General features: G+C 37.7%; 1 protein-coding gene across 1 annotated transcript; it reads right to left on the bottom strand.

Annotated features, from left to right (window-relative positions):
• Window positions 1-21,686: 21,686 nt before the first annotated feature.
• TMEM144 (transmembrane protein 144) lies at window positions 21,687-90,111 on the bottom strand. Its single transcript, XM_069105018.1, has 12 exons — window positions 90,064-90,111; window positions 87,029-87,136; window positions 85,361-85,563; window positions 80,054-80,187; window positions 77,275-77,355; window positions 50,531-50,612; window positions 40,571-40,647; window positions 38,201-38,319; window positions 34,629-34,748; window positions 31,232-31,329; window positions 28,022-28,075; window positions 21,687-22,482 (listed from the first exon to the last, which is right to left on the bottom strand). The coding sequence occupies exons 3-12, from the start codon at window positions 85,535-85,537 to the stop codon at window positions 22,399-22,401; spliced, it is 1,026 nt and encodes a 341-aa protein (XP_068961119.1). The 5' UTR covers window positions 85,538-85,563; window positions 87,029-87,136; window positions 90,064-90,111; the 3' UTR covers window positions 21,687-22,398.
• Between the last annotated feature and the right edge of the window lie 19,525 nt (window positions 90,112-109,636).

The raw sequence follows: 109,636 nt of genomic DNA, 5'->3' as shown, positions 1-109,636 counted from the left end.
TTAGCCTAGGGGCAGGGAAGATCTTTAAAATTTACATTCGCATTACACTCTTCTGTATGGGATAATTTGCCCCAATCTGTCTCTCCCCATTTCCTCTCATTATATTCCTCTCACCTCTTAATTTCACCTTTTAAGTATCATCCCTTCCTGTTAAATTGATCCTGTGCCCTCTATCTATGTATACCTGTAAACATATATACACACATTCACATATGTATTCATATGCCCATATACCCTCATATATAGACAACTATATCTATCTATCTATCTATATCTATCTATCTATCTATCTATCTATCTATCTATCTATCTATCTATCTATCTGTCTGTCTGTCTGTCTCTCTATCTATCTATCTATCTATACATATATATATTTCTAATCCCTTCAACTACTGAGAAAAGGTTCATAAATTACAATTATTGTTTTTCCATGTAGGAATGTTAATAGTTCAACTTTGATAAGTTCCTTATGATTTCTTTTCCCTGTTTACCTTCTCATGCTTCTCTTGCTTCTTGTATCTGAATGTCAAATTTTCTATTCAACTCTGGTTTTTTCATCAAAAATTCTTGAAAGTCCTCTATTCCACTGAATGACCATATTTTCCCCTGAAACATGATACTCAGTTTTGCTGGGTAGGTGACTCTTGTTTTTAGTCCCAGCTCCCTTGACCTCTGGAATATCACATTCCAAGCCCTTTGATCCCTCAGTGTAGAAGCTGCCAGATCCTGGGTTATTTTGATTGTGTTTCCACAATATTCAAATTGTTTCTTCCTGGCTGCTTGTAATATTCTCTCCTTAATCTGGGAATTCTGGAACCTGGCTATAATATTCCTAGGAGTTTTCTTTTTGGGATCTTTTTCAGGAGGTGATTGGTGGATTCTTTCAACCTCTATTTTGCCCTCTGGTACTAAAATATCAGGGCAGTTTTCTTTGAGAACTTCCTGGAGAATGCTTTCTAGGTTCTTACTTTGGTCATGGCTTTCAGGTAGTCCAACAATTTTTAAGTTATCTCTTCTGGATCTATTTTCCAGGTCAGTGGTTTTTCCCACGAGATATTTCACATTGCTTTCTATTCTTTCATTTGTTTGGATCTGTTTAACAACATCTTGATTTCTCATAAAGTCATTAGCTTCCATTTGCTCCAATCTAATTCTGAAGCAATGATTCTCCTCATTGAGCTTTTGAGATTCTTTTCACATCTGGCAAATTCGACTTTTTAAGGCATTCTTCTTCTCATTGCCTTTTTGAGCCTCCTTTGCCATTTGACTCAGTTTGTTTTTTAAGGTATTATTTTCTTCAGTCAGGCTGTTGACTCTCATTTCATAATTTTCTTGCCTTGTTCTCATTTCTCTTCCCAATTTTTCCTCCACTTCTCTTATCTGCTTCTTAAGGTCCTCTATGGCCTGTAACCAGCTTGTATTTTCCTTTGAAGGTTTTGGTGCAGGAGTTCTGACTTCACTGTTTTCCTCCTGTTCCATGCCTTGCTCCTTTCCCCAAAACAGGAGTGTGATGTTGGAATCTTTTGTCTGCTTTGTTTCCTTTGCCTGCTCATTTTGCCACTCAGTTATTTGACTTTTGGGCTTTTTGCCACAGTAGGACTCTGCCACCAGACAGAGGAGTTTTCATCCCAAATGCTGGGGTTTTCTCAGCTGCCGGAGGTATTAGATGGGTGCGCTCTCTGAGGTCTCCACACGCTGTGGCAAGCTGGACATACACCCCAGGACCTCTACCCTAGACTGCAATCCAGATCCAAGCAGGTTAAAGCAAGAGCGATTACCCCTCAGACTGGTGCTTGGTCCCCCTACACTCTGCAGGCCAGGAGCTGAAGCCGCCACGTGGAGCTGGATGGCTGTGCCAGCATCTCAGGGGTTTCTAGCCCCGGGGGTAAAAGCCACGCACTCCCACTTACTGGTCCCAAAGTCCAGACTGCACTGGCCTCTCACCTTGTCCTTCGCATCTATGTATTGATAAATCTGGAAAAGGCCACAACTGCTGCTGATCTGGAGTCCCTCTGGCTGGGGGCTGGTCAGGCCTGCCCTGAGGCTAAAGCCTTGGCATGGGGCTGGGCTCGGCTCTGTGCTGGCAGTTTCCTGCCGGCCTGCTGGCCTGTCCTCAGCTGGAGGTTAGCTTCTCTGTGTCATTTTGTGGGTTCTGCATCTCCAAAGTTTGTTTAGAGTACCCTTTTTACATGGATTGGGGAAGGTGGAAGCCGGAGCCCCGGGAAGGTCGTGCTTCTACTCCGCCATCTTGGCTCCACCCCATATTCCCTCTGTTTTTAAACTGTTTTAATTTAAGGTATAATTAGACAACCAGATTGCTCAAACCAGTTAAGTTTTAATTTCATAGAGAACTGGAATGGTTTTTTTTTGAAGAAATGTTGGTAAGTAGCCAGGGCAGAGTTCTTTTTGGTCTTGGATCTCTTTGCCTTTCCATGACTGGGTCCTCTCCTGAAGGAATCATCCTAAAAAAAAAGCCCACGTTGACAGTGTCCTTCACCATTGGGAGCATGGCTCTGCTATTATCTCCTTTCATCTCGATAACAAATACAATTTCATGATCCACAAAGATAACCCTTACAAATACTCTGGTCATGTTTGATGTCATAGCAACATTTTCTCTTGTCCCCACACATCCTCAGGATTCTCAGTGTACTTCTCTCCACTGGTGCAAGGATCTTTGAATCCTCCATCTGTTTCTATTCCTTCCCTCCAAAATAAAAGTCAGTCTGGGAACCTTCCATCCTGTTTCATCTTTTCTCTGAGCTTCTGTCTTGACTTTTTGAGTGCTTCTGGTGTGGACGAAATAATTGACTTTCTTATTGTGTGAGTAAGTATGTAGGAACTATGCTGTCTACTTATATTTAAGTAATCATTCTAGAAAGAATTCCTTAGCCAATCATTAAAAAAATAATCATTTATTCTTAGTGATCACAACTCCTATTGCTTCAGTGTTCCAAATGTATAAGATTTCATTGAGAAACACACTGAAATTATTGGTTTCTGATAGACATCAGGTTCCAATTACTCCAATCTAATTTTGAAGGAGTTATTCTCTCCACAGTGACTTTTTGAAATACCTTTTCTATCTGGCAAATTTGGCTTTTTAAAGCATTCTTCTCTTTATTGGCTTTTTGCAGCCTCTTTTGCCATTTGAGTATTTTTGTAGTTTTTTTAAATTGAATTTACATCATTCATTACCACAAGATTGAGTTACAAATTTTCTCCCCATTTTCCCCCTACTCACCACCTGAGTTTATGTATTTTATTATTATTATTATATTCTGTATTTCCCAGTTACATGTAAAATAATAAAATTTGATTTTAAACCTTTGAATTCCAGATTCTTTCCCTGCCTTGTCACCTACCCCCACTGGGAAGATAAGCAATTTAGTTAGTATATTTTGTACATGTGCAAAACATTTCCATAGTAGATATATTGTGAAAGACTGATTATATTTCCCTCCATCCCATCCCACTCCTCACTTGTTCTATTCTAGAGAATTTGTTCCTGTTCCTTTTCAAAAGTGGGTGCTTCCAAGTGCTTCCAATTTCCATCATTCCCCCTCTCATCCCCTTCCCCCCTACTCTCCTGTAGGGTGAGATATCCTATTTACTGTGTATGTGATTCCCTCCTTAAGGCAAATTCATTCAGAGTAAAGTTGTTATTCCTGTTCTTCCCCTCTATTGTAACAGTTTCCCTTGTTTCTTCTATATGAAATCTTTTACCCCATTTTATCTCTACCCATCTCCTCATTATATTCCTCTCTCACCTCTTAATTTCCCCAAAGTGATGGGGTTTTCACCGGAGTGCACCCTCTCTGCAGCTATACTGGCCACACATTCCAGGATCAACAACCAATCTGGATCCCAGAAAGCCAGATTAGCGATTTGTAATAAAGAGAGATGGTATTTACAACCCACCCCCCCAAAAACTAAAAAAAAAAAAACAACCCAAAAATCTGGTCTCGTTTTTGAATACGAATACACAATACATATGAATATGATAGGAATACAATAAGCCCCCTGGGAGGCATGGCTAAGTTGGGCTCCGTCCCCAAAGGAGGTGGGGCTAAGTTGGGGCTCTGCCCCCCCAGGAGGCAGGGCTAAACCGGGGCCCCGCCTGACAACCCATTTGAATATCATTTGGAAACTACTTGATAGATATGAAAAAATTTTCTGTTTTTCTCTTATTTTCTAGTTACGATTTCAATATAATATTATAATTATATAACTAATTATATAGTAATTAATAATAATGTTAAATATATGACATTACAATATATTATATACAATATAATTTAATCTTATAATCATGTTATCATGTAATATATGATAATTTGCAATGTAAAACCCATCCATGGCACCACACATGACATCCCATTTCATCATACGACATCACACAATCACATGGCACCATCATTGCATGTGTGTTTTCTGCTTTGACACATGATGTCACACATAGCATATGCTTGACGTCATGAAAAATTACGTGGATACAAAAGATTGAGTGTGTAAAAAGACAGTAATGAGATAACATATAAAAATTTGTGGGGGTCAGTTCTTAGGGGAAGTTTTTATTCTAAACCTTTAAATAAATAAAAAAAAATAGAGGAAAAGGAAAACAATGAATTCTGTATTCAACTGAGAAACCCCAAATCAGAACAAATTGAATTGAAATATTAAATACTGGATAAGAAATACTTGAAACGAAAGGACCATCTTTAAAGAGGGCCTATGTGCATTTCTACACTCATTCTACTTTATAAAATTACATCTCATTAGAGCATTAGATTTGCATCTGCTTCCCAGGATTTTCTATCTTCTTCTGAACATGTTTGATGAGATATGCATACGTTAATCCTTAATCTATATTCACTAACTGTAATGGGAATGCAAATTTAAAGATCTTCCCTGCCCCTAAGCTAAAGTGCACCTGAAACATGGGATGGGAGGCTTGTTTTTCAGTAAATACTTTTTGATTGGCCAGTGAGTCAATAAGGTTGTTACATTCTCTGAGCCAGGAGAAGGCTATATAAGCCCTGATGTGCAGCTTTGTTTTGGGGGCTCATTTTGAGAAGTGTTCTGTGATTTGATCTGTATTCTGGGAAGCCGTTGTCCAGGGCACCCCCGGCTTTGAAAAACCCAGATGTTGATTTGTTATGGATGTAATGGTTGGACAGTTTGGAAATCTGTCTACTTGATCTGTTTCTGTCTTGATAATTCTGCCTGTATACTTTGAGGTTCGGGGTGCTGACCTTTTTCCCCTGAACAAGGTAAACAATATATGTCTGACTGATTAAAGTAAGCTTGTTAACCTATTTTGAGTTGCTTTCCTTTATCAAAGCAGATCCAAGAACCTGTATTAGCAGCAAACCCTGAGGACGTTTGGGGTGCTTGCCGCTACACTAACTTTAACCTGTATTTATATCATGTGATGATTCCATACCCCACTTTCCTCTCCCCCAACCTGCCCTCACTTCCATCATCCCCCCCTTTCTTCCCCTGTGTATTGATATTCTCTCCCTAAGCCAAATTCAATGAGATTAAGGTTGCCTTTTGCCTTCCTATTCTTCCCCTCCATTGTAAGTTATCCCTTGCCTCTTCTATATGAGATAATTTATCCCATTCTCCCCATCGCTCATTATATTCCTCTCTTGCCTTTCAATCTCACTCTTTAAGTATAATCTCTTCCTATTTAGTTGGTCCTGTGCCCTCTCTCTATGTGTACAGAAACTCACATATGTTACAATTATCGTAACTTTGATATGTTCATTATGATTTCTTTTCCCTGTTTACCTTCTCATGCTTCTTTTGCTTCTTGTATCTGAATGTCAAATTTTCTATTCAACTCTGGTTTTTCCATCAGGAATGCTTGAAAGTCTCCATTGAATTTTCCTCTGAAACATAATACTTAGCTTTGCTGGGTAGGTGACTCTTGGTTTTAATCCCAGCTCCTTTGACCTCCATAATATCATATTCCAAGCCCTTTGATCCCTCAGTGTAGAAGCTGTCAGGTTCCTGATTGTGTTTCCACAATATTCAAATTGTTTCTTCCTGGCTGCTTGTAATATTTTCTACTTGATAATATTCCTAGGAGTTTTCTTTTTGCTATCTTTTTCAAGAGGTGATTTTTGGATTCTTTCAACCTCTATTTTACCCTCTGGTTCAAATTGCCATCAGGGCAATTTTCCTTGAGAATTTCTTGAAGGATGATTTCTTTTTTTTGATCATGGCTTTCAGGTACTCCAATAATTTTTAAATTGTTTCTGCTGCATCTATTTTCTAGGTCAGTGGTTTTTCCAATGAGATATTTCACATTGCCTTCTATGTTTTCATTCATTTGAATCTGTTTAACAGTATCTTGATTTCTCATAAAGTCACTAGCTTCTATTTGCTGCAATCTAATTCTGAAGGAATGATTCTCTATGGTGAGCTTTTGAGATTCTTTTTCCATCTGGCAAATTTGGCTTTTTAAGGTATTCTCCTCATTGCCTTTTTGAGCCTCTTTTCCCATTTGGCTTAGTGTATTTTTAAGGTGTTATTTTATTCAGTCAAGTTGTCAACTCCCATTTCATAATTTCCTTGCATCATTTACATTTCTCTTTCTAATTTTCTTTTATTTGGTTTTCAAAATCCTTCTTAAGCTCCTCTACGGCCTGTGAGAAGCTCAACTTTTTTCTTGGAAGCTTTTGGTGCAGGAGCTCTGACTTTACTATCTTCCTATTGTTCCATGCTTTTTGACCCCAAAATAGGAGTGCTGTGATTGCTTTGCTTCCTCATTTTCCACTCTGACACAATAGAACTCTGCTACCAGAGAGCGGAGCTTTGTCCCAAATTGCTGGAGTTTTCTCAGCTGCCAGAGCTGTTGACTGCCCTCTCTGAAGCCTCCACAAGCTCTGGCAAACTGGTCAAGTGCCCTAGGACCTCCAAGCAAGACCTCCATCGAGATCTAAGCAAGAGTGATTACTCCTCACACTGGTCTCTTGGTTCCCCTACAATCTGCTGACCAGGAGCTGTAAAGTAGCCGTGGAGCAGTAGCTGCTCGACCACAACTCAGCCGCTTTTCTCCCCAGGGGCAGAGGCTGGACGGCAGTCCCTGTTCTCAAAGTCTACTGACCTGTAACTTTGTCTTTGGCATTTATGGGTTGATAATCTTGGAAACTTCCACAGCTGATGGTGGTGGCTGTTCGGGCTGCCGTGAGACTAGAATCTTGCTGTGCTGGACCCTTCCTGCCAGCCTGCCAGCCTGTCTTCAGTGGGAGGTTAGTTTCTCTTTGTCAGTTTGTGAGTTTCGTATCTCTAAAGTTTATGTACAGTCATTTTTTACAGTAATTTCTATTGTAGGAAGTGGAAGTGGGATCCCTGTGGCAGTCCTATTTCTACCTTGCCCCCTGCATTTTAATTTCTTATAGCTACCAGAATAACCTTCCTAAGATCACTAATCTCATCTTCTGTGATTCTCACCATACTTCTTGAACTATAATACCTTGTGACCATGCTGCCAAGTTTATTTCCCTTAATCCAACATTCCTCATTCTGACCATCTTCCTCTCATACTACTCCATCTAATTCTTCCTGTTGCTTACTCAGGGAAAAATTAACACTCCCCCTTCATTCTAGCTCTACCTGGGTGTCCTTAAACATTGGATTATTAACACCTTGAGGGCAGGAATTGTCTTTGGCTTCTATTCTCATCTTTAACCCTAAACATAGTGAATGGCTTTAAAAAACTTCATGGATTATAGCTTCAAATGATAAGTTGGGTTACCAGAGCAAGGTAAACTTCAGGGAATCAGAATGTAACCTGACTTTATTGTATTAGTTCAAAATTTTGCTGTGTTCTCAGTATAAAAAACCACTACAATTAATACCTTTGTTGTATTATTCATTTACCCAGTAATGGTATCATTGAACATTGAATATCTATTCCATTTTATTGAGAAAATAGAAGGATAGGAATAAAAACTCTCAGTCCCTATATAGAATAATGCAGCATGTTCACTTGCATAGTTTTTTTTTCACAAACTATCTAGGGTGAACTCCATTGCTGGACATCTGACTTCTTATCCCAACCCTTTAACCTGTAGTTCTTTCCATGAGTTTTTTTTTTTTTTACAAATGAAGGGAAAGTGATTGGAAGGCAATAAATATCTCCTTTACATCAGGCTCTGTGCTAGTGCACTTTAGAAATATGTGGCAGTTGAGTTAGTCTGTTTTTTAAGGTGTCATTTTCCTCAGTCAGGCTGTTGACTCTCATTTCATAATTTTCTTGCATTGTTCTCATTTATCTTCCCAATTTTTCCTCCACTTCTCTTATCTGCTTCTTAAGGTCCTCTATGGCCTGTAACCAGCTTGTATTTTTCTTGGAAGCTTTTAGTGCAGGAGTTCTGACTTCACTGTCTTCCTCCTGTTCCATGCTTTGATCCTTTTTGTCCCCAAAATAGGAGTTTAATGTTGGATTGCTTTGCTTGTTTTGCTTCCTTTGACTGGTCATTTTGCCACTCAATTACTTGACTTTTGGACCTTTTGCCACAGTAGGACTCTGCCACCAGATGGCCCAGCTTCGTTTCAAATGCTGGGGTTTTCTCAGCTGCCAGAGGTATTAGTTGGGTGCCCTCTCTGAGGCCTCCACATATTCTGGCAAGCTGGTCACACACCCCATGAACTCCACCCTAGACCACAATCGACATCCAAGCAGGTTAAAGCAAGAGTGATTACCCTTCAGACCGGTGCTTGGTCACCCTACACTCTGCAGGCCCGGGACTGAAGCTGCCACATGGCTGTGGCTATGCAGCAGCCCTCAGTGGCTTCTCATCCCAGGGGCAAAAGCCAACACACTCCCAACTACTGGGTCCCAAAGTCCTCACTGCACTGACCTCTCACTTTGTCCTTGGCATCTATGTGTTGATAATTCTGGAAACCACCACAGCTGCTGCTGATCTGGAATCCCTCTGGCTGGTGGCTGGTCAGGCCCGCCCTGGTGCTAAAACCTCAATGCTCCCAGATCCCTGTGCTGGCCAATTCATGCTGGCTACCAGGCTGTCCTCAGCGGGAGTTTAGATTCTCTGTGTCATATTGTGGGTTCTCTAGCTCCAACTTTTGTTCAGAGTCCCCTTACATGAATTGGAGGTGGTGGGAGCCAGAGCCTCATGGAGGTCCTGTTTCTACTCCACATCTTGAATCTGCCCCCCCCCCCATTATATATTAAATAATTTATCTTTGTCTCTATTTTTGGTAACAAATATTTTGTGTGCATATTCATGAAATTTTAATGTTTCTTCAGAATTGCATCTGATGATTACATTTTGAATAGAATCTCTCTTTTTTTTCCCCTGCATGGTTTTATTGGTCTAAATGCCTGATTTTCATAGATTCATATTTTGTTCTGGTCCTTTGCTGAAGTTTGTTTTAGTTAAATTATAATCAAATATTCAATTGAGCTTTTTAGTTGTATCTCTAAGAAATCTATCTTATCACTTGCAGAAAGAGTTAATTTTGTTTCCTTTTTTACCTATGCTTATTCTCTCAATTTCTAGCCATCTTTCAGGGCAGCTACTAACAGTTGTCTTCTTCATCTTTTATTTATGACATTGATTTTTTTTGTAACTACGTGTAGAACATTATATTTATTCTCACTCATTTTCTTCTTACTTGCTCCAGTCTGAATGCTTAGCCTTTCAGGATTTTTTTTTCTATCTCAGCTCTATTCATCCCATAATCTATTCCTCCAAGATTTATGAAATGTTCAATTTAGGGAGTCTTTTTCTATGTCATTGATAAAAATGTCAAAAACCACAGTGCCAATCAGTGATCCCTGGGGTATTTTCCTGAAGAAGTTAAGCCATACCTGTCTTAAAATTTTAACAATTGGGGCAGCTGGGTGGCTGTAGCGGCAAGCACCCCAAGCATCCTCAGGGTTTGCTGCCAACACGGGTTCTTGGATCTGCTTTGATAAAGGAAAGCAACTCAAAATGGGTTAACAAGCTTACTTTAATCAGTCAAACATGTATCATTTACCTAGTTCAGGGGAAAGAGATCAGCACCCCGAACTTCAGAATATACAGACAGAATTATCAAGACAGAAACAGATCAAGTAGACATATTTCAAACTGTCCAACCATTACATCCATACCCAATCAACATCTTTGTTTCAAAGCCCGGGGGCTCTGGACAATGGCTTCCCAGAATCCAGATCAAATCACAGAACACTTTTCAAAGTGAGCCTCAAAACAAAGCTACACATCAGGGCTTATATAGCCTTCTCCTGGCTCAGAGAATGTAACAACCTTTTGGACCCACTGGCCAATCAAAAAGTATCAACTGAAAAACAAGCCTCCCACTCCATGCTCCAGGTGCACTTTAGCCTAGGGGCAGGGAAGATCTTTAAATTTGCATTTCCATTACAGTGGCACAGTCAATAGATCACCAGCCTTGGAGTCATGAGGACCTGAGTTCAAATTTGGCCTTAGCCACTTGACACACTTACTAGCCATGTGACTTTGGGCAAATCATTTAATCCCCCTGGGAGGCGGGGCTGGGGCTCCACTGGAAGGAAACATAAATGCCCTCCATGTTTCTGATTAGAGTGCTGACCATTTGCTTTCACTCCTTTTAAAAAATGCATTTTCATCTGCTCCCATTGGCTTCAATGGAAGAAAACATAAATATTCAATTTAAACTAAAAGAAGCCAAAGCAAAAGTGATGTAATGCCTGCATTTCAGAGAACTAGCCAAGAGAAAGCTGTATATAAAAGATCTTCGATTTGCTCACTGTTTCTGCAGAGTTACAGTGAAATAGTCAATAAGAAAATCCTTCTTTACTTTAAAGAACCAGTTGTCTATACGCCTATATGTCTATTTCAAACCTTTTCATACCTTCTCAAGCCTTCTACTGTATGTATCATATTTTTTTTGTTTTTTTATTTGCTTTTTGGAGTGGAGAAGACTGGGCAATTGGGGTTAAGTAACTTGCCCAAGGTCACACAGCTAGCAAGTGTTGTGTCTGAGGCTGGATTTGAACTCAGGAACTCCTGACTCCAGGTCTGCTTCTCTATTAACACCTTGAGGGCAGGAATTGTCTTTGGCTTCTATTCTCATCTTTAACCCTAAACATAGTGAATGGCTTTAAAAAACTTCATGGATTATAGCTTCAAATGATAAGTTGGGTGGATATATTGAAATGCTTGTGTGGGTTGTTCTTTGAAAAAAGGAAATTGTAGGCAGAGCCAAGATGACAGAGTAAAAGAAGCAACTTGTCTGAGCCAGTGTGTCAGAGCTTGTGGTGGCTGTAGAGAGGGCACCCTCCTCATAGCTCTGGCAACTGAAAACCCCAGAAATTTGTGACACAGCTCTCTCCACTCTGGAAGCAGAGTTCTGCAGCAGCAAAGAGCTCAAAAGTCGTCATTGGCTGGCAAGATGAGCAAGCAGAGGAAGCACAAACAGACCATAAAAGGATCAAAACATGGACCCAGAAGAAAACTCCTGCATCAAAAGCTTGCAAGAAAAATATGAACTAGTTACAGGCTATCGAGGAGCTCAAGAAAAATTTCGAAAATCAAGTAAGAGAAGTGGAGAAGAATTGGGAAGAGAAATGAGAATCATGCAAGAAAATCATGAAAAGCAAGTCAACAGTCTGCTAGAGGAGACCCAAAATTCTGAAGAAAAATAACACCTTAAAAAAATAGACTAACTGAAATTGCAAAAAATGCCCAAGAAGACAATGAGGAGAAGAATGTCTTAAAAAACTGAATTGGCCAGATGGAAAAGGAATTTTAAAAACTAATGGAAAAGAATAATACCTTCAAAATTAGATTGGAGCAAATGGAAGCTAATGAATTTATGAGAAATCAAGATACTATAAAACATATACAAACAAATGAAAAATAGAAAGCAATGTGAAATATCTCATTGGAAAAACCACCAACCTGGAAAATAGATCCAGGAGAGATCATTTAAAAATTATGGGACTACCTGAAAGCCTAGAAATCATCCTTCAAGAAATTCTCAAGGAAAATTACGCTGATATTCTAGGAATCAGAGGGCAAAATATAAATTGGAAGACTTCACCAATCATCTCTTGAAAAAGATCCTAAAAAGAAAACTCCTAGGAATATTATAGCCAAATTAGAGTTCCCAGGTCAAGGAGAAAATATTACAAGCTGTCAGGAAGAAACAATTTGAATATTGTGGAAACACAATCAGTATAACACGAGATCTAGTGGCTTCTATATTAAAGGATTGAAGGGCTTGGAATGCGATATTCCAGAGGTCAAAGGAGCTAGGATTAAAACAAAGAATCACCTATCCAGCAAAACTGAGTATAATTTTTCAGGGGAAAATATGGTCATTCAATGAAATAGAGGACTTTCAAGCATTCTTGATGAAAAAATCAGAGCTGAACAGAAAATGTGACTTTCAAATACAAGAAGAGAAGCATGAGAAGGTAAATAGGAAAAATAAATCATAAGGAACTTATTAAAGTTGAACTATTTACATTTCTACATGGAAAAATGATAATTGTAACCATGAGACTTCTCAGTATGAAGATAGTTGAAGAGAATATATATGTATAAATACATACATGTATATATACATATATAGGAGGGTATATGTATGTATAAATACATATGTGAGTATGTGTATATGTGGGTACATGTATATATAGAGGGCACAGGATCAGTTGAATAGGAGGGATGATATCTAAAAAATAAAATTGAGAGGTGAAAGAGGAATATAATGGGAGGAGAAAGGAGGCAAGAGAAAACTATTACAATTGAGGGGAAGAGCAGGCATGTGAAAGGGAATGGGTCAACCTTACTCAACGAATTTGGCTTAAGGAGGGATTAACATACATACTCAATTGGGTATCTTACCCTACAGGAAAGGAGGGGGGAAGGGGATAAGAGTGGAAAGTAGGGCAGATTTGGGGAGAGGGTATTTAGAAGCAAACAATTTTGAAAAGGGACAGGGTCCAAGTAGAAAATAGAATAAGTGGGGTGCTGGATAGGATGGAGGGAAATATAGTTAGTCTTTCACAATATAACTACTATGGAAATGTTTTGCATAACCACACACATAAAACCTATATTGAATTGCTTATCTACCCAGTGGGAGTGGGTGAGGAGGGAAGGAGGGAAAGAATCTGGAAATCAAAGTTTTAAAGACAAATGTTAAAAAAAATTGTTTTTTACATGCAATTGGGAAATAAGGTATACAGGCACTGAAGTATAGAAATCCATCTTGCCCTAGTAGAAAGTTAGTGTGGGATGAGGGAGTATATAAGAGAGAATAGATTAGAGGAAGGGGTATTCAGTAGGCTTGCTATCTTGGGTTGGGGTGTAGGGGAAATATGGGGAGAAAATTTGTAACTCAAAATCTTGTGGAAATGAATGTTGAACAATAAAAATAAATAAAAGATATAAAAAAGATTCTTTGGGGATCAAGACTCCCAAATATATAAAAAATATATATTTTAAATGCAGGTAAAAATGTCAGAATGGGAGAAATATAGGAAAAATGGCAGGAATGTAATATTTTTGGAGTGGTCATTTCTTTCCTTAGAGAAAGTCTTCTTAGAGGAAGTGGCATCTGAGTTGGATCCTAAAGCAAAAAGCATCAGGTGGAGGTGACATGGAGGAGATATGCACTATCCCCAGTTCCTAGTCTCTTCTTCTGCAGGTTGCTTTCATCTACTCTATTATGTTGTATATACCTAGTTGTTTGTGTGTTGTTTTTGCCTTAGAATGTGAGCTCCTTGAGGGTGAGGACTGTGTTTTTGCCTTTCTTTTTATCTCTAGTCCTTAGTACAGTACCTGGGACACTGTAAGAGCTTAACAAATGCTTGTTAACTAATTAAACTAATATAAAACTAATAATTTTCTCCTTTAAAATAGATAATGCATATCACTAGAATGGAGATTCTTAACCCAAGTTCCATGGACCTCAAAAGGAAAATACCTATATAGATTTGAGGGAGTCCTCAAAATTGATGGGAAAAATTTATATTTTATTTTCATTAACTTCTAACTGAAATGTAAAGTTTCCTTCAAAAATGAATTTAAAAAAGAAACCTCCCCAAACGAACACATTATTATTAGGAGTCCATAGCCTTTACCAAAATACTGTAGGGTTTCATGATTCCATAGAATTATTTGTATCATTGATCATAGATCTATATTTCACATTTAGAACCAGAAAGAATCTTAGAAATCAAATAGTCCAATCTGCTTATTTTAGAGAAAAGGAAATGAAGGCCCATTTTATTCATGGTGTTCTCTCCCATGGAAAAATTTCATAGTGATTAATCCTGTATTTTTGAAGTTTTGCAGATTAGTATCAGTCTTTCAAAGCTATACAAAGAAGGATGTGGGCTTTGAGCAGAGCCAACACCACCACTGAGTTATTGGTCTGATCTATTGGTTTTCCCCATTCTGTTCCTAAGTCAAACATCTCATCTCCCCTATCTTATTTTGGTGAACTGATTCTGAGTTACTGTATTCCTGCATTTGCTTTCTATTTATCATTTCTGCTTCTCAAAGATACTGAGTCTGTTTCAGACACTAGTTCACTCACCTTTCAGTCACACCTGGTAACAACTCCTTGTGGTGGTCTGGTTTGATTTTTATTGTGAATGCTTGCTTTAGGTATAATTTGTAATTGATCTTAGAATGTGCCCTTAATACAGTTATACCAGAACTAGGAACTCAGCATCAAGGGTCTGTGCCCTTTTTCCTGGCAAGAGTGGGCTGAACATCTCCCATAAAATATATCCTATAAGACAAGCTGGCATAGAAAAGGAAAAGAAAGTCATTTGGCTAATCCAATGTTATTGCCTTAATTGTGGACCATGAGATGTAGAGTCTCATCCCATCTTGAAAAAATCTGCAAAGTGAGTAGACTTTATAGATAATCTATGGTATAACAATTAATATCATCTTCATCATCATCATCACCTAAATACTTGCTACCATGTGCCAAATGCTGGGCATACAATTAAAGGGAAAATATGGTCCCTTTTCTCGAAAAGCTCATGTTCTTAGAGGGGAGACAACATGTAAACTACTATGTATATACAAGATTATACATGCAAAATAATATGTGTGTGTACACACCCATATACATATTCACACATAAATACATATATACATATACATACACACATACATACATACATATACACACACACACATAGACACACACACACGTTTCCAGAAGGAAAACCCTAGAAGTTGGGGAGGGAAGTAGGAAGACCTGTCGGGTCTTTAGCTCCATGAGTCTCAAAAGGAACGTGGATGCAGAGGCTCCACGAGTCTCAAAAGGAACATGGATGCAGAGGTGAGGAGGGAGAGCATTCTAGGCATGAGAGTCAGGAAAAAGGCTTGAAGGTGGGAGATAGGGTGTCATGTGGGAAGAATAAGAAGAAGATTAATGCTGCCAGATCATAGGTTACATGGAAGAAAGTAAAGAATAAAAAGATTTGAAAGATTGGAAGAAATCTGATGATTAAAGACTTTAAAAGCCAAATAGAGTATGCATCTTATTTTGGAAATAATAAAGAGTCCCTAAAGCTTACTGAGCAAGGGGGCCTGATAAGGTCAGACCTATACTTTAGGTAGAATACTTTGGCAGTTGAGTGAAAGATAAACTGAATGGGGCAGGAGGGAAGGGAAATAGAAGTAGGAAGAACAACCAATAGGTTGCTGAAATAGTTCAGACAGGAGGTGATGAGAGAGAACTTACATCAGGGTGGTGGTATGTGCAATTGAAGAGAAAGTGACATACAGAAGAAATGTTGTGAAGATAGAAATGACAACACATGGTGAAAGATGAAAAATGATTTTTCCAATTGTAGTAGAATCACATTTGATTAGGAGTCATTTTGCAGAAGGAAATTTAATTTTATTTTTCAAAAGGACTTGAGTATTTTGTAAAACATTAGAATATTTCTTTTGGCTATTGATTATGGCAATAGTTTGATTATTATACCATATCTGATTAAATTCATTTTTTGAACAAAAATACTTCATTTACTCATTTTTGCAATTCACAAAGAATTGGATTTGAAAACCTTTTAAATAAAAACACTTAAGTATCTCCTCTAAAGTTAAATATATGAACCACAAATGATAGAACTTTATAGAGAAAGTGACATTGACTTCTAATAGGATGTTGCTATTCATTAGTTTGTCAAGTGATGCTTTCATTCTCTACCAGAGGGAGCATTGAAGAGTAGAGCAAAAAACAAAACAAAACAAAAAACAGAAGTAAAATACATAGTCCTCATTCATATTCCCCCACCAGGTTCTGAAACTTCTCACACACACACACACACACACGTACGTACAAAAATAAGGGATCATCTGCTAGTTGAACTATGAATGTTTCTTCCTTCCATTAGCACAGATTATTTCTAAAATGATATTCAAACCTCAATCTAGAATTGTAGGAAAGAATAATTTTTAAATGACTGAAATCTATTTTAAATTCATTTGTCCCATCACTTCTAAATTGCTCAAACTTTATCGAAAGTTCAGTAAGAACTCTTTGAGGTCCCATAATATTTTAAAATAATTGCTGCTACCACTTATATAGCTAAATAGATTAAACTGGATTAATAATCTAGTGGAAATTACTCATTTTTTAAAATAGAGGAATATAGCTAGATAGGACCATAAGTAGAGTTGCAATTAGGCTGGCTTGATTGGGACTTTGTTGTACAGTGTTGTTTGTTGACCACTGATATCACTTGTGGTCTTTCTGCAGTGTAGAAACAACAGAGCTTAGTACCTAGTTAACAACAACAATTAGTTTAAATGGGAAGTTTCAGGTATTATCAGTACAAGGATATCCTGGGGCCAGCTCAAACTGTCTTGTGAGAGCTGATTGTTAAATTTTCAGTATGAAGAAATTTATAGCTCAGAAATAGGCAAACTTTACAAACCAGGGCTTGATTTGTTGATTTGATAAGTCTAGATTTAAGAAAATGATGGAAAAAATGCTAATAATGTATATTAAACCAAAAAAGTATATCACACATACCTTTTTTCCCAAATGAGCTACTTTTAAACACTTATCACTGATGTAATCCTGGGGTGAACTCCTTCCCCATTCTGTATGTGCAAATGAATGTACTTCTTGTGCCACTTGTCTCATGTGTTAAAATTTCCTTGTTATGGCTGGGCCATGAGCAAGAGTACTTTTATACATGTAGGTTATAAGAGTTAGACTATATTGTTTAATGCCCAAGTCTCTCTCCTAAGGGAACAAAGTACAGGTTTTGCAACTGCATAGTTAATTTGATCATTGTAGATTGGCAGCTTCTTAGCCTTCTAACCATTTTGAAAAGGTTTTGATATATTTGCATCAGCAGCAAATCTGTTCACTGAGGGAGAAGAGTGGAAGAATGGTGGTGGTACAACAATCAAGGATAAGCAATATCAAATATAAACAACGTGACCATTTATAGAGTCTGCAAGAATGGGCCATTTATTGTACCACTACAAGACAGCTCTGAATAATACGTAAATAAGAAGAGTTCACCTTGAATAAGTTGACAAAATAGAAAAAAAAGATATGTTGATCATTTTAATGATATTCTAAATTAAAACAATGGCTTCACAGAAGATCATGAACATATTTAATTTAAACTGGCAAGTCCACAAAAGAATTCATTGTCATTGTTCTAATTCACAGTAAGAAGTGAATTTAAATTATTTCAATACAGATGTAAAATATTCCTATGCAAACACAAATTTCTTTTTACCTTTTCAAGCTTGTATATAAGTGTTAAGACAATATGTACCCATCACATTTTTCTGCAGTACAGAAACCAATAAATTAGAAATCTGATGAAATCTGATCATTACATGAAGTGAACATTTTAAGAAATCTACTAGAATTTATACATTTCAATGACTATCTTTCTTTTCTTCTGAATCATGTGGAGAGGCTGAATGATTTCAATGGTACTTGAAAGTTTTTGAGAAGACTTCTTTTAGAATTTTCTTAAGAGCCTATGGTATGATCTTTTAAATATCTTCAATGATGGCAAATTCCCATCATTTGAGGCTCTTGAATATCAGAAACATTAATTTGGAATTATGTCTGGTGAATGAGGTAGGTGATTAGGTTGGACAATATTCATTTTGATTGAAAATGAGTTGTGATTATAATCTAATGGGACTGCACTCTTGTACGAGTACATCAACTGTCTTCGAAGACAATTCCAAAACAAGTATTTGAAGGGGTGGAGTCAAGATTGCAGAGTAGAAGCAGGACCTCCACTGGGCTCCAGCTCCCACCTTCCCCAATCCATGTAAAAGGGGACTCTAAACAAACTTTGGAGCTGCAGAACCCACAAAATGACACAGAGAAGCTAACCTCCTGCTGAGGACAGCCCAGCAGGCCTGCAGGAATCGGTCAGCATAGTGCTCTGGGGAGCCTAGCCCCACACAAGGCTTTAGCCCCAGGGTGGGCCTGACCAGCCCGGCCTGAGGGAATCCAGATCAGCAGCAGCTGTGGCCTTTTCCAGATTTATCAACACATAGATGCTAAGGACAAAGTGAGAGGTCAGTGCAGTCTGGACTTTGGGACCCAGTAAGTGGGAGTGCATAGCTTTTGCCCCCAGGGCGAGAAACCGCTGAGACACCTGCACAGCCAGCCAGCGCCATATGGCAGCTTCAGATCCTGGCCTACAGAGTATGGGGGACCAAACACCAGTCTGAGGGGTAATCACCCTTGCTTTAACCTGCTTGGATCTGGATTGCAATCTAGGGTAGAGGTCCTGGGGTGTGTGTCCAGCTTCCCAGAGCGTGTGGAGATCTCAGAGAGCGCACCCATCTAATACCTCCAGCAGCTGAGAAAACCCCAGCATTTGGAACGAAAACTCCTCTGTCTGGTGGCAGAGTCCTACTCTGGCAAAAAGCCCAGGGGTCAAGTGACTGAGAGGTGACATGACCAGGCAAAGGAAACAAAGCAGACAGAAGATTCCAACATTAGACTCCTATTTTGGGGACAAAAAGGAGAAAAGCATGGAACAGGAGGAAGACAGTGAAGTCAGAACTCCTGCACCAAAAGCTGCAAAGGAAAATACAAGCTGGTTACAGGCCATAGAGGACCTTAAGAAGCAGATAAAAGAAGTGGAGGAAAAATTGGGAAGAGAAATGAGAACAAGGCAAGAAAATTATGAAATGAGAGTCAACAGCCTGACTGAGGAAAATAATACCTTAAAAAATAGACTAACTCAAATGGCAAAAGAGGCTCAAAAAGGCAATGAGGAGAAGAATGCCTTAAAAAGTTGAATTTGCCAGATGGAAAAAGAATCTCAAAAGCTCAATGAGGAGAATCATTGCTTCAGAATTAGACTGGAGCAAATGGAAGCTAATGACTTTATGGGAAATCAAGATGCTGTTAAACAGATCCAAAAAAATGAAAGAATAGAAGGCAATGTGTAATATCTCATGGGAAAAACCACTGATCTGGAAAATAGATCCAGGAGAGATATTTTAAAAATTATTGGACTACCTGAAAGCCATGATCAAAGTAAGAACCTAGAAAGCATTCTCCAGGAAGTTCTCAATGAAAACTGCCATGATATTTTAGAACCAGAGGGCAAAATAGAGGTTGAAAGAATCCACTGATCACCTCCTGAAAAAGATTCCCAAAAGAAAACTCCCAGGAATATTATGGGCAGGTTCTGGAATTCCCAGATTAAGGAGAGAATATTACAAGCAGGCAGGAAGAAACAATTTGAATATTGTGGAAACACAGTCAGGATAACCCAGGACCTGGCAGCTTCTACACTGAGGGATCAAAGGGCTTGGAATATGATATTCCGGAGGTCAAAGGAGCTGGGATTAAAACCAAGAGTGACCTACCCAGCAAAACTGAGTATCATTTTTCAGGGGAAAATATGGTCATTCAGTGAGGACTTTTAAGCATTCTTGCTGAAAAAACCAGAGTTGAATAGAAAATTTGACATTCAGATACAAGAAGCAAGAGAAGCATGAGAAGGTAAACAGGGAAATGAAATCATAAGGAACTTATCAAAGTTGAACTATTAAGATTCCTAAATGGAAAAACAATAATTGTATCTTATGAAACTTTTCTCAGTAGTTGAAGGGAATAGAAATAGAAATATATATATGTCTATTTATGAGGGTATATGGGCATATGAATACATATGTGAATGTATGTATATATGTTTACAGGAATACATAGATAGAGGGCACAGGACCAACTTAACAGGAAGGGATGATACTTAAAATGTGAAATTAAGAGGTTATATCAGCAATGCAATATTCACAATGCCTACTGCAATTATAGATATGCTGATGTAGTTGTTAATCACAAAATATATCAGGCTTTCTATATGGGGGATAAAGAGAGAACATTTATTAAAACACAAAATGACTGAGTCCCAAAACCAGAAAGTCATGCCATCAGAGTAGTTATGAAATTGGCACAGGTAGATAAAGTAGAAAGCACCCACATTCTCAAACCTTTAAAACAGAACTGGCTACCTCAGGCAAAGGTCTTCCTCTCCCCACTCACAGCAACTACTCAGTGTCCACAAAGCATGCTCCTAGCAGCTCCAGCCCCTGGAAGTCCTCAGCAGGAGTCTTTAGCAGAAATTCTGGCTGGCTCCAAAAGGGGTTCGCGCCTCCACCTCCACCTCAGCCACTAGCGCTACCACAGCAGCTGCCTCTCTTGCTGCTGCTGCTGCTGTCACCACCACTGCTAGCCACTGCAGGAACTCTAGCTTGGCTTCTGCTTCCTCTTGCCCCACCCCTTCCTGCTACATCAGCAAGTCCAATGGGGCATGGAAGATCTTTAAATCCCATAACCCTTAAAGAGGTGAGAGAGCGATATAATGAGAGGAGATGGGGAGAGACAGAATGGGCTAAACTATCTCATATAGAAGAGGCAAGGGAGGGCAAAAGGGAATGGGTCAACCTCATGCCCACTGAATTTGGCTTGATGAGGGAATGAAATACACACTAAATAGGGTATCTCATCCTCCAGGAGAGTAGGGGGGAGGGGGTGAGAGGGGAGATGATGGAAGAGAGGCTAGGCTGGGGGGGAGGGAAGTTGGGAGCACCTACTTTTGAAAAGGGATGGGATCAAAGTAGAGAACAGAACAAGTGGGAGGTGGGATAGGAGGGAGGGAAATATAGTCAGTCTTTTACAATATATCTACTATGTTATTGTTTTGCATTAGCCACACATGTACAACCTATAATGAACTGCTTATCTTCCCAGTAAGGCTGGCAGACAAGGGAGGAAGGGAATGAATCTGGAATTCAAAGTTTTAAAATCAAATACTTATATATATATATACTCTATTATTAATACTACTTTACATGGAATTGGGAAATAAGCTATACAGGCACTGGGGCATAGAGATCCACTGGAAAAGTTAAAGGGGCATGGGAGAAAATATGGGAGAGAGCAGATTGGAGGAGGGGATATCCCGTGGGACTGCTATTTTGGGGCGGTGGGTAGGGGAAAAATGGGGAGAAAATTTGTAACTCAAAATCTGGTGGAAATGAATGATGTAAATCAGAAATAAAATTTAAAAAGTGTTTGAAGTCATTGCATATCATAAAATTAAAAGTACAGACTGAAGCAGACTACTTTGAAGGATAATGCTCACCCAGAAGTATGAATTTTGATATTTCTGTTTTTATTGTTATATAATAGAGTTTAGACATTTAAAAATAATAAAATAATTCAGTTAGTAACACTAATATTTTTTTCTAGGAAGAATCTTTGGAATTTATTTCCAAAACCAAATCCCAGAGTAATCTTTGGCAAATCAGTTAGTGTATCTAATATATTATTGTTTAATTTAACAAAATGAAAATAATGCACTCCAAATTACTAAATTGGTATAGTTCATACTATTTACTCATTGATTATGGAGACAGTTGGGGTTAAACAATGTATAGAATCTCATCATAGTTCCAAAATGGGAAACCACCATAGAGACAATAATAATATCCCCTCCCCATCAAATGGAGATAAGGATAAAAGAATTTTGATTTGGGCTATCCATTTCTGGGAGAAATAAATGACTAAAAATCCTGAAAATAATCCAGGAACGACTTGAATATCTTTTGGACATTCGTTAAAGCCCTACAGATGTTCTTTCCATTTGGTGGGACAGATGACCTTTTCTTTGTTCATAAATATTTCATACACAGTGAGTTTCTTCCTTCTCATGTTCTTGAAACAAGCGAAAATGCGGTTTTGTAATTACAGGCACAGAGAGCAATTTATTTCTTCTTGCATTATGAAAATTAACTTTTGTTTCTTCTTTAAAAATATCAAGTCTCTCTTGTAGTACCTCCTCAGCAAATAAGTTTGATTAATTACTGCTGTCATCTGCTGGTGATTAATTTAAACTTTAGAAAAAGCAGTGGCTAAGGCTCCAGCCAATATGATGCAAAATGCAAGTGTTAGTAATAGATAATTTTGAATACCCTGTGTGGTAAAGAAATGGAAAACACGTATTTATACAAATACCTCAAAAGGAAGATTACCCTTTTTAGAACTCAATATTAATAATCTGGGTCAAAGATTTTGATTCTCAAGCCATACCATCTGTTACATGAATAAATTCTAACTTATCCTTCTACTAGATTGTAAAGTCCATGAGGAAAGGGATCCTGACTTATCAAAGCTGGTATGTGCCTTAGAAGCTAACACAGAGCTTTGTACACAGTAGCTACTTAATAAGTTAATGAGGCAGTGTGGTATAATATCAAGGACACCGCTTTGGGAAGCAAAGGCACTGAGTTCAAATCATGCCTCTGGCACTTGTTACCTGTGAAACCATGGTTAAATCAGTTACCATCTCTGGGTCTTGGTTTCCTCATTTACAATATGAAAGGCTTGGACTAGTTGGCCTTTAAGGTTCCTTTTAATTCTATAATCCTGTGGAACGCTTTTTGAAACAATAAATAGATTTATTGAATAAATAGGTTTATTTATTTATAGAATTGCATTTATATGCAAAGACTAGGATTTGGGGAAGATACAAAAATAATAAAAGAGCTGATCCCTTTTCCTCTTGGAGCTTAGAATCCATTGAAGGTAGGTGGGGGAAATGATATCTAAAGAAATATGTAATGCTATACAATATAAATATTCTATAAAAAATTTAAGAAAAAAATGTGTGGTATACAAAGCTCTATACAAGTTTGGATTAAGAAAAGATCCTTCCTGATCAAAGGGGTCAGGAAAGGTTTCTTAGAGGAGATAAGTGAGTTAGACCTTTTAGGATAGATAGGATTTCAAAAGAGAATAATGGGATGGATAGAGGAGATTCAAGGTACAAGGAATGATGTGTGGAAACCTAAAGATAAAGTGCTGGACAGACAGAAAAGACTGAGTTGGTCCAGTTTGTTTGGAGTGTAGAGGACATAGTGGGAATTTGCAAGAGATAAATCTGGAAAGGAAGATCATAGAAAATTCTGAATGCAGGACAGTATGGTATAGTGGATTGGCAAGTGACCATTGAGTCAGGAACACCTGAGTTCAAATCCCACCTTACATTCTTACTAGCTGTGTGATCCTGAGTAAGTCCTTAAATTCTCTGTGCCTTGGTTTCTTCTCTGTATTTCAGTGATCCCCTAAAGTCCTTCCTAGCTCAAAAGCTATGATCTTCTGAATGCCAAGCTAATGAGTTTGAACTTTATTTGATGGATAATAGGGAACTGATAAAGGATATTTTTTTAATCAAGAAAGTGAAATATCGAACTCTATAAAAGAAAAACAGATTTAGGAATTAGGTACTCGGGGCAGAGCAGCTCTCCTCAGTCTACCTCTAAAAGCTCATAATGTCCCACAAATAGCTTTTTGGTAGCAGACTTCAGTGGGCTGTTTCACTATTTTGCTGCTGACCACCTGGGCTCCTGAGGATTTTTGGTACCTGAGCACTTAGTACTTCTCCCTACATAGGCAAGGTAACATAGGGTTGGAGACATTACCACCACCAATACTTTAGGACCTATTAGTCAATCTCCCTAAACAACTTGACTAAAACATTCTCTCCAAAAAACAAATAGACCATAGTTTAAATAGGTTTAAAAGTTGTAAAATGTAAGATTCCAAAGCAAACTTCTCAGAGTAAAAGCAGTATAACATGCAGCAAAACTGTACTAAGTAAATGAATTCATTTTCCAGACACAAATGTCTACCATCAAGTATACAAGAAAACTTATTCTGCTTTTTACTTCGTGTGGTTTGGTTACACATGGAAGTGTCTCTGTCTTTTTCAACAGAGTAGAGAATTATCCAAATCCTCTATTTCTTCAAAGTTTGCTTCAAAGAAAATTATCACAAAATAGCTTGGAGCCCTAGGAACATTATGACAGATAATTTCCATGAAGTCCATAGCCATAGGTAAAGGATCAGATTTATGAATAGTTTTTTTGTTGTGTCTAGGTCTGTGATTTTATGAGTATAGGAAACTCCTGATGTGGATACTCTTCCCACTGAAGTTGACCAATAACAACTCTTTAACTTCGAGTCTTTGAGAAATGCCTGGGAGGCACAGAGAGGGCATATGGGATTTTTTCTTTGCAGCACAGCTAGTCTGTGTCAGAGAAAGTATTTGAACTCTGTTTTTTCTGACACCAAGGCAATGTTACCTTCACTAAATTACACTAGCTCTCACTAAATATGCTGCATTTGTTGACTGTGACAAATCCTGTTAGAAGTGGTAGTTTCTCTCTCACATCTGGATAACTGTGCTTAACCTGGTTGGCATGCAAGGTATTTGAAACATTTCTTTCAGTTACCTCTCAAGAGATTGTTAGGCACATTTGGATTAGAATAGAATGCTACCTGGGAACCACCAACAGCATATTTATAAAATCAGAGATTTAAGGTTTCATGGGGGCCCTGAGAGATTATTTTAGTATATTCCTCAGCTTTCAGGGAGACCTACTTTTTAATTTTCTTTAAATAAGGATAGGGCCTGGACTTTTGATTTTATTGGCATAGGGAACTCCCAGGTGAGGGAAGTTCTTTTCCTAATGTAGGTTAGTACCTTCTCCACAACTTAAACTCATAGAGTTGCCTAGAGCAGAGCAGAGGTGTCAAATGGGCAGCCTGAATTTGGAACCAGATTTATCAAAATAAATAAAAATAGAATAGAATGTAGATAATGTTAATATGTAATTTTCTAGGTCAGCATATAGCCCCAGGGATCCTTACCTGGTTTATTAGCTACCTTTTCTTTTTCAGTCAGATACCACTGACCTAGAACTTTGAAAAGTTCACTGATTTGCCCAGTGTGTTTGTGATAGGGTAGGATTTGAGCTTAAGTCTTCCAGGCTTTGAGGACAGCTATCTACCCACTACACTATAGTGTCTTCCAATGAATCAATGAAAATTTATCTTAGAAGAAAGAATTATAGGTAACTCATTTTGATGTTTCCCAATGCTCAATCAAAAATTCTTTCTTATAGCCAACCTAAGTCCTGAACAATAAACAATGAGCAGAGTAGATATCCCATCCTTGCTCTGGTATCTTCCCACAAATGATTTCAACTTTTAAAAAACTTTAGTATATAGGCAGGAGCTGTATTTTTGTGCACTCCGGACCCCTCATTAAGCCTAACTTTCAAGCAATACCTGTTCATAAATGAAAACTTTGGGTCCAGGTGCAGATATCTTAATTTTCTCTCTTTTGCTACTCTAATAGTGACCAAACTAATTTTGAGTCATTTTCTTTGCAACCCTTACTCTTTGGCTATACCTTTGTGGGTGTGGTTATTAATATCTCACTTTCCCATGTTGTCCTAAGGCCTTTAACACCTTCTCAAGTGGTATTAGACACCATACTTTAATAGGAATCATTATGCACTGTGAGGTAGATAGATCCTTCTCCTAGAGCTTTGCAACTGATTTGGGGCATGGAGTTACTTTGTGAGATAAGTAATTCTAGCTAAGAAATAAGAACCACGTGCAAGAAAGTAGCCCAGGTCTGAAATCCTATTAGTGTATTTTTGTGTACTTAAAATAAATGGATTGTCCTCCAAATAGCTTTCTTAATAATAGCTTCTTTTGTTTGCTTAAACCCAAGAATCTTGCCCATATTAGCAAAATATGACTGGTTAACTCTATTCCTTCTCATTTAGCAGGAATGAGATGATTTCCTAAAAAGCCTTGAAGTGATTTATCATGTTGAGGATCAGCCAGTTACACAAATTCACTTTACAGCTCCCAGAACAAAGAGATGGCATCGGTGCTTATTAAAACCAGGCAAGGCTTTCTATTACAGCTGCATATTAAGTAGGAAAATATCATGGTTATTTCTTTTTGGTACAACATTTTTGTATTTATGTTATATTCTATAAACCTACTCTGAAATAGTGCACAGTTTTTGGAAGCATTTTCTTTTTCTTTTTAAAGATTAGAGATTGGGGCACATGGGGAAGAGTTCCAAAATGGGCTCCATTTTCATTTCTGACATTGCTATTTGGGGGCATGGGGATATGCCAACTTAGGAAGGACCTGCGATTTTGACAGTGTGGGAAACTCCTTCCATCAACAAAGATGGCAACCTGTCCACAAGTTATGGTCTTAGAGAGAGCTGCCTGAGGCTCAGCAAGGTTGTAATTTTGTCTGTTGTCACACAGCTAGTGGCAAGGGTGGGATATGAACATTCCTTCCTGACTCATTCTACCCATTCTACCACACTCCTTTGTAGATAAAACATGATGAAAAATTAGTGTTTGGACCATTCTATTGTTTGTTAGAGGAATTCCATCCTCTTCTTACCCCCCTACCGAGGTCCTTCTAGGAATATTAGTTACTTATTACCATGACTTTAGTTTATCTACAATATTACAAAATTTAACCTACAATGTTACAAAATTTAACCCACAATATTGATACAGTTGTTCATGGGAGGCATAAGCAATAAAGTCTCACACATTCTACCTTATACTCAGTCATCAGTTTGCCCCATGGAATTTTCTTCTCTTGGGAGGCCAAAATATTCCTTTCCTGATCCTACCATAATATACAACACCTTTCTAAAGCATTTTTTCTTCCTTTTTTAAAAAAATATGTGGCACGTACCGTGTTTCCCCGATAATAAGACACTGTCTTATTATTTTTTTGGACAGAAAAACACCAGAGGGCTTATTTTCAGGGGAGGGCTTATTTTAATGAACATTGGCAACAATTTTAATAAACAGGTAAATGTGAACAAAAAAATGTACCTTTAATAATAAGCAAATCACTGGGGAAGAACAGGATGAAGCGCTCACTGCTGCAGCTCTGATTGGATGCAGCTCAGCACGGCGTGCGTTTCACAGGGGGGCATGGTAGTGCAGGGGATCACCTTCACTACAGTAGCAATCTCAATAGGGCTTATTTTCGGGGGAGGGCTTATTTTAGAGGAATCTTACACAGTAAGGGGAGGGCTTATTTTCGGGATAGGTCTTATTATCGGGGAAACACGGTAGCCATTAAAAACACTTCAAAAGAATGGAAGTTCACGAGTGATATTTTTTTTCACCTGAAAAACAAAAGAGTCACAACCACAGACTCCATACAAATTTCCCCATTTATAGGGGGTGATATTTTGAGAAATGTAAGTAGGAATGTCATCTCTCTTGACCATTCATTGCTACATGTAAGTTTTTAGAAAGCAATGCTAAATTATAGCTCTAGTAATAATAATAGCACCTTGAATTTATAAATTACTTACTATGTGTCATGCATTGTGCTAGGCACTTTACAATTATTGTCTCATTTGATTCTCACAACAACCCAGGGAGGTAGGTTCTGTTATTATCCCCATTTTACAGATGAGAAAACTGAGACAAACAGAGGTTAAGTGACTTGCCTAAAGTCACACTGCTAGTTAGTCTCTGAGGTTAAATTAGAACTAGGGTTTTCCTGACTCTAGGCCTGATACTCTAACCATAATACTACCTAGCTGCCCCATAATAGTTCTCTTTGAATAGCCCCTTTCCTAGGTTTTAGCTTTTCTTCTACTTACCTTTATTTCCTTAAATACAAAGATACCCCACATTGCAGCTATAAGTCCTGGGCCCTGAAAGAATAATAAATAAATATTGACATTAGGTCCTTTCTTAAGGCTGGGCTACAGAGCCAACTGAAGTGATGAAATAAATGGTTGGATAATTCTAATGAAAAATAATTTTCCCTTTCAAATATTCAGATAATTGAAGGAAATATCCATTCCTTTTTTAAGTTGTCACTGAGAAAAGTGACCTATTTCTGCATTTTACTTTGCAGGAATGATTTTAGGGTGCTTGGACACCCACTGAAATTGATCAATGATATTGCTTCAATCAATTCAATAATCAGTTATTTGGGCAGCTAGGTGGCAAAGTGGATAGAATTCTAGGCCTGAAGTCAGGAAGATTCATCTTTCTGAGTTCAATCTGTACTCAGACACTGTGTGATTCTGGGCAAGTCATTTACCCCTATTTGCCTCAGACCCTCAACTGTAAAATGAGCTGGAGAAGGAAATGACAAAGCACTCCAATATTTTTGCCAACAACAACAACAGCAGAAATGTGCCAGGCACTGTGCCAAGTGATGAGAGGAGAGTGAGTTCAGGTAAATTAGAGGCAGGTCCCAGTAAGCTAAGAGAGAAAACTAGAGATGACAGTAGAGGAACAAAAACATGAAGGTAGCAAGGAGAAAGTTAGTCTACAGGACAAAGGATAAAATGAGACATGGAAAAGGGATGAGTCTGTGATATGAAAACTACCAGATAAAGACAAAGGGGGGGACCAGACCTGTGATTTCACTGGCTAATAAGGCATTCCCTGGTGAGGAAACTCTCATCTACCATTGCAGGTCCAGCCTGGCACCTTCTTTGAAGGTTACTGTCCTAGAGAGTTGCTTGGAGGCACCAAGATGACTTACCTGGGATCAAACAGTTAGTACTGCTTAAAGAGGAACTTAAATTCACATCTTCCTATAACCATATAGGCCTGTAACCTGACTGGAAGTTGAGTTTCTGAATGTTAAGTTGCTTTATTAATGCACACTGTGATTTTTTTTTTGACTTATGATTACTTTCTATGTGGAAGTAAAATGGCCTGTCCTAAATCTGATTCATCATCATCAATCATCATCATAGCAGCAATTCCTATAGCAATTCCTTTAAAAATACCATCTCATGTTAGCCTCACAACATTGTAAGATAAGTGATATTATTATCCTAATTTTACTGATGAGGATAATTGGGGCTGAAAAAGTTTAAATGACTTGCTCAGGGTCACATAGTTACACGGTGCCTGCTTTAAGATTTGATCTTAGGTCTTCCTGACTCCAAATTGGGAACTCAGCATTGGGAATGCTTTGCTGCTGACTCTATTTATATGAGATACTGGGTAATTCATGTCATGTAATGGGTAATGTTTTGTATTCCTCCCTCTCTCCCTTCCTTCCACCTTGCCATTTTGTATAGAGAAGAGAGGTAGTCATAATAAAAGAAAGGGCTTAGGCATTCCCCATCCCTGGGTAGGAGCTGGCATCTCTGAAATAGAGCAGCTTTCTTGACAACTTCCCCTCTAAAGGGGAGAGGATCAATACCACCACAGAGGCAGAAGGAAGGGAAGGGATACAGTCATAGATGTCACAAAAGAACCTAATGCTTGATGGTCTTCAGGTCATGACAAAAGGAGGCATGTTCTTGTAAGAGGTTACTTTTCAGATTTGGGCCATCTTTATGCCAAGCTCTTGCCAGTTTGATGGGAAAGACTCCTGGGTTTGCCTTAATTCCGTGCATTAGGGAAGCAGAAACTTGAGACCAGAGTGAGGCACAGAATTACCCCACAGAGTAGCTGGGGTGGGGGATGATGAGCCAATGAATGTGAGAATTAGGGAAACTGGTTCTCCTGTTAAAAAAAATAATCAAGCTTCCTTTTGAGCTGAGTCCTTGGTAAATCATGAAGGAGGACAGGGACCTTAGCTCTGTACTAAGTATAAGAAAACTGAAAGATCAGAAGGAATGTGGGTCATGATGAGCTTTAAATGCCCAACAGAGGAATTGCTATTTGAGTTTAGTGCTAATACAGAGCCATTGGAATTTGTTGAGTAGAAGAATGGTGATACAGTGAAGCTTATACTTAAGATATACTCTGGCAACTGGATGGAAGGTAGATTGGAGAAAGGGAGAAATTTGGGATAGGGAGACCAATTACAAACCTAGTTCAGTCAAAAGTGATGAAGGCCTGAACTAGGGTGTTGGCTGTGTGCTTGGAGAGGAGGGGACATATGCACTTAGGGTTGCTATAGGGATAGAGGTCACAAGATATGATAATTGATTGCATATGAGTGAGATCGAAGGGTTGAGATTTGCAAATCTGGAAGGATGGTGATGCCCTTGACAGGAATATAGAAGTTTGAAAGAGGGGTAGATCAGAGAGGGGAAGATAATGAGTTCTGTTCTGGATATATTGAGTTTTAGATACCTATAGGACTATAGGAGGTGGCACCTTAACTGAACTTTGAAGGAACCTATGGATTCTAAGAAGCAGAAATGAGGAAGAATATTCCAGGCACAGAGATGGTGCAGGGGGATAGGCTAGAATGCTGTGTATGAAGAATAGCAATTGGGCAAGTTTGTCCAAAATATAGAATGTATGAAGGGGAAGAAATGTGAAAGTATCTTGTATGAAATATGAAAGTGAAATGTGAAAAAAGTCTTGAAAGATAGGCTGGAGCTAGACTGTAAAATGCTTTATATACTAAGCAAAGGAATTTGTATTTTGTTCTAGAGGAAATAAAGTCCCATTCTAGCTTATTGAGCTGGGAGTGATATAGTCCAGCCTGTGCTTTAAGAAAATTATTTTGTTAGCTCTGTGCAGGGTGAATTTGGAGATGGGAAAGGCAGGAAACAGGGAGTCTGTAATATAGTTTAGGAGGGAGGTGATGAGGGTTTATATTCTAGTTCTGTCACTTGGGAGTGGAGATAAAGTGTATGTGAGAGATGTTTTAGAGGGAGAATAAGGAAGACTTGTCCTTGAAAATATACAGAACAGACCTTCTCAAATGAAACTGGGTATATTCAGAGGAAGTCAAAGGGAGTTTATAAGCCTGATTAGGGTGATATTTACTAGAATTGTAAACCTGAATGACATCACCACAACTTATTTGAATATCTGTTTGCAGCAAAAATTAAGACTGAATTTTAAAATAAAAATTCAGGAGGAAAAATACATTTACTTACTGCAGTGATTATTGGAAAACTGATCACAGCACTTAGAGAGTGATTAGCTATGAACCAGAAGCAACTAGCTATTGCCCAAAGTACTCCAGAAAAAAACCCTGAAATCTAACAAGACAACAGAAATTATTATACTCTACATCTCTCCCCATATCTATCACTTTATTTGCTGTCAGCACCATTGGGTTGATTTTTGAGTCAGAATTATAGTTCTTTGGGAATACAAATGATCCTACTTCCCTACTCTATTACCAGCTGACTGAGGGTATAATTTTTAGCTACTCTATATGGACATGAGGTATTACTGGATTTAAGAGGAAGGAACATTATTGGGCCATACCATGAATATTATCAAGAAAGAAGGAATCTAGCCAATTTCATGAGAAGTATGTTAAAGCCAAAGAAGGCAGGGAACATACTATTTATTTATTTGATCTGGACCTGCAATTTCAGCAATGTGGGGGGCTCCTTGGGATGGCTAGGTGGCACAGTGAATAGAGCACCAGCCCTGGAGTCAGAAGGACCTGAATTCAAATCTGGCCTCAGACATTTAACATGAAAACTAGCCATGTGACCTTGGGCAAGTCACTTAACCCCAATTGCCCTCCAAAAAGCAAAAAAAAAACATGGGGGGCTCCTGGTTTGGAACCCCACCATTCCACTGATGGAGATCACCAGTTCATTGGAGACTTAGAGAAGTGGTGTGCAAACTCAAAGGTGGGGCCACTAATCAATCCATATGTACCTCAAGATCCCTGTAGGCTTTATAGTAACAATTTTAAAATATAATGTAATCTTTCTTATATGTTTATATATTCTGTTAAACATTTCCCAATTACATTTGAATCTGGTTTACAGTCAGGAGTGTTGTGGGTTTGCCACTTCTGACTTTGGAAAATTAGAGTCTTAGGGATTTGCCAAGGCGTCACTGAAAGGTCTTACAGCCCATGTATGTCAGAGGTAAGACTTAAACTCAACTTTCCCATAGCATGAGTCTGTCTGCTATCCTCTGGTGCCATGCTACTTCTCAACCATGTAATTCACATGAGAAAAACCCAACACTTAAATTTCCTGGCAAAAAGGACTGAGGGATTCATGTTAACTGGACAATATCCATAAAGGTAAAGAGCTTTTGCTAAAGTGAATAAAATACACCCTTAGCATTTTTATCTCTATTTCTGTTCCCTACTCTTCTTATTGATTCTTAAAATGAAACAAGAATTGTGCAGAGAACATAGTGAGGATCTGGGTTCTAATTTTGGCTCTGTCAATGTCTTGTCTGTGGGACTTTACTAAGCCACAACTTCTCTGGGCTTCTATAGCAGGTAGGGATTGGACTAGATGATTTGTAAAGTCCCTTCTGACTCTAAATCTGAAATAAATAATGCTGTTTCCCCAAGGATATGACTAATTAAATCAATATTGTCATTATCCCATACTTTTCTTCTACTACAATGCATTTCAGCATATTCTAGACTTTATATTTTTAAAGGAAATTGTGAATCAAAATTATGGAATTTTAGAACTTTCTAGCTATTCAACATACTCTTGATTTTGTTTTTTAGTAGAAATGATTAAATAAATAAGAATAAAATTCTATTTTAGAACTAGAAAAGACCTCAGAAAATAATATAGATACGGTTTAACCTAGACTTTAGCAAAGGGTTTGATAAAGTTTCTCATGCTGTTCTTATTGACAAGATGGAGAATTGAGAAATGCAAGTTGGAAATGGTGTTCAATCAATATAATCAGATTTTATTTTTAGCTAAGGTCTTCTATGAATTATTAAACTTGAATTAAGCAAGCTTTTATTAGTAAGTTGTTAGAGTTTAATTTTTCTACTCTTCTGGGCCTAAATTCCTTGTTTTGTAAGGTGTCCCCTTTTCTGTTTGAGTTAAAGTTCCCCTTTTTATATGTTAGTTAATTTCTCATTTAGACTCATGAAAATTTACAAAACACTCAACGATACTTTCATAATCTAAAAATGAGTTGCTTCATTAATTGTAGACATGTTGAGCCAATGAGAAAGTGAGCTTTAGTTTAATTAAAGTCACATGGAATTGGGAATTCCAATAGACCTAATGTACAAATTGACCTACTCCCCTATTCTTGTTATGCTTCTTTATTCATGTAAATTCTTTGAATATGCATTAATATCATGAATGTATTAATCTAATGAATATGCATTTTGATTGGTTCCTCTTTATTGACTATAAAAATGCACTCTGTAAACACTTTGGCTATTGAGGAACCTTGGATCACTCCTCTTTTTTTTTTTTTTGGTAATTGCTAGCTTACTAAGAAACCTGAGACTCTCTTTCTCTTTATCATAGATTTTTATCTTGATAGAACAATGGAATAGACATCTCTCTTGAAGTACAATTAAATGGATTTGGAACTGAGGGAGTAATTGTATCCTGTATATTAATTTGGAAGAAGGCCTGTGGGGAAGTGTCCTCCTTGGGGCATGGCCCTTTGGTATTTAATATTTTAAATCGCTAACTTGGATAAAAATGCAGATGATTATACTTATTAAACTTACAGATAAAACAAAGGTGAAAGGGATAACTAACAGAGTTGGACTGCAAAAAGATTTTAAAGACTAGAACATAGTCTATGTAGATAGACATTCCAGGATAGCAAGAGAAGAAGGCTCCTAACATGGAAGAGTGTTTACACTTATGCTGTCCCAGAGTGAAGAATTAGTAGCAATGGATGGCTTGATACAGTGAAAAACTTGCTAATAATTAAGGCTATTCAAAAGTAGAATGAGATATCAAAAGGGCTGGAAGGTTGCTTTGGGGATATATTGTAGTGGGGATTTTTATTCAGGTGTAGGGTGATCTCTGAAGTCCCTTCTAGCTCAGAGTTCTGTGACTTCTATGCAGTAAGCAAGGGAATTTAGTTTTTAAATTAATTCTTTAAGTATTCAAGGGTATGGTAAAGAAAATCACTTGTTCTTCTGAACCTCACTTGTAAAAAAAAAATTAAAGGTAATAAGTAGCTTAATGTTAATAATCATAGCAGTCTAGTAAAGAAATAGTCTGCTCCCAGTGCCATTAAGGACTAGAACTACCTGATAAAATTTATAAATTGGATGTGCATTTCATATCATTGAATGCTAACTTTCAAAGTTTCTGAGCACATTATGTCAAATTTTAGATAGTCAAAACATGAAAACAAGCATATTTTCAAAGGAAAGCAGACTCTCAAGGGATGCTTTTGTTTGAAGCAAAAGTCATATAAACTAAATGATTAGATAAAGTTTATGCATATATATACACATACCCACATATATGTATATATACATGTATATATACATATATATACATGTATACACACACAGACTCATATATCTTATACACACAAAATTGAAACCCTGGGACTAAATATTCATACCTGGTAATATTGCTTGAGGATAAACTTTGGGATTATTTTTCATGATCATGCAGTAGGCCAGGAAGTAGAGAGTGCTTGTAATAAAGATACCACTGAAGTGTGCAAAGACATAGTCCAAATCTGAAAAATATGAATATTAAAGGCATAAAAATGTTACATTTAAATAACTATTATATACTAATTGAATATAAAATATGCAAAAAGTTCTAATAATATAGACCCAGACGGAAATGGAGAGAGATCCAGAGAAAGGAGAGGAATTAATGGTCTTTTCCTGGACTTTAACATCTTTTTTTAAAATACAAGAATATAGGTATGAGTTATTCTCATTGCCTATGCAACTATAATACCACATTTGAACAAGTACAGATAATCATGAAAGATGTTTTTTTTTAAATTTATACATTTTATTTTGAAACACAAATCACTTCCCAACAAACAATCTACCATAGAACTGTACAAAAAAAATCACAAAAACAAAAACTGTTAAGCAAAACTGCTGCAAATAGTAACTTATAGTTTATGGAACTTTCCATTTTTGTAGTTTACAAGTTTTAATAGAAGGAATGGTGAGTGTTCATTACACTTCAGTCTTGTAGCCCTTTAGTGGCATCATCATTCACAATATTGTAGTGATTGTGTATGTATTTTTCTTTTGTTTCTATTTTCTTAGCTTTACATCATATATTTCTCTTAATTTATTATGGTGCCAGTGATATTTCATTACATTCACATACCACAGTTCATATGCTCTTTAATAGCTAGGTACATAACTTATTCATAGGTTTTTGTTGTTAGGCATACTGCTTACCATGAATATTTGTTATCTTTTTTTTCTCTTTTATTGAACTATCTGGGATATAAGCAAGTAAAGTTATGGTAAAGACCAAGGGGAAAAAGAAAAGATTTTGTAATTTCATACCGTCAGATTAATCAGTCCGTTTGGTGACTATGACACCCAATGACAACCAACCACCAAATAACTCCTGGATGCATGCCAAGGGAATGTTTTAGTGTATCAGATTAGAAAATCAGTCTTCTTTCATGTTTTATTGTGTCCAAATGATAATATGTGAGAATCAGTCAGATATAGTCAACTTTACAAGCTTTACTAAATTGCTGAAAAGAAAATTATATAATCTAGGCTTTCCAATGGAATCCAGGATATTTTCTAGAAGGTCACATAAATGATTCAGTAAAGAAATGTTGCCTTTACTAATAAAAGACAAACAAAAATTTTGGGGTTAATAAAGTACTTCACATATATAATCTCTTTGATGCTTACCTCAACCCTAAGAGGTAAGTTAAAACATTCATTACCACCACTGTTTTGCAGATGAGTTTATTCAGGCTCAGAGATGTGAATGGTCAAACTAGCATCAAAGGCAGGATAGTAAAATTGACACTCTATTACCCTACCTTGCATCCTAGTTAGGAAAATGAAATTAATTAAACCTGATTTTCATTATCCTATATGAGAATGAAGAGAGAAAACACATTTTTTGGGAGGAATTCAAGATGGTGGAGTAAGAGGTAGCATAGGCTCAGCAGTCCCTTTATTACCTCAAAGAAAGATACCTAATACTATAATAAGAAAAGTAACAAGAATAGGGGAAAGATAAAGCAAACTAACTCTTACAGGAAAAATAACATACCATACATACTTCACTAGCATCCTTCTCCTGGCACCCTCAAGTTTTCCCTGTACAGCCTAGAAGGTGGCTTCACTAATTTGGGGCCAGAACTTTTTGTCCATCTAGCTGGGGTTGTATTAAATATCAGGTTTTGAAATTAATTCCTTAACAAGGGAACTGCCAGGGTAGAGACCCAAGAATTGACTGGACCTTAATCCAAAGGCATAGGAAAGGTATTTTAGGTGGAAGAGTTCAGGTCATGAAGAATCCTAGGTTCAGAGGTCTCAGCATTTCCATATGCCAGCGTCTTGACTAGACTGACCTCCCACCCCTTAGTAGGTTGGGAGTTATGAACCTGGGCCATCTCCAAGATAGAAAGAGAAGAAAATACATGAGGATAAGGGTCAGAAGAGTGGAACTGATGAAAGGTGGAGAACAGGTCCTCGGTGTCTTTGTAGCAATGATTCAGTTGTTCAATTCTGTCTCCTTTGAGAGTCACAGATATTATACAATTCCAGTAGACAAAGGAAAAAGAAAGAGCAGACATAAGGGTTTAGGGGATGGGGTTGGATTCAACAGAGTAGGTGTATTTCAAAACTTATTATTATAGTGCAAAAGATTAACTCTTAATAATTAATTAAGAGGAACACTTGTATGACTTTTTGGCAATGAAGCCAGCTCTTTGTCCACAGTAAGCCATATTGACTCAAAAAGAATTGAGAACAGATTATAGAACTAAGGATAGAAACTATAGATCTCAAGGGAGTATGGAACTTCTTACTAGAAAGGAGAGAATAACAGAAATACTCTCTAAAATAGCAGACTCTCCAAAAAGAGAAGAAAATCTTCAAACTGAAATCCAAAAATGTAGATGTAGAAGAAAAAATAACTGAACAAAAAAAAAGACAGTAAAATTAGAACATATAAGAACTCAGAAAAAGCATGCTGAAGGTTGAAGGAAAGAGTCTAGGAATCATATCTTCCCCCCAGCCAAAAAAAAGAGACCACAATAAAAACTTTGAATACTACATTTCACTAAGTCACTGAAATTAAAAAGGGTAAGTGACTTGCTCTGGTCATATTGCTGTTCTTAGTTTTTGAAGAGGATCAATGACATGATGGGTGATGTCTTGACTTGGGATTGAAATGGATTTAAATCAAGCAGAGTTGCACAAAGTCATCCGCCTCACTCTCTCTTCCAGGGTCATTGAGGTCCAGTGGCAAGACAGAAGTCAGGACGACTTAGCAATGACTCCAGGTGCAGTGGATGACCTTAGAGTCTGTGATGTCTGACCAAGTTCTAAGCAGTCTGCTGTGCCTTCTTAATCTACCTTCATGGCCACTGGAACAATATTCTCATCTGGTCATTCTACTAGAGAAAGTCTTCACATGCTTGGAGTAGACATTACCCAACTCACCAATGGCCTGTAGGTTACTTTCAACCTGGTTTGACTGATCTGCCAGATTTTTTTTGACCTGGATGTTGCTGTTGTGCATGCTAAGGCTTCTTGGAGCCATCAGTGAGAATTGGGTTAAAGGGGGACAGCAAATGTGGATGAGCAGTCCTACAAAAGACTTAACAAGCTCTTACACCAGACCCTGAACACCCCAGTCACCCCTCTGGTTATATAGATAGTAAATAATGGAGGCAGAATTAGAATCCAGGTATCTCATGACTCCCAAGTACTCAACTGACTCCTGGGGTCTTCTATTGTCTTCAAAGTAGTGACACCTCGGGGGGGGAGGAGGAGGGAGAGGGACAGAGAGAGAGAGAGAGAGAGAGAGAGAGAGAGAGAGAGAGAGAGAGAGAGAGATTGAGCAGCTCTAAGTATTGTTTTATATACTCTTATGATAAGCTATTTTAGTTTATTATCATTGAATGCAAAGCCCCAGTTAGTTCATCCAAAAGATAAAATAAGAGAGTTCATGTAATCTTACCATATTGACTAGACCCTGCATATATGCTGTCATTCCTTTTGCCATGGTCCTTGACATAAATTATTGGCACAAAACTGCATCCATAGAGTATTCCAGATACAACTGCCAGAACACAGCCTCTTGAAAAAAAAATTCCTATTATGTAATGGTATTTTTGAAATGCATAGATGTGGGATAATAAGTTTAGTATGCTGCAGTATATGTCACAAGCAAATCAATACAAAGTATAACCTCTATACCAAGCTCTATGATTGGCAATAGAGCAAAACCCTGCTTTGTCAAAGGTGCACCAAGATATTTAAAAATACAACTGTCATTCTTCTCCTATCATGAAGACCAGCCATAGAAATGAAAGATTTTCAGAAAATTAGACATTTTCTTTGACACTTAAGTATTCAAATATAGTTTTGTTACCAAATTTCATAGTCAGATTCTTTGTCCTAAGTAATTCAGAGAAGGGTTGGAGAAAATGTCCCTCCATTTAGAGTAGAACATTATGACTAATAAGCAGTACCCATACAACTGACCAAAGAGGGATTGCCATAAAAGAATGATGTCTTAAGTGGAGACCTGGTAGGAATAAAACGGTCTTATATGGTTTTATATCCCTGATGCCTTATATGGTTCCATCCATTAGATCTTTAATAGACCTCATCTATTCTGTGCTTACTCTGATTTTTCAGCCTCTCCTTCTCCCCCCCCCCCCCGCCCCATTCATGTCATGATTTTGGCCCAGCTCTCTGGATTGATAAATTTTTTTTTTGCATGATAAATTTTTTATTTGAACCATGGAATGTCATTTAAATTTTCCTTCTGGACTATGGCTAAGGCCACACCTTTACTATTTTCTACCAAGGTCTCTCAAAAAAGACCAATTAATTGTCACTAATCATTGGAGTTAATGGGTATTATTTTCTAGGTACTGGGATACCTTGGATTACAAATCATAGTTTGTGGAGCTTGTCATTCATTGAGATAAACCCTAAAATTACTTTATAGATTAAAAATTGAGTAGAGTTAGTCTTGAAAGTTCCAGGATTAAATGTTGAAAGTTGGTGAAGTAGACAAAGCACTGAAGCTTGAGTCAGGAAGATCTGACTTCAAATTTGGCTTCAGATACTTTTTAACTGTGTATTTGTGTTCCTGACAAGTCACTCAACCTATTTGTCTTAATTTCCTCAGTTGCAAAATCAAGATAATAGTAGAATCCATTTTAGAGGATTGTGAGAAGAAAAGAGTAATATGTATAAAGTACTTTGAAAACCCTATAGTTTTTTTTTTATATTTCAAGACAACTTTATAAAGGGGGTAGGGGTCACCTCATTACCTTCTCCTACTCTCCCCCCAAACCTCCTTAAGTACAACATTAGAGCTATAAAAGCTTTAATGTAAAAAGCAGCTAGGTCAGGGTGGCTAGGTGGTGCTGTGAACAGATCACCAGCCCTGGAATCAGAAGGACCTGAGTTCAAATCCGGTCTCAGAAACTTACACACACATTAAAAAAAAACAACAAAACAGCCATGTGACCTTGGGCAAATCACTTAACCCCAACTGCCCTCCAAAAAAAAAAAGCAGCTAGGTGGTATAGGGGATAGGGTGCAGGGCGTAGAATTTGGAAGATCTGAATTAAAATCCTCAAACACTTAATAGTTATATGATCCTGGGCAAATAACATATCCTCTCAGCCTCATTTTACTCAACTGTAAAGTGAGAATAATCTACTTCCCAGGCTTATTGTGAGGATCTCATGAGATAATTTTTGTAAAGTGCTTAGCATAGCACCCGACATATAATAGTTACTAAGTGAATGGTAGCTATTATTATTATTAATTATCATTATCCTGATTATCCAGATTCTCTTGACTTCAAATCCAGCACTTATTTTGCATGTGGGCCCAAAGTCTTTAGATTCCATTCAGGCTTTGTCACCAACAAACTGTGTGACATTAGTCAACTTACTTCACTTTTGGGGGCCTGTTTCTTCATCTCCAATATAAAGGAGGTTGGACCTGATCAATGTTAATGTCAATCCCACTGCTTAGATCCTGTGATTTCATAAAGCTTTGGAGAGTAGAAGATTGAATAGCAGTTCAAGATCTCCAGGGACCTTTTGGCTGAGCCCACTGATTCTAGAACATAAAGAAAGATCATTTCAACCCTATTATTTTGTGGATGAAGAACTAAGACCGAAAGAGGTTAGGTAACCTTGGGGAATTAGTGGCAACAAAATTTGAAGCCTGGTTCTTGGCTATCAAATCCAGCACTCCATTCACTCTGTTGTTCTATCTTAGATGTGCTTAAGTTGATTCTGAGGCACCATGTTCAAAGTGTGACATAGTGTAATGGTGAGGAAAGAAAATAATTCCTTACATTATTCTGTTTTGTAATTGAGAAAGGTTTTTGGTCCACAAATAATCCAGGCCATTAGTCTGAGTAGAGTTGATTGCCTATTAAAACAAAAAGCAAAAAAAATAAAGAAAGCATTTTTGATAGTCATCTGTTTGAAATTCATATTTGATAAGTCCTGGGGGTGGAGACAAACAAGGGGTAGGTGGGAAGGGATGGAGGGGCAGCATGATACAGTGGAAATGAACCTAGGATCTGGAGTCATAGGATGCAAGCTCATATGTGTTACTCACTACTTGTGTGACATTAAGGCAAGTCAATTGACTTCTCTGTTCTCAGTTTCCTCATCTGAAATCAGGGATTAGGCCATTTTACCTCTGAGGTCCCTTCTTCTAGCTCAGAAACTGACATTTTATACTTCTTTACTTTTTGAAAATCTCTTTCACACATGTATATGAAAATTCTAGTGACCTATGCTAACTGTGTGAATATAAAATCATATATTAGAATGGAAAGGGACTTCAGAGGCAATTCAGTCCAATCTCTCATTTGACATCAAAGCAACTAAAGCTCAGGATGGTTAAATGGCTTAGCTGCTATCAGAGTATCTCTCTGCTCCCAGCTCAGATTTGGACCGTCTCCAGACTTCCCCAACGTGTTCCTCCAATCTTTTAAGCTCCCATTTAAGTGCTATTTTCCCTCATCAGAATGTAAGCTCCTTGAAGGCAGGGAATGTCTTTTTGTTTTGTATAATTGTATTTATGTTACCAGCAAGGCACAAAATAGGTCTTTAATAAATGCATTTAATAAATGCTTGCTGACTTGACTTGATTGCATGAATTATTCCTGATCTGTGGTCATATTTCACTTTTTCATTGATCACATTGTATCTGTGGTGTGTGGTTGGTTTGAGAATGATTAACAGGTTTGGCAAATGCTTTGCCTAAGTTTCTTTGGTATAACTCAGTTTTAATTGACTTGTCAGCATCAATTAAAATTAGTTCTTTTTTTGTCCAATTTTGTTAAATTCTAATAAGAACTACTGTTAGAAAATTAGGATTAAGGGGAAATTATAACTGCTCAGGGAGGGGCATATGGATTCAGCATAGTTATTACATAAGTTAATTAAATACAACCAGATAAATTAGGGATAACTCTTAGTAGATTAATTTGTTAGGACAAAGTTTATGTTTCTACTATCAACTCTATTTATCCATCTCTTTTAGACAAAGTCTTTTTAGTTTTACAGGTTTGCTAAATAGTTGGAAACTAATTTGAAAATCACTGTATAAGATATCCTCCCTGAAAAAAAGAGGTACAAAAGCTCACTGAAGAAAATAATTCTTAAAAATTAGAATCTGGTTAATGCAAGCTAATGATTCCACAAAACATTAAGAAACAATATAACAAAGTCAAAAATGAAAAAAAATAGAAGAAAATGTGAAGAAGTTTATCTCATTGGATAAATAACTGATCTGGAAAATAGATTCAGGATAATTTAAAAATTATTGGACTAACTGAAAGCCATGATCAAAAGAAGAGCGTACTTGTTTCAAGAAATTATCAAGGAAAACAGCCTCAATTTCCTAGACCCAGAAGGTAAAATAGAAATGGAAAGAATCCACTGATCACCTCCTGAATGAGATCCCAAAATCAAAACTTCCAGGAATATTACAGTCAAATTCTAGTGCTATCATGTCAAGGAGAAAATAGCAAGAAAGAAACAATTCAAATATTATGGAGTCTTAGGACCATAGCTTCCATATTAAAGGAGTGGAGGGTTTGGACTACAATATTCAGAAGGCAATGGAGCTAGGATTACAACCAAGAATAACCCTTTCAGCAAAACTGGGTACAATCCTTTAAGGGAAAATGAATATTAAATGAAATAGAGAGCATTCCTGATGAAAAGACAAAAGCTGAATAGAAAATTTGACTTTCCAATATAAGACTTAAGAGAAACATTAAAAAGGTAAACAAGAGAAATTATAAGAGTCTCAATGAGATTTAATTGTCTATATTTCTATAAGAGAAGATGATACTTCTAAGAACTTTATCATTATAAAAAGAAGTATGTGTAGGCAGAGGGCACAGGTGTAATTTGTCTATAATGGCAAAATCCACCAAACACATAGTCTGTTGGCTCCAGTTAGCCTCCTGCAACTTCCCACCCTTAATCACTCATTGACCTCATCTGACTTCTCCTGAAGACCCTCCCCAAACTCCTCTCTAGACCTACCCTAGATTCCTCCCACAACTTTCTGTATATAAGATCCCATCTTCACTCCATGTATGTGAGAGCGCCATAGAATGACCTAGTACAGACTTACTCTGTGTACAATACAAGCACACTTTTAATAAACTTTTACTTTTCTTTGGATGAAAAAAAAATCCACCGAACAAATTAAGGAGTGAGAAAGAGAGATATACTGAAATATCCCTTTAGAATTCATACAGGGCCTGTTTGGTGGTCATAAAATTAAAAGTAAGAAAACCATTGAACTGATTAACAAAACTAAGAGTTGGTTTTATTAAAAAAACAACAACAATGGAATAAAGCATTAACCTGATTTTAAAAGAGAATCAACTTCTCAGTATAAAAAATGAAAAGAGTGAATGAACTTGTAAAGAAGATAAAATTAAAACAAAAATTAGAAGATATTCGACCAATTATATGCCAATAAATCTGACAATCAGAGTTAAATGGATGAATATTTACCAAAAAAAATAAATTGTCCAGATTAACAGAAGATGAACTAGAATACTTAAATAACCCTGCCTTAGAAAAAGAAATTGAAAAAAACCACCAATGAGCCCCCCCCAAAAAAAAATTCCTTAGGACCAAATGGATTCACAAATAATTTAAATGAAATGTTTAAAGAACAATTAGTTTTAATATAATTTATTTATTTGGAAAAATAGGTAAGGAATGAGTTTTACCAAATTTCTTTATGACACAAATATAGTTTTGATACTTAACCAGAATGAAAAAACAGAGAAAGAAAACTATAGACCAATTTCCCTAATAAATATTAAAACCATAATTTAAAATAAAACACTAGCAAGGAGATTACAGCAATACATCACAAAGATCATACATTATTACCAGGTGGAATTTATACCAGGAATGAAATGCTGATTCAATATTAAAGAAAAAATCAGCACAATTGACTATATCAGTAATAAATAAACAAAAATCATATGATTATCTCAACAGATGGAGAAGCTTTTGGCAAAATGCAACACTCATTACTATTAAAAACACTAAAAAACAGTAATAAATGGAACTTTATTTAAAATGATAAGTAGTATCTATCTAAAATGAAGAGTAATATAATGGGGATAAGCTAGAAACCTTCCTAATAAGATCAAGGGTGAAGCAAGGATTCCTATTATCACTTTATTATTCAATATTTTACTAGAAATGCTACCTATAGCAATAAGAGAAGAAAAAGAAACTGAATAGACAATGAGAAAACAAAACTATTACTCTTTGCATTTGATACAATGGTATACTTGGAGAATCATAAATCATAGATATTTCCAAATATTACCAACAAAGTCCAACAGGAAGAAATAGAGAGAGAAATTCCATTTAAAATAATTGCAAATAATATAAAATACTTGGGAGTCTGTCTACCTTCTAAGACAAACCCATGAATTACATAAACACAGTTACAGAACACTTCTCACAAATAAAGATAGGTCCGAACAATTGGAGAAATATTACATTCTTGTGGGATGGCTGAGTCAATATAATAAAAATGACAATTCTACATAAATTAATTTACTTATTCAGAAGCATACTAATCAAACTGTTTTATGGAAGTAGAAAAAACAAAAACAAATTTATATGGAAGAAGAAAAGATCAAAAAATATCAAAAGAATCAGTGGGAAAAAAAAGAGTGAAGGAAGCTGGCCTAGCTCTCCCAAATCTCAAACTATTATTGCAAAGTAGCCTTCATCACAACAATCTGCTATTAGCTAAGAAAGAGAGCATTGGATCAGTGCAACAGATTAGGTACATAATACACACTAGTAAAAGACCAAAGTAATTATTTGTTCAGTCATTTTCAGTTATGTCTGATTCTTTATCTGGGGTTTTCTTTGCAAAGAATACTGAAGTAGTTTACTATTTCCTTTTCCAGCTTCACTACTTCTTTCCTTTCTCTTTATTACATGAAATTTCAGATCCACCTACTTTCAGTGACCTTTAGGCCTTAGTTCTCAATGCTATGAGCTTCTTGTATATAAAGCTCTTTTGAAATCTTAGGTACCATATAAATGTTAGTCTTGCAATTATAATCACTATCTGTATATTTGTAAGGAGATCAAGTCTTGTAGAAAGAGTCTACTCTCATGAGACTTCTGGAAACCAAGATGGTGGAATAAGCATTAAATTGCTTTTAACTCTTCCATATTCACCTCCAAACAACCATAAACCAGTGCCCCAAAACAAATCCTAGAACAGCAGAACCAACAAAAAGATAGCTCTTTTAACCTAAGGAATTTGGAAGTGTAGAGCATAAAGGAGCGAGACAGAAGATGCCAGAGAGTAAATTTGAAAGTGGATTTTATTATTGCAGGACTGCTGGGGTCACGTATACAGATCAGACAGTGAGTTGGGATGGACAATGTGCCGGTTTTTAAAGAGATTACAATACTCAGGTTACGTAAGCTGAAACTACAATCAGTGATTGGTCGGTGTATATTTGAATTTTCCCTCGCCTGCGGAAGTTTTTCCCTAGGCTGAGGGATAGGGAACCTAGAATGGGTGGAGATGGGGAATATCTGGTAGGTGGGTGGGGTGGGTAGGGGACAGGGAAGAATGGAGCAGGGATTTTATCCTAGGCTGAAATTCCTGCTCACGAATCAATTAGGGGAGGGGAGGGTAGAGTTGTGCTCAACAGAAGATATGCAAGAAAGGTGGGTCTTACTCAGGTAAAAGAAGAGTACAATGCAGGACAGGAAGCATCCCAGCAAACCAGCAGCAAGCCCCACCTCAGGAAATCAGCAGGAGATCCTGAGTCCAGGTTTGGTGGAGCAGGCAAATGCCAACAGCAGCACCCCCAAAGTGCCTTAGCACAGCAAGGAAAACTGGCAGACTCCAACTCTGGGAACTGCCACATGCTTCAGTGTGGCCCCAGACAAACAAGTATCCTCCATTGGCCAGACTTCCATGAGCTTCCTTATAGCCCTGGTAAACAGGTATCCTCCACCATGATGAGAAAGTAAGCTAGACATCCACATGTTTCAGTGTAGCCCTGGGAAAATGTAGAAACACTCCACTGGACCTCAGCCTAGGATCACTAGCTCAGCACCAGGTAAATTGACCCTATTGTCTCCAGCAGCATCAGCCAATCCCTCTTCACTCCCCCACCACTTTATCATAGCACCAGACATGCCCAGAGGCCTGAAGGCAACATTAGTGCAACACAAAGTAAACACCCTGTAATACCAAGCAACGGCAACTTCCAAGGTTCAGAATGCCAGCATAGTAACTCTCCAATTTATTCAGTGACAAATTAAGGCAAAACATTCACAGAAAAGAGAAAATCAAAATATAACATTCACCTAGTGTAATTCAATAATTTCCAAGTACTATTTCACCACTGGAAAGTACATTCATTTAGTCAATCACAAAGTCTCTCTTCTCAAATGGAGATTAGTTTCTAATTATAAACAAAGTACATTCATTTGGTCAGTCACAGAGCACAAAAAAGTCAAAAGTTTCCCACTCCTGAATCACAACTGAATTACAATTATCATCAGTTAATGACAAGCACCTTCTCAAAAGGGGCAGGAGAGCACAAAGGCCATCTACCCCTGAGCTACAGCAAGGTTAAGATATCATCACAGCATTTAATACCCAAAGAGAGGTCTTTTCTTCATCTTGACATGAGGTAAGTTCTCAGCAATCTCTGTTCCTGGGGAGACAAAGCTTAACAAAGCGAGACTATACATCGCCAGGGTCCTTGTCAATTCACTCTCTGCCTGCAGAACAGTCTCAGAACCCCTGAAAACATCAGCAAGACCCTCTTCCAGGATTTCTGTACACATACAACAAGAAAATCCTTCTTCAGGGCTTCTGAACCAACAGCAAGGTTCCAGAACTTCTGCAACAACAGCACTGTCCTTTACCAGCAGATGAATCTGGCAAAACAACATCAAATCAGACAAAATATTGGCATCACAGCCATGCTTCCTCAGTTCTTGGCAACTCTGGGTGGCAGCTCCAACTGACCCTCAGCAATCCTCTCTCTCTCTGCCTCCATGATGCTGCTCCCAAAAGTTCTTCTGCCTCTCTCCACTTGGGCCTTCTCTCTGCTTGGGCTTGTCTCTAAATCCACCATACCACCTCCTCCAAGTTCAGCCCTCTCTCTTCACATTAACAAGTTCATCCCACAAGTGGGATTCATAAGCTCTGGGTTTCAATACTCAACATGAAAAGCAAGCCAATACAGGGAGATCTTTAAATTCCATTACTATTATACAGCCAGAGCCTGTAGTCACTGGCTCAAATTTAAAAGAAAGGAAAAAGGCCAAAGTAAAAAGATGAACAAAAAGCAACAACAAAAAAGAATCTAAACATACAAAGTTATTATGGTGACAGGAAAGACAAACTCAAAAGAGGACAACAATGTTAAAACACTTATTGGGAAAACCCCAAATAAGAATGGGAAGAGATCTCAAGCCCAGAAAGAACTCATGGAAAAACTCAAAAAGGAGCTTAAAAATCATATAAGGGAGGCAGAAGAAAAAATAGGAAAAGAAATGAAAGAATTATGAAGAAAGAGTCAGCAGTTTAGAAAACTGCTTAAAAAGTAGAATTGATCAAATGGAAAAGGAGATACAAAAATCCATTGAAGAAAACAACTCCTTAAAAAGTACAATTAGCCAAATGGAAAATAAAGTACAAAAGCTAATTGAGGAAAACATTGAGAAACTGACAAATGAAGAAAAACCCTTACACATTAGAACTGGGCTAGGCAAGTAGAAGCTAATGAGACATCAAGAATTAAACAAATTCAAAAGAATGAAAAAATTGGAAGAAAATGTAAAAATCCTCATGGCAAAACAACTGACCTGAAAAATAGATCCAGGAGAGACAATATTGGAATGACTAGACTACCTAAAAACCATAATCAGGAGAAGGACCTGGAGCATCTTTACAGAAATTAGCAGGAAAACTGCTCTGATATCTGGAACCAGAGGGCAAAATCGACATTGGAAGAATTCACCAATTACCACAGGAAAGAGATCCCCAAATAAAAACTCCAAGGAACACTACAGCCAAATTTTAGAACTACCAGATCAAGTTAAAAAATACAAATGGCCAGAAAGAAACAATTCAGATATCAGAGCATCACAATCAGGATTATACAGGACTTGGCTGCTATAATATTAAAGGATCAGCAGTCATGGAACATGATATTCTGGAAGGCAAAGGACCTATGACTACAACGAAGAATCACTTACCTGGCAAAATTAAACATAATACATCGAGTGAACAAATGGTCATTCAATGAAATAGAAATATTTCAAGCTTTCATAAGGACACTAGAACTTAACCAAAAATTTGACCTTTAGTATCAAGACCCAACAGGGTAAAGAGGTAAAAAGGAAAAAGAAAATATAAGGGATTAACTAGAACTAAATTGTTGACATCCCTACACGGGAAGATGATACCTGTAATTCTTAAAAAATTGTATCACTAATAGAACAGCTAAAAGGAATATACATAGAAAGAGAGCATGGGTATAAGGTGAATTTGAGGGAATGACAAAAAAATTAAGGAATGAGAAATAGGAGTATACTGATTGAAGAAGGAAAGGAGAGGTGGAATGGAGTAAATTATTTCATATGAAGAGGCATGGAAGACTTATTATAGCAAAGGGAAAGATGGGAGGGTGGGTGATGAGCCTTACTTGACCCTTACTCTCATCAGTAATGACTCAAAGAGGTAATCATATGTACAATTGTTTAATTATAGAAATCTATCTTATCCAACAGGGAAGGAGGAGGAGAGGAGATCAAGTAAAGGGGGTGTCATGTAGACTGACAGAAGGGAGGGCAGATTAGGTGAGGTGGTAGACAGAAGCAAAACACTGGTGAGGAGGGAAAGGGTGAGAGGAGAGAGGACAGACAGGAGGAAGAATGGAATGGAAGGAAATACACAGGTAGTAACCATATCTGTAATGTGAAAGCAGATTGCAGAATGGATAAAAAACCAGAATTCTACAATATGCTGTTTACAAGAAACACACTTGAAACAGAGAGACACACAGAGTAAAGGTAAGTGGCTGGAGCAGAATTTATTATGCTTCAGGTGAAATAAAAAAACAAACAAATACGGGTAGCAATCCTAATCTTTATCCTGACATAAGGAGTGACACCATAAGCAAATTAGAAAAGCAAGAAATAGTCTACCTGTCGGATCTATGGTAAAGGGAAGATTTTGTGACCATACAAGAGATAGTATTACAAAATGCACAATATATAATTTTGATTATGCTGAATTAAAAAGCTTTTGTACAAAACCAATGTAACCAAGATTAGAAGGAAAGCAGGAAGCTGTGAAACAATCTTTACAGCAAGTGTCTCAGATAAAAGCCTTATTTCTCAAATATATAGAAAATTGAGTTAAATTTACAAGAATACAAGCCATTCCTCAATTGATAAACAGTCAAAGGATATGAATGGGCAGTTTTCAGATGAAGAAATTATATCTATCCATAGGCATAGGAAGAAGTACTCTAAATCACTTTTGATTACAGAAGTACACATTAAAACAACTCTGAGGTACCACCTTGTGCCTATCAGGATTGGCTAATGTGACAAAAAAAGGGAAATGATAAATGTTGGAGAAGATGTGGAAAATTGGGACACTGATGCACCATTGGTGGAGTTGTGAACTGATTCAATGATTCTGGAGAGCAATTTGGATCTATGCCCAAAGGGGAACCAAACTGCATTTTGACTCTTTGATCCAGCAATACCACTCTTAGATCTATATCCTAAAGAGATCATAAAAAAGGGAAAAGAACCTACATGTACAAAAATATTTATAGCTGCCCTTTTTGTGGTGGCCAAGATATTAGAAATTAAGGAGATGCCCATCAATTGTGGAATGGCTGAACAAGCTATTCTATATGAATGTAATAGAGTACTATTATGCAATAAAGATGGATGAATAGGCAGATTTCAGAAAATCCTGGAAAGACTTGCCTGAACTGATGCAAATGACCAGTCAGACCCAGGAAAACATTGTACATAGTATGAACAACTTTGTGTGATGAGCAACTGTGAATGGCTCAGCTCTTCTCAATAACACAATAATCCAAGACAAGTACAAAGGAATCACAAAGGAAGAGGCTATCCATATCCAGATAAAGAACTGATAGACTCAGAATGCAGATTGAAGCATATTTTTTTCACTTATTTTATTCATTCTCATTTTTCTCTTTTGATCTGCTTCTTCTTTCACAACTGTGACTAATATGGAAATATTTTTACATGATAGCACAGTTATAAATCATATCAAATTGCCTGCCATTTTCAGGGGAAGGGAGAGAGAGAAAAATTTGGAACTCAAAAACTTACAAAAACGAATCCTAAACATTTTCTTGACATGTAACTGGGAAAAAATAAAATACTATTAAACTAAGAAAAAAGAGTCTACTCTAAGTTGATATCTTTAGGGGATAACACTTTTCAGAAAAGCATAAATCTAAGAAGAGGTTATTACTATTCATGGTAGAGCAGCTTTCAATAACTTGAACTAATCAATTTTACTATGATTTTCTATGCTTGCCTTTAGTCATTACAACTGTATATTGAAATATTTTCTATAGCCCTGAAATTTACTCCATAACCCCATAAGTAATACATCTGTAAAATTTCAATCTGTGTTTTTTTTCTTTTGAACTAAATTTGGCTTTATAAATGAAGTATTCTCTGGCAGAAATATATGCCAAACTCACACGTACAGTTAGTAATGGTGTGGCATCCAAGGAACTTGTTGAACTTGGTACTTCACTTTTTACAAACAAAAATATGACAGCACTGTAAGGAAAACAAACATTTAAATAGTATTTATTATACTACTAGTTCATAGTCACAGTCATCAAATTCAGGGGGGAAAACATAATTAACTCACTGGTATTTCAAACAGTATTTTTATGCTGAAAAGTATTAATTATACTCCTGGTCCCATCTTTTCTTTTGAGCTCCTGTCTACTGTGGTGCCTCTTGGTCACCAAAAACTCATCATGAACCGAATCATACTCATCTTTTCCCTAAAACGAATTCTCCTTCCCAACTTTACTGTTAGTAGTTCTATTACTCTCATAGTCACATATGCTCTGGCCTTTTACTTATCTGCCATATCTAGTCAGTAAATCCAGTAAATTGTATTGACACATCTTTCATAGCTGTTCCTTGCTCTCTAGTCTTCCTTGTATATAGTAGATTTGTTTTGCATTACCTCATGATGGATCATTTTATTAGCCATGGAAGGATATTAACCTCTTGTCCCCTGATAATTTTTAGTACAATTGAAAATATTAAGAAACAATATTTCTCCAACCTAAAATCCTTTCTAGGCTTTTTTTGTCTTAGGATGTATACAAGAAGTTGAAAATGAAAGCTACAGACTCAGGAAGATGGATTCATGGCCATAACGAAATTTAAATTAAAAAAGTTAGTTGTCTAATTGAGATCATTGTCTTTCCCATCCCCTGAAATGATTGGCTTCAAAGAAGTGTTCTTTTTCCCATTCAGACAAGATTTGCTATGGATCACTGGGATTTCCCCTTTGAGTACTTTAGGAGAAATAGTTATTTTGTCAATCATTCTAGAATATTGCCTAAAACTGTTTTGGAACATGCTTTAACCATATCTTTGTTTAAGATTCCTATAAATGGTACCCCAAATTGTCTTGGTGTGTAGAGATATGTGAGGACATACACTGGGTCAAGGGGAATCATTATTATTTTCCTCTCCCTAAGCTAGTCAATCAATGAACATTTATTAATTGTCTGCCTCCCATATTCCAAGTATTGTGCTAAGCCCTGGGGATATAGAGAAAAAAAACAGTCTGTGCTTGCAAGAAGTGAATTCTTATACAGGAGAAAACATGCAAACCACTTTGTACAAACAAGATGAATACAGGAATAAATGGAGCTAATTAAAAGAGGAAAGGATTTAGTGTTGAGGGGATTCTAGAAAGGCATCTTGGAAAAGGTAAGATTTTTGCTGGAACTTGAAGGAAGCCAGGGATACAATAGAGAAAATTCTTGGCATGGAAGACAACATACAATGACAATGTACAGTCAGGAGATGAAGTAGGCAAGGCAATTGGGGTTAAGTGACTTGCCCAAGGTCACACAGCTAGTATGTCAAGTGTCTAAGGCCACATTTGAACTCAGGTCCTTCTGACTCCAGGCCGGAGCTCTATTCACTGTACCACCTAGCTGTACCAAAATAATGCTTCAAATAAAATTCCGAAGTTGAAGAGCCAATAAAAGGTCAGAGTGAGACATTCTTTCAGCCCAAAACAATTTAGGAGGTTGGAAGTAGAGATCTGTGAAATTGGAGACTGGCCTAGAGCTCATGTGAATGAAATGCTAGTTAGTAGAATAGAAAAGGGAAATTACAAATGGTGGAGGGAATGTGGAAAACAGGGATACTAATTCACTATTGGTGGAGTTGTAAACTAGTCCACCCATTCTGAAGAACAATCTGGAACTATACCCAAAGGTCTATGAAACTATGACCTTTTGAACCAGCAATAACACTATTAAGTCTGTGTCCTAAAGAGATCAAAGAATAGATCTATTTGTATAAAATTATTTATAGCAACTCTTTTTGTTGTGGCAAAGAATTGGAAATTGAGGGGATATCTACCAAGTTGTTGTGTATATGACTGTGATGACATATAATAATACTAAGAAATTATGAACTGATGGTTTAGAAACAACAACACCGAGGAACATCATATGAACTAATAGAAAGTGAAAAATGAGTAGAAACAGGAAAACATCATAAGCAGTAGCAACAATACTGTAAGGATGGTCAACTGTGAAAGACCTAACTACTCTGATGAAGATGATGATCCAAGAAAGATCAAGAGGATCCAAAGGACCCATCATGAAAAAATGCTATCCATTTTCAGAGAGAAAGAGAGAGAGAGAGAGAGAGAGAGAGAGAGAGAGAGAGACAGAGAGACAGAGAGACAGAGAGACAGAGAGACAGAGAGAGACAGAGACAGAGACAGAGAGTAACAGTGACAGAGAACTGATGAATTCTAAGTGTAGATTGAAACATACTTTTTTTACTTTATTTTTCTTGGTTTATTTTTGTGTTTTCTTCTGTAGCATCACCACCAATATTGAAATGCTTTGCATGACTTCACAGGTATAATTAATATCATATTGCTTGCATTCTCAATGTGTGGGGGAGGAGTGGGAAGAAGAGAATTTGGAACTCATAATTTTCATAAACAAATGTTATTTTTTACATGTTAAAAAAGACATTCCTCTATGTGCATTTGCCTGTTTTTCTAAATTTTCTAAATAAAATTACCAAAATGGAAGAAAACATCAAGGGTTTTACTGAAAGCTCATTACAGAGTAAAGGCTGTACTTTATAGTAATAACCATCAGCATTCAACCAATTATATATAATTCCCTTTGAATAATGGAATCCTAGGATCTTCCCATTGGAAGGGGTCTTAGAGGTCATATAGTTTTCTAAGGCAAAATCAATAGACTTGACTTAGAGGGAACCCTCTAAGATGGGAATGAACTTCTTGCAGGCAATATCAGAATATTTTGTATTGCATGCAGAACTTCACTAAGGACAGGTGAGGAGTTTTTGCATTTAATTGCTGACACCATCCTCTACAAAGTTAATAGTATCTGGTCTGCAAATTTACTTGTTCTTCTGAAATAGTAGGCTCCAGTTCAGGGGTGACTGGGATCATAAAGGGTTATGAACTAATCAAAAATCAGTCAGTCTGGTGTAGGCTTCCAAAATACATTCTGCAAATGGGCTCGTTTGAACCAATAATGATTTTTTTTACTCCTCCCAACTGACAAGGAGCAAATTTTAATTCAAGGAATCAGCAAACTTTGGGGGTAATAATCTGTTAAATTGGCATCCAGCTCTTGTCCACCATCTGTGAACTCAGCTGTTTCCAATATATGGAGTATTAGCAGAGGTGGGGAGCTATCAACAACTGATGCTGAGATGACATTAGCTGAGTCTAGTTCTCAAAGTCAAGACTTTAAAAACAGTGGTGATGTGGTCATGTCACTGAATAAAAAGAAAATTCATAAGTGCAATTTATGTTATGAAAGTCAAAGGATTTTAAGCTTCAGGATGGGAAACTGCAGAGAGCCCAGTAGGCACCATTCAAGTGAATAGGGCTAGGCTGGTTCAAATTTCCCAGATTAATTGCTACTTTCTCTCTTTCCTTCCTGGTGTAAAGTCCATGTGAGCTCCAAAGGAAAATAGAAGCATGACATGGACCAATCATAAGTTCTGAGGAACACCCCCACAAACCGCAATGATAATATAAAGACCTCCAAGTTAAACATCACTGAGGGAGTCACCACCCTCCTCCTCAAGCTCTCCTTAGTCACACTAAATTTGCTGTTCTTAAGCAAGAGTATGTGATGTAAAGATAAAAAGAAAACTATATTTCAAAGTAACTGACTTTTTTGTCATCTTATTTTATGCATTTAAAAATACTATTCGGAGAAAGGGTCCATCAGCTTCCCCAAACTGCCATTATATGAAAAAGTTTAAGAATGTCTGTGTTAAGTGTTCTGCTTACCATCAAGCTCCTTCATTCCACATACAGGTCAGCCTTGTTTGGAAGCAAACCACTTGTGGGAACAAGAACACCTTTTCTATGACTTTCCCTTCAACCTCAGTCCTTAAGTGGAAGCTTCCACAGCATCAGTTTCCAATCCCCTCTGCTTTTCCCTGTATCCAGGATGAAAGTTTGTTTTTTATAATTTCACGACATCATCGAGAGCATTGTCAAGGGAATTTTCCTCTCTCTGCTGTTCATCATGGTATCTGCACTTACTTCTGACTCTAAGACCCACAGTACTCCCATGATCCTTTTTTCACTGACATTTTAGACAATCTCAGACTCATTTGGATATGATGCTTTGATGCTTGCCTGACTCAACTACTCTGGTTGTACTGTACTTTTGTTTGTGAAAGTCGACAAGGCTCCTTCCTCTTCCTTATAGAAAGAGCGAGAACTGGAAACTGAGGGGGGGGGGGAGTGTGTGCCCATCAGTTGATGAATGGCTAAACAAATTATGGTATGTGAATTTAATGGAATATATGCTGTTACGAAAATGATGAAAGGAATGGTTTCAGAAAAATCTGGGAAGACTTATGTCAACTGATAGAGAATGAAGTGAGCAGAACCAGGAGAATAAGTTATAGCAATATTGTGAAGACAAATTACTGAAAATTTAAGAACTCTGATGAATGTAATTAACAATCATGATTCCAGAACACTAATGATGGTGCACGCTACCCACTTTTTGAGAGAAGGTTATAGACTCAATGTGCAGAATGAGATAATTTTGGTCAATATGGACATTTGTTTTACTTGATGATGTATAACCACTATAAGTGATTTTTTTTGGTGGAATCATGAGATAGAGAAAATAAATGCATGTTAATTGAAAAAATAAATTAAAAAATTTAAAAGCATTTAAAATGTATCCTAGACCAAAGTGTCCAGCAGTAGGGAACCTACAGCCTCGAGACCACATGTGGCCTTCTAGTTCCTCAGATGTAGCCTTTGACTGAATCCAAACTTCACAGAACAAATCCCTTTAATAAAAGGATTTTTTTCTGTGAAACTTGGACTCAGAAAAAGGCCACACCCAAGGATCTAGAAGGCCACATGTGTTGAGGCTACAGGTTCCCCACTCATGTAGATCTGGAAGAAAAGCACTTAACAATCCTTCTTTAACTATTAATTTCTAAATATTGTCTGGCTCCTCTCCTTATAAAGAATCTACAGTAAAGATTTCTCCCTTGAAATTATCAGGGAGGTGACCAGATAAAGATGGGTCTGGGGCTCTTGAATGATCTACCTGAAGGGATCAGTTATAAAGGAAAGTACCTAAGGGAACTATCTTCTTTCCCCTTCTTCTGAAGGTGCTTGATCAGTAGGTTGGGGGCAGGGTCTTCCTTTTGGTCACCTGTGAACTAATCAAAAATCAGCCAGCAACCTTGGCAGGAGAAGGCCACAAACAGCCCACCTGGGATGGCTACTACAGGAAGCAATAAATGAGTTTGGGGAATGATCACTGCAGCATTGTGGAATCTAGGACTTCTAGAATTTAACTCTGGCATAATAAATAACACAGTATCCTTACCTTTATAGATACATCCCTGAGGATCATGAGTCATACTGAATAGAGGGCCATGAAAACTCTGCCTAAATTTGACCCAAGTGAAACTTGTTGAACACAAAAAGCAGTACAACCAGGCAGTTACCTCCTTCTCAAGTCTCACTACAACCTACCTATCAGACTCCCAGAATTTCTCTTTCTCCTGGAACTCTGACTATAATCAGATAGAGCTCTTTAGAGAAGTGATCTCTAAATTTTTTTTTGATTATACATCCCTAACAGTAAAACAGCACAGTGTCTGGCAAACAGTTAATAAATGTGTGTAAATGACATTTTTGAGCATGTACCTCCCCATCAATATCTATATATTTACTTATTTATGCATGTATGTAATAGAAAACATAGAAATCTAAATTTTAAAAAGGTGAAATGAAGATAAATTTATATTTCATCTTCAAGTAAAATAGGGAGCCACTAGAGCTCATTTTGAGCATGGTAGTAACATGATCAGATTGTTCTTTGGGAAAATCATTTTTTAAACTAAATGGAGAATATATTGGAGAAAGGAAGGGATTTGACACTAGGAGACCAATTAGGAGGCCATAGCAGTCCTCCAGAGGTGATGAAGACAAGCTAGGGCCATGTGATTGTAATGAAGGTTTACAGGCAAAAGAGAAGTGAAGCTAGAAACAACAAAGATTTGGAGATGACATAGAGGTTAGAAGGGTGGTGAAACCTTTGATATTTACAGGAAGTTTAGAAAAGGGGTGTTTTGTGTGCAGAATGGCAATATGACATCTATGATCTGTTACAATCCCTTCATGCCTGATTGTCATATGCCACTTGTTCTATGTCACCCAAAATGCCAGTGACTGGAGTTGAGTCTTTTATTGGTCACTGCCCTAGAATGTAGAGGCAGTTGTGGGTATTTTTCATGTATGAGAGGACTTTTGCAGTGCTACCTCTGTGGGTGTTGTGATGGTTGTCCAGGGAGTGATGATGCTATTATTATTATTTGTTCTTGTTCTTCTGCTGCTGTTGTTGCTGCTGCTGCTCCTCCTTCTCTTCCTTCTTTTTCTCCTTCTTCTTCTCCTCCTCTTCCTCCTCCTCCTCCTTCTCCTCCTCCTCCAGGGAGAAGGCAGGACAATTGGGGTTAAGGAAGGCAGGGCAGTTGGGGTTAAGTGACTTTTCCAAGGTCACACGGCTGATAAGTGTTAAGTTTCTGAAGCCGGATTTGAACTCAGGTCCTCCTGACTCCAGGGCCAGTGCTCTATTCACTGGGCCACTTAGCCACCCTATACTATTTCTTCTTTAAGGGAAACAACACCTACCTCAAAAAGTATAAACAGTGGAATGGGAAGTGTTGGGAGATAAGGGCATTTGGGATTTTATTGGAAACAAAACCTATGATTGGTTACTATAGGGAAGGTTGGATACAACCCATCTTCCTACCCTCTATCCTATCCCACAACATTTGGGGTCACCCCATAGGCCTCTTAAGATTAGTGATGGAGTCATGTCTTGGGAAGAGACCATCAAGAAAGTGACTTTTCACTCCCAGAACTTCAAGGAATGAAAAAAAAAAACAAACCAAAACAATAGTAAGGGGTGGAAGAGTACAAAACAAAACAAGACAAAACAAAAACCAAGGAATTTTTGTAGGTGACAGTTATCTCTTAATTAAATTTCATCTGGAAACACTGTGATCAGTATGTTTGCAAGTGAGGATATGGATATCAGATTACCTGGAAGTGTTCCAGTGAGGATATTTTCTCAGTTATCTAGGTGGGAGCATGAATCAACAGAAATATGACACTTCTGAAAGAAGGCAAGGTACAGAGATGTTATAGAAGACTCTTCAGTGTAAAGATAGATACATATATAGGGTATTTTTATGAGGTACCTAATTTAACTCTTAGGCTTGAAGAAAATGCTGTTGTTTAGCAGGAAATTAGAACCATAATAATCCCATGCTGTTCCCATTATTGTTTACTCACTGTGTATTTGCCTACTGGACTTTCAAGAGCATTCTCTTTGGCACATGATCACAACCTTTTCCAGATTCCACCAGTCCCCCTGCTTTACAGAAGTAAATGACCTGATATGAACACTGTTATCAACCCTCCTTAAATGCTCAAATAGATTTATGATTCATCACCAATGTCTGCCTATCCTGTCAAAGTCTTCTCATAGGTTTGCCACACAGACAATGTACTGGAAGTAACATACATGCTGGAGGCCTTTCCCATTTCCTGTTATTGATAAGATGTTTGTGGCGTGGCTCAGGCTTATCACCAAGCATCTCTTGATCTCATTGCTTGACTAGACCATCTTTTTAACTCGTACAATCCCCTGATGATATTCTTTATTCAAGTTTTTTAAGTTCCTTATTTGTGATATATTGCAGTCTTCTCATTTCTATCATATACTTCTTCACTGATCTCTTTGTGATGCTCACTTTTAATTTTTCAGAGATAGCTATATTTTAAGCCTCACAGGCATACCACATCCACAAGTAGACTAGTGTTTTTTTTCCTTTCTTTTGAGAAAAATGGACCATATAAGAGTACCAGATCTAAAAAAAAATCAAAACAATCTGATACTGGATAAGAAATGTAGTGGTTAATCAGTGGAAGAGATTAGGTATACAATATACAGATGAAAATCATCACAATAACAGTGTTTGATAAACACAAAAATTAAAATATTGGGACAAAAACTTGCTACTTGATAAAAATTCTGGGAAAACTGGAAAATAGTCTGGCATGGCAGAAAGTAGACATAGATCAAAGTCTCATAACATTTACCAAGATACGCTAAAAATGAGGAAGTGATTTCATAAATAGAGATATTATAAGCAAATTTGGGAGCATCAAAAAAAATAGCTATCAGATATATGCATAAAGGAAGAGTTCATGACCAAACAAGAGAGAGGGAGGATCACGGGAAATAAAACTCATAATTATGATTACATTAAATCAAATAGGTTTTGCACAAACAAAACCAAATGCAGCCAAAATTAGAAGGAAAGCATAGAACCAGGAAATTTTTTATAGTGAGTTTTTCTGATAAAGGTGTCATTTCTTTTTTTTTTCTTTTTTTAAAAGCAATTGGGGTTAAGTAACTTGCTCAAGGTTACATGGCCAGTTATTTCTGGGTGTGGTACTAAGTATCAGAGCCCGGATTCAATCCCAGGTCATCCTGACACTGGGGCTGGTGCTCTTATTTGATGCATCACCCGGCCACCCCCTAAAGGTGTCATTTCTTAAATATATAGGGAACAAAGGCAAATTTATAAAAATAGGAGCTATTCCCCAAATGATAAATGATATGAACAGACAGTTTTCAGAAGAAGAAATCAAATCTACCAATAGTTAATAATTGACAGGAAAAATGCTTGAAATCACTAATAATTAGAGAATGCAAATTAAAACAATGCTGAAGTACCACTTCACACCTAGACAATTGGCTAAAATGACAGAAAAGGAAAATGATATGCTGGAAATGTGGGAAAATGGGTAAATTAATGCACTGTTGGCAGAGCTGTGAACTGGTCCAACCATTCTGGAGAACTATTTGGAACTATCCCTGATTGGCTACAAAACTGCATACACTATGACCCAGCAATACTACTACCATATTTGTACTCTAAAGTGATAAGAGGAAAAGGATCCATATGTACAAAAATATTTATAGCAGTTCTTTTTGTGATGACAAAGAATTGGAACTGAAAGGATATCTATCCTATAAACTGGGAAATTATTAAACAAATTATGGTATGTAATTGTGATGGAATATTATTGTGCTATAGGAAATGTCAGAAAAAACCTGGGAAGACTTATTGAACTGATTAAAAGTGAAATGATTAGAACCAGGAGAACACTACACAGTAACAGCAATATTATAATGATAATCCAGTATGAAAGATTTAGCAACTCTGATCAATACAATGATCCTTGAAAATTCCAGATGACACATAAAAAATGTTCACCTCCAGAGAGAGAAAAGATGAACTCTAAAAGCATATTGAAGTACATTTTCTTTAACTTTATTTTTTCTTGCTTATTTTTTTACATGGCTAATATGGAAATATGATCAACATTATATGTATAATGGAAATTGTATTTCTTGACTTTTCAATGAGTGGGGGAGGAACTGGAGGTAGACAAATCAGAACTGAAAATATTGGGGGCAGAGCCAAGATGGTGGAGTAGAAGCATGACCTTCCCACGGCTCAGGCTTCCACCCTCCCCAATCCATGTAAAAAGGGGATTCTAAACAAATTTTGGAGCTGCATAACCCACAAAATGACACAGAGAAGCTAACCTCCGCTGAGGACAGCCTGGCAGGAATCGGCCAGCACAGTGCTCTGGGAGCCGAGCCCAGCCCCACACAAGGCTTTAGCCCCAGGGCAGGCCTGACCAGCCGCCAGCCAGAGGGACTCCAGATCAGCAGCAGCTGTGGCCATTTCCAGATTTATCAATACATAGATGCGAAGGACAAGGTGAGAGGCCAGTGCATTCTGGACTTTGGGACCCAGTAAGTGGGAGTGCATGGCTTTTACCCTCGGAGCGAGAAATCGCTGAGACGCCAGCACAGTCTGCCAGCGCCACTTGGCGGCTTCAGCTCCTGGCCTGCAGAGTGTAGGGGGACCAAGCACCAGTCTGAGGGGTAATCACTCTTGCTTTAACCTGCTTGGATCTGGATTGCAGTCTAGGGTGGAGGTCCTGGAGTGTACGTCCTGCTTCCCAGAGCGTGTGGAGACCTCAGAGAGGGCACCCATCTAATACCTCCGGCAGCTGAGAAAACCCCAGCGTTTGGGATGAAAACTCCCCTGTCTGGAGGCAGAGTCCTACTGTGGCAAAAAGCCCAAAAGTCAAATAATTGAGTGTCAAAATGAGCAGGCAAAGGAAACAAAGCAGACAGAAGATTTCAACATTACACTCCTATTTTGGGGATAAGAAGGAGCAAGGCATGGAACAGGAGGAAAACAGTGAAGTCAGAACTCCTGTACCAAAAGCTTCAAAGGAAAATACAAGCTGGTTACAGGCCATAGAGGACCTTAAGAAGCAGATAAGAAAGTGGAGGAAAAATTGGGAAGAGAAATGAGAAGAATGCAAGAAAATTATGAAATGAGAGTCAACAGCCTGACTGAAGAAAATAATACCTTAAAACAGACTGACTCAAATGGCAAAGGAGGCTCAAAAAGGCAATGAGGAGAAGATTGCCTTAAAAAGTTGAATTTGCCAGATGGAAAAAGAATCTCAAAAGCTCACTGAGGAGAATCATTGCTTCAGAATTAGATTGGAGCAAATGGAAGCTAATGACTTTATGAGAAACCAAGATGCTGTTAAACAGATCCAAACAAATGAAAGAATAGAAGGCAATGTGAAATACCTCATGGGAAAAACCACAGACCTGGAAGATAGATCCAGGAGAGATAATTTAAAAATTATTGGAGAGCCTGAGAGCCATGACCAAAGTAAGAACCTAGAAGGCATTCTCCAGGAAGTTCTCAAAGAAAACTGCCCTGATGTTTTAGAACGAGAGGGCAAAATAGAGGTTGAAAGAATCCGCCGATCACCTCCTGAAAAAGATCCCAAAAAGAAAACTCCTAGGAATATTATAGCCAGGTTCCGGAATTCCCAGATTAAGGAGAGAATATTACAAGCAGCCAGGAAGAAACAATTTGAATATTGTGGAAACACAATCAGGATAACCCAGGATCTGGCAGCTTCTACAATGAGGGATTGAAGGGCTTGGAATATGATATTCTGGAGGGCAAAGGAGCTGGGATTAAAACCAAGAGTCACCTACCCAGCAAAACTGAGTATCATGTTTCAGGGGAAAATATGGTCATTCAGTGGAATAGAGGACTTTCAAGCATTCTTAATGAAAAAACCAGAGTTGAAGAGAAAATTTGACATTCAGATACAAGAAGCAAGAGAAGCATGAGAAGGTAAACAGGGAAAAGAAATCATAAGGAACTTATCAAAGTTGAACTATTAACATTCCTACATGGAAAAACAATAATTGTAGCTTATGAAACTTTTCTCAGTAGTTGAAGGGTAGTTGAAATATATATGTCTATATATGAGGGTATATGGGCATATGAATATATATGTGAATGTGTGTATATATGTTTACAGGTATACATAGATAGAGGGCACAGGACCAATTTAACAGGAAGGGATGATACTTAAAAGGTGAAATTAAGAGGTGAGAGGAATATAATGAGAGGAGATGGGGAGAGACAGATTGGGGCAAACTATCTCATACAGAAGAGGCAAGGGAAAATGGTTACAATGGAGGGGAAGAATAGGAAGGCAAAAGGGAATGGGTCAACCTTATTCCTATTGAATCTGGCTTGAGGAGGGAGGGAAATACAGACTAAATAGGGGATCTCACCCTCCAGGAGAATAGGGGGGGAAGGGGATGAGAGGGGATATGATGGAAGGGAGGGCAGGCTGCGGGGGAGGGAAGTTGGAAGCACCCACTTTTGAAAAGGGACAGGATCAAAGTAGAGAATAGAACAAGTGGGAGGTGGGATAGGAGGGAGGAAAATATAGTCAGTCTTTTACAATATATCTACTATGTTATTGTTTTCCATTAGCCTCACATGTACAACCTATACTGAACTGCTTGTCTCCCCAGTGGGGGTGGGTGGCAGGGGGGGAAGGGAATGAATCTGGAATTGAAAGTTTTAAAATCAAATATTCAAATATATATATAGTGTGTGTGTGTGTGTGTATATTATAAAAAAAAGAATACTTGTCTTGAGATCCTGGCTAGTTACTTAACTCCTCAGGGTCTCTCAAATTACAAATTGCAGAATAGCATTGTGTAGCAGCAAGCACCCCAAGAGCGTCCTCAGGGTTTGCTGCCCATACAGGTTCTTGGATCTGCTTCGTTAAAGGAAAGCAACTCAAAATGGGTTAACAAGCTTACTTTAATCAGTCAGATATATATCGTTTACCTTGTTCAGGGGAAAAAGGTCAGCACCCCAAACTTCAAAATATACAGACAGAATTATCAAGACATTAACAGATCAAGTAGACAGCTTTCCAAACTGTCCAACCATTACATCCATACCCAGTCAACATCTGGGTTTCCACATCTGGGTTTTTCAAAGCCAGGGGACTCTCAACAACGGCTTCCCAGAATTCAGATCAAATCACAGAACACTTCTCAAAGTGAGTCCCAAAACAAAGCTACACATCAGGACTTATATAGCCTTCTCCTGGCTCAGAGAATGTAACAACCTTATTGACTCACTGGCCAATCAAGAAGTATCTATTGAAAAACAAGCCTCCCACCCCCATGTTTCAGGTGCACTTTAGCCTAGGGGCAGGGAAGATCTTCCAAATTTGCATTCCCATTACATTTGGCCCCAAGATCTTCCATGCCCATAGCATAGACAATTTACTTTTGAATTAGCTCTGAACATTTCTTAGGTCACATTTTCAAGATACCGAACTAAAGTTACCAAAGTGGCCACTGGGCCTTAAACAAACAAAAAGTACATAGCATTTTCACTTCAAAACAAGAGTTCAAATAAAGTTCTCTGGGGGAGGGGGGAGGGGTATCCTTCCCTTCACACAGCTCCAGCCCCTGCCTCCAAGCACAGAGAGGGGCTGGGCAACAAAACCAACAAGGTGGGGTCCTTGGGGGTCCAAGGCACTTCATCCCACCCACCATAGTCACAAATCCATCCTCCCCCAGGGTCCCAAACTGTGGGATGCAGCCAGGAAACACACTCAGTGCCCCTGCTTTGCTGCTCAGTTCTTATCTTATCTTGTGGCTGAATTCCGAACTCCTGGGCTCCTTCTCCTCCCGCAGGCAGCAGCCGCTCCTGGCTTCTGCCCAGGTCCTGATGCAGGCAGCTCACCATTCCCGCTCTCAGCTCAGCGAAGTCTGTATGCAGGCCACTCTTCTCTCCTGGTCCATGGCTCCACAGAGTCACAGCTACCACAACTGGGAAACAAACAATTATCCCAGTCCCCATACTTTCCTTTTACTCTGCAGATCCTGTTCGTGACGCCATTTTGTAGCAGCAAGCACCCCTCAGGGTTTGCTGCCCATACAGGTTCTTGGATCTGCTTTGTTAAAGGAAAGCAACTCAAAATGGGTTAACAAGCTTACTTTAATCAGTCAGACATATATCATTTACCTTGTTCAGGGGAAAAAGGTCAGCACCTCAAACTTCAAAATATACAGACAGAATTATCAAGACATTAACAGATCAAGTAGACAGCTTTCCACACTGTCCAACCAATACATCCATACCCAGTCAACATCTGGGTTTCCACATCTGGGTTTTTCAAAGCTGGGGGACTCTCAACAATGGCTTCCCAGAATTCAGATCAAATCACAGAACACTTCTCGAAGTGAGTCCCAAAACAAAGCTACACATATAGCCTTCTCCTGGCTCAGAGAATGTAACAACCTTATTGACTCACTGGCCAATCAAGAAGTATCTACTGAAAAACAAGCCTCCCACCCCCATGTTTCAGGTGCACTTTAGCCTAGGGACAGGGAAGATCTTCCAAATTTGCATTCCCATTACACATTGACAGAGGGAGGGTCATTATCACATGCTCCCCATAGCAATGACGTCGCCAGCCTAAGATCAATAAAAGTTGTTCTCGCCTCTGCAGATCTTTTGAAAATTCTAACTCTGATATGCAGTATATGAAGTGTTTCTTCCAGACTTGTGACATCTGAAAATTCAATAAGCATGACCCCTCTTCTTTTTCTGAGTCACTGGTAAAAATTCTCAACAGTTCAGAGTCAAGAACAGATCCCCGGGGCACACTATTGGAGACTAGAATCCCAGAAGACCCTGAAGTTTATACTGAACTTGCCCCCTTTTCTTTGTTTGCCCATTCATGATCTTTGGAAATTTTATCATTTTCTGTCTCTGTTTCTGTCTCTCATTTACATGATATAAACCACTCTCTTCACTGTATCTAAACACAACTGCCTCCCCTCCCCCACTATAACCAAGCCCCTCTCAGCTTATACTTGCTCAGAAGTTTCTGCTTCAGTGACTTTATGGATTGTGAAGTTGTAGAGGGCAGGAATTTTCTTTTCCCTCTTTTTATATCAAACAGTGCATTGCACATAGTAGGTGCTAAATAAATGTTAATTGATTGATTGATGGAGCATTCAGATCCAAGTAGACAACAGTTTCTACCCATGTGAGTCTTCTTTTCAGGAACACACCTTTCACCCTCTCTCTTAGAGTTTATAGAAAATATTCTGCCCAGTAAGCTCCCTTGGCATCATTGGAAAAGGCCCAAACAAGGACTCCATTTCCTGATGCATGGATTCATTTTGTCATTTCCTTGCCTGAGGGTGTTCACAGCCACAGAATATTAAGTAAATGTAAACATTTCCTCATTCAAATTGTGTCAAAATCAGTGCTTTCTGGGAGCTGGAACTAAGTGTCCTATATCCTTTATCATGGTGAGGGTGTTGCATGAGCAGGGCTTAATTATTGTAGTAACTCTTAATATGATAATAATGAGTCTGATAATAAAAAAAAGAACTGAAAATATTAATAATAAATGGGTCATAGTTTCTGGGAGAAATTTGAGGTCATATTAAAGGAATTTCACAATTTCCTAAAGGAAATCCCCTCTCCTGCCCAGTTTGTGGAACCCTGGGATCAAAGCATTTTCTAGTTATACTATCTATCCCACATAAATGCACCTAGGAAAGATCCATATAGACTCTCCATCTAACTGTATGCCAAAATCTGATTAATAGACCAGATAACCACTAGGTTTTGGTAAGGCTGAACTTTTTTTTTTTGGAGGGGGAAGGGCAGGGCAATTGGGGTTAAGTGACTTGACCAAGGTCACATGGCTAGTAAGTGTTAGTCTGAGACTGGATTTGAACTCAGGTCTTCCTGACTCCAGGGCCAGTGCTCTATTTACTGTACCACCTAGCCACCTTGTGGTCAAACTTTTTCAATGTTTTTAGACTTGATGCCATTATCATGAAAGTATTGGTCAATAAGAAACATTTAAAGAACATCACCATCCAAGAGGAATCCCTCTTTAACTTGAGCTTTGTAGTAATCACAGAGGACCGTGGTGGTGGTGAACACCTCTGACAAGCATATATGCTCTAGTTTTATGCTTCCCTTAACATTTATGATCAGATGGTCATTGAAGTTTTATATCTTTCAAAGAACCCAATATAAATTTGATATGGGGATAGAAGACACTATTGTGAAAGAAAATCTTCAAGATAGAATTTTGCTCTACTAATTAAAGTGCTTTCCCATAGTCAGCAACAACCACAACAAAAAAGACCTGTGGATCTTGCATTCCCTATATCTTTCAACCATTTGAGCAGTAGTAAAGATATGGTTTACTATGCTATAATATCATTTACAAAGACCCTGCTTACTGTTCTATAATATCATTCACAAAAACCTACTAAGAACCTCATAAAGAATTCCTTTAATAATGTGAAATTAAAAAGAACAATTTTGGCCCCATACAAGTAATGTAAGGAGGGGCATAGACAAGGTGGCAGAGCAGAAGCAGGGACCTGCTTGAGCTCTCCTCCCAAACTGCTTAAAAAACCTGTAAAAAAATGACTCTAAACAAATTCTAGAGCAGCAGAAGACACAAAATGACAGACTGAAGCAAATTTCCAGCCCAAGAAAATCTGTAAGGTCAACAGGAAGGGTATATCATGCCATGCTGGGAGCAGAGTGTAGTGTGGCATGGGTTATGGATTGAGCTTGGATGAGCTGGAGCATGCCTTAGGGGACTGAATTACTGGCAGCTGCTACAATTTCCATACTTCTTAACCAAGAAATGCTAACCAAAGCTTTGAAGGTCAGTGGGAGGGTTTTCTCACTGGCTGAAAGGAGAGGGTGGTCCAGCCCCAGCCCTTGCTCCAGGGCTACAACAGCCATGGCCAAAGCAGTGACTGCTTCTGGAGCCCTCCACTTAACAAGGGGCTCAAGGGTCAAGTGATTGGCTGGGAGGATGAGCAAATGGGGGAGAAAAAACATTATAGATTCTTATTTTCTTGGTGCAAAGGTATTTTCTTACATCATTGGTGACTAGGAAGATCAAGTCATGCAACCAGAAGAAGGCAACAAAGTTGAGGCTTCTACATCCAAAGCCTCCAAGAAAAATATGAATTGGTCTCAGGACATGGAAGAGCTCAAAAAAGGATTTTGAAAATCAAGTAAGAGATGTAGAGGAAAAACTGGGAGGAGAAATGAGAGTGAGGCAAGAAAATCATCAAAAACTAATCAACAGCTTGCTAAAGGAGACCCCCCCCAAATGCTGAAGAAAATAACTCCTTTAAAATTAGACTATTCCAATGGCATAAGGGGTCCAAAAGCTCACTGAAGAAAATAATTCCTTAAAAATTAGAATGGAGCAGATGGAAGCTAAGGGCTTTATGAGAAATTAAGAAATTATAAAACAAAACCAAAAGAATGAAAAAATAGAAAACTGACCTGGAAAGTAGATCCAGGAGAGATAATTTAAAAATTATTGCACTAGGGGCAGCTAGGTGGTACAGAGAATAGAGCACCAGCCCTGGAGTCAGGAGGACCTGAGTTCAAATTTGGCCTCAGACATTTGACACTTTACTAGCTGTGTGACCTTGGGCAAGTCACTTAACCCCACTTACCTTGCCTTCCCCCTCAAAAAAAAAAAAAAGAAAATTATTGGACTACTTGAAAGTTATGATTAAAAAAAAGAGCCTAGACATCATCTTTCAAGAAATTATCAAGGAAAACTGCCCTGGTATTAATAGAAATGGAAAGAATTCACCAATCACCTCCTGAAAGAGGTCCCAAAAGGAAAACTCTAGAAATATTGTATTCAAATTCCAGAATCCTCAGATGAAGGAGAAAATATTACAAGCAGCCAGAAACAATTTGAATATTGTGGAAACACAATCAAGATAACAACATTTAGCAGCTTCTACACTAAGGGATCAGAGTGCTTGGATTATGATATTCCAAAGGTCAAAGGACGTAGGATTAAAACCAAGAATCACCTACTCAGCAAAACTGAGTATAATACTTCAGGGGAAAAGAATGAATTTCAATGAAATAGAGGACTTCCAAGCAATTTGACTTTTAAATATAAGAATCAAGAGAAGCATGAAAAGATAAACAGGAAAGACAAACCATAAGGGACTTATTAAAGTTGAATTGTTTACATTCCTACATGGAAAGATATTTGTAATTAATGAGAACTTTCTCAGTATTAGTTTAGATGAATACACATACATACATACACACCCACACACACATATATAGGGGCACAGGTTGAGCTGAATATAAAGGTAGGATATCTAAAAAATAAAATAAAGTGTTGAGAGGAATGAACTTGGGGAAAGAGAAAGGGAGAGATAGAATCTATTAAATCATCTCACATAAAAGAGGCAAGAAAGAGCTTTTACAATGGGGGGGGGGGAAGGGAGAAGGTGAAAGAGAATAAGTAAGCCTTACTTTCATCCAATTTGACTTCAGGAGGGAATAACATACACACTCAATTGAGTATGAAGTCTATCTTACCCTACAGGAAAGCAAGGAAGAAGGAGATAAGAGAAGGGGGTTAATAGAAGGGATGGCAGATTAGGGGAATGGATAATCAGAAGCAAACACTTTTGTAGAGGAACAGGTCAAAGGAGAGAATAAAATAAATGGAGAGCGAGACAGGATAGAGGGAAATATAGTTAAGTCTTTCACAACATGAGTATAATGAAAGCGTTTTGCATGACAACACATGTATAACCTATATTGAATTGCTTGCCTTCTCAATGAGGGTGGGTGGGGAGGGGGAAAGGAGAGAATGTGGAACTCAAAGCTTTAAAAATTAATGTTAAAAATTGTTTTTAGGGGTGGCTAGGTGGTGCAGTGAATAGAGGACTGTCCTGGAGTCAGGAGGACCTGAGTTCAAATCTAGCCTCAGACACTTAACACATACTAGCCATGTGACTTTGGCTCCAAAAAGCAAAATAAAATTCTTTTTATATACAACTAGGAAATAAGATATACAGGCAATGGGGTATAGAAATTTATCTTGCCCTATAGGAAAATAGAAGGGAAGGAGATAAGGGGGAAAGGGGAATGATAGAAGGAAGGGCAGATTGGAAAAAAAGGTAATCACAATATATGTTGTTCTGGGGTGAGGCCAGGGGGGATTAGGGGAGAAATTTAAAAATTCAAAATTTTGTGGAAGTAAATGCTGAAAACTGAAAATAAATTAATTACAAAGAAAAAAAAGAAGTAATATAAGGAACACCCCCTCTCCATCACTCCTTTATAGAGCTCCATGAGTGTGGACCAAGTTTTCAATGTGTTGATCAATTTTGCTGATTTTGAAAATTTTTTCTTCCCCTTATCCTTTATTTTATTTAAAAATTCTTTGTTATAAAGAGTGGGAGAGAGACACAAGACAAATCTAGGTAATGAAAAAACTATCAATAAAAATTTATTTAAAATGAGTGTCCTCAATGAGGGTATGTTATTCTTACAAAACTTTTATATAAATGGGAGAGTAGATATATAGGCCAGTAGTTGCTATTTTCTAGATCACCCTTCTAATTTCTTTTCCCATTTAAATATACTCCTCTCTCATCATGAAAGCTCTATCATCCTCATGATCATCATCATCATCATCATATTTTTGTTGTTCTTTTTTGTCCTAGAATCCCCATTCATCAATATTCTTTTAAAATAAAAATTTCCCTCCCTGGAAATCTGCCCTCAATATATTCATAAACACTTCAATTACAAAATTTATTAAATATAGTAGATGGGAAAGAGGAATTATAGGTTATTTATATTTTAAAAATGTGACTAAGCAGGACATAGGAAAAATCAGTGATGTGGAGGTAATAAAAGAAAAGGACAACAACAAAAATAACTTGTAAGAAGACTGATCTAATGAGTTCAACTGTTTCTTCTCTGAACTTCCTTAAAAAAATTCCTTAAGTTACACCCTAATATTCCTCAAACTGTGTAACAATGATTTCACATCAACAACAACCTGGTTTATTCAGTTTGAAGCACAAAAATAAACTCCATAAATTGCTAGGGAGACAGAACTTTAGAAGGGTCTAGAACATGATTTTTCAACATTTTTGTTGTGTGTTTCTCTGACCTCTTTGACAGCCTGGTAAAGCCTATGAAACCCTTCTCAAAATGTTTTTAAATACATAAAATAAAATATATAAGTTTACAGATGAAATGAATTACATTGAAATGGTTATTTAATGTATAAAAATATTTTTAAAACACCTGTTCACAGACTCCAGGTTAAATACCTGGCATAGGGAGTATGGGTTTTGGATACCTATTCTTCAGTTAGAAAGTTGAGATGTCATAGCGGAGTCTGGGGGCAACAAAAAGAAATGATGATTTTATGGCCAACCTCTTCTCATCTCCACACTAAGACTCCAAGTTATGTTTCACTGGTCCCCTGGTTTTACCCAGAAGAAGCACCCGGATATTAAAGGGGAATCAGTCAGTGAGTATTTATCCAACTTCATGTTATGTACTGGGAACTGAGAATATAAAGTGAAGTGTGAAGTACTTATGAATAAATCTGAAGTAGAAGTGTGAAAGTGATTGCTTTTATAATGCTTAGTCCCAGGCCCTGGTTTTCTGTTTTCTGACTCCTCCCCTGAACTCATTCTAAATATCCAATGTGTTGCCAAATCAACTATCATATATCTTCACCACTTTCACCATAATACAGATCCTCAGGTCCTCATTGTCTCACACCTGTACTCATGCCCATGCTTTCTGGTTTACCTCCTTGCCTCAGGTCTTTCCACCACTCCAATTCATCCTTGACTGCCATGATTTTCCTAAAACAAAGGTCTGATGTCATTACTCCACCTCTCTCCCTACTCAATAAACTCCAGTGGCTATTATGGCCAGGATCAAACATAAAATATTTTGTGTGGTTTTGGAGGCTTTTCACAACCTGGTTTCTTTCTGCTTCTCCAGTCTTCTTATTCTTGACTCTTCTCCATAGACTTTGCAATCCTTACTTGCTGGCCCATTTGCTATTCTTCACAAATAACACTCCATCTCCCAAGATGATTTTTCACTGGCTGTCCCCAATTTTGGAATGGTTTCCCTACTTATCTTCTCTTACTGGCTTCCAAGATTTCCTTTAAAAAGCTCAAATCCGACCTGTTGCAGGAGGCTTTTACCAATTCCCGTGGCTGTGAGTACCTTCCATTCTGAGATTATACTCTGTCCATCCTGTATATATCTTGTACATAATTATTTGCATATTGTTTTCACCATTAGAATGTAAACTCTTTAAGGACAAGTACCATGGTGTTTTTTCCCTTGCGTTGTATCCTCTTTGCGTAGTACAAGGTTTAGCATGTGGTGAGTGTTTAAGAAGCATTTGTTGCCTGTGTAGTCTTGTAACAGTTAGTTTGCAACTATGAGCAAAGGTTTGCCTTGTAGAACCTAGAATCAATCAACAATTGTAGGCATGAGTAGTATGAGAGATTCCATGTTGTCTCCACCTACAGCATGGGCTCCAGGAAGATAGGAATAAGTACTCTCATATTTCTGGGCCATCTCAGTCCCACTATGCACTTCCTTTTTTTTCTTTGTTCATCTACTACCATCAGAATCTTAAGGTAAAGTATATCTGAGATGTAGCTGGGTCAGTGAGAAACACAAGAAACCTCTGGACAAATCTTTTAAGAAGTGGGTTACTTTTATCTTTAAAAAAAAGAGAAATTATGACAGAATAGTGTCTGAGAAATAAAGAAATATTCTGGGTACAAATTTAAAGCATAAAAATATCAGGTAGGTGTGGATTTAAGTTTTCATTACATCAAGACTGAAGCTGTGGGGGCGGAGCCAAGATGGCGGAGTAGAAGCATGACCCTCCCGCAGCTCCGGCTTCCACCCTCCCCAATCCATGTAAAAAGGGGACTCTAAACAAACTTTGGAGCTGCAGAACCCACAAAATGACACAGAAAAGCTAACCTCCCGATGAGAACAGCCCGGCAGGCCGGCAGGAATCGGCCAGCGCAGCGCTCTGGGAGCTGAGCCCAGCCCCACACAAGGCTTTAGCCCCAGGGCAGGCCTGACCAGCCTCCAGCCAGAGGGACTCCAGATCAGCAGCAGCTGTGGCCGTTTCCAGATTTATCTACACATAGATGCGAAGGACAAGGTGAGAGGCCAGTGCATTCTGGACTTTGGGACCCAGTAAGTGGGAGTGCGTGGCTTTTACCCCCGGGGCAAGAAACCGCTGAGACGCTGGCACAGCCTGCCAGCACCACGTGGCGGCTTCAGCTCCTGGCCTGCAGAGTGTAGGGGGACCAAGCACCAGTCTGAGGGGTAATCACTCTTGCTTTAACCTGCTTGGATCTGGATTGCAGTGTAGGGTGGAGGTCCTGGGGTGTGTGTCCAGCTTGCCAGAGCGTGTGGAGACCTCAGAGAGGGCACCCATCTAATACCTCCGGCAGCTGAGAAAACCCCAGCGTTTGGGACGAAAACTCCCCTGTCTGGTGGCAGAGTCCTACTGTGGCAAAAAGCCCAAAAGTCAAATCATTGAGTATCAAAATGAGCAGGCAAAGGAAACAAAGCAGACAGAAGATTCCAACATTACACTCCTATTTTGGGGATAAGAAGGAGCAAGGCATGGAACAGGAGGAAATCAGTGAAGTCAGAACTCCTATACCAAAAGCTTCAAAGGAAAATACAAGCTGGTTACAGGCCATAGAGGACCTTAAGAAGCAGATAAGAAAGTGGAGGAAAAATTGGGAAGAGAAATGAGAACAAGGCAAGAAAATTATGAAATGAGAGTCAACATCCTGACTGAAGAAAATAATACCTTAAAAAACAGACTGACTCAAATGGCAAAGGAGGCTCAGAAAGGCAATGAGGAGAAGAATGCCTTAAAAAGTTGAATTTGCCAGATGGAAAAAGAATCTCAAAAGCTCACTGAGGAGAATCATTGCTTCAGAATTGGATTGGAGCAAATGGAAGCTAATGACTTTATGAGAAATCAAGATGCTGTTAAACAGATCCAAACAAATGAAAGAATAGAAGGCAATGTGAAATATCTCATGGGAAAAACCACTGACCTGGAAAATAGATCCAGGAGAGATAATTTAAAAATTATTGGACTGCCTGAGAGCCATGACCAAAGTAAGAGCCTGGAAAGCATCCTCCAGGAAGTTCTCAAAGAAAACTGCCCTGATGTTTTAGAACTAGAGGGCAAAATAGAGGTTGAAAGAATCCACCGATCACCTCCTGAAAAAGATCCCAAAAAGAAAACTCCTAGGAATATTATAGCCAGGTTCCAGAATTCCGAGATTAAGGAGAGAATATTACAAGCAGCCAGGAAGAAACAATTTGAATATTGTGGAAACACAATCAGGATAACCCAGGATCTGGCAGCCTCTACACTGAGGGATGGAAGGGCCTGGAGGTCAAGGGAGCTGGGATTAAAACCAAGAGTCACCTACCCAGCAAAACTGAGTATCATGTTTCAGGGGAAAATATGGTCATTCAGTGGAATACAGGACTTTCAAGCATTCTTGCTGAAAAAAACCAGAGCTGAATAGAAAATTTGACATTCAGATACAAGAAGCAAGAGAACCATGAGAAGGTAAACAGGGAAAAGAAATCATAAGGAACTTATCAAAGTTGAACTATTTTTTTTTTAAGCAATTGGGGTTGAGTGGCTTGCTCGGGGTTGCACGGCCAATTGTTGTTTCTGGGTGTGGTGCTGGGTGTCTGGGCCCGGATTTGATCCGGGTCGTCCTGGCACTAAGGCCGGTGCTCTTGCTTGCTGAGCCGCTTGGCCAAAGTTGAACTATTAACATTCCTACATGGAAAAACAATAATTGTAACTTATGAAACTTTTCTCAGTAGTTGAAGGGATTAGAAATATATATATATATATATATATATATATATATATATATATATATATGTGTGTGTGTGTGTGTGTGTGTGTGTGTGTGTGTGTCTTTATATGAGGGTATGCAGGCATATGAATACATATGTGAATGTGTGTATATATGTTTACAGGTATACATAGATAGAGGGCACGGGACCAATTTAACAGGAAGGGATGACACTTAAAAGATGAAATTAAGAGGTGAGAGGGATATAATGAGAGGAGATGGGGAGAGACAGAGTGGGGCAACTATCTCATACAGAAGAGGCAAGGGAAAATGGTTACAATGGAGGGGAAGAATAGGAAGGCAAAAGGGAATGGGTCAACCTTATTCCTATTGAATCTGGCTTGAGGAGGGAGGGAAATACACACTAAATAGGGGATCTCACCCTCCAGGAGAATGGGGGGGGAGAGGATGTGAAGGGGGATGATGGAAGGGAGGGCAGGCTGGGGGGGAGGGAAGTTGGAAGCACCCACTTTTGAAAAGGGACAGGATCAAAGTAGAGAATAGAACAAGTGGGATGTGGGATAGGAGGGAGGGAAGTATAGTCAGTCTTTTACAATATATCTGCTATGTTATTGTTTTGCATTAGCCACACATGTACAACCTATACCTAACTGCTTATCTTCCCAGTAAGGGTGGGTGATAAGGGAGGAAGGGAATGAATCTGGAATTCAAAGTTTTAAAATCAAATGTTTAAATATATATATACTATTATCAATATTGTTTTACATGTAATTGGGAAATATAGAGATCCACCATGCCCTACTGGAAAAGTTGAAATGGGTATGGGAGAAAATATGGGAGAGAGCAGATCAGAGGTGGGGATATCCTGTGGGACTGCTGTTTTGGGGGGATGGGTGGGGGAAAAACGGGGAGAAAATTTGTAACTCAAAATCTGGCGGAAATGAACGATGTAAATCAGAAGTTAATAAAGCATTAAAAAAAAAAGACTGAAGCTGGCTTGTAGGTAGTGCAGACGACAGGAAGTTGAGTGTTTGAAAGGCAGACATGCTATTTAAATTACTCAAAATTTATAGAATTTTTTCAAGACTAAGTTTGCCAGAATCCATCACCATAGACTCAATTTATAGTAATTTATATTATTATATGCATATTCTACATACACACATATTCCCCTTTTTAGGTGTGGTTGTCTTTGTATTTGGAACAGTATCAGATAGTGATTTATGGTGTCCTCATTCCATTTTCATAACTATGGCATTCATGCTCAGAAGAGTAGATGGGTAGACAGGATAGGCTTGGTATGTGAAAGACTAAGTAAGAAGATAAGTTGTGGGATTGGATAGGGGAAAAGGACTAGCAATAAGAGACAATAGGTAGTAGAAGAGTGATGGTCACTGAATAGATTGTTTCATATCATTAAAAAAATATTTGTAATTAGTTTTAAAGGGGACTATCCTTGTGATTTCATTGGTATGGACGAATTCCAATGAGGAAAAGCCCTTCTGTGGATGTATATCTACACTTACTCTGCAACATAAAATTTTAGGGAGAGGTTAAGTGACCTGATTGGGGGGCAAGGGGTATCACACAACCTATTGTAGCAGCAAGCACCCCAGTGTCCTGAGGGTGGCTGCGCATACAGGTTCTTGGATCTGCTTTGTTAAAGGAAAGTAACTCAAAATGGGTTAACAAGCTTACTTTAATCAGTCAAATATGTATTGTTTACCTAGTTCAGGGGAAAAAGGTCAGCACCCCAAACTTCAGAATATACAGACAGAATTATCAAGACAGAGAAACAGATCAAGTAAACAGTTTCCAAACTGTCCAACCATTACATCCATACCAAATGAACATCTGGCAACATCTGGGTTTTTTTTCAAAGCCGGGGTGGGGGGCTCTCAACAACAGGGTTGGGGGCTCTCAACAACGGCTTCCCAGAATCCAAATCAAATCACAGTAAGTGAGCCCCAAAACAAAGCTACACATCAAGGCTTATATAGCCTTCTCCTGGCTCAGAGAATTTAACAACCTTATTGACTCACTAGCCAATCAAGAAGTATCTACTGAAAAACAAGCCTCCCACCCCAGGCTCCTGGTGCACTTTAGCCTAGGGGCAGGGAGGATCTTAAAAATTTCCATTTCCATTACACCTATATGCATCAGAGACAGGAAATCCAGATATTCTTGGCTCTAATATAGATTTTGAAAACCTCTGGCAAATGGACTTGATTTTTCTTTACCAGAAAGGTCATCATTCTCTTCCTCTTCTTCCTCTTATGGTAACACTTTAATATTTGCCCAAAGGTTACCTCATTTAATCCTGGCAACAATCCAGTAAGGTAGGTGATGTCATTATCAGCATTATCATTATTTTGACTTTCTAAAAATTAAACCTTACTTTTTCCTTTAAGAAAAATCATTTTTTTTCTCCTTCCTACCCTCAATCCAAACATTTAAAAAAAGAGTCATAAAACTCTTGAAAGAAATATGTTTAGTTAAGCAAAACATAATCCACTTTGCTCATGTCAAAGAAATATGTCACATTCTATACTCTGAGTCCATCATATCTCTGTCAGGAGGTTGGTAGTAGGCCCTTTGGAATTGGTTAATCGTTGCATAAATTAGAGTTGTTAAGTCCTCCAAAGTTTCTTGTCTTTACAATTTTGTTGTTATTGTATAAATTGTTCTCCTGGTTCTCCATTCTGTGCCAGTTCACGTTTTACTGAAACTATCTTTCACTATTTACCCTGCATTCATATGCCATAGTTAATTTAGTTAGGTGATATGATCACACCCATTTTATAGAAGAGGAATGAAGGATAGAGGAGGTTAAATGGCTTTCCTGGGGTCACACATTTAGTAAATGCCTGAGGCAAGATTTGAAATTGAAACGTGGTATGAAACGTGGTACAAGGGAAAAAACAGAGACTACAAGACTGACAAAGAAGACAAACATTTATTCAGGAGTTCGAACCCGGGTCCAACCATACACTTAAGATGGAGGACCCCGAGTGTCTTCTCGGGCGTTCTTTTATACAGTTCTTGGGGAAAGGGGGAAACACAAAGGTCAGGGATTGGGTGACAGACAAGTATGAGCCTTAGAGATAGTGGCTTGGCCCCAATTCTATAGGGGCCAGGGGGGATGGTCGAGATTCAGTACCGGAATCTTAAAGGTCACCAGGAAGTCAGGGTGAGGAAGGAATGTGATGACATTCCTTCTTGCAAGAAGAACAAGTCTAACAAGTTTATTCCCTGGTATGGGTGGCCCTACCGGAATCAACATTTCTTCTTGCATTTCCTGGTTTGGGTGGCCCCTTCTCAGAAATCAGGTCTTCCTGACTTCACATCCAGAACTTGAATCATTGCCCCCACCATCTGCTTTGAAAACATTTAATGGTCTAAAAATGAAGGGAACAGAAATGATCAAGTACCTTATCACTGAAAGTCCTGCTCCAATGTAGTTTAGCAGGGGCCTTGATATGTCTTCAGGATCCATTCCAAACCATCCAAAGCTCAAAAATAATAATAAAAAAAGTCAACACAGCTAGATTAGGTCTTATTGAAAAGTTGAAGAGTTTTGAACTTTTGCCTCTTTTACAACCAGAAAGATTCTATGGTCAATTTGGTTGGTGGTGAAGATGTCACAGAAGAAACTTTGTCCTGAGCTTCATGCAAAGGAGTCAATAGTATGGTTAATTTCAACAGAAAATCCCTCAATCAAATCTTGGACGATATTTGAAGTGGAAGAAGGAGTTTAAAAATGGGACTTGTGACAATACAGCTAAAAATCTTTCCTGTCAAATCACCTTGGTTTTCTTACTTCATGGCCCTTGGCTTTGGTCCAAATCACTATAAACCCTTCCTACTACCAATAGTGATACTAGATTGTATGATCCTTGTGGGTAGGGAATATTTTGTTCATTGTATTTGTATCCCCCAATGTCTAGTAGTAGGGGCCACTTCATGTTACTTGCTGATTGAGGAGGAGGAGAAACTGGGGATCCTTTGAGGTTTAAATTAAACCTGGTCTTCTAATTTATAAGAATCTTTGAATTGCTCAAGGCTGGTCTGTAGATAACAGATATCTATTGTTTATTAGACCTACACTCATTTTACCAGTTTGATAGGGCCCTCTAAAGCTTCCATTTTACTGATACAGCTTTTGAGGTCTTAAGAGTCATTTCCATGCCACCATTGGGAAATGGACGAAATCTTCAGTGTCAAAGATATACCTGGCCTCCTCTCCCCAAATGAAGTTCTGTTTTATGAAGAATTTTTCAGTTAAATATTAGAGGAAGATTTCAAAGGGGAAGTATATCTTACCTCCTGTCCACAACTAAGACTTTGACCTTATGAAATAATACTGACAGATCAGATATTCCTTTTCTATGGGTTGACAAAATTTTAAAAATATTATCATATTTGTGAGTTTTCTTTAAAAATTATAGTGAAATCTGGGCTCAGATACTTAGCACCAAACCCAGAAATAACTGGCCGTGTAACCTTGAGCAAGTTACTCAACCCCAATTGCTTAAAAAAAATTATAATGAAAATTTAATTAAAAATACTTTTCTCTTAAGGTTAATTAAATTACTCTTTGCATTTCTCATTTGACATTTGTCCTGGTGCCATGTAGAGTCATTAACCTGGTTATATATAGGTCACACACATATAAGCATGTGTATATATGGATGTGTGTAAATGTTATCTATTTAGGTAGATATAAATATACACATGGGCATATACATACATTTATATTTGTACACACACACATATATATAGGATTATAGGGGTATGTATTATGTATATGTGTGCACATATTTCTACATATGTAAATATATGTATATTATACCTTCTTCCAAGGTATAATATACCTTGGTATAATATACCAAGTTATATTATATATTGTATTATATTGTATATACCAAGTATAATATACCAAGTTATATTATACCTTCCTTGTGGTACAGAGGTGCCCTTGGGTACTTTGAGACAAGGCTAGTAAAATACATTCTCTGACAAGTACTTGCAACACGGGATACTTTTAAGGATAGATGTAGTAATGGATGATGTGGCTACCAACAGAGGATAGTACCTATAGTGATGAAATCACAGAATTGTAGAAATAGTCATGTTTGAAGCAGTATGCATTTGTTTTATTGAATGAGAACAGTAATTTCATTAGTGTGTGGAAATTCTCATGCTAAAAATCCTTTGAATCATACAGAACTGAAATTTGTCTGCAGTTTAAAACATTTTTTTTGGTGGGTGAGGATTTATTTCTTTATTTTCCCAACATATAGAAAGGTTAAATCCCAAACTAATAGTATAGGTTGGCTAGATACTCTGAAGATATTCCATCTCCATAGCTTCTCTTATTCTGTTCCTTCTCCTTCTGGAGGCACCGATTCATGAATTGGGGGATGGAAATGATGAACATTGTAGGGTCAGTGTTCTCCTGAAAAACCTGGTTTGGGGACAGCCTACAACTTAAAATCTTAATAGGCTTGTCTGTCTTGGGACATTGAGTGGATTTTAGGACCACATTTGGATCTGGAACAGACCTTGGAGGTGATCTAGACTAATCTTTATTCACAGTTGGTGAAACTAAGAATGTTGAGAAAAGGAATGATTCCTCTAAGAATTGAGACATGAACCCAGGCCATGTGACTTTAGAATTAGTACCCTTTCCACTTGCTCAGAGTTATGTGCATATTACTAGATCAGGGTTCCTTTAATCTGGGATCCTTATGACCATACTTCCATATAATTGGTTTCCTTTGTAATCTGGTGTACTTTATGTATGCATTTTAAAATGTTATTCAAAGCAAGCGTTAGTCTAGGCTTCCCTAGACTATGAAATGAATTCAGGACAAAAAATTATCATCTTCTGGTTTTGAATTACCTCCTGTTTCCAAATATATTGAAACTAACATATAAGTTTTAAGGAATGCAAATCATTCCACAGGCATTATTTTTTGATTCCTCTCCTACCCCAAAGGGATATTACTTATGTCAAAGAATTAAAAAAAAGGGGGGGAAGCAGTTAGGCAAAACTAACCAATTTTGACTCTCACCTGCATGAAGGGAGGGAGGTGCATTTTCAAAGAATGTCTCATAAACTTATTTTGTGTCCCTAGTGTGTAATGTGGTGACTTGCACAGAGGAGGGCTCTATAAGAATTGGACAATTCTGTCTGAACTGGTTTACCTTGAGCTTGCCCAGCCTGTAAGCGAGTTAAATGATCCCCAGATTAAAAGTCCAAGGCCTAAACCAATTGTTTTAACAATCGGGACAACAGTGATGTTACCCGCAAGATAAAAATCATAGTAAAAATCTTCACTCTCATAAAAAGCACAGAAAATACATTTAGAATAAAGCTCAAACTTATCAACAGTAACAGAATGCCTACATTACACCTAGTATTTTGGTACTGCCTCCCCCATTTATTAGAAACAGTATATTTCTCTTGTATATATTTTAAAGTTGTAAAGTCCAAAAGCAAAACTCTCAAAGCTAGATATTTTACAGAAAAATGTTGGGCTAAGCTACATACCAAGTTGCAGAAATACTTTTCAGCCTTGGCATGTGCTTTTTTTCAGACATATGCTATTTTTAGAAAGCATTGCTGATGCTGAAAATGGTTGTGGTTTTATGCTGGTTATGCTGTTGCATGGAGGTAAACTGGGCTGTAGGGCTGGATTTGTATCAGAAAAAAAAGCCTTTGACCCTGGACATATTACTCAGTCTTTCTGAAGGTCATGTAATTCTCTGAGGTTGTTAGTTATAAAAGGGTGAATGAGATCTGGGGTTGTAGAGAGGAGTTTCCACAGAAAATTATTGTCTCAGAGATTTACAGAGACTTAGATCTGGAAGGGATCTTAGAGGTCTTAAAGTCCATCCAGTTCAAACCCTTCGTAGCACAGATAAGGAAACTGAGGCCCTTTATCTTGAGGAAAGCTAACTATTAGAGATGGGACTATCTCTGCATTATTGTTGCCTCCTAGATACTAACTGCATTATTGTTGCCTTCTAGATACTACTAAGACTTTAATTTAATTCTTTTTTTTTTTTTAAGCAATTGGGGTTAAGTAACTTGCTCAAGGTTACACGGCCAGTTATTATTTCTGGGTGTGGTGCTGAGCATCTGAGCCCGGACTTGATCCAGGTCGTCCCAACACTGGAGCCGGTGCTCTTACTCGCTGAGCCACCTGGCCACCCCTTACTTTCTTAATTCTAATTAGGCTTTTAGGGATGTGGAGGTAAATGAATGTCCTGAAGGTTTCTTAAGTCCTTTGGATTTAACCCACTATTGGCTAAAATAATAAAGGCCAAACTTAAGAAGAGTCAAGAAAGTCCATAATCAAAAGGTTCACTTAAAAGGGAGAAGCTAGAGTTGTAAGCAAGCAAATTTTAATGCAACTGTTTACCCAGATGAGAAGAAAGAAGAAAAGGAATGAGATGGAAATTGGCTGGAAAACCACCTTAATGATGGTGGCAGATTGTAGGTTATTGCATGCATTGGCTATAATTATTAGAAATCTGTTCATACCCTAGAACTAGGTGTCAATCAGCTAATGTGCTAGAAAAAGGTAACAAAGATGACTATAAAAGAGACAGACGCTCAGTACAATAAAAAGACATAGCAGTTTGCCCCTAATTTAGCAGAAAGAACGGTCAGTAGGAGGTATGGAGAATCAAGGATGCTAGTCTCATTAAAATATAAAGAGAAAGAGAAAACTGTACTAGATTATTGCCAGTGGAAGGAACAGAAATAGTTCAGTCACGAACTATGTGTTTATTGGGTACAAATTAAATTGTCAGCTACATGAGGTGAAAGGGATAGGAGAATACATGTTTCCTTGCCATCTTATCAGGGAAAATGAATCTTCTTCCCTGGTAGGATAGAAGAAATGTTCCAGGTTGGGAAACAAAGAACAGAAGGGGTACCATAAGACTTGAAAAGTCATATGCTTTCATAGAAGTGGGAAAAAGACCCATATGTACAAAAATATTTATAGCAGCTCTTTTTGTGATAGAAAAGAATTGGAAATTAAGGGGGTACCCATCAATTGGGGAACGGCTGAACAAGAAGTGGTATATGCATGTTATGGAATACTATTGTGCAATACAAAATGAGGAGCAGATGGACTTCATATTTACCTGGAGAGGCTCATACAAACTGATGCTGAGTGAGAAGAGTAGAGCCAGGAGGAATTTGTACACAATTACAGACACAACGTATGTGTGACAACCAACTTTGATAAACTGGACTCTTCTCAGCCATCCAGAGACATGAGTCAAACCCAAAAGACTCATGATGGAGAGAGATGTTTACATCCAGAGAAAGAACTGCGATTGAACCCAGATTGAAACAAACTACCTGCCCTTTTTTTGTTCTCTTGTTTGGTTTTGTTTCCTCTTTCCCATTCTTCATTCCATCTGTTACAATCCTTCTTTATAACCTGACTAATGCCGAATGTGAAAGTATTTGCAGATACCATACTTGATTGTATGCCGCCATGGGGGGGGGGGGGGGAGAGAAAATTTGAAACTCAAGTAATTGTGGTAATGAATCTTGTAAACTAAAAGTAAACAAATTAAGACAAAAAAAGTCATATGCTTTGATCTTCAAAAATGGTAAGAAAATGAAATTTATCAACTCCAAACCAGTGAGTTTGACTTCAGTTTCTGGGAATATTTTAGAAAATGTTATTATTAATATTTTTAAACAAGACTTGTAATTTCATCAGTGTAGAGAACAAGTTTTTCACTTCTAAATGCAAGTAGGCACCTAGTCCCAAACTTATAGTCTTAATGAGTGGCCTGCATCAATGAGAGGACAAATGGCTTGCCCAGGATCACACAGTCAGTATGTGCCAGAATAAAGGCTTGATGACAAATCTAATTCTAAAGCTAGTTCCTTTTATTTGTGATCACAGCCTCTGGAGTATATTATTAAATAGATGGCTAGAAAATATCTAGAAAAGGTAACAGAATAGCTTAACCAAGAACAGGTGATGTCCGATTAACATCATTAAAAATAATAGCAATGCAAGATTGACACATCAGAAAAATGCAGTAAAATATACATATATTTTAGAAAAGGCTTTGATAAGAGTATCTTAAGCTCTTCTGTTGGAGAAGATGGAGAAAGATAAGCTGAAATTTATTAATGATTCTACATCAACTTGAAAATCTCTAGACAACCTGTCACTAACTATCTAGAGACAGCTGGTGTCACAGTGGTCAGAGTGCTAGGTCTGGAGTCATAAAGATCTGAATTCAAATCCATCCTCAGACACTTATTAGATGGTTCTAGGCAAGTCACAACCTCAATTTCCTCCATAAAATGGGGATGATAAAAGCAACTACCTAGCAGCATTGTTCTGAGGATCAAATAAAATAATATTTGTAAAAAACAAACAAACAAACCACTTAGCATAGCACATAGTAGGTGCTATATAAATGCTTATTCTCTTCCCTTTTTTTGGTAGAGTATGCCAAGGCTCTGAGCTTGGCCAACTGCTACTTAACATTTTTAACAATTAAATGTCTAAAGTCATACATAGCATCCTTATCAAACCTGCAGAAGATACAAAGTCACAAGCAATAGCTGATACATTGTATGACAAAATCCAGAAAGAGCTTGACCAGCCAAAATACTGGATTGGCTTTTAAGAAATGAAACTTAATAGAGATATGTGTTGAATCTTATATTTGATTTCCTGTCTATAAGAAAGATAGGATTACACAGCAGTTTGTCTGAAAAAAAGAATTGGGGGTTTTAAAAGTGATTTGCAAGTCCAATATGAGTTAGCAGTAGCTAAAAATAGCTAAGTCAATATTAGCATGCATTAAGAGAGGCAGAGTTTCAGGAATGAAGATGCAGCAATTATACTACACTCACCCGGGTCATATTTGGAATATTGTGTTCAGGATTGTGTACCATATCTTGGGAAGGACATTGCTAAGCTGCAGAATGTCCAGAGGAGATCAACCAGGATGGACAAGGATCTTGTGATTCCACAGTAAAGAGGATGGAAGGAAGTAGGGGCTGTTAGACTAGAGGAGACTCAAGGGAAACATGATAGAAGTCTTCAAGTATTTGAAAGGCTGTCATATGAAAGAAGTAGTAGATTTGCTCAGCTTGGTCCCTGAGGGAAGAATGAGAAACCATGGAGGGGGAGAGGGGGGAAAATTGCAGAAGCAAATTCACACTTGATGTCGGGAAAAGATTTCCTAATAATCATAGCTGTCTAAAAATGGAATGAGCTGTCTTGAAAGGTAGCAGGTTCCTAGTGATTGAATTTCTTTGAGCAAAGGCTGGCTAACTTTATTTGTTGGAAATGTTTTTGTGTGGATTCTTTTTTTGGGAATGGGTTAGGAAAACAACTCCTGGGAATACTTCGCCTTTGGAATTCTGTGAAAAAGACTGGGAGGATAAAGAAGGGAATCTATAATTGTCAAGCCTCAACATTTCAGCTGGCTCCATATGCAGACCCCATAGGCCCAGTCTATCTGCATTTGGTAAAGCTTCAGACAGTCCCATATCATCGTCAATGTAATCATGATTAGATGATAATGTTGTTAAGAACTGTTTAGAATACTGAACCCCAAATGTGAACTAATTAATTTTCTAGTGGTATTGTGTGACCTCTGTCCTTGACTTTGTTCTGTTCAATCTTTTTTTTTTTTAATCTAGATGAAGACATGAAGATACAAGGAAGATGAAGATATGAAGATATAGATGTTATGCTGATTAAATCTGTACATAACAAAACAAACCCAAGATACAAAAAGATCATAATAGTCTGGTGTAATGAGGTAGAATCTAGTCAAATGAAACAGTAAAAATATGTATGATTTTTGATGTTTGGATTTTGAAAAATCAACTGAAAAAGTATAGGATTGGGGACAGGGGGGTAGTGTGTCTAGACATCAGCTAAGGTGAATAAGACCAAGAGGTTTTAGTGGTCTGAAAGCTCAAATTAGTTCACAGTATGATATGGCAGCTAATAAAACTAATGTGATTTTGGGCTGCATTAGTAGAAGTATCTAGAATGAGGGCTGTGATAATTTTACTTTTCTCTGCCCTGGTAAGACCACACTTGGAATTTGATGTCCAATTCTATGTGCCAGATTTTAGGAAGGATACTGAGAAATGGCAATGTGTCAGTCCAAAGCAGGGTGATCAGAATGGTAAGAAGACATTAAAAACATGCCATATAAAGATTACTTGAAAAAACGAAATAACAAGTTTTATGTCTGTCATTTAAAAATTTACAAATATATCTTCTATTAAGAATAATAAGAATGGTGGGGCAGCTAGTTGGTGCAGGGAGTAGAGTACCAGCCCTGGAGTCAGGAGCACCCTGGAGTCAGTTCAAATATGGCCTCAGACACTTAACACAAAAACTAGCCGTGTGAGTTTGGGCAAGTCACTTAACCCCAATTGTCCTCCAAAAAAAAAAAGAATAATCAGAATGCTCCTGGTCAAAGGGGTGTGTGTGTGTGTGTGTGTGTGTGTGTGTGTGAATTACTATTGCCAGTATCAAATTTTTTCACTGGAACAAAATTGGACCCAAATAAGATGACAGCTACAGCTGAGGAGATGAAGCCAGCAGTGAGATCTGTTCCATTGTTGCTGTGTTCCATGGTGCTGCTGCTGCCTGGGATATCGAGGCTTGACATAGTTTCAACTTGGTGTAGTTTCTCTTCTGAAAGGTGGGCAAAAGAAGAAATGAAAGTTGTGACAGTAAGCATTGTGTGACCTTGTAATGGGAATGCAAATTTGGAAGATCTTCCCTGCCCCTAGGCTAAAGTGCACCTGAAGCCTGGGGTGGGAGGCTTGTTTTTTAGTAGATACTTTTTGATTGTCCAGTGAGTCAACAAGGTTGTTACATTCTCTGAGCCAGGAGAAGGCTATATAAGCCCTGATGTGTAGCTTTGTTTTGGGGGCTCACTTTGAGAAGTGTTCTGTGATTTGATCTGTATTCTGAGAAGCCGTTGTCCAGGGCCCCCCCCCCCCCGCTTTGAAAAACCCAGATGTGGAAACCCAGATGTTGACTGGGTATGGATGTAATGGTTGGACAGTTTGGAAATCTGTCTACTTGATTTGTTTCTGTCTTGATAATTCTGCCTGTATACTTTGAAGTTCGGGGTGCTGACCTTTTCCCCTGAACAAGGTAAACGATATATGTCTGACTGATTAAAGTAAGCTTGTTAACCCATTTTGAGTTGCTTTCCTTTATCAAAGCAGATCTAAGAACCTGTATGGGCAGCAAACCCTGAGGATGCACTTGGGGTGCTTGCTGCTACAGACCTTGAATGTGACTGAAGGAAATTTAGTGTTTTACATTTTCCAGAGTTGTGTGTCCTGAATCTAGAAGTGAACAGGAGATGTTCAACAACCAAGTCAGAATTTGGGATTTTGAACTATTGCTCAATGATGGATGCTTAGGAAATCACAGCAATTCATGTGAGTATCAAAAGAGATTATATATATTATATTATGCTTTAAAATTTCCACATTTGATTAATTTTCCCAAGGATTAAGGAAGGAAAAAATATTTATTAAGGCCCTACTATGTGCCAAGTACTATGTTGAGTGCTTTATTATCTATCTATCTATCTATTCATTAATTTTTTCATTTATCTATTTATTTATTTATTATTTATTATATATTTATTCTATCATTTGATCCTAACAACCATGAGGAAATTGAGGCACATAGCAGTTAAATGACTTGCCTGGAGTCACACAGCTAGTTTGAACTCAAATCTCCCTGAATCCAGGTCCATCTCTTTATATACTATATCACTTATATGCCTGTTTGACTACACTCTATGGAGGGCAATCCCCTCATTTTACAGATCAGGAAACTCAAGCCTAAATAATAGGTTACTAAATCACTAAGTCTTCCTGATTCCAGACCCAATGCTTTCAGTTTCCACAACTATAAAATAAAGGGGTTAAATTAGACCATCTATAAGTTTTCTTCTGATTGTCTGTTTTTTAACTAATTAAAAAATCTCATTTATATTGTGCTTTAAAAGTATGGAAATCACTTTCTTCACAACTCAGTAAGAAGTAGAAAATGAGGCAGGTAGGTGGCCCAGTGGAAATAGACATGCACTTGGAATCAGGTAGAACTGAATTCAAAATTTGCCTCAGATACTTACTGGTTGTGTGGTCCTAGGTAGGTCATTTCATCTTTCTTAGCCTGATTTTCTTCCTCTGTAAAATGAGGATATTACAGGGTTCTTCTGAGATAAATACATGTAATATACCTGTAGTACATGTAAATGAGGTTGTCTATGTAAAATGCTTAAATTATAAATGTAAATCCTTAAATAATAATCCTTAAATCATAAATGTAAAGATATACATCTACATATTTGATACATATATATGTTGCCATATAAGTTTTAGCTATTCTTATCCCATTTTACAGATAAGGAAGCTCAAAGTCCGAGAGTCCCTATGTGTCTTGTTCATCATTACACAGTCAATAGTAGTTAAACATTCCCCAGTTCCTTCAACTGATTCTCATATAACATGAACTTGCAGTCCTTTCCCATGTAGGTTGTCTTTCCCTGGTCACTAATCCTCTTACCTTTTATTTTTTCTTTTTAGTCCAGATATTTTATTTTATTAGTGTGGGCGTTTTCTGTTTTTTCTCCACTGATACAATTCAGGACCTCATTTTCAATTTATAGTCTTAGATTATTGCCAGGATAGGGGTAGCAGGAGAGGGACAGAGAGAAGGAGAAGGATTAGGTAATTTTCTTAAAGCACCTCAAATTCAACCTATCTGAAACAAAAATCAATATTTTCTTCCCTAAACATGTCTCCTCCTGGTAGCAAATGTGACTGGAGATAAGGAGACAGATACAAGAAATATTATGGAAGTACAAAAGATAGAACTTGGTAACAACTTGGATAAAGGAAGAGATAAGGGAGTAGGTAGATCCAAGCACAACTCCATGGTTATGAACCTAGGCAGGCAGTTGATATGATGGTGGTACTCTCAATAGACATAGTGATATTTGAAGGAAAGGTGGATTTAGAAAAGAAGAGAGGGAGTTCTGTTTTGAACATTTTGAAGTTGAGTTGTTTGGGAGATCTAGGTCTTGAGATATTTGGAATGAAGTTTGCGATGCTGGACTGAAATTTAGGAAAATTATTGGGGTCAGCATATATTGATTTGGGAGCTATCTGCCTAGAGCAGATGAGATCATTAAGGAAGAGAATATATAGAGAGAGAGAGCACCCAAGACAAAGCCTTATGGGAAATCCTTGTTTATAGAAGGTATTTGAAGATACAGCAGAGAATACTGGAAAGGGATTGTAAAGATAAACAGGTGGAGAATGAGAAAACATCAGTATCATGGAAGCCCCAGGTAGAGGAGTATCCAAGCAAAGGAAGTGGTTGAGAAAAAAAACCTATAACAAAAGTTCAAAGAAGACTCAGGAAAAAGCTATCCAAAAGAGATACATGACAAGCTATTTCTACTTTTCTGCTTTTAGGGCATACATTTTGCCTCTCTCCTCCACCTTATATTACATTTTTAAAAAAAATAAAAGGCCAATAAGAAATAAAAATATGTAATGGAAGATAGAGAGATGGTTTTGGAGTCAGGAAGACTTGGTTTTAAGTCCTATCTTTTACATATTCGCTATCTATCTAAATACTGTCTAAATCTGGCAGCTCTCTAACAGTCGATTCCAGAGCAGGCCCACAAATCCATTGGTAGAGGGAGTTTCCTTAATCAGAATTCTGTACACCTGTGAAATCACAGGTCTGCCCTGAAAACCCCCTTCTACATGCCCCCCCCCCACAAAAAAAAGAAAATGAAAGAATGGGTAGTATTAAGACCTAAAGTGAGAAATCATTTAGTTATTCAAAGGCTTCCTATAAGTACAATGTTACAAGTAGAGCTGTAAATAATAATTCAACATAACTCTCAACATTCACTTCTGCATTAGAGAAATGGATTTAAAGTGTGGAATAGAGCTCCTGGGCTCAGTTTGACTGCTTAGTACCCATTAGCCAAGGTTAAGTATCACATTTTTGTTGGAATTAGTGTCTGAGGATATTTTGAAGCCTATTACCCAACAGTTCAGGGACATTACAAAAATGATTATGATACAAACAAATTTCTGTATGAAACATCATTAGCTATTTCAAGTGAGATACATTGACAATGGGTAATTTTTTATTCTCTACTGGGAAGCTAGTACTTTTCCTTGATCATGTGGGGAACACCTTTGTACTTTGAAGGCAATCGTGATTTTTTAAAAAGAGCTTCATGTAGAAGATTATTTTTTGGAAGAAAATTAAAAAAACATATTTTGGGGTTATTAATGATAATGCAATGTTAAGTCACAAGAAACAAATTTTGTCATTGTTTTGAATTAGATTCCTAGATAACTACTGATAACTACCTCCATGTTGTTAAGTATAACAAATACTTTGGAAATTCTATTATGCTAATATAAATATCTACCACTAAAATTATTAATATATGAAAGGTCGGTTCCATAATTATCATCATTCAACTAACTTCTTTCATTTTCCTAAATTCAATTAAACAACATACTTGTATTAGGTGTAGAGCCCTAAGGACATAAAGGCATAATAATAATAACCACAAACAAACAAAAAACCCTGTCACGTCTCTCCAACTGTTTACAATTCCACTGAATAATTCATTCAGTGACATCCATCACCAGCGAATGAGTTCTCAGTCTCTTTTCAAAGCATCAAAAATAAAAACTGAATCATCTGATATTATTTAGTCCAACCTATATTTTTTTTACAGACTTACAAACTAGAAAAGACAAGAGTCTGCCTATGCTACCCTGGGCAGGGAAAATCAGAGCCAGGATCTGAACCTAGGGTCAGCAGCCTCCAGATGCAGCCAGTGTCCCCACCCCATCTGACAGGTGCTGCCTTACTCTTACTGACTTCATACACTGAGCTAGTGCTGTAGCAGAATGCATTTGGGCTACTCTACCCACTTTCAGTTCTTGTTTCAGCTGATTTCCTTAATGTTAATAGTTATTAATCATGTTAATAGTACAACCTCTTTTGTCAGTAGTTGGCTTGTTTTTCCTATCCCTCCTTCTCCCCCAACCCAGACATTATTCATTCATGTAGTCACCCCTTCTATTTCTCTGGAAAGTTTCCCCATCTAGTTACTACAGTACTTACAGCACAGCTTTCTCTCTCTCTCTCTTTCTCCCCCAGGCAGTTTTCTCTGATTCCTTCCTGCCTAGACACTAACACAGCCTAGTAGCTCCACCTTCGCCTCTCATGTGATCATTCTCTTTTCTGACCTTCCTCCTTGTCTTTCATTTCTAACCTAGGTTTTCTGAACTTCCCTTTTCTTCCTGCAAGTGCCCTTATTTAGTGAATCAAAGTCCAGGCTGCTTTCACTGGTCCTAGTTAAGACCAGGGATCTAAGGTTCTCTTTTTCCCTGAAGGTAAAATGCTATTGTTTGCTTCAGTACTTTGTCATGTGATTGAAGCTGATCAGGAATTAGGCTGCTGCCCCATGCCCAGCCTGGGTGAGAGAGGCTTCTCCAATTATATCTGCAAACCTTGTGTCTTGCTCCACAGATGAGATAGTGCATTACTTTCCAACCTTATACCCTCTTCTATGGTTACACTGTTGGCATAAACTGTGGTCCCTATAAACAAGCACAACCCTGTACAGTTACAGAGCTGTAGGAGATACCTAAACTAGGCCTTTCCCTGTCACTACTACACCCCTTTCTGTACTATTCTCTTCTTCTGTTAGATTCTTGTGTGTCACTCAACAGACCTTTCTTATGACATCACAGTTCATTATCCTGCCATGACTAAGCCTTTCTTTATAGACCAGGGATTAGATCATGCAACGACTTTTAAGACACAGCAGCTGTGTAGACAATGAGGGCCAGTCAAGACCATAAGTCAACAAGCATTTCCTAATCACTTATTATGTGCCAGGGTCTGTCCTAAGAGCAGGGATACAAAGCAAAGCAAAAGCAAGGTCCCTGTTCTCAAGGAGGTCACTGAGTTCTACTGGAGGGAATAACAGGCAAACCATGATGTACGTGCAAGATACAGATAAATACATATGTCTGTATCTTGTATGTGCATGATGGTATACATATACACACACACACATACACCCCATATAGTCATATGCACGATAGATAGATAGATAGATAGATAGTAATCTCAGAGGGAAGGCACTAACTGTATGTTAGTGTGTATATGTGTGGTCAAGGGATAAGAAAGCTCGTGTAATTCTCAGAATAATTTCTATTCTGAAACAATGCCTATGTTCATAAACTCAAAATAAGGCAGGATAAATTGTTTATTTAAAAAGCTAGGGGCGGCCAGATGGCGCAGTGAGTAAGAGCACCAGCCCCAGAGTCAGGAGACCTGGGATTGAATCTGGGCTCAGATACTTAGCACCACACCCAGAAATAACTGGCTGTGTAACCTTGAACAAGTTACTTAACCCCAATTGCTTAAAAAAAAATAACTAGAAGAACCAAGGGAAAGCTTTCTATGAAGTGGGAAGGGTCAACAATGTGAGAGGGAAGGGAATACTAGAGGAAATTGACCCTCCCTACTATCCTCTGTTGCCCTGCCCCCTCCAACTCCCCCCCCTTTGAACTGGAACATATGACTAAAGTTTGGGGAAGTCAACAAGCATTTAATAAATGCTTACTATATTCCAGGCACTGAAGGATAAGGGGAGCTAGGAGTTACAATTCTCCATTTTATTCATCTTCTCTGACAGACAGTCCTCACAGTCATCGTCCCAAATGTTTTTCTCTTTCCTTTAGTCTCCAACAACAACCAAAGACCCTTGTTTCTCAAGAAGAGATACTCACTTCCTACTTTAGGGAGAAAATCCAAGGCCTTCCTGAGAGTCCTTATTTCCCTTCTCTATGTCTCTCTAGATCTTCTTCCATTCTTTATGCCTTTTTTCTATTCTCAGAGAATAACATGTTAGTACTAATAAAGGTGATGATATTATTGATAAGAAAGAGCCTGCAGAAAGTAAACTTATATTCCAATATTTTATTTGATTATAGAAAGCAGTTATTTTATTCACCTAGGCAAGAATTTCCAGAGCATTGACTACAAAAATTTAACAGCAGGCTAAGACCTTCAACAGAGTCATTGCTACCTGGATTCCATTTAAAAAAGAGACAAAAAAACCCAACAACTAACATCAACAGAGCATTTTCAGGTTTGCAAAGTGCCTATCATCTCCATGGTACTCATAACAATCCTCTGAAGTAGGTAGATGTTCTTATTATTTTCGTCATCTCCATTTTATAAATGAGGAAATTTAAGTTCAGACAGATTGAGACAGTCCTTTTCCATGATAAGCTAAACCTCCTTCACTTAACTAGGTCATTGATTCTCTCACAATGTCCTTCCAGAGTTAGCCTTACTAATCATTCTTTCCCATTCTTCATCCATTGTTCCCTAATTACCGGCTCCTTTTCCTGCAGCTAACCAATGTGCAGAGGTCTTCCCTGTCCTTAAAAATCTTGCCAGTCTCTTGTCCTAAGTCATTTCTGCTTTTTCATTTCTGAACTCCTGGAGAAAAAGTCCTTTATACATGCAGCCTTCACTTTCTCACCATCCTCTCACTCCTAAATCCTTTGCAGTCTGGATTCTATTTCTATCACTTTACTGAATTTGCTTTTTAAAGTTTACCAATGATTTCCTAACTGCTAAATCCACCAGCTGTTTCTCTTTGAATGCTCTGTGGCATTTGATTTTATTGATCACCCCATACTCCTCTATAGACTTACTTCTTCCACCCTTCCTCTCCTTACCTATGACATTGCTTTCTCCTGGTTCTTGTCCTATCTGTCAGACAATTCTTTCTCAGTCTACTGCTTCCTCATGTTTTCTTGTTCTTCTTAAGCATAGGCATGAGTGTCCCTCAAGCCTTAACCTTGGATTTTCTTTTCTTTATCCTTTACACTTGGTTAACTCAGTTGCTTCTATGATTTTACTGATCAGCTGCAGGCAAATAATACCCAAATCTAAAGTACTATGTAAATTGTCAGTTCAGATTGTTTTTTCTGTCACCCCCATCTTCTACAAACTTACTTATTTTTATTAATGACAACACCTTTCTCACAATTGCCCACAATCAAAACATCAGTGACCTATTTAACTCTTTCTTTTCTTTCACCTTACTTCCCAACTCTAATCATTTGCAGAATGATATTGATTATATTTCCTTGTCATCTTTCAAGTCTCTTCCCTTTGGGCTCTACTCATAATGTCATTAGACTATAAGATCCTATTATTACTATTAAACTGAGTTTAATAATAATGATAATTTTGTTGTTGTGGTTCAGTTATTTCAGTCATGTCAGATGAGGAAACTGAGACAAATAGGGTTAAGTGACTTACCCAGGGTCACACAACTAGTAAAGTGTCTGAGGTCACATTTGACCTCAGGTCTTCCTGACTCCAGGCTCTGTGCATGATCCACTGTGCCACCTAGCTGCCTAATAATGAGACTACTATTATTTATATAGTGTTTTAAAGTTTCTAAAACCCATAAAAAGTATTGACTAATTTTATTCTTATAGCAATCTGCAGAGGCAAGTGCTAATGATATTCCCATTTTGCAGATGAGGAAACCAAAGCAGACAGAGGTTAAACGAAATTGCCAAGGGTCACACAGCTACTCAAACACTTGTCTGAAGTCCTTCTTGATTCCAGGTCCAGCATTCTACCCATTGTATCACCTAGCTGCTTAGTTTCTCTTACCTGGATTATTGTAACAACTTCCTAATTATTCTCCCTGCCACCAGGCTCTACTGTCTCTAATCTTAGGGAGGTAGTACATTATAGTACAAAGTTCACTGTCTCTAGAGTCAGATTAAAATCCTATCTCTGGGAGTTATTCCCTGTTGTAACTTTAGATAATTAATTTATTCTCCCTGAATCTCAGTTTCTTCCCACATAAAATGAGAAGATTGAACAAAATGAGCTCCAAAATCCCTTCCAGTGGCAACTCTGTGATTCTATGTTTAACTCCAGTCTCAAGTCGATTGGAATGTGACTCTTTCCTTATTGGTGGAGATTGATATCCCCAGTCTGTGTGAAGGGTGGGGAGGAGTTTTTCAAAGAGATTGAGTTCTTGTCAAGCTTTGAATAATTTTAGTTGTTTTTGCCTTTCAGCTCTGAGAGATAATATGCACAATGCCAACCTCACTTCATGCTGCTAAAAAAAAGACTCTTAGAAGACATGAGAGGAGCTGGCAGTCTCCATCATCTCCTATCCCCAACTTGTTAATTCCAGCTCTATGATTAATTTGCTATATAACACTGGACAAATTACTTTAAATCTCTGGCCCTCAATTTCTTCATCTGCAAAATGTAGAAATTGGATTAACTGATCTCCAAGATACCATTCAGTTATTTAATTCTGTGATACTACTTTGTGATAGAATTATCTCATTATACATGGCATGAGTAAGATGAAATAAAACTTCTTTTCTTGCCAACTATATGGAAGCTGCTAGGAAAAGAGAGGAGAGAGAAGAGAAAAGAGTTGGAGAGGAGAGGAAAAGAGGAAACAGTTTACATGATGAGAGAAGAAGAAGGGAGAGGGAAAGAAAGGAGAGAAAGGACAGAAGAGATGGAGAGAGTAAAAGAGAGATGAAGAGAAGGAAGATGTGAGGAGCTGGGAGGGAGGAAAGGAAGGGGAAGGAAGAGAAGAGAAGAGGGATAGAAAAGGGTAGGGTATAGGTAAGAAGAAAGGAAGGATGGGAACAGAAAAGAGATAGGGGAAATAGAAAAGATGAAGGGAGGAAAAGATAGAGGAAAGGGCAACCAGGAGTTTATCTTGAACCTTAAAATGACATCTCTTAGACTAACAAAATGCCAGAGAGTGACTCCCTCTCCGAGGAGAGCAGAGTGGCAGCTACTGACCCAGTCTCCTGCTTCCCCTCCTGGCAATATTCAAAGTCTTCCTTGGATAAGAATGGGTAGACAAGATGCTAGAGATATCTATGCATCTCCACAAGCCACACTGAGACAGCCTTGCCACGTGTAAAATTGTCTAGTTGACTCTGGAGGTCCCTTCCAGCTTGAGAAAGGTCTCTGGGGTCATCTCCTCACAGCTATTCTTCATTTCTATACTTTCTCCACATATTATTATTTCCCCTGAAGTCCATTTTAAAATTTTGTTCTCTAAAAGCACTTCTAGTACTGCTTCCCTTCCCTTCCGCCTGTGAGCCCTGAACTGGACTCAGTCAGCATTGGACATTAGTATTTTAAAATTCTTTATTCAGAATAATCTTCCCTAGTCAGCACTGGCCTTATAGCCTGAACCTCCTCCAGAATTCTTGGTGTATCACTTCTACCTTGGCCTGTTGATTTGCCCTTGATTCCACACATATGTTTTGGGGAATAGGTTTTGTCCCACATGGCATTTTGGGAAATGTTGTTGTTCTTATATCATTGTGCCCTATTATGGATCCCAAATAAATCACCTCCTCCAACCCCATAAAATAAAATCTTCCTTGTGACTTGGCATTTTTTGTCAATTTAAGTAGTAAAACACTTTCATAAGTCTGCTCAGGGCATGATTTCCAGGTGATAGCTCTGATCCATCTATTCAGACAAGCTGTCAAATCCATACTTCATCAAGCCAATCTGTCAAGGCCTGTAATGACTTACAGCTTTTCTAGGTAATGGATCTTGAGACCCATAAAGCTTAGGTAGGAGGTAATGTATTAGTCCTTCTCATCACATTGCTTTTATGTTGAGATAGTAACAGAGAGGCGATGAAAGCTATTTCCATGGCAACAACTTCCCAGATACACTTCACTTGAGAAGCACAGGGAGACAACTGAGCTGCTGATGCCATCCCTAAAAATACCAGTGATGTGTTAAATCAAGTGAACACCCCAGAAAGTCATAGGCAAAAGTGTAACTGTGAATTGTGGACTTGAAAAATAACTTATTAAAATGCTATCATCACACTTGGTATCCCATTTGAAGACAGAGGGGTTGGTAGGTGGTTTAAGTACATTCTCCTCAAGAAGCCTCCATTGAACAAAGCACCTGAAATTACCTCCTCAGAAAATAGTGCCTAGACCATAACAGGCCATTCTAGGCAGAAGTTCTTTGAATTTCTTTAAGGTCTTTATAAATGAGTACCACAGGCCCTAGAGTTATGAGACAGCAGGGAAGAGGGACAATTATAACACTGGAGCATTGTCACTTGTAAACTAGGTACAATGCCATCTGGGGCTTTATTCAGCACATTGATACCCAGACTGCTGCTCTAGGTATTGCTATGAGCTCTGAATCATCAGCTGAGATATTCTCTGGGAGGGAGTTGGTTGAGGACCTGAGATTTTTGCTGACATTTAGTCAGTACATCTCAGGGTCAGGACTCGAACCAAGGTCTTCCTGAGTCTAAAGAAAGGTCCCCTACCCACTATACTGCTTCTCCTAAATGAACCATATAATAAAAAGAGTTGAAGGACTTCACAACATTTTAATAATCCATTAATAAATATGATACTCTGAGTTACATTTATTCAGCTTGCAAATAAAAACCATGGAAGGTAAGTCTGAAGGCTTATGATAAAGCACTGAATGAATGGGAGTAGAATGTTCCCTTTATCTACTTCATGGCCATGGTTTTCTTCAATTAATTTTCCATCCTTCCTCTTTTCCTGTCCTTTTTCTAGCCTTTATAACTTTCAGAATTATTCAGGGAGCTTTTTGGCTCAGGAACATAGAAGAGTGAGTTAAAGAATGAAAACTGCAGAAGGAAAAGGGGAGATCTAGCTAGCACAGAGTGTTAGTTTCTGAAGTCAGAGGATCTGGGTGCAAATCCTACCTGTTCCTTAATATGTGACTTTGGGCAAATCACTTAACTTCTCTGGGCCTCAGTTTCCTCATCTGTAAAATAGAAGGGGGGAACTGGGTTAGCTGGCTTCTAAGGTCTCTTCTAAACCCTAGATTTCCAATTCTCTGATACTAGAATCTCTGCCAACAAAAGTAAATATGAAGCTAAGGCCAGAAATAGGCTTAAAAATAGATTTGTGCCCTTCATTGAGGGTATGAGAGACCCTTGATGTTATCGTTACTGGTCATTTGTGGAGTTTTTTTCCTGCTATGTATGCTGCCATTAAGACAAGTTAATGGATTCCTCAGTGAATCATTCAACTGATGGAGAGGAAAGAATCCTATTTCAACTCAGAGAACCTGGGATTAGATACTGAATCTTCCATTTACTTCCGATTTGATCTTGGGCAAGTTAATCAGACTACCTCAGTTTTTTTTTTTCATTTCTAAGATGAGAGGGTTGGACTAGATGATCCCTTTCAACTCTAGAGCTGCCATCTTATGCGTAAAACATGGAACAGACACTGTTGAAGCAGAACACTATTGTAATCCAACAGAAAATCTCCATTAATAACGGCCAATTAATGTTGGGAAACACATTTGATAAAATACATTGAGTCTTCAGATACATCTTCAGCTGGATAAATATGACTCAGAACTTCATATTTGCCAATTTATTATCAAAATGTCATAAAACACTCAAAACTCTTTATTATATTATGATTATTTATTTCATTTAGGAGAAACAGTATAGTGGGTAGATCTTTCTTAGATTCAAGAAGACCTTAGTTCAAATCCTACCCTGACACATGCTGACTAAATGTCACCAAACATCTCCTAAGCCAACTCCCTGCCAGAGAGTATTTCAGCTGGCCAGCCATTGGTTGTAGCCATGTCTAGAGTAGCAGTCTGGGTATCAATGACCTTGATAAAGGTCCAGATCACATGTTGATCTGGTTTACACATGACAGTTCTGGTAAGGATAGCTAACATATTGAATGACAGAATCAGAATACAGAAATGCATTGACAGATCAGAACATTCTGATGAAAATAAGGAAGCATTGTACAGTGGTAAATATAACCTTGTACTTGGGTTAAAAAAATCAAGTGCTTTCGAATAAAATGGGGAAACCTTGACTAAAGAGTAGCATGTCTAAAAAAGATTGGGGGAATTGGGGGATTATAATCTCAACACTGTGTATTGTAGCAAAGAGAAAAGTAGTGAGATCATAGAGACACGTAGTGATACATTAAAAGACATATGGCACTCACAACTAGGGAGGTAATAGTCCTGCTGAACTATGCCCTCATTATTACCACATCTGAAATATTTCATTCAGTTATGGGCACTGTCATTAGAAAGGATATTGCTAAGCCACAGGGTGTCCAGAAGCAACATGGATAATGAAGGACCTTGAGTTCATGCCTATTGAAAGCAACTGGGGACATTTATCCTGAAGAAGACCTAGCAGTTACAATTTAAAAGTATTTGAATGGATGTCTACTATATGTATGAAAGATTAGACTTATTCTATTTGGTGTCAGAGGTCCAAGGAGATAGGAGATGTAAAGAGACTGTGTTAGGCAGCTCAGAAAGCTGTCATAAATCCAGGTATTAGGATGGTGAAAATAACTGACCCAGAACAAGTGTGTATGTATACATACACATACACACACATATACATGTACACATATCTACATACATAATCTCCACATGTATGAAAATAGGCAAATATACATAAGTATACATAGGTATATGTATATATATATATTCTCTGTCTCTCTCTTTCTCTACTGTATTTAGCTGGAAAGGATACAGTTGTTGCCAAATGCAAAACATGATACAAAATAGTACACTAACGGTTGTAGGCAGTGGATGGACTCCCTTTGACTCTCTACACATCTCCACAGTGAGGCCAGAACTCGTTATCACATGGTGCAAAGTGAAGGTCTTGCCTGGTCAGAAGAACCCTGACCCTTCTTGCTATGACTGAGTTTATCCCCAAATTATAGATGCTGGGTCAAACTGGGAATTGCTTGGGCAATAGTTGTGGTTTTTACAATCTTATTTTTCTGAATCTTTCCCCACCCTGCCCCATTTGTTTTATAATTTTATTTACAGTGGGGATTTCAATAGTAGGGCCTGGTCAAAGAATGCGAGAACTATCATTTTAGACTTGAATTATGGGGGGAAATTTTTCCTGATAAATAGAATTATCCCAAAATACATTAAACTGTCTTGGGAAATAGTGGATTCCCCTTCATTAAAAGTCTTAATTTAAAGACTTGATGGTCATTTGTTGGGCATTCTTATTCAAGTATGGGATGGACTAGATCAGGTTCCCTCCCTCTGGACTAGATGGTCACAGAGGTTCCTTCTCACTATAGTTGACAATCCTAGCCTTTCCCAAATTATAGATTACTGTTGTTGCTGTTGCTATTATTGTTAATAGTAGTGCCATAAAAACAAGTTCAATAACAAGATAAGTTTCATGAGATAGTAGAATGAACTTTGGATTAGGAGTCTGAAAAAACAACAGTATTTTTTGGCGCTGGTTCAGTCTCTGTGGAAAAGCTGCTGACCTCTCTAATGAGTTTCTACTTTAATAAAATGTGAGAATTTGGACCACATAGTTTATGCACTGCCTTTTGGTTCTAAGCTTGGTTGTTAGTTCATAATTATTGACTGATTTTTGCTATGTAAACCTGGTTTTATCTTGAGGATAGAATTTTGGATACAGAGGATCTGTCTGGCTTTAACCCCTTCACTTCTATTGGACTCAATTTCTTCCTTTATAGCTTGAGGGAACTGAAAGACAAATGTTAAGTCCATTCTTGGGTTAAATAGAGTGTTGAATTAAGAACTTGATTTCATAGATGTGAGTGGAAATCAGAAAAGCAATGTTAGTACGAAGAAAACTATTTGTTTAGCAGTTAGGAATTTTAAAATTAATGGAAAGAGGCAAAGCGTCCATTAAATTTTATTTATAAACTAGAACCTTCAACTCTTTTTAGAAAATTCATGAAATTAATCATATATATATTTGGGAGATTATAGAACAGGTCTGCACAGCATATGGCCTGCAGGCTGCTTGTGGCTCACCAAAGGATTTTGGGCGTCTTGCAAAAATGTAGAGAATGTAAAAGAAAGCAAAGATATAACAAATGCGTTGTCCATGTCCTCCTTAACCCGCCTCCCACAAGTCTCTACTGTACCCGTCCTGTAATTTGATTAGTAGGTTGCCACTGAACACTCTCTCCTATTTGTCACATGACTAGCAGGAACCAACCATTGTCAGTCTGTCTCTAGTTGGAGAAGAGCAAGAGTCCTATCTCTTCACTGTATATCAGTCATTACTAAATGTAAACAGTAAGAAAACCTGAAAAATGTATTAAAACTTGTACTACTTAGTAAAGTAATTTTTAAAACATTAATGTGATTTCATGATAAATAAAAAAATCTTAAGTAATAAGTGTAAATAATTGATATTAATTGAAATGCTCCTTTCTTAAATATGGTCTATTTGCAAAATAGTTTAATCATTAATTGTACTTTTACTTGGAAAGTAAGCCGCCAAAAACCTACCCATGGTCCAAAGAAGTTTAGCTTTTTAAAATTCTGTCCCCTACCTACTACCAAGTTGTGAAAAACATGTTCCAGAATCACCAATTGTCTTGCATTTAAAAAGGTGAATGTGCTAAAACACTATACCCATTTTTTAAAATATTCTTTTTTCCATTTATTTTAAAACTGAACATTTTAAAGGCAAAATCACCTATCTCGTTCTGATTTGCTCATTACCCAACTAAAATATTGTTATGCAAGTGAATCTTGAAAGCCAAGTAATTTTTTTTTCACTTTTGACTTTCTTTCCAAGAAAAAAAAAATCTTCCTCATGTGTCAATAAATGAAAACTGTGATAGATTTGAATTCAACTGGGACTATATTCTTGACTGGAGGGTCTGTTCACAATCTTTTGAATACTTTGTGTTTTTGAATACAGATTTTGGCTGTCACCATCCAATATCTCCTGTCAGGCTCATTGATATTCAGATTTGCCTTTCAGATTGATATAGGTTTTTCCTTTCTCCCCAGTCATGATTACTTCCTCAGATTAGTTGACAATCTTTTCATTTTTATTAAAAGAAAAAAAACACAATTATTTCTCCTCTCAGTTACTCCCATTTGGAAAAAAACAAAACCCTAACAAATATAAATAGTCAAGTAAAATAATATCCTGCATTGGACAGATCCAAAGATATATGTTTCCTTCTGGACCCTGATGAGACATACTTTACACCTTTATGTTATTAATGATGAAGCTAAGACCTAGTAAGTGGCAGACCTGGTATTTAAACTTGAGACTCCTGGTTCCAAATCCTGTGTGCCTTTTCTTATACAAACAATAGCAACAACAATAACAAATAAATAAATAAGTATGTGGATGTTTAAATAAATAAACACTGTTTATACAGTGCTCACTATGTGCCAGACATTGTATCAAGCGCTATACAATTATTATCTTATTTGATCCTCATCCTGGGAGGTAGGTGCTACCATTATTCTCATTTTACAGTTGAAGAAAATGAGGCAAAAATAGGTTAAGTGACTAGACAACATTTTGCAGGAGTAATAATGAGAAACTTCTGTGGATTCAGATTCTAGAGTGATAACAAGAACTAATTCCTTCAACCCTGAGGAAGGACATATCAGAGGTCGATGGAAAACTCCAATTCTGAGACTAGAGAAACTAACTTGCCTCTTTTTCGCTTAACAGTAAAATATAGATATTTTCTTCCTTCTTTCAAGAATAATTTAAGTTTTCTTTTGTTGTCAATGCATAGCATCAAAACTCATTTCTTAGATGCAGTATGGTAAACAGTACTAAGATTTTCCTTTTAAAGATGAAAGATTATAAGTGCTAAGAAGAGTGGGAAGAGGGTCTGAAAAGAATGAAAATTTAGGTATCCTTGGGTCTAACTCACCTAGGAAAGGTTTGCCCTAAGAGAGGGAAGTAAGATAGAGAAAAGGCAATCTATGGAGGAACATAAAAATTGCTTTCCCTAGTGTATCCCTTTTTTCAAGTTAACTTTGCTTCTATGGATAACTATAATAAGAGGCAAGATTTTGAAAAAAAAATTGTATCTCTACTGTTTAGCACAGTTCCTGGCACATAGCAGGAAATACTTATTGATTAATCCATAAGAAAGCACTAATTTCTTATTTGGAAGGGTTTTTTTAAAGAACAAATAAGACCCCAGTTTCCTAAAGGGATATCTATATGCTGATGTGAAAGATTCTGATTTTGCATAGATGAGCATTTCAACTATACTTGTGGGGCAAGTCTCAGCATTGAAAAGAGTTTTAGCAGCTATTTGTAGGACTAAAGATGACTAGCGTAATGAAAGGTGAGTTGAGAGGGACTATCTCATGGAACAACTAGTGGAATTTGCTTGAAACATTAATAACTGAGTCTCCAATTATGGCATACATCACAATTAATTTCATTTTTTTCATCAAATTATACCTTAACAAAATAAGCATGGTTGTGAATTAAATGCCAATTGCTTTCATTAAGTGGACGTTCAATATGCAGCTAGATTCGAAGAAATGTTTTTAGACCTAGTTAAAAATTAAGTATCTTTTACTCTTGTAATCCTCCTTGATCTTGAATGTCAACAGAACAAGATAGTCTGAATATGACCAGGATTTGAGATTCCCAGAAGAGGTTATATCTATGAAGATAGGTTAAGAACAAGAAGATAAAGAGGTTCAGGGAACGGAGTTAAATGCAGAATGTCTGGGAACTGGAATAAATAAGAAACTGAGCCTTGGATACCGAGAAACAAATTGTCGAAAATATAGCAGAGGAACTAGTTATCATAGTGTTGGGAACCTAGGCTAAAGAATCTGGCCTAGGAAATTTCAGGATCACAGCAAGGAATCTGAAGATAATTCTTGTGTCCGCAGTTTTCTCTTGACTCAGGTGACTAAGGGACACTTTGGGAACTTCTCATTTTTATTAAGATTTGCTGACCCAGCTCAGATCTGAGAAGGCCAATATCGGGCATTCTCCGCTAGGGGGAGCTACTGACGTCCTTTACAAGTACAAGTTGCTAGTTTTTGCACTCGGATTCATCACTGTTCTCTCTGGAGATGGATAGATTTTTCATTATGTGTCCTTTGGAATTGTCTTGGATCATTGTTTTGATTGAAACAGCCAAGTTTTTCACAGTTGATGATAATTACAATATTGCTGTTACTATGTATAATGATCTTCTGGTTCTGCTTATTTCACTTTGCATCAGTTTATGTCTTCCTATGCTTAAGCTCACAAATTTCAAAGCATAAAATGATTTTATTTACAAATTAGTAGAGTCAGAAAAGACTCAAATCTGACCTCCTAGAACAAAGTTTATAAACCTGAGGTCTGTGGACTTAAAATTTTTCTATTGTAACTGTATTTTAATGGATTTAGTTTCCTTTGTAATCCTACATAATATATCGGGTACATTTAAACACATTATCCTGAGAAAAGGTCCATAGGCTTTACCAGATTGTGGAAGGAGTCCATGACACAAAAAAAGGTTAAGAACCACTGTCTTATAGTCAAGGGATCCACCCCTTCCCTATGGCCGCCTCTGCCTATAGATTCCTCTATAAGTGAGGAATGACTTACTGTATTGCCTCAAATAGGGTACCAGTAAAGAAGGATGCCACGGGTTATTTTGTTTGTTTGTTTGTTTACAGCAGTGTTCTCTTCTCAATAATCATTATCTTTACTGTGTTTTTCTTTCCCTACAGCTCTCTTTGGTTGGCTCCACTGTCCCCTGATACTGTCTTCTATCCACTTCCTGTTGCTCCCCAGCAGAAAATCAATATCTACCCCCTCTTTTTAGTTTTTATTTAATATTTTATTTTTCCCCAGTTACATGTAAAAATAATTTTTGACATTCATTATTAAAATATGTAGTTCTGAAACCCGGAAAATGTGGCACCCAGAGGCCCGGAAGAGGCCTGGTCAACGTGGTGGTAAATTGATCCACCAACCTTAGGGGGCCATTCCTAGGCCTATTACGGCAGGGCTGGGATCTGATGAAGCAGGGTAAGAGAAAAATGCAGGGCCTGTAGCAGTGGCAGCAGTTACTCCTGGGACTACCAACCCACAGCATGGACATTTAAAAAGCCCTACTTGAACTTCCAGGGACCAGGATGGCAGAATGAACCCCGGCTGCTCCAATCTCCCTCCCGCCCTGCCCCTTAAAACATAGTAATTATTGCCCCAGAGCAAAATTTGAAACAGTAAAGGCTTGGGAACCCTAGAGGAAGGGTGTGGCTAAGGCTCTGCCTCAAAATGGGTGAAAAACAGACTGCAAAGACAAAGATTCTAAAATTCTATTATTGTGAGAGGGAGGAACCAAATTCAGAAGGAGACAGTATTGACTCCACACCCACACCTCAATATGAACTGGTCTCAAGCACAGAAAGCATTCTTAGATGACTCAAAAATAACTGAAAACAAAATTAGAGAGGTAGAAGATAAAATCAATAATTCTTTTTAAAATCAAAATTGTGAAATTAGAAAAACATTACAATGAAGGAAACATCTCCTAAAAAGGAAACATGTGTGAACTAAAAATGAAATCTGAACATATGGAAAAGGAGTTTCAAAAACCAACTGAGGAAAATAATTTGCTAGAAATTAGAATCAACCAAATTGAAGCTAATGACTCTATGAGGCACCAAGAATCAGTCAAACAAAACATTAAGAATGAAAAATTAGAAAAAGAGGTAAAATATCTCAATGGAAAAATAAATGACCTGGAAAACAGATCTAGGAGAGATGATCTGAGAATTATTGGTCTACCAGAAAATCATGATGAAAAAATGAGCATGGGCAACATCTTCCAAGAGCTCATCAAGGAAAACTGAGATCTTAGAACCAGAGGGTAAAATAGAAATTGAGAAAACACACCGGACACCTCCTAAAAGAGATCCCAAATTAAAAAGTCTGTGAAATGTGGCAAAATTCTAGAACTATCAGGTAAAGGAGAAAATACTACAAGCAGCCAGAAAGAAACAATTCAAATATCATAGAACCACAGAGAGGATTGCACAGGATCTGGCAGCTTCTATATTTAAAGATCAGAGGAACTGGAATATAATTTTTCGCAAGGCAAAAGAGCTCGGGTTACAACCAAGGATCTCCTATCCAGTGAAACTGAGCATAATTTTCCAGGCAGAAGATGGTCATTCAATGATATAACTGATTTTCAGACCTTCCTGATGAAAAAACCAGAGTTCATTGGAAAATTCAACCTCCAATTACAAGACTCAAGAGAGACATAGAAAGGTAAATAAGGAAAAGACACACACAAACATACACATACACACATAATCTGTTATTTAATAAGAGCAAACTGTTTACATTCCTATATAGGAAGCTGATACTATTAATATTATGAATTCTATACCTATGGCAACATCTAAAAAGGATATAGATAAAAAGAGGTTGAGGGTATAAATTACACAAAATGATAATTAAAAGCCTTATGGGGCAGCCAGGTAGCACAGCAAGTAAGAGCACCGGCTCCAGTGTCAGGATGACCTGGGGATCAAATCTGGGCTCAGATACTTAGCACCAAACCCAGAAACACCTGGCTGTGTAACCTTGAACAAGTTACTTAACCCTGATTGCTTTAAAAAAAAAAGCCTTTTTAATGGCTGCAAAGGGACTCCAATGGAAGAAGAGGAAAGAATGAAGCAGAAAAGGGTAAATTATGCCACACAAAGGGGCATAAAAACATTATAGTAGAGTGGATGAAGAGAGGGAGAAGAACATCATATAAGCTTTTCCCTCACTGGTTCTGGTGCAAGGAGGGGATAACATACTCAGTTAAGTATAGGACTCTTATCGAGAAGAGACATAAAACTTATCATAATAGAAGTAAAGAGGGGAAGAGAAGAGCATTGCATGATCTATTCTTGTCAATCTTGGTTTGAGGAAGAAATAACATACTACATTAAGTATGAAAATCTATCATACCCTACAGGCAGTAAGAGAGGGAGAGGGCTACAAAAGGGGGAGCAGTTAGAAAGGAGGGAAGAAGTAGTAAGGGGGAAGGGTAGGAAAAGGGAGGGGGGCTGATAAGAAGGGAATAGTGGGGGAGGCGGTGTTCAAAAGGAAAACTCTTAAGGACAGGAAGGGAGAAGGGGGAAAAAGAAAAGCATAAACAGGGCAGGGAATAGGATGGAGGGAAAGATACAGATAGTAATCATAATTGTGAATATGAAAGGGATGAACTCTCCCATAAACAGAGGCAGATAGCAGAATGGATTAACAACCATCATCCTACAATATGTTGTTTATAAGAAACACATCTGAAACAGGGCGATACACACAGGGTAAAGGTAAAAGGCTAAAGTAAAATATATTATGACAGCTAAAGTAAAAAAAAAAACAGGGGTAGCAATCTTTATCTCAGACAATGCAAAAGTAAAAATAGATCTAATTAAAAGAGATAAAGAAGGAAACTATATCCTGCTAAAAGGCACCATCGAAAATGAAGCAATATTATTGCTAAACATTTATGCACCAAGCAGTACAGCATCCAGATTCCTAAAGGAGAAGTTAAGGATTTTAGAGGAAGAAATGGATAGCAAAACTATACTAGTGGGGGGACTTCCATCTGCCCCTCTCTGAGCTTGATAAATCTAACCTCAAAATAAATAAGAAAGAAGTTAAGGAGGTAAATAGAATCTTAGAGAAGATAGATATGGTAGACCTCTGGAGAAAAGTGAATGGGGATAGAAAGGGAATATACCTTCTTCTCAGCAGTACATGGCAAATATACAAAAACTGACCATGTACTAGGTCATAAAAACCTCACAATTCAGTGCATAAAGGCAGAAATATTAAACACATCATCCTCAGATCATGATGCAATAAAAATCATATTTAATAAAGGGTCATGGAAGGATAGACTAAAAACCAATTGGAAACCAAATACCTTAATCCTAAAGAATGAGTGGGTCAAACAAGAAATTATAGAAATGGGGCGGCCAGGTAGCACAGCGAGTAAGAGCACTGGCTCCAGTGTTGAGAAGGCCTGGAGATCGAATCCCGGGCTCAGACACGTAGCATCCACCCAGAAACACCTGGCGGTGTAACCTTGAGCAAGTTACTTAACCCCAATTGCTTAGGGGCGGCCAGGTGGCTCAGCGAGTAAGAGCACTGGCTCCAGTGTTGGGATGACCTGGATCAAGTCCGGGCTCAGATACTCAGCACCACACCCAGAAATAATAACTGGCCGTGAAACCTTGAGCAAGTTACTTAACCCCAATTGCTTTAAAAAAAAATTATAGAAACGATAAATAACTTCATTCAAGAGAATGACAATAATGAGACAACATAACAAAACTTGTGGGATACAGCAAAAACAGTTTTTAGGGGAAGTTTTATATCCCTGAATGCATACATAGAGAAAATGGAGGTCAATAAATTGGGAATGCAACTGAAAAAGCTAGAAAAAGAACAAAATGAAAATCTCCAATTAAATACTAAATTAGAAATAATGAAAACCAAAGGAGAGATAAATAAAATTGATTTTAAGAAAACTATTGACTTAATACATAAAACCAAGAGCTGGTATTATGAAAAAAAAACAATAAAATTGATAGACCTTTAGTCAATATGATTAAAAAAAAAAGAACACCAAATTATCAGTATCAAAAATGAAAAGGGTAAATCTATCTCCAATGAAGAGGAAATTAAAACAATAATTAGGAATTATTTTGCCCACTTGTATACACATAAATTTGACAATCTTAGTGAGATGAATATTTACAAAAATAGAAATTGCCCAGATTAATTGAAGAGGAAGTAAGCTACTAAAATAACCCCATCACAGAAAAAGAAATTGAACAAGCCATCAATGAACTCGCTAGGAAAAAATCTCCAGGGCCAGATGGCTTTACTAATGAATTCTACCCAACATTTAAAGAACAATTGACTCTACTACTTTACAAACTATTTGAGATAATTGGAGGAGTCCTACCAAATTCTTTTTATGACACAAATATGGTACTGATACCTAAATCAGGAAGAGACAAAATAGAGAAAGAAAATTACAGACCAATTTCCCTTATGAATATAGATACAAAAATTCTAAATAAAATATTAGCAAAAACACTAGAGCAATTTATCAAGAGAATAATATACTTTAATCAGGTAGGATTTATTCCAGGAATGCAAGGGTGGTTCAACATCAGGAAAACTATTAGTATAATTGGTCACATCAACAACAAAACTAGCAGAAACCATATGATTATCTCAACAGATGCAGAAAAGGCTTTTGAGAAAATACAACACCCATTCCTATTAAAAATACTAGAAAGTATAGGAATAAATTGAATCTTCCTTAAAATAATAAGTGACATATATCTAAAACCATCAGCAAGTATTATGGGGATAAGTTAGAAGCATTTCCAATAAGATCAGGGTGAAACAAGGATGTCCACTGTCACCCCCCTTATTCAATTTGGTACTACAAATGTTAGCTGTAGCAATTAGAGAAGAGAAATTGAAGAAATCACATTAGGCAAAGATGAGACTAAGCTATCACTCTTTGCAGATGATATACTTAGAGAATCCTAGAGAATCAAGTGAAAAACCACTTGACATAATAAACAATTTTGGCAAAGTTGCAGAATATAAAATAAACCACACATAAATCCTGAACATTCCTATATATCTGCAATGAAATCCAAAAGCAAGAGATAGAAAGAGAAATCACATTTAAAGTTACTGTAGATATTATAAAATGTTTGGGAATCTACCTACCCAAACAAACACAATTACAAAACATTTTTCACACGAATAAAGTCAGATCTAACTAATTGGAAAAACATCAATTGCCCATGTCTGGGTTGAACTAATATAATATAAATGACAATTTTACCTAAATTAAATGACATATTTAGTGCCATACCAATCAATCTACCAAAAAATTACTTTGTAGAGCTAGAAAAAAATGGTAGGAAAATTCGTTTGGAAGAACAAAAGCTTCAGAATAGCAAGGCAATTAATAAAAAGAAATGCAAGGGAAGGTGGCCTAGCCATACCAGATTTTAATCTATATTATAAAGCAGCAATCATCAAAACTACTTGGTACTGGTTGAGGAATAGAGTACTGGATCATTGGAATACATTGGGTTCACGAGACTCCGCAGCCAATGACTATAATAATATACTGTTTGATAAACCCAAAGACCCTAGTTTTTGGGATAAGAAATGAAAAAATGTTCTAAATCACTAGTGATTAGAGAAATGCAAATCAAAACAACTCTGAGGTACCATACCTCACCGACCAGATTGGCTAAGATGACAAAACAGAAAAATGATAAATGCTGGAGAGGATGTGGAAAAATTGGAACACTAATGCATTGTTTGTGGAGTTGTGAACTGATCCATCCATTCTGGAGAGCAATCTGTAACTATGCCCAAAGGGCTATAAATAAGTGCATACTCTTTGACCCAGCAATACCACTTCTAGGGTTATATTCCAAAGAGATCAGAGAATTGGGAGGAGGACCCCTATGTACAAAAATATTTATAGCAGCTCTTTTTGTGATGGCAAAAATTTGGAAATCAAGGGGATGGCCATTAATTGGGGAATGGCTGAACAAGTTGTGGTGTGTGAATGTAATGGAATACTACTGTACTACAAGAAATGAGCAGATGGACTTCATAATAACCTGGAGAGACTTATATAAACTGATGCTGAGCGAGAAAAGCAGAAGCAGGAGAAATCTGTACACAATCACAGACACAATGTATGTGTGACGACTAACTTCAATAGAATGGGCTCCTCTCAGCAAG

The sequence above is a fragment of the Petaurus breviceps genome, unplaced genomic scaffold, assembly GCF_028583685.1.
Source record: "Petaurus breviceps papuanus isolate PSGF00001 unplaced genomic scaffold, PetGlider_PUasm1.0 76, whole genome shotgun sequence".
NCBI lineage: Eukaryota > Metazoa > Chordata > Mammalia > Diprotodontia > Petauridae > Petaurus > Petaurus breviceps.
This window is presented reverse-complemented; position numbering and strand designations above follow the sequence as displayed.

Bases quoted from the DNA above. Each gene is read 5' to 3' on its own strand.
- TMEM144 (XM_069105018.1), bottom strand. From the start codon at position 85,537: ATGTCAAGCCTCGATATCCCAGGCAGCAGCAGCACCATGGAACACAGC. The intron at 40,648-50,530 runs GTGAGTTTGGCA...TTGTTTTAATAG, and splicing joins CACCATTACTAACTGTACGT to GCAATCAACTCTACTCAGAC. The intron at 34,749-38,200 runs GTAAGATTACAT...CATATTTTTCAG, and splicing joins TGCAGGGTCTAGTCAATATG to ATTTGGACTATGTCTTTGCA.